The sequence below is a fragment of the Antechinus flavipes genome, chromosome 4, assembly GCF_016432865.1.
Source record: "Antechinus flavipes isolate AdamAnt ecotype Samford, QLD, Australia chromosome 4, AdamAnt_v2, whole genome shotgun sequence".
NCBI classification, from domain to species: domain Eukaryota; kingdom Metazoa; phylum Chordata; class Mammalia; order Dasyuromorphia; family Dasyuridae; genus Antechinus; species Antechinus flavipes.
Window position 1 is genome coordinate 257,656,647 of NC_067401.1, and position 144,179 is coordinate 257,800,825.

Genomic DNA, 144,179 nt, shown 5'->3' on the forward strand with positions numbered 1-144,179 from the left:
CAAAGGGGAGTTTAACAATTAACAAGGGGACAGATGCAATCTAAATTCCCTTGTGGAACTGACAGTTAACAGGGAGGAAAGCCATAATGCAGGTAGAGTTCCTAGAAAAAAAATTAGGCAGTTCCTAATTATTCTGAAATTTGTGATACTTAGTAAGTGGACTAAATTCCTAATGATCTACTGTTGTTACACTTAGTGATCAGATTAAATTAGCAAAGAAATGATATAGCAGAAGGTTCTTTTATAAGAGAAAAATAACCTCTAGTTGATGTCTATAACTTAGCCTTCTGATTGGATACAGTAATTATGGGTCATGATAATTTTATGAGTGCAAGGAATTTAGCAACAAAGTCCCAGTTAAGGACAACAAAAGGACCCACTTAAATAGAAGAAAATTTTATTAATGTTCTTCCTTGCTTGATTCAGGAAGTAGCTTGGCCTCTAGATTGTATATAGTAATTCAGGCGTTCTTCTATTAATGCCCTTCCCTATGGTTTATCTAGCTACCAAGAACGTGGGGTCTTTTTGTTGAGGTCTTATTCACCCCATCATTTTCTCCTGAGTATAACTAGTCACTTTATATAAATATATCCTCATTGTTTATCTTTGGGGGAAAACACTGTCAAAGGCCCCCCAGATTTTTTTCTGCTATTTATATAGCTTGCTATCAATTGTTCCCTTAATATTATCAAAGGGATGGCAAGTGAGGATCTGAGCTGCTACTTTTCATTAGGTGTCTTCATGTGCAGAGCAAAATTTTGGATAGCAAGATCAGAGAGGGATGTTTTCACTTCTTCCTCTTAGAATCTCTAGGTTTCTTCCAGGACAACTATATTATTATCTTTTCTTGATCTTAGCTTTTCTCTCTTTTCAATATCTTAAAATTACTCATCTATTGTTATATTATATATATGACATTTCCAACTCAGACAAATGTAAGTTTGTCTTTATGTATTCAGCTACTTAAATTTTTTTTGTAATAAAGTGAATAGAATTCATCATTTTTCCATTCTCTTCTGAGAGAGAGATTCCTTATTTTTCTGCTTTTCTTATGCTTCTTTATAAAAAAAGAAACTTACTTCTTTTTTTCATAGTTGTCTGTGTAGAGACCTTGCATGTTACCCTCAGGTAGAGTTGAAAACAAACAAACAGCAAAACACCCCAAAGAATGAATTAACATTACATTTCCACATGCCCTATTTCACCATAACTAATTTTTTAAAGCATTAGGAGAAAGTTCCCTTGGCAACCATGTCACTCATTTCCTCCTCCAGCATTTAAGTTCACATTTGCTTTAAAAGTCCTTTGGCATAAAATTCAAAGATTACTTACTCAAACCACCACAGAAATTTACCTAAGGGTTCTTTTAATCTCATTCAATCCTGACTCTTTTAAAAGGGGTCAAACTAATTTCTTTAGGCATTTTAAGACATTTAAGAACAGAAGTTTTTAGCTAGTTTGGAGAATTTTACTCAATTCTGCTTTGCTTTCTCAAACACCCATGGACCATATTTGTGTCTATACACACAAATAAAATTAAGATAACATTAGTACATGACAGCATGTTTATTATATACATATGTGTACACACACACACACACATATACACTGTAAGTATGTAGACCATCCTCCTCACTTTTCCACCTGAATAGAATCTATGATAGATTGCTGACATAACCTTTGCGTATAACCTTTGAGTATACAGGATCTTTTTCACATTCCTAGGAAGTATCAGAGTTAGTTTTCATGGGGTTCTACTTGTTACCTGTTTATAAAGTTTTATGCAAATTAAAAATGTTATACATTTCCAGTATTCTATGCTGGTGAATGCCATATAATTTACATTTATACATCCACAGGCTTGGACATCCACAGGTGTTGCTAGATTGTAATTTCCTTTTAAAAACTTATAAATATATTTATTACAAAAAAAATCTTTTGAGAAAAAGAGAAACTATAACTTTTGTTATGTACTAATGGAATAATAGAGTTGGGAGATATGATTATCATTTTTTTTTCTTTTTGTCAGCCTAATCTCCAATGGAAGTAATAATATATGCCTTCTCTTCTATACAGAGTTGTTATGGAGACTACAGGAAATCATACTTGCAATGTATACTCTTTGTAAAAGTAAAAAAAAAAAAGGCCTTTGGTATTAACAGATTTAAAAATTCTACTTTTTCTTGGGCAGCTAGTTACCAGTTCATTTCTATTATTCTATTGTCCTATTGAATTATTGTGAAGGATATGATAACATCATATTTTGGATAATAAGACTAGAAGATGAATAAAACCTAAAGACTGCTATTTTCACATATGCAGAGGCACATAGAAAGCTTTTTATATTGCCATGAGCCAAATGTAAGGAAGTCAAAGTTCCATTTTTATTCTGAGAATCTTGGAAACATAAAGGGACCTTGTATGTCATTTATTTAAATAATCTATCCAATGCATGAATCACTGCTACAATATACTTGTATGAACACATTTTTGGAACCATTTTACTTCATTTTTCAATTATTGTATTAATTAGGAAGTTTTTCCTTAGATAATTATCTGTATTGATGTAACTTCCAAATCTAGATTTCTAAAGAATACTGTGATTTCCTCAACATCATAATCTGAAAGGAAGTAGATGATTGAGAAAGAAGGGAAGTAAGCTTTTGGTAAAAGTACTTAATTCTGAGAGAATAGCTGATATTCATCATATATAAACATAAATATATACATATATATTTATAAACATATATATATACCATATTTATGTATATAGTTATAGTATATATTTTTGTATGTATGTGTATGCATACATATATATATATATAGCATAATTGCTATTTAAGGTTTAATAATATCACCAAATAATAAAAATAAGACAAAACAAATAAAAAGTCTCTTTATTTTGTATTAGATCAAATTATTGTTTTAGATGCTAAAAGAGGTTATGATTTTCCTTTGATACTACTCTAAGTAAATCCCATGACACCCCATGACTCACTTTTTAAAAGAATTTTTTAAAAAATCTGCTTTACTTTTACATATGCTATAAAGCTAAAGAGACACCAGCTGTTATTTATTTCTGTGGAGAAATAAGACATATGTGACTACCCTATTCAGTCTTCTTCAATAAGTCAGATCTTGTGAATTGTATAGAACACAGGAACATTGTGGTGGAGAGTGAAAACAGTTTCTTACTTCCTATTCTGTTTGAGCAAGTAAAACCTATTAGGGCTTTATGAGAATTGCATTAAAGGAGTGCTAGGAGGCAAGAGAGGAAAAAGTTCTTCTAAGAGTAGATGTATTTGTTTTTAGTTTGAACATCTGCTACTTTCTGATGCAGCACATCTGAAAGGACGAAATTCACAGCTGTTGAAAATAACCACCATCCTCTCCTGCCAGGGAGAGGCTTAATAACCATAGCATCCCAAAGTGGATGGTAAAGTTGTCTAAAAGAGTTTGACAGATTTGTGGCCTTTTCCTATCAAGAAGAAGCTAAGAAAAATAAAGCATCTACAATATAATCCTGAAGGCGGCTATAAAACTGGTGATATGATATCTAACAAATAACAGTGTAAAAATGATGTCCAAAGGGGAGAAGGTTTACCAGAAAATAACTGTGATTACCTCAGCAATTCTGCAGCAACAAGAATGGGTTTCCACTGTATATCTGTACTCTGACCATATGTGTCCTGTATTTCTACAAAGTTCTACTAAGTACTTCTAGGGCTAATACATAAAGTCAGCCTTGGATGCTACAAACAAATTTTCCCCCTTTTTCCCTTCTCCATCTAGAAACATTATCGTTCAAACTTCCTTTATATTCCCATTCAAAAATGACCATTTATGATATAGACCTTGCATGACATTCAGTTTAATGCTAAAATTTGGGAAATCTGTATTTAGATTTTAATTCCAACACTAAATAAAGGGCAAGTTAACCTCTCTGATCCTCAGTTTCTTTTTCTCTAAAGTAGGAACAATAGTATCTTTGGAGTCTATTGTAAAAGGCTATTTTTTGGTTGAAATAAGTTAATGCATATATTAAAGCATTATATATGTAATACTTTTTTGGTATTCCTTTCTACTCCTAAATTCTTACTCACAATTTGAGTTCCCAGGGGAACAACTATATCTTATTCAATGTACTCCACGGGTCTATAATCCTAGCAAATACAGCTCATGAGCCACTATTGATTTCTACCTTTTGACAGTCAGCCAGAGGACAGAATTATATTAAAACAAAATCATTTACTGCATTGGTAGAGTAGAAAAATTGGCAATAAAATATTATCCTCATGAATCTAGGGTAAAACTTGTTCCAAGTAGAGTAGATATAAGAGTTTGTAAGTGAGGAGACTTACAAAAAGAAACATGAAGTAAAGGCTACTACTGCTATCTGTGGCACTACAGGACTTCCTATTATCTTGTGATACATTTGTTTGTTTGTTTGTTTTTGCTTTTGTTGTGAGGCTCATTGAGATTAAATGACTTGCCTAGGGTTTCACATGTTGTAACTGTAAGTGTCTGAGTCCAGATTTGAAGTCAGATCCTCCTGATTCTATGGCCAGTCAGTCCTCTATCCACTGCTCCATACATTATCCTAATCACAATGGGATGTAGCATTTTTCTGCGATCTCTGAGCTTACCCTTTGATAGGAAACATAGATCTGATGCTTAGCTATAATCTCCATTGTCTCCACAATTGTGCTCAGCTGAAATTCTGGCCCAGCATAAAGCTATGTATTTTTGGAAATAACTTAAATCCTTATGTAATGCCAGGGAAACTGAGGCAAGATAGAGACTAGAGAGTTTTTAATATTTTACTTGAGAAGGAGAGATTGTGCTGGGGGCAAAATAGGATCTATGTTGCCCCCAGGGCTGAAGAAATCTCAAAGTATCCAGCAACGGATGTGAAAATATATATGGACTTAACTTTGGGTAGGCAAAGGCAGGGGGGATTGGGAGAGTAGGGGGGGGAAGGGGGGTGGAGGAGATACCAATTAGGTATCTGAGATAGGACATTTGGAGTTTTATGACTCTTTTGGAACATCAGAGTGGCCAGATCTCCAAGCCTTAATTATCTCAGTTCTAATGATTAGGAAAGGGGGATTGTAACCAGGGGGATTGAGACAGAACAATTTAGGGAAATATTTTAGGAACAACTTTTTAAAATGTTATCAAGTTATTTAGGTGACTTTTTTTAAAAGTTTCATTGTTATGTTTTGCTTTTACATTATACATACAGATTTTTCCTACTTTGGGAGAGTTCCTTATAATGAATTAAAACAGTTAAGGAAAACCAATAATACAGTGACCTAATCTGAAAGTGCATGCAACTTCTCACATCTGTAGCATTCATTCTCTATTTTAAAATATTTTAATTAACATATATATAATTTACTTTTCCTCCTTCCTCCCACTCAATTAGAAAAAAGAGACAGAATAAAAATCAATTACTTGTAATAAATATGGATAGCCAAACAAAATAAATTTCACTGACTGAATGAACAAAAAGTTTATTCTGCAACCTAAATCAGGAGGTTGATAGCATTCTTCACCATCAGTTGTCTGAAATCATGGATCATCCTTGTATTGATCAGAGTTCTTACATCTTTCAAAGTTGTTTGTCTTTATAGTATTTATTATATGATTTATTGTATAAATTGTTCTTCTTGTATAGGTAACTTCTTTATTTTCTGTTATCTGATTAAGAAAACTATTTAATCTGATTCAATTATATGCATCTATATTTATCAGTTATTACTCCTTTAAAATGTTATTGCATTTATCCTGCATTATAAAAATCATATATATTTGTGGTAAAATTATTGCACATTTATATATGTTTGCTTCACCTCTTTGCCTTCTTAAAAGTAAGCTCCTTAATTACATACATTATCCTTAATTATTTCACTATCTCCCTGAGCATAGAGCAAAATGCTTTGCATAATGTAAGAATTAATGAAAGAATGTAATTAATATGCTCATTTAATGGAAGTTCAGCTGTTAAACAGATCTTTCCCTTTGTCTGTCTCCCTGCCATTTTAAATTTTATGCTACCACAGAATAAGGGTCCTACTAATTGTTAAAAATTAGAAGCTCAATATTTTAAAAAAGATGGTATCTACTTTCCTGGAACTATAGATAAACAATGAAAAAGACCCTTGAGTTGTCTAATGAAAATAGGAATCAGAAATAGGAAACAGAAAACCTTAATGCTAGTCTGGACTCTGTGATCATAGACAAATTATTTAACCTCTTCATCCCTAAGTATTCTCATATCCAAAATGAGAGTGGAAGTGAGAATAAACAGATAGTTGAGTTTCCCATGTAGTATTTTTAGAAGTTGAATCAGAGAAATGCAGGAGATAAATCTTTATTAACATTCTGCTACCATTTCTAGAAGGTCAAGGAGCAGATATAGGTAAAGAAAACTGCCTATGTCGATAGCCATTCCTTTCATGGAGTTGCTAATGTACCAGAAAGCTGTTGAACTGCTCAGAGAAATGGAAAAAAAAGCATCCCTGACTTCCCTAAATTACACTGTTGCCAGGGCTGTTTCCTATTTCAGTCAAGCATCGGCAGCCTAGCAAGAGAGGGCTAATTTGTTACCACAGCTCTGACATCTGAATTAAGGCACCCAGTAATAGTGCAGAAATTTGAGGGGAATGTGAATCATTAAAAGAAGCCCTAATAAAATCCAGCTATGTTCTTTTTTAAGGAAAAACTTTAGCTTAGCTATTATTGTCGCAGAAATGGACAAACCTGGAGAATGCCAGAATGAAATAGCATCTTAGTCATCTCATTCAACAGAAAGCCAACAAGAATCCCCTCCATAATATCCCTAACAATTATCAAGTCAAGTCAATAAGCATTTATTAAGCACTTACCATATGCCAGGCCTTATGCTAAACTCATTTAATCTACTGATCAGACTATCACAATAGGTCATGAAATCAGAATGTTAAAGTGAAAGTGGCTGTGGGAGAAGTAAACAAAGCTCATATAAACTCCCAGGCACACTGTATTCAACTGTATTGTTGTAAATGAGCTGGTGGACACCTTTATCACCACTGGGTTTTTCAATGTCTCTTTTTCATCTGTTATGGAAACCAAAATACTTTTTTTGATCAACAGTAGTTCCAAGCCAAGTCCCACTTGATCATTGTGCCCAGATTGGCTCAGAGAAAATGTAAATAGCAATTGTTCCTGTTTTGGCCAGAAACTCATATTTTGTCTGAGTGACAGAAACCATTCTCTATACCATTTCTTATCTTGCTTTGCCTTAGTCAAACTAAGACTTATTAGAGACTTGACTTAAAACCCTGAGGTCTCCCTCTTCATTCCAAGACCATCTCCAGTCATTCTGATCTCTATCTGGCCAATAGACTCAGATATCTCTGGAGAAGAAAGTGAGATTGTTAATTTTGCATAGCCCTCCCTCACTTAAATCCAGCTCACTTGCATGTCATGGAATGACCTCATTAATGTCATGGTTCTTTTCAAACAATTTACCTTTTATAGGAATAAAAACATTTAGCTAGTAAAGCTGGAGAATTGCAGAATTTGGAAAAGTTCTATTCTTTATCTAGTCCAATAGACAGATTTCTTTAATAGAGACTGGTTATATTGAGATGATAAACCCCTTATTTTTTGATCTGTTGCTAAGAATATGTGTTTTTCTTCAAGTTTATTATTTTGGATAATTGATGTGGACTTTGGAACTTACTCTTTTCCATTATCAGGAAGAAGCCCATTTATCTATTTTCAGCCATAACCAAGTCCCTGACTATTCTGTTTCTGTACAGTGATGTAAGAATGGAACTCTTTACCTGCCTCAGTTGTCTATCTTTCCAACCTCTGATCATCTTTAAACAGCCTTTGAGATCTTGATTAGCATATCTTTAGACAATTCTGATCATCTGGCTCCTCCTTGATCCCTTCCTCAGAGCAACCAAAATGTTCCCTGGTTCCTTCTCTTACTGCATAGATCCTGCCTCTGCTTCCCTGAGACTTAAAAAAGATATGTACCTTGGAATGTAAACTGCTCCTTTATTTATAACTGCTTTGTAATTACTTGAATTCATGAAGGAATTTTCATGTAAATAAAACAGTACACTATCTGTCATAGATATCTGACTTGATATAACTTTTTTCAATTTTGATTAAACTATAACTAAATCTTTATTAGGGTATTTTTATAATATTCTTTACAATTATAAGCTATCAAATCTATTGCTCTCCTGCATCTTTTATACATTACCATATTGGTGCCTATTTTACCTCTTCATTTTGTCCATAATCTCTTAAATAAAGATACCTTTTGGTAAGGAGAAAGCCATTGTGAATTTGTTCCATGTGTCTGATGTCTTGTATTTCAAACTAGGACTTGCTTCCCTACTTCATCATTTGGTGCTAAACCTTGTCATAACCACTTGTGTTTTATGACCAGCCATTTTTCTTTTCTTTGTTTTACATAATTTTACTTTGACTAATGCTTACCTTATGAATGCCATCCTAAATAGGATAGATTGTTGTACATCTTGCAATCTGCTGCAATTGGCATGAATAAACAACTATTTTCTTCTTTCTTAATTGACTCTTTACAGCTATTTTATGACACTGACCTCAAAAATTTAGATTGGGAAATAACGATCCTCTTGAGTGCCTAAAATGGAATAAATTAATTAAATATTAGCTCATCATTTTGAATCTTATCACTAGGGATTGGTCTAGTCATCATATTTGTATCTTCAATACCTAGCACAGTGCTTTGTACATAAGATTAATAAAAAGCCTATTCACTGGTTGATTATTCTAGGTCAACACAATTTTTTTGAATAAGGAAATTAAAGCATAGAAATAGGGGGTTCTCATAAGGTTACTCAGGGAGAGTCAGTGATAGGATTCCAAATCAAGTCATGTGACTCCAAATCCAGTGTTCTTTCCATGACAATATGCTACCTCTTCATTTGTCACATTCATATTAAAAAGGAACTCCAGCTTCTAACCAATTCATTATCCCATTTTGGAGTCCAACACCATCAATGTCAGGAAAGTCTTCCATATGCCTAATTCGTCTTTTTTGTTCTACCTTCAATGAGTAGAGTAGGGACTAATACTTTTTTTTTCCATAATAATGTTCCATTTACTCAATCACCAGGTTCAATTACCTTACCCTTCTCATCCTTTAGTGAAATAATCCTTTATGTTTGTTGTTGCTATTTTGTTTTTGGAGCTCCTGAGTTCTTAGAGGGGAGTCTCTCCTTGAAGCTAGGGATTATTTCATTTTCCTCTCTAAATCCTCAACACCATTAGCAGTGCCTAGCCTATAGGAGACCCTGTTTAACAAATGATTAATTAAAAGATTGAGTCTCAATCATCTTTCTCCTGTTAATGAGTTGACTATTCTCAGCATTACAAGACAATCCCAAACATACTATTTGCCTCTGTTGATTAAAAAAACACACAAAAATCTGATTGAATACAGATGAAAGCATGCTATTTTTCATTTTCTTTTACTTTTTTCTTTTATTCGTGTTCTTGTACAAAATGACTAATATGGAACTATTTTCCATAATTGCAAAACAAGGAATTTTAGTTCTGATTTATGACTAAGAGAACATTATTATAAAATTGCATAATCTACTACTAAATATGGATGATATTATTATTACTGTATTCTAATTTGAATTGTTGAAATCGATCAAATTGCTTGGTAGTTAGGTAATTTGGCATTATGAAATAACATTGTGAGGATATGAGAATGTTACTTGAAAAATGTTGTCAATTTATAGAAGTTGATATTCATAAAGGGACTACTGATACATGGAATAGAAAATGTGTTTATTAAAAGGATGGCACAGAAAAAAATCTTTCTATATCCTGCAGCATCTAATACAGTGTCTTCCAAATGGATATTCAGGAAATATTTCTTGCATTGAATTTAATTCTCCATGATAGTTACTCTCTATAGTTTGAATCTATACCCAAAAGAGTATAAAACTGTACATATCCTTTAATCCAGCAGTGTAGTACTGAGTCTATCTCAAAGGAAATCATAAAGGAGGGGAAAGAACCACATGTACACAAATGCTTGTAACAACCCTTTTTACAGTGTCAGGGAACTGAAAACTTGAGTGGGTGTCCATCATTTAGGAATGGCTGAATAAGTAATGGCATATGAGAATAGTATTGTTCTATAAGAAATGATGAACAGGCTGATTTCAAAAAAGACTGCAAAAACTTATATGAACTGATGCTAAGTCAAGTTAACGGAACCAGGAGAACATTGTACACAATAACAGCAAGATTGCATGATGATCAACTTGATTTGTTTCTTCTCAACAATACAGTGATACAAGAGAATTTCAATGAACTTGGGATAGAAAATGCTATCCACATCCAGAGAGAGAACTATGGAGATTGAATGGTGATTGAAACATATTATTTTCACCATTTTTTGTTTGTTTGCATTTTCTTTCTGGTAGTTTCCCCATCTTGTTCTGATTTTCCTTTTACAACAAGACTATATGGAAATGTGTTAAAAATTACTATACACGTACAGCCTATATTAAATTGTTTGCTGTCTTGGGGAGATAAAATTTTTGGAATTCAAAATCTCATAAAAATAAATGGTGAAAATTATCTTTACATATAATTTGAAAAATAAAATACTATTGAAGAGTTACTCTTTTCATGTTCTCAAGCTTTTTTTTAGCTCCTTGGTAGTTTGCTGGATCCCTATAGACTATACTCAGAATATTATTTTTAATTGCATAATAAAATACATAGTGTTACAAAAGAACTTAACTATATTGAAATATAATTATGAAAAGTTTTTGTGCTTTTTTTTTTTTAGTTCATGGGCCTCAAGTTAAGACTCTCTTTTTTCTTCCCATTTTTAATAACTTTTGGATGCCATACAGAAAAATTTTCTCTCTATTCAACATAGTTTTTTTAGGCTATGGAGGTCTGGATTGGAAATAGTCTTGTGATCTGTCAATTGCTGAGGAAATGAGCAAAGAGATCCATTCCTGAATGAAGCAGGGGTTTGTAGGTACCTTTTTGAAAAGAGGTTGTTTTTTGTTTGAAATCCTATGGTCATCACTGGACTAAGGTTAGATTTCAAAGATAATCATTTTACAAATAAGGAAATGGTGACCATGGAAGTTAGATGACTTTCCCTGTTTCAGTTAATAGGTGTCTGAGGCAGGATTTGAACTTTGGGTACTTGATTCCAAGTCCTGAACCTGTCTCAGAATAATGCTTTTGATGTATAGAACAAAATGAATAAAATTACAAAGAAAATCAATTACATTGAAATGCAATTGTCAAAATATTTAACAAAAACATAATTTAATAGTCTTTAGGTTAAACATTACTGATCTGGGATACTGAAATTCATAAAGAATTCATAAAGAGAGTGTTAACTAGAAAGAACATAGAAAAGAAGGAAAGTCCCAAGATTCTATGTGCCTACACTTAGAACAGAGTTGTGCTCTTTACAAACTGTATTATAAGTAGATTCCAAGAGACTGAGAAATAGATCTTGCTAAAATCAATCTATAGCTAAAAAAGACAAGAACTAAAGTATAACCAGAGAAAGACAGAAAAATAAAATTGAAAAAAAGAGCATAATATCTGAAATCAGATAACCTGTATTAAAAGTTTGCTTTTATTTGATCAAATGGTAAATATATGTCTCTTATCTCCATAACAACATAGTAACTGCATAGAATTCCCATTTATGGGGCATTTTAAAGTCAGGACTAGAACATCAGTTGTAGAAACAGAAAGTTTATAGGAGAGAATATGAGAGGAAGAGCTGGCAGGGGGTAGCAGCTAGAAATTAAGGTAAAGGAATTAGAAGTGGCAGAGGTAATTAGAAGGTTGCAAGCTGAAGGGTCTGGATGGTTTTGTCACTGATAATGCAAAAATTGAGAAAGGATGGAAGGTTTCTCTTTTTCTGACTCATCTTGCATGGAAATACATTCAATCTTTAATGTATTCCTGGGTTAACAGCACATCTGCTTGGAGATGGCCATTTTTTCCTAAAAACAGGGCACTGGAAGCTAATGTTCTTTCTGATCTTGAATGGATCTCTGAGAACTGTCGAAGCCTCCTGTGTCCTTTGTCATGGCAGAAAATCTTCAGGTCATTTTGTGTTCCTCATCCAAATGCTCTGATTGTCTTTTTTGGCTCCCAGGCCCTACTCTAATTACATTAATGGCAGATGGTTATAGCCTTGTTGTTGTTTTAAGATCCATTTCAAGGTTTAACTTTCCCTCTTTGGTTAATTTTGCTCCTAAAATTCTCTTCTACAGGAAGAGACGTTCTTACATCTGCTCATTTCATGACCTCAATTCCAAACTGGTCTCATAAATGGCACAAAATCTCTCATTCCATTTGGCCAGCAGATGGTTCTAATGTTCAAAAAGCCATCTTTTTCCTGGTTAGCTTGCCTTAGCTATTATTTATAGGCATGTGATCCTTTTTTTTTAAAAAGGAAGTCTCGAGGCTTTTACTTTTCTTAGATTTTTAGGTATTGCTTAATAATCTGCAGATGTGTGTGTGTATATTAGAAGAGATATATGAGACATATGTGACTTATGATTTTATCTATGGCAAGGAGATGGGACAGTGGATAGAGTCCTCATCTTCCTGAATTCAAATCTGGACTCAGGTGCTTCCGTCTGACCCTGAGCAAGTCACTTAATCCTGTTTATCTTAGTTTCCTCATCTGTAAAATGATCTGGAAAAGAAAATGGCAAACAATTCCAATGTTTTTGTTAAGGAAATTTCATACAAGAATCACAAAGAGTCAGATTCTGAAAAATTACTAAGTAACAAGTGATTTCACCTTTGTATAGAAATACTTTCCTCAAATTCATATATGCAACTAATCTGTAACATTGTTTTGAAGAGTTGTTTGGAGTATTGAGAAGTTAAATGAATCATATGGTTACATGTGTCAGAAGTAAAATTTGTACCCAGGCCTTTCTGGTTGCCTGGATGGCTCTCTGTCTTATCACAATGACTTTCATGGATGGACATGTTGCTGACTAAGCCCTTTAAAACAACAACAACAATAACAACAATCATCACAGTAATAATAAGAACTACAATTTATATAGGATTTTAAGATTTGCAAAGCACTTTCCATATATTAATGTATTTGATCCCCAGAGCAATTGTGAGGTAGGTGCTATTATTATTTCTACTTTATAAATAAGGAAAGGAGGCACAGAAAGGTAATGGTTACTCAGTGTCATGTATCTACTATGTACTTGAGACAGGTTTTGAATTTCGCTCTTTCTCACTCCAAATCCAATGTTCTTTCTACCATTTTGCAGCCAGTTGTTTCTATTTTTTTAATTAAAGCTTTTTTTATTTTCAAAACATATACAGGGATAATTTTCTACCTTTACCCTTGCAAAACCTTGTGTTCCAATTTTTTCCCTTCCTGTCCCCCAACCCTAGCCCTAGATGACAAGTAATTCAATGTATGTTAAACATATGCAATTCTTCTGTACATATTTCCACAATTATCTTACTGCATAAGAAATACCAGATCAAAAAGGGAAAAAAATTAGAAAGAAAACAAAATACAAGCAAACAACAACAAAAAGAATGAAAATATGTTGTTGTGATCCACACTCAGTTACCACAGGTCTCTCTTTAGGTGCAGGGTCTTCATTACAAGACCATTGGAACTAGTCTGAATCATCTCACTGTTGAGAAGAGCCATGACCATAAGAATTGATCATCATTTAATCTTGCTGTTGCTATGTATAATGATATCCTGGTTCTGCTCACTTCACTTAGCATCAGTTCATGTAAGTCTTTCCAGGCCTCTCTGAAATCATCCTGCTGATCATTTCTTATAAAACAATATTTCGTAACATTCATGTACCGTAATTTATTTAGTCATTCTCCAACTGATGGGCATCCACTAAGTTTTTAATTTTTTGTCATTACAAAAAGAGTTACCACAAACATTTTTGCCTGTGAGGGTCCCTTTCCCACCTTCATGATCTCTTTGGGATACAAGTCCAGCAGAGACACTGCTGGATCAAAGGGTATGCAAAGTTTAATTGCCTTGGGCATAGTTCCAAATTGCTCTCCAGAGTGGTTAAATCAGTTCACAACTCCACTAACAATGTAGTAATGTCCCATTTTTACCACATCCCCTCCAAGAGTCATCATTATTTTTTCTTGTCTTCTTAGCCAATCTGAGAGGTATGTAGTGGTATCTCAGGGTCGTCTTAATTTACTTTTCTCTGATTAATAGTGATTTAGAACATCTTTTCATATGACTACAAATAGTTTCAATTTCTTCATCTGAAAATTGTCTGTTCATATCCTTTGATCAATTATCATTTGGACAATGACTTGAATTCTTATAATTTTGAGTCAATTCTATATATTTTAGAAATGAGACTTTTATCAGAACCCTTGAATATTAGGGTTTTTTTTTTTTTGCCAATTTATTACTTTCCTTCTAATCTTGTCTGCCTTGGTTATGTTTGTATAAAAAATGTTTAACTTAATATAATCAAAATTATCCATTTTGCATTCAATAATGTACTCAAGTTCTTCTTTGGCCACAAATTCTTTCTTTCTCCACAGATCTGAGAGGTAAACTATCCTTTGTTCTTCTAATTTGCTCATGTCTAAATCATGAACCCATTTCGATCTTATCTTATTATTGAGTGTTATGTATGGGTCAATGCCTAGTTTCTGTCATACTATTCTACACACTAAATTGCCAACAGTTTTTGTCAAATAGTGAGTTATTATCACAAAAGCTGGAATCTTTGGATTTGTCAAACACTAGATTACTATAGTAATTGACTATTTTGTCCTGTGAACTAAATATATTCCACTGATTAGTTACTCTTTTTCTTAGCCAGTATGATATGATTTTGATGATCACTGCTTTATAAAATAATTTTAGGTCTAGTACAGCTAGGCCACCTTCATTTGCATTTTTTCATTAATTTTCTTGAAATTCTTGACTCTTTATTCTTCCAGATGAAGTTTGTTAATTTTTTTCTAGCTCTGTAAAATAATTTCTTGGGAGTTTGGTATAGCACTGAATAAGTAGATTAATTTAGGTAGTATTGTCATTTTTATTATATTAGCTCAGTCTACCCATGAGCACTTCATATATTCCCAGTTGATTAGATCTGAGTATATTTGTGTGAAAAGTGTTTTATAACTGTGTCTACTGTGACAGGTAGACTCTCAAATATTTTTTATTATCTACAGTTATTTTAAAGAGAATTTCTCTTTGTACATTTTGCTGTTGGACTTTGTAGATAAAAATAAAAATGCTGATGATTTGTGTGGATTGATGTTGTATCTTGCAATTTTGCTAAAGTTGTGAATTGTTTCTAGTAGATTTTTACTTTATTCTTTTGGATTTTCTAAGTATATGACATATCTGAAAAGAGTGATAATTTGGTTTTCTCGTTACCTAATCAAATTCCTTTAATTTCTTTTTCTTCTCTTATTGATAAAGCTAACATTTCTGATACAATATTGAATAGTAATGATTATAGTGGGCAACCTTTTTTCACCCCTGAGCTTATTGGGAATGGTTCTAGCATATCCCCATTACATATGATGCTTGCTGATGGTTTTAAATAGATGCTACTGATCATTTTAAGGAAAACTCCATCTATTTCTGTACTACTCTAGTGCTTTAAGTAGGAATGGGTGTTCGATTTTGTCAAATGCTTTTTCTGCATCTGTATTGAAATAATCATATGAGTTTTGTTAGTTTGGTTATTGATTAATCAATTATGCTAATCATTTTCCTAACATTGAACCAGCCCTGAATTCCTGCTATAAATCCTACTTGATCATTGTATATTATCCTGGTGATAACTTGCTATAATCTCTTTGCTAATATTTTATTTGAGATTTTTGTATCAATATTTATTAGGGAAATTGTTCTATAATTTCCTTTCTCTGTTTTGACCCTACCTTTTTTAGTTATCAGCACCATATCTGTATCATAAAAGGAACTTGGTAGCTTTCTTTCTCTATTTTTCTAAATAGTTTGCATAGTATTGGAATTAATTTTTCCTTAAATATTTGGTGGAATTCACATGTTAATCTATCTGGCCCTGGAAATTTTTTCTTAGGGAGTTGATTAATAATTTGTTCAATTTCTTTTTCTGAAATAGGAACATTTAAGTAACTTATTTCTTCCTCTATTAATCCATGTAATCTACATTTTTATAAACATTAATCTATTTCACTTAAATTATCAGATTTATTGCCATACAGTTGTGCAAAATAGTTTCTAATTATTGTTCTAATTTCCTCTTCATTGGTGGAAAGTTCACACTTTTCATTTTTGATACTAACAATTTGATTTTCTTTCCTTTTGTTGCTTTTTCATAAAACCAATTTTTTTATTTTGTTCATTAATTAAATAGTTTTCTTACCTTGAATTTTATTAATCTCCTCTTCTATTTTTAGAATTTCAAATTTGGTATTTAATTGAGGCTTTTGAATTTGTTCTCTTTCTAGCTTTTTTAGCTGTAAGCCCAATTCATCAAATTTCTTTTTCTCTATTTTGTGCAAGTAAGCATCTATAGATATAAAACTTCCCTAATAACAACTTTGGCTGCATCCACAAATTCTGGGATGTTGTCATCAATGTCATTCTCATGGATAAAGTTATTGATTGTGTCTATGATTTGTTGTTTTGCCCATTCATTCCAGAGGATTAGATTATTTAGTTTCCAATTAATTTTTGGTCTATTTTCTGCTGGCTTTTTATCATATTTTTATTTCATCATTATGTGGGGAAAAAAAATCATTTACTATTTCTACCTTTCTGCTTTTGATTTGGAAATTCTTATGCCCTAATACATGGTCAAATTTTTATAGGTTCCATGAATTACCAAGGAAAAAAGTGTAATCCTTTCTGTCTCCATTCAATTTTCCCTAAAGATAAATTATACCTAAATTTCTAAAATTCTATTTACCTCTTTAACTTTTTTCTTATTTATTTTGTAGTTTGATTTATCTAGATGTGATAGAGCAAGGTTGAGATCCCCCACTAATACAGTTTTGCTGTCTAATTCTTCTTGCAGTTCTCTTAACTTCTCTATGAATTTGGATGCTTTATCACTTGGTGCATATATGTTTAGTATTGATAATATTTCATTATTTATGATACCTGTTAGCAAGAAATAGTTTCCCTCCTTATCTCTTTGAATTAGATTTATTTTTGCTTTTCATTGCTTGAAATCAGGATTGCTACTTCTGCTTTTTTTTTTGGTTGTTTTGTTACTTCAGCTGAAACATAATAGATTCTTCTCCAACCTTTTCCCTTTACTCTGTATATATCACTCTGTTTTAAATGTTTTTCTTATAAACAACATATTGTAGGATTCTGGCTTTTAATTCGGTCTGCTATCCACTTCTCTTCATCCCATTCACATTCACAGTTAAAAGTACTAATTTTGTATTTCCCGTCATCTTATTTTCCCCAAGTTATACTTTTCTCTTTCCTTTCCCACTTTCTCTTCTCCCCAGTATTTTGCTTCTCACCATCACTTCCCTCAAACAATCCTCTTCTTTAATACAGTCCCTCCTGTTTTCTTATACTTTCCCCCTACTTCTGATTTTCCTTCTATTAACCTCTCACTTTCCTTTCCTCTTTCCCCTCTTACTCCCCTATAGGGTGAGACAAGTTTTTTTATAAAGCTAAATATGTCTGATGTTCTCTCTTTGAGCCAAATCTGATGAGAGTAAGATTCACACAATATTCATCCTCCTTCTGTCTTTCCCTCAATTATAATAGGTCTTTTTGCTTCTTCATGATATGTAATTTACCTCATTTTACCTCCATTTTCCTCTCCTTCCAGCATCATCCTCTTTTCCTTTCTACTTTATTTTGTATATTATCACAAAAAATCAAATTATATTAGCACCAAGTGTACCCATAACAGAGATACAGTTCTCAAGAGCTCTTTCCTTTTTTATTTTTTTATGCTTCTCTTGAGATCTGTATTTGGAGATCAGATTTTCTGGTCAGCTCTGGTCTTTTCATCAGAAATAAATGAAATTCACCTTATCATTGAATGTCCATCTTCGTCCCTGAAAGATAATGCTCAATTTTGCTGAATAGTTGATTCTTGGACCCAATCCAAGTTTCCTTGCCTTTCTGAATATCAAATTCCATGCCCTTCAGTCCTTTAAAGTGGAAGCTGCTAAGTTTTGGATAATTTGATTGTGGCTCCTCCATATTTGAATTGTTTCTTTCTGACTGCTTGCAATACTTTCTCCTTGATCTGATAATTCTGAAATTTAGCTATATATTCGTTGGAATTTTCATTTTGGGATCTCTTTCAGAAAGTGATCAGTAAATTCTTTCAATGGCTATTTTACCCTTTGCTTCTAGGACATCAGAGCAATTTTGTTTGGTGATTTCTTTAAAGATGGTGTCCAGACTCTTTTTTCCATCATGGTTTTCAGGAAGTCCAATAATTCTTAGATTGTCTCTCCTAGATCTATTTTTCAATTAAGCTCATTACATTTTCTTCTATTTTTCATTTATTTTTTGTTTTGTTTGATTGATTCTTAATGTCTTATTCATTTTCATTGGTTCAATTCTAATTTTTAGTGAATAATTTTCTTCATTTAACTTTTTTAACTCCTTTGAATTTGGCCAGTTGAATTTTTAAATGAGTTGTTTTGTTCAATGATTTTTTTCCATTTCACAAATTCTGTTTTTCAAGGAGTTGTCTTCTTTTTCCATTTGTCAAATGTATTTTGTAAGGATTTATATGGTTTTTCCCTTTCACTAAATCTATTTTGTAAGGAGTTTTATTCAGATAATTTCCATGTTTCCTTTTTCCAATTCTCTTGCAATGTTCTCATTTTCTTTCCCCATTTTTCTTCTAACTCTTTTTAAGATCCTTTTTGAATCCTTCCAAAAGAGCCTTGTGAGATAGAAACCAACTCATATTACCCTTTGTGTTTCATCTGGTGATGATTTACTTTTAGTGTCCTCAGGATTAGAGGCTGGTTCTTTTTCTCCATAAAAACTATCTACATTCACAGTTCTTTTTGCTTTTTTTGATCATTTTTAAAGGTTAAGATCTCTTTTTAAGGTAATTGGGAGATTGTTCCAAGTTTCCTCTATAGGTGAAAACAATTGTGCTGGGTTGATGCTGCTAACTTCCAGTGCTAGGTGGGCATGGCCAAGTCCTGCATTATTCTAGGCTTCAGACACTCACTATTCACCTGTTGTGTTTGTATTGGATGTTTCACAGATAATCTGCTGATCCATTGGCTTGTAACTAGAACAAAGTAGCAAACACTTCCACTAAGAGCCTCCTGGTAGATTCCCTGGCATGTGTATGCCACATCACTCTAGGACTCTGCACTGTTTGTGCTAGGTCACCTCCCCCAATGCCTGATTGAAACAGACCTTTTCTGAAGTTTTTCCAAAATATCTTCTGCTGTAAATTTGTTATAACACTCCAAATATTTGTGCTTTCTGTCACTACAAAACTAGTTCAGAGGCTGAATAGATATGTTATAGTCATGAATTCATCAATGATGATGGCAAGCTTATTTTAAATTATAGTCTAATTTCAAGGAAGAATATAGGACTGTATGAGGATGTATTCTGATGGAAGTGGATTTCTTCGACAAAAGATCTAACTCAGTTTCAATTGATCAAGGATGGATAGAAGCAGTGACACCCAAAGAAAGAACACTGGGAAATGAAAATACACTGCTTGCATTTTTGTTTTTCTTCCCAGGTTATTTATACCTTCTGAATCCAATTCTCCCTGTGCAACAAGAGAACTGTTTGGTTCTGCATACATATATTGTGTCTAGAATATTCTGTAACCTATTTAACATGTATAGGACTGCTTGTCATCTGGGGGAGGGGGTGGAGGGAGAGAGGGAAAAAATCGGAACAGAAGTGAGTGCAAGGGATAATGTTGTAAAAAATTACCCTGGCATGGGTTCTGTCAATAAAAAAGTTATTTTAAAAAATATAAAAAATTATTTTTATTTGATAATTTTCCCAATTACATTCAAAACAAAATTTTTATGTTGTTAAAAAATTTTTTTAGATCTAGATTCTTTCCCTTATGCCCACTCACAATTAAAAAAACACTTGTGAAGTTATGCAAAATATTTTCTTAAAAGTCAAGTTGTGGGAAAAAAATACAGATCTCCTACCCTAATGAAAATAGAAACCCTCAAGAAAAATTAAATTAAAAAAAGAGAGAGAGAGACAGAGAGACTTATATACAGAGAAAGCGAGACAGAAACAGATAGACAGAAAGAGTGCCTCAATCTATATTCAGATATTGTGTATTCAGATACAATTAGTTTCTTTTCAGTATAGATAGAATTTTTCATCTTAAGTCCTTTAAAGTAGTCATGGATGACTGTACTCCTGATAATAGTAAAGTCATTTACAGTTGGTCATCCCAGAATACTGCTATTACTTTGTATAAAGAACATTTCACTTTGAGTTCATGGAGGATTTTTTTCCCCCTAGAGCATCCTGCTCATTATTTCCCACAAAACGACAATATCCTATCATACACACCACAGTTTACTGAGTCATTCCCCAATTGATGAGCATCCCTTAAATTTCCTATTTTTTTGCCCTGAGAAGAGAGCTGCTATGAATGTTTTTTGTACATATATGTCATTCTCTTTTTTTCCCCTGAATCTCTTTTGATAATCATGCCAAATAGTGGTATTGTTAGGCCAAAGGTTATGCATGATTTTATAGCCTTTTAGGCACAGATCATATCTTCTGATCATTTATCAATTAGGTGTGAGTTTTTTCAATTTTGGTCAATTCTTGGTGACCCTATTTTTTTTTCCCAAAGTGGTTTGCTATTTCTTTCTCCAGTTCATTTTACAGATGAGAAAACTGAAGAAAAAATAGGTTACATTACTTGCCCAAGGTCGCAAAACTAGCAGGTATTTGAGGCTACATTTGAACTCAGATGTTCCTGATTCTAGGCCTAGCCCTCTATTTATTGCCCCTCTATATGTTTGTTTCCTCCATTAATTAGTACTCATTAAAGTTTTTTCATCAATTCTCTTTCCACTCAGAGGCCAAAATAATTTTCCTAAAATATGTCATGTCAATAAACTCCATAGTCTCTTAGTATCTCCCGGATTAAATACAAATCTCTCTGTTTGATATTTAAAGCCCTTTACAACCTAGTTCCTTCAACCTTTCCACTTGGTTTATATTTTGCTCCCCTCTAAACACCCTGTGATCCAATTACACTAGCCTAGCCATATTTTATCCCTCAACTTAATGCTTTTGTATCAGATGTCCTCCAACGCGACAATTTCTCTTCCTACTTATACTCTTAGTTTCATTGACTTCTTTCAGGACTCAGCTCAAATCTTAGCTGCAGGAGAACCTTCTAATCCTCCATAATTCCTTCCCTCTGAGATTATTTTCCATGAGACAGGAAAATTTACTTTTTCTCTTTCTTTCTTCCTTTCCTTTCTTCCTTTCCTCCCTTCTTCCTTCCTTCCCTCCCTCTTTTCCTTTCTTCCTCTCTTTCTTTCTTTCTTTCTTCCTCTCTTTCTTTCTTTCTCTCTTTCTTTTTCTTCTTTCTCTCTTTTTTCTTTTTTCTTTCTTTCTTTTCCTTCCTCCTTCTCTCTCTTTTTCTTTCTTTCTTTAATCTTTCCTTTATTCCTTTCTTTCTCCCTAGTACATAGCACAGTAAGTCTATCTAGTATATGGTAAATGCTTCATAAATGCTTTTTGACTACCTAATATCAAAATGGTTTGTATCCCATTGCAGTAATAACATTTTTTGTCTTGGATATTTTTGTGGTGAAAATGTGGACAATTGACATAGAAGCCTGTGGTTCGTAGGTGTCAATTTTTCTCCAACATGGGTTTTCTGCCAGAGAAATCTGTATTCAGTCAATCTAAAACTACTATCCAAAGCTTTTTTATCATCTGACTTTTCCTGCTGTATATTTTTCCAAACACTTTTAACCCAGTTGTTTTTTTTGTTTGTTTGTTTTCACCTATTATCTTTTATTCATGTCCTTTCTTGGACTTTTGCTTTTGCTTGAGCCTCATTTTTTTTTCAGCAGAAGATCAATAGGTTTAGGAGGAGGAGAGGAGGGGAGGAAATCTATCTTCAGACAGCCAAGGAAAATAACCAATACCTTTTATATTAAAGCCAAAGTTAATTTTTTAAAACCCTACTTATTTCTTTACCTACTGTCAAATTATTAGAAGACTTTTTTTAACTTAAAAATGCACATTCTTTAAAATAAGAAACATCCAAGTTTCTTTCCTGTGCAGAAAATATCTATCATAAAGGGCAATGACAAGGTGATAATTTACTATGATATTCATTGTTTAGGAGAGCAACTGGTTTGGAAAGAGAAATTTAATATTCACACACAGATCAGCAAGCCTATTGAGACCTTCTGCCTTTCCCCCTCATGGCTCCCTTATGCCTTTTCATTCTCTTCTGACAGGTAGTCTCCTCATCTCTTTCTCTTTTTGTCCCCCTTGTCTTTTCTTTGCCTCTTTTCCATTGATCCAACCCAGGCCAGGCCAGTGGTTCAGGCTCAAGACTGAGCTGCTATTATCACTTTGGAAGCTCTAATTCCAGACATGCCTTTAATCACTGGCTTCCTTGAAGCAAGAAGTGAAGATGTACCCAGGGGACCAGGTATCTGGTACATCCTAGATTCCCTCATTTTTGAAGTAGTATTTTTTTCCTCAATTACATGTCAAGACAATTTATTGCATTCATTTTTACAATATTTTGAGTTCCAATTTTTTCCCTTCCTTCCTTCCTCTCTTCTGAAAATGGCAATCAATTTGATATAGGTTATACATGTGTTTTACACAGCACATGTATAACCTATATCAAATTGATTGCCATTTTTTATTAGTCACAGTTGTGAAAGAAGAAACAGATCAAAAGAAAAAAAAACATGCAAAAAATAATAAAGTAAACAAAGAAAATGTTATTTGATTTTTATTCAAAGTTTATTATTCTTTACCTAGATGTGGACAGCATTTTCCTTTGTAAGTCCTTTATATTTGTCTTGGATCATTGTGTTGCTGAAAAGAGCAGAGTCATTTCATAGTTGATCATCACATAATGTCGTTGATAGTGGGATAGTGGGTATATTGTTTTTCTGGTTCTGCTCATTTTGCTTTGTATCAATGTGATTAAGTCTTTTCATTTTTTTTTCTGAAATCTGCCTATTCATCATTTCTTATTGCAAAATAGGATTCATCACGTGCAAGGAATCTCAATGAATGTCAGCCAGGTAACTTTGTGTAACCTTATACTGAGAACATAAGAGCCTCCTTACAATTATTTGATAAGACATAGGGGAGCAGAGGAAAAGCAGCCATTTTATCTTGTGCTTGATTTAGACCTTCCTTTGAGTTATGGTTTGTGTTTTATCCCAGAAATCTGGCCAGTTCCCTGAGTGAAACTAGCTGGCTTAAAGGAAGGAATGAACTTCTTCCCTTGGTAGAAGCCTCAATATCTGGGAAAGCTGTTTTATCCAGTGGGGTCATACATCATATAATACTGAGCATAGTGACTTCTTTGTTCTCAGTCCTTATTTATAATCTCATAGAGCTTCAAGGATTGCCTTTCCTGGGATTTGTTTCCCTCTTTGATATTACTGTAATAATGGTGTATGTAAAGTTGTATATTCTCTATTACAAATTTCTTCTACCCTTATGTCTTGTTTGAATCAAGATTCTGAGCAGTAATTGTAATGCCAGAAAAACTGAGGCAAGGTAGAGATTAGAGAGTATTTAACAATTTATTTAAAAGAGAAAGATTTACTGAGACCAAATGGATCCATGATTTGTTCCCAGAGCTGAATGAGACTATCTGTCTCCAAGAATCCAGCAAACAATGTGAATTCTCAATGACTTATATGCACGTGGCTCAGACTCAAGGGGTAGATTGAGGGAGGGATGGAGTCAGGGTGCTGAGAGCAGGAACGGGACTCTGACAGGGGGGGTAAGGAGATAGGATGATATAATGGGGGGGGATGCACCTGGGAGATGGGGAAAAGCATCTTGATAAGACAGTATCTGATATTCTGATAGCTTGGGATGGGAGAGACATTCTGATATTCTAAAATATAAGATCTTTTATCCTTATCAAATATTCTGATTAAGAGGAAGGGAAGGTTTTGCAGGACTGAGCTTTGAACTGATAATTATAAACTGAAGCAGAACAATTAGAGAAACTGAGTCAGGAATGAGTCAGGATAATTAGGGAAACTGAGTTGGGACAATAAAAGAGAACTGTGACATAATATAATAAACTTGTACTCATTTCCTTTAAGTCTGTAGGACTGTTGAATGCGAATTTCCAACCTAGATTACTTTACCTGTGGATCTCTCCTAGGCTCATTTTCAGGTGTCCAAATGTGAGGAAACATTAGACTTCCTGACTGAATTTCCCTTTTTGTCCCCCCTTCCCTCTCTAGCCTCCTTGGTGTTTATAGTTAAACTACATGGGCTTCCCTCAAATAAAAGGCCCAATTGTTTTCAGCACTGATTCCTCATCTGGTTCTTTTCTTCTTTTCCTTTCTTTTTTGTTTTTATTTATTGTATTTATTTCAAAATAGAAAAGCAAAGTAGAAAAAGAAAAAAAAAACAAACAGAAAAAACCAACAACATTGCCTTGTGCACAGCAGACCTTAAGGATTCAAAATACAAGACAATACATTTAATTTCAACAAAGTCTATATGATAAATACTGCACGTTGTGTTTAGAGTTGTTTGTCTTTTCTTTGTTTCTTGGTAAGTTTTCTTTTCTTTTCTGCTTTGTACTCTTTACTCTCTTGCCCTCCTTTCCTTCCTCCTTCCTCTCCCCCCCAGAAGGCTTTAAGCAAGTATATGTCTATATACATAGACATACACATATCTGTATATACAAAAATAGAGAGATGCATTATATATATATATATACATATACACACACACATATACACACATACATATACATAGTTATCTGTTATCATACAAATATATAGCTATATATGTCTATTTATGTACTACACTTGTTTGTTCTGTTTTCTCTGAAGGTGGATAACATTATATTTCATAAGTTCAAGTCTTTCCATATTTTTTTTAAACCAAAAACTCATCATTTCCTTTACCACAAAAGTATTCCAACCTTTTACCATTTAGTTATTTTAAATATTCTAAAACAATATTGATTAATAAACCTGGTCTATAGTGTTGTTTCCATATTTTTCTTTTTTGATTAAATATATTTTAGTTTTAACTTTGAGATCAATGATTATTGGCCCTGGTTTTTTTAATAATTCAACTCCTGATCATTATTATTATGTTTGTTTGTATCTCTTATTTCCTATACTTACTGACTCCTCTGCTTTATTTCTACTCACTACCTTGCCTTGCTATTACTTAACCTAATCCCTTTCCCCCCAAGGATCCCTTCCTTGTCCTATTTCTCCATCCTTACTCTCTTTTCTTTATCAAATTCCTGTTATTCTACACACCTTATTTTATTTCCATTAATCTTCGTACTTTTTATACCCTCATTCTATTCTTTCCCCCTCTTATTTCTTTAAAAATTTAAAAGGCTTTTTCCTATTCCTCACCTAGGGCTTTCTGAATTCAGCAATGATGCTCCTTTAGATTTTCCTCATAAGATCTCTTTCAAATGGTGACCAGATATTTTTATTTCTACTTTCCCCTTTTGTTCTAACACCTCAGGGAAATTTTCTTTAATTATTTCTTATATTATTATATCAAAATTATTTTTGATCATAATTTTCTCTTCTTGATAGTCTTCCTTTGATCTTCTTGATCCATTTTACAGATCTGTTATTTTTCTTATGAGATGTCTTATATTCTCTTCTATTTTTTCTCTTCTATTTTGTTTTATTGTTTCTTGGTTACTTATAACTTTTGCTGGCTGCTCCTTGCCCAAGTCCAGTTTTTAAAGACTCTATCTTCTTTTCTAGTTAATAAAAGTATCTTTTCATAATCTTTTTTTTGCAATTTTTTAAAAATCTCATTTGATTTTTAATATATTTTTTGAGTTCTATGAATTCTTTTTGGGCAGCTATAAAAAGAAGATCATACTAACCTCTACCTCATAGGGTTAATGAGAAGATGAAATAAGATAATATCTGTAGAGCACTTGGTATAGTGTCTGGAACATAGTAATTGCTTAATAAATACTTGTTTCCCTTCCATTCTTCTTTAGTTCCAAAAACTGACCTTGACAAGTACTAATCTTCTGAGACACATCTGTGTGATGACCACACTAGCACCTAGGATACCTCAGAATCAGCCAGAGTCAGGATAAGCAAAAGTCTTTAGTCTTTATTTTTGGTCTTTAGGGATAGAAGTGGAGGGAATGGAAGTAGGATCTCTGCAACTGTTTTCTTCTTCATCCACAGCCAAAGTGACTCTGGTTACCCTTACTCCACCCCCTAGTCCCTCCTACAATCCTCTGTATACACGCAATCATCAAGCCAGCACAGGATAGTGGAAAGGGCCATTTTCCAAGCATATGCCCATAGAATATTGTCCAATCGGGAGTTAACCTCAAGGGCTCAGCTGTCCTGACCTCAGTGCATCGACTCAAGAGTTTCAGCCCTCCATACATCAGGATTTAATTTTTCCTTTTACTTGGATAACTAGATATTTGGATGAGACAGTAGGATTAAGTTATTTTGTATTATTTTAGCTTTAAATTCTTAAGACCTTAGTTTCAGATTTCCTGGAGTTTATTTATAAATGCCTTTGTAATTTTTGCATTCCAACAAGAATAGTAGTCAAGGTTTCCCTGGGGCCACTGGCGAAAGCACTGATGATTCAGGTAGAGGAGGGCTAATTCTAGAAGCCAAACCAGAACAAAGATATTTATCACCAGATAGGAAACTAGGATCCAACATATGATTATTTATAAAAAGAAAAATTTAAGTTTGGAGACCAAGAAAATTAGATCCAAGGAATCACATACAGAGGAATATGTGGAATATAGGATAAAAAATTGACTACGACCAAAATGTTGAAGGGGTAAGTAGGTAGGTGGATAGAATGCTGAGCCTGGAGTCAGGAAGTCTCATCTTCCTAAGTTCAACTCTGGCCTCAGGTACTTTCTAACTGTGTGATCCTTGGCAAGTCACTTAATTCTGTGTGGGACAATAGTGATCACAAAAATAATCACAGACTCTCAGAATAATAAAAAGGAATAAGGGATTTATTATAATCTCCTGAGAAAGGGCATCTCCCATCTGACAAGATGTTTATCAGCAAATGGAGTGCAAAATAAAAACTGCAAAACACAATATTAAATATCCTGAATGCAGAAGCCCCCACTCCCATCTGGCCTTTTCTCACATTGTTTTGGGAAAGTCTGGGCTTACATTCTAATTGTGGAAATCTAAACCAAAAATAAAAGAATACACGTCAATAATAATAAGCTCTTAATTTTAATTCCTTTAGAGAACTGCTATACAAGCAGATATCCTTGGATAAGAGAATTCCAAGCCATGATCACCTTTAAAAGAAGTACTTAAATATTACTTAAGAGGTGGTGGGAAACAGGAGGAGACAAACACTTGCAACTTTTTAACTATAACTCTATTGGTGATTATAAAGTCTAAAGTCACAATTAAGAAATAGTTTAAGACTATATTCCCATGAGAGTGTCTTCACTTCAGTTACTTCCACACAGCTCTGTTTGCCTCAATTTTCTCATCTGTAAAATGAGCTGGAGATGAAAATATTAAATCATCAGTATCTTTGCTTAAAAACACCAAATGGGTCATGAAGTCATATATGACTGAAATGAAAAAAAGGCTGAATTTACTTATCCAGCATCTTCAATCTACAGATTCTTCCTATGTTCAGAGGCAATTCTCATCCCACAATGCCCCTGATAATTTTGAGGACTTCTGCAACTAATTTTGATTGGATATAAATTATTCCAGAAAATAAAATTTTTAAAAATGTAGTAACACAATCTTTCATAACACTGATAAATATCACTGATAATTGAAAGATACTGTAAGCCTTAAAGGACTATATAAAAACTAGCTATTATAATTGTTGTTAAGAAGCAAAGGCATCAAAAATAAAACTTATTTCTTCCAATTACTATGACTCTTGCCCAGAAATGAACAATTTCATTGTTCAAATGCATACATTATACATGAGGTAAGAGAGCTAGCCTATCAAATAAGCTTAATATTCCATTTTGTTTCTCTAAAAAGACTTTTACTCATATGGTCCCTTAACCTGCATCATGGAACTTTAGTACTCTATGGAACGCAGTTTAAGTAGGCTATATCTAGTGCATGACTGTTAGATAAACCTTCTTCATGCTTTCCCAACCAGCAGCAAGTCCTATTACACAGATACTCATACCTTGAAAATAAACTTTGTCTCTTCAGTGCAGCTAGGCTCTTAGTTCATTTTTTAATGGCCTATATCAGTAAAGAGGTCTGCACATTTTTATCCCTGGTGTTTATCAAGAACAACTATTTATATGGAAAACACTATCAGGGATAATGCAGCACTGCCTGTTCCAAAATTGAAGTATTTATGTCTTCACACATTTTGATGGAGTGCATCATTCAAAGTGAGGGATAAAAACAAACACTATAATGATAGGAAATGACAAAAATAAAAACCTAAAGCATATGAACTAGTTCAGATAGCATGACTACTAGTCTTATTTAAAAGCTCAGAGGCTTAGGGCAAGGAACTTTATCTTCTAAATATTCTAACTAGGCATTATGGGGCAGTTAGGTGGCCCAGTGGATAAAGCACTAGTCTGGAGTCAGGAAGACATCTCATGCAATTATTACTATTAGTACTGTAATGTCAGAGAAACTGAGGCAAGATAGAGATTAGAGAGTTTTTAATATTTTTTCTGGATTTCTGAGAGGGAGAGATTTTCTGGGACCAAAGGATCCATTTTAATCCCAGGGCTGATATCTCAAAGCATTTAGCAGCAGCAACAGCATCGAATGTGAGATTCCAATGGTTTTTATATATGTGGCTCTGAGATAAGGATACATAAAGGGAGAGGGTGTAGTCCAAACTCTGGAATGTAGTAATTTCCAAGGACCATCAATCTGGTTTTGACAGGGTGGGGGGTGAGTACCATAAATTCTTGATATCAGGAGGTTTTAGGGGTCAGAAAGTCTGAACTTCCCCTGATCTTGAGATTATATATTTACAGTTTATGACCTTAGTATAGCAAGCCCTAAGTTATATCAGTCCTAGTGATCAGAGGTGGGGGGTTGCAACCAGGGGGATTGAGGCAGAAAAATTCAAGGAACTGAAGCAGAACAATTTAGGGAAACTGAGGCAGGACAATTAGGGAAATAAAAGAAAACTGTGGCACAACACTATTGCTATTACTACTAGAATTATGCAATTCTATCAATTTTGAAAGACTTATAACCTGATCATATTTTGGAGATCAAACTGTACATTTTACTGGAGCAGAGAACTCCGAGGAGGATTTTGGTTCATGAGCACATATTCCATACCTTCTCACAACATAGAGACTCATAGAGTTCCCTGAAGCACTGAGAGGCTGTTACTTGTTAGTGCCATCCAGCTAGTATATGACAGCCCCAGGACTTAAATTTTTTCTGACTCTGATGTCAAAGAATTAGGGATAATTCTCTGAATATCATTCCAGACTGCCTCTCCTCACATTTTGTTGGTGTAAAATTGGGGTAGAGATATGTTAAGTGATCTGTTCAAGGTTTTACAGATAATTAGCATCAAAGGCTGAATTAAAACTCTGGTGTCCTGTCTCTTAGTCTATGGTTCTTTCTATTACTCCATGGTAAGATAAATGAAACTTTGAAAAAAGATGATGCCATACTATAGTGCTACATTTTGCATAAGAATAATTCACAGGCTATATTTATAGCATAAACTCAAAATGCTATGACATTTTGTAGAACAGAGAAAACTATAAATATGGGGGAATAGAGAGAGAAGATAGGTCAAGAAGATATGTTACCATCAGGGAAGTAGGTAAATGATGATGAAGACAAGTTTGGTCTAGTTGGTAATTTTTCCTTATATAGGAATCAAAACTTCCTTTAGATTGCTTTTGTTGTTGTTTTGTTTTACTAGCTGTCTTGCTTACACTTGGTATTTAAATATTTGTTGCAGATGTTTATATAGCTTTTATCCTAAAGATACAAACACAGGAATTTCTGTAAAGAGGACAGAATTGGATTATAATCCATAATTTTCTAAACCCAGTGAGACATGCTTCTGTTGAGGTTCAAAAGGGATCCTAAAAGGTTGGGGGGAGGGTCACAGACCAATGTCATGAGCTGTCTCAAAAGAATTTGCAAGCTTGAGCCCATCTCCAAGTCAAGGAGCAGTTTATTGTAATTGTAACCCAATTAAAGTGGGCTAAATTCCAAAAGAATTTAACAAAGAACCAGAAGCAAGAAGACAAATTTATCCAGTTCTTCATATTGTCAATATGCTAATATGACACCAAGGTAGAACTGAGAATTGGTCTCAGTAATTTGGTTATCACTGACCAACAGATTATCTGACAATCAGCAATGTCTGTAGGACTATCCTAAAACAAGAAGACTTTAGAATCATTGACAGATTGTTAGAACAATAGCACTCAAGTCATTATTGCTATATTTCCCCTAGAAGCTGTATCCTATCACTTCTACACCAGAAATTTTTAATTTTCCTTGTCTCTCTGTCTCTGTATGTGTGTCTGTCTGTCTCTCTTTCTGTCTCTTTGTCTCTGTCTCTGTGTCCCTGTCATTTTGTCTTTCTCTCTTGTCTCTGTCTCTATGTCCTCTGTCTTAGTATCCTTGTCTCTCTTTCTCTTCTTTCTCCATTTCTCTGTTTCTATCTCTGTGTCCCTGACTCTTTGTCTCTGTGTCCCCGTCTCTCTGACTTCTCTCTCTCTCTCTCTCTCTCTCTCTCTCTCTCTCTCTCTCTCTGTTTCTCTCTGTATGTGTGATGGATCTCTCTGGCATTTTCATGAAGCCATGGATCCTTTCTCTTTAAATATTTTAAGAAAATGTTAAATTTCAGTAAAAGATTAATGAAAAGAGAGATGTTATTTTTTTCCCATTCATGAGTATAAACTCCAGGCTAGGTCTCTGTACTCCTTTACTCTGTATTCAAAGTCTCCTACCAAAGAAAGATAAAAAGAGAAAGACAGAAACAGAGACACACAGAGATACATAGAGAAATACAGAGACAGATGTTGGTTGTGTCTTGCCCACAAAATAAAAGAGAAAAGATTGCTTTCTATAAAGTGTCCAACAGAGACAGAAGAGATAAAATGAAGAGAGACTGTCCTGTGCATTGTATATATTTTGTGCTACTGCTGATGCAATTGACTTTTACTAAAGTCTTAATATTCTCTTTTTCTGCTCCCCAGAGGTTTTCTAGGAAAAATCATCCTTTCACATTTCGTTCATGATGCCTGTAAGATTTGCCTTGGGGATAGGAAAAGGGGAAGTCCTGTTCCTTTATAAGATCAATTTAGAATCAGGAATCATAGGGACATTAACTAAAAGATGAAAGATATCTCTAACATCATCTGGTCTAACTCCAGCAGGAAGTTAGGTGACTCAGTGGATACAGTGGATCAGCAGTCTGGAAGACCTAAGTTCAAACCTGGCCTCATACATTTGTACTAGCTACCGTGTTTCCCTGATAATAAGACACTGTCTTATTAGGTTTTTTTGGACAGAAAAACACCAGAGGGCTTATTTTCAGGGGAGGGCTTATTTTAATGAACATTGACAGCAATTTTAATAAACAGGTAAATGTGAACCAAAAAAAGTACCTTTATTCAATAATAATCATGTCATCTTCTTCAACAACATCGTCATAAGTGTCCATACCCTGAATTCCGTCCTGGATGTCTTGCGCCTCTATTTCCTTCAGAAGAAGTGGACCCAATCTATCATGTCCAGCAATATAGCTCTCTTTAAATGAACATGTCTTGTCCAGATAACCTGCTCGTAGTGCTTTGGCGACACAGCTGTCAGTAATTTTATCCCAGGACTTCTTCACCCAAGTCACGACTTCTTGCAGACAGGGCTTCACAAAGTTTCCACGCTGATTTCTTTCCATTCTATTTTCAATGTAGTCATTGACTTCCATGCGCAAATGGTCCTTGAATGACTTGTTTATTGCAATATCAAGGGTCTGGAGATAGGCAGTCATTCCTGCAGGAATCATTACTTGATCTATTCTTCTTTCTACAAGGAAGTTCTTCATTTCTTTAGCATGGTGAGTGCTGGCTGAGTTCTTCTTTTATCCTCCATCATGTCCCCTGAGTTCTTTTATCCTCCATCATGCCCCTTTTATGCTCCATCATGCCCCCTCACTCCCACTTACATACCAGGTTTTTATGTTGTCCTGCCTCAGCTCTCCTCCACAGCACTGCTCTCAATGGTGCCAGCAAGCAAATCACTGGGGAAGAACAGGATGACACGCTCACTGCTGCAGCTCTGATTGGATGCAGCTCAGAGCGCGGCATGCGTTTCACCCGGGGGGAAAGGGGGGATGGTGCATACAGAGGGTACCGTAATGTAGCGTGTAGTGCAGGGGATCACCTTCACTACAGTAGCAATCTCAATAGGGCTTATTTTCAGGGGAGGGCTTATTTTAGAAGAATCTTACACAGTAAGGGGAGGGCTTATTTTCGAGATAGGTCTTATTATCGGGGAAACACGGTATGTGACTCTGGATAAATCACTTAATCCTGTTTACCTCAGGTTTTTTTTTTTAAATCTGTAAAAATAGGCCAAAGAAGGAAATAGAACACTAATATTTTTGTCAAGAAAACCCTAAATGGAGTCACCAAAAGTCAGAGATGACTGAAAAGTGAGAAGTGCAACCACACATTTCAAGAAGATAAACCTCACAGAGAAAATAGCAAATAACACAAATTAGGATTGAATCCAGGTCCTTTAATCTTATGGTTAGAGTTCTTCCAAGTGCTTCAGCAAAATTTGGTCTTCAGGATGACAGTGTCTTCTTCTAAATCAAGTTACATGACCAGTCTCTGCTCTCCCCACTGAGATCTGTTCTACTGAAGATTAATTTGAGAGGGTATTATTATTATTATTAGCTTACTCAGTACAAAACTTAAATAATAACACCTGTCAATTGATACATTATAAAGACTAGCTAAGCAGCAAGAATACTTATAAAAGAGTAACTTTTTCAAATTAGCTTAAAGTTTCTACTCTGGGAGAATTTTAGGCACTCACGCATGGGTGTAGACCTTGATGAAGATTTTTTTTTGCTTTCTGAAAGAAGGATGGAGACAAAAAAAAAATAGCAGGTTTCTTAGTCTTATCTCAAAGGGGGTCAATGAGACTACCCATAAAAAATATCAGACTTACTCAAAGCCACATTTGTTCAAGATGTTGACTCTTTAGAAAGCCTTACCAACAATAGGACTTTTTCTACATTTCCAGCAGTACAAGTTGAGAGGATGAGAAAGAATATTTTTTTGAGGACAGAAATGTTGAGTGTCTGAAAGTGAGATGAAAGAAAGGATCTTAGTAGACAGAAGAAAGGCAACACTCAGGAGGAAGAAGATATTGAATCCTCAGAGCCAAATGAGGTCAGAGAATTGGTATGAGAGGCTAACAAGTGAAATGAGACAGAGGAAGAGTTGAAAGATTGCCTTGTCCTATACTGACCCAAGAAACATGAGTCCTGAAAAAAACAGTGAAGTGGACTTGTCATAGAATTATTTTCAAAGAAGTCATATGAAAAATAGTAAAATCACTCATGGAGAGATTGACATTCCCTGTTGTCTTGTTTTCCCATTGAAACCATGCACAAGGGGTCAATTTTTTTACTTTAATTTTTTCCTTCTTGAAAACTTGTTATTATAAGCTTAAATACACACGAAAAAACATGTTCACATACCTAGTAAAATTTTTTAAAAGATTCTAAGTAAATCATGAATTGGCATTTCATATTGGGATTATTTTACATATATATACATATACACACAATTTCTACAGGTTACTTTGAAGATTCTCCTTCTTGTCTGGGCTACCTTATGAATTTTCTTCTGTGCAGTTAAAATTATTTCAATAACCCCATTTTGCTTTCTTTACATAATTCTCAATCAATCAATCATTATTAGGACCCATTGAAATTGGTTTTTTGTCTTCATTTCTTATAGTGAAATAACATTTAATTATATTCAAATATGACAATTTGTTCAGCCATTCCTAAATTGTCTAAGAGGCAAGGTAAGGTATATCCTTAGATTCTAATACTTTCATTCCACCTTTCAGTATCATGAAATTTTGCAGTTATTCCTTTCTTCATATCATTCTCTATTTTTAATCTCTGTCCCCCAACCCAACTTTTTTCCTATTAAGTTTGATGTGTTTCTCACAAACTCTGTGTGTGTGTGTGTGTGTGTGTGTGTGTGTGTGTGAGTGTTTCCAAACCAACTTTGTCTATTTCAGATTAGTGTAAGTTTTATCTGAAACCCATTCCTCCTATCCATTCCTTCATGCAAATATTCTTTTTCATCACCTCCAAATAAGAAAAAGCAACCTACCCCATTATTCATTCTTTCTATAGGTGTGTCTTTTACCTTCCCTTTTCTCTCCCATTTAAACCTATAACAGAGAATCAATCTACCCTGAGGAACTCTGTACTCTTATTTAACTTTCCCAATATTCTTTAAAGATATTATTGTTGTGAAGGGAATCTGTTTCTTTTTCCTCATTAGAATGTTATCTTTCCATTATCATATAGTACCTATCAATTACTCAAAAAAAACTTTCTATGTGTCTCTGAACTCTTGTGTTTGTTTTACAAAGTTTTTACTTAGTTCTGATTTTTTAAAATCAGAAATGCTTGAAAGTCTTTTATTTCATTACAGATTCATTATTTCTCATAGTAAGTTTTTACTCAGTTTTGTAAGGTAGACTATTCTTGATTGTAAAGCCTACATATTTTGCTTTTTGGAATACTGTATTCCAAGAGCTCCCCTAATTTGTGACAAATGCTACCAGATCTTGTCTTAATCCAGACTATGCTCTGTGAACTATTTTTTTTTTAATGAATGCTGGAAGTATTTTTTTTTTAATGTGATCTCTGCATTTGGCTATGACATTTCTGAGAACTTTCTTTTTGGAGTGTCTTTCAAAAAGTATTCTGGAGAATTTTTCTATTCCTTCTGATTTTAATAGATGTGGGAAGTTGTTACTTTAAAATATCTTGAAATATAGGGGCCAGGTTTTTTTTTAATCATAATTTTCAGACAGTCCAATGATTTTTCTTTGCAGGAGATGGGGGGGGGGATTAAGAAGGCAGAGTTAATGACTTGCCCAAGGTCGTACCATTAAGTGTCTGAGACTGTATTTGAACTATGATCTTCCTGAGTCCATGTCTGGTACTCTATCCACTGTTCCATCTAGGTGTTCCAACTCCAGTGATTCTTAAATTACCTTTTCTTGACCTATTTTCCAGAGTTATTATATCAGACACCTTATGTTTTTCTTTTATTTTTCAATCTTTAGATTTCATTTTAGTATTTCTTGCCTTCTCTGATAGTTTCCTTCTATCTGATCTATTTTCATTATTAGGGAGTCTGTTAATTAGTTCAGATGTATAATTTTCTCTTTTAAGCTATATATTTTCCTTACAAACTTTTATTTAATTTATGTTTTCAAATTGTACATCTCTTAAAATTCCTTCTAGGTACTCATGTAGTGATGGTGGAAAATTTTTTTTCTCCTTTTTTTCCTCTTTGAGTCATTAGAATTATTCTTCCCTCCTTTTTGGAGATATTTAAATGTGCAATCTTTTTAATGCTAGTCAGTATTTTCTTTAATTTACTCATCATCTATCTTTAATTCACAAAATGGGTGTTATGCCAACTCCTGGCTTCACTTTGACTATGCTTTTTGTTGGGAGTTGTTCTCTTTCTCTATTTTATGTAAGTAAGCTTCTAGAAATATAAAACTTGCCCTAGGAACTGCTTTGGATGCATCCCATTTATTTGGATGTGTTGTCTCATTATTTTCACTCTCTTGGATGAAATTATCAATTGTGCCTATGATTTGTTGTTTCACCCATTTATTCTTTTGGAATTGATTACTTAGTTTCCAATTAAGTTGTGGTCTACTTTTCCTTAGCCCTTTATTACAAATAATGTTTGTTGCATTATGATCTGAAAAAAATGCCTTTTCTACTTCTGCTTTTCTACATTTGACTTTGAGGTTTTTATACCTTAATATATAGTCAATTTTTGTGTAGGTTCCATGCACCACAAAAAAAGCATATCCCTTTCTGTCACTATTCAGATTTCTCCAAAGCTCTATCATACCTAAATTTTCTAAAATTCTATTTATCTCCTTAACTTCTTTCTTATTAATTTTGTGGTTTGATTTATCTAGTTCTGAGAGAGGAAGGTTGAGATCCCCCACTAAAATAGTTTTGCTGTCTAATTCTTCCTGCATCTTTCATAACTTCTTCTTTAGGAATTTGGATGCTATATACTTGATATATATATATGTATACTATTGATATTTCTTCATTATCTAGGTACCATTTAACAAATCAAACTGTAATTTCTTCCTTATTTCTTTTAATTAGAACGATTTTTGCTTTTGCTTGATCTGAGATCAAGATCACTATACTTGCCTTTATTATTTCAATTGAAGCATAAAAATTCTGTTCCAGCCTTTTACCTTTACTCTATATATATCATAACATATTGTTGGATTCTGGCTTTTAATCCAGTCTGCTATTACTTCCTTTTAATGGGAGAATTCATCCCATTTACATTTATAATTAAAATTACTAACTCTGTATTTTCTACCATCTTCTTTTCCCCAAGTTATACTTTTCTCTTTCCTTTAACTCTTTTTCTCCTACTTCCTTATATGGTTAGACAAGTTCCTCTGTGAAGCTAAATATGCCTGATATTCTCTCTTTGAGCCAAGTCTGATGAAAGCAAGGTTCAAACAAAGCTCATTCCACTTCCTTCTTTCCCTCAATTGTAATAGGATCTTTTTACACCTCTTCATGAGATGTAATTTACCTCATTTTACTTCAATTTTCCTTTCATTTCAGTACAATCCCCTTTCTACTTCTAGCTTCTTTTTTATGTCATCACAATAAAATCGAATTATATCTACATTCTCTTAGTATACCCATAACAGAGGTACAGTTCTCAAGAACATATATCATCTTTCATATAGGGATGCAAACTTTTTAACTTTTAAAAGAAACTGGTTTTTTCTTTCCTTTTTACATTGTTATGTTTTTCTTGAGTTCTTTGAAGATCAGATTTTCTGTTCAACTCTGGTCTTTGCATCAGAAATAAAGAAAATTCATCAGTTTTCTTAAATGTCCATCGTTTCCCCTGAAAGATAATGCTTAATTTTCTTGGAAAATTTACTCTTGTCTTCAACCCAAGTTCCTTTGCCTTTTAGAATATCATATTCCTTAGCCTTGGAATAAGGCTTTAAAATGACCAGCAGGATGAATACAGAGAGGACTGGCGAGACTTACATGAACTGATGCTAAGTGAAATGAGCAGAACCAGGAGATCATTATACACTTCGACAACGATATTGTATGAGGACATATTTTGATGGAAGTGGATTTCTTTGACAAAGAGACCTAAGTTTCAATTGATAAATGACGGAGATAAGCAGCTACACCCAAAGAACGAACACTGGGAAACGAATGTGAACTATCTGCATTTTAGTTTTTCTTCCCGGGTTATTTATACCTTCTGAATCCAATTCTCCCTATGCAACAAGAGAACTGTTTGGTTCTGCAAACATATATTGTATCGAGGATATACTGCAACATATCCAACATATAAAGGACTGCTTGCCATCTAGGGGAGGGGGTGGAGGGAGGGAGGGGGAAAAAATCGGAAAAGAAACGAGTGCAAGGAATAATGTTGTCAATATAAAGTAATCATTAAATAAAAAATAAAAATTTAATTAAAAAAAAAAAAGGAATAAGGCTTTAAAGTGGAAGCTGCTAGGTTCTGGGTAATCCTGATTGTGATTCCTCACTATTTGAATTTTTTTCTTTCTGGCTACTTGCAATACTTTCTCCTTGATTGGATAATTCTGAAATTTAGCTATGATATTCCTTGGAGTTTCATTTCAGCATCTCTTTCAGGAAGTCATTGGTGAATTCTTTCAATGGCTATTTTACCCTGTTGTTCTAGGACATCAGAGCAATTTTCCTTCATGATTTCCAGAAAGATGTTGTCTAGGGTCTTTTTCTTTATCATGGTTTTCAGGGAATCTCATAATTATTAAATTGCCTCTCCTAGATCTATTTTCCAGATCAGTTGTTTTTCCAATGAGGAATTTTTTTTTACTTCTCCTTTCCTCATTTTTTTCTCTTTTAAGATCCTTTTTGAATTCTTCCAAGAGAACCTTGTGAGATGGAGACCAACTCATATCACCTTCTGAGGCTTCATCTTGAGAGGTTTTGCCTTTAGTGTCCTCAAGGTTTGAATTCTATCCTTCCCTGTGTCCATAATAGCTATCTATGGTCAGAGTTCTTTTTGCTTTTTTGCTCATTTTTAAAGATTTAGGTCTGGCTCTTAGGTCAAAAGGGAGATTGTCTCATGCTTCCTCTATAAGCATAGAAGGTTCATGCTGCCCTGGGGCTGGTGCTACTGGCTGCCTTTCAGTGCTGGGCAAGTATGGCCAAGTTCCATTTTATTCTGGGTTCAGGAGTTCACTTTTTGTCTTTTATAATTCAGTTGAATGCTTCACAACTAGTTTGCTGATCCATTGGCTTGTGAACCAGGATAGAATAGCCAATATTGTTGGTTTTTTTGGCTAAGAGAGTCCTGGTGCATGAACACCACAGTGCTCTGGGTTCCTGTGGAGCACTGTGTTTGACCACCTTCCCCCATGCCCTATTGAAGCAGATCTTTTCTGAAGTTCTTTCAAAATATCTTCTGCTGGAAATTTGTTACACTCCAAATATTTATGTATTCTGTCATTCTAAAACCAGTTCAGAGGCTTGATCTTGTGTTGCTCTAAGGGAAGCTAGGAAGAGCTCAAACAAAGACCTCTCTGCTTTCTATCATTTTGGCTCCACCCCCTGCTATCTTGGTCCTGCCCCCTTGATAATTATTTGATCTTTTGCTGAAGTAGGTATGTAGGAACTTGAGTCTACTTCTTACTCAGGCAGCACTCTAGGTTGGAAGTAATTTTATTTTCTTTTACTGTAAAGTATATTCATTGAATTTATATACTACTCCATTTCCTTTGTATTCAGAATCATTCTCAATATCAAAGAAATAAATAAAAGGAAAAAATTGTTCATCAAAATTAGCACACTGAGTGACCATTCCAAACCTACATTCTACTTCTGTAAAAAAGGGAGGGAGACACATATTCTTTCTCTCTCTTTTTTTTTTTTTTTGAGATCAAGCAAGGTCATTATAATTGACACAGAGTTCAATTTTATTTTAAGTGTCACATTATTTAAAAAGCCATTATTGGTAGTCATTATATATATTGCTTTCTCAGGTTTGTTTATTTCTCCTTGCATCAGTTTATAAATATCTTTCTATACTTCTCTTAATCCTTCATTGCTGTTGTTTGTTTGTTTTGGCTTAGTAATTTTCCAATGCATTCATGTGTCACAGTTTGTTAGGCATTTTCCAGCTGATAGGCATTTACTTTGATTTTAGTTGTTTGGTATTATAGGGCTTTAATAATGTATTTCTCTAGTGCTTTTCCCTTATACTTGATAATTCTAAAATATCATTTGTAAGGCATTTTGTACCTTGAAAAATACTTTCAAATATAATAATTTGATTGGAAAAATAAAACATTGATTGGACATATATTATTTATAAAGAATTTGTTACAAAAATTCAACAAGCATAGTCTCTGACTTTGAGAAGCTGACAATCTACTGGGATGTGTAAGACATGTATAAAAATAACTACAACACAAGACAGAGTGTTTTTAATGAAAAGGAGAGATTTAGACAAAGTGTTATCAGGAAATCAAGAGGGAGAAAGCTCCTTTTAGCCTTACAAATCCAGTAGTCAGAGATCTTAGGCATCATTGTAAAAGGAATCTTGGAATTGGAAAAAGTGCCTTGGTCTGAGTCTGAAATATCTGTATTTGAATCCTGCCTTTGAATCTATTACCTACAGTACCCTAGATTTATCTCTCATTCTCATTTTCCTCATTTGTAAAATAGGGATGATAATAGCACCGCTCTATTGAATAAGATAATATAGGCAAAGGGCTTCATAAGCCTTAACATGTTGTATAAATGTTACCTGTTACTATTGTGTGTATTTAATGTGTAAGGAAATGAAATCAAATAAAGTTAAAGTGATTTGCCTCAGGTTGGTCAAGGCCAAAATTGGGGCTATGTAATTAGCTAGGTGACACAGTGGACAAAATACTGAATCTAGAGGCAGAATGAGTCTTAATCTGAGGTAAAACTCTGCTCTCAGACACATACTAGATATGTGATCTTAGGCAAGTCACTTAGCCCTGTTTGTCTCAGTTTCCTAATTTGCTAAAATGAGCTGAAGAAGGAATGGGAAACCACTTAAGTATCTTTACCAAGATAATCCCAAAAGGGACCCCAAAGAGTCAGGTGTGACTGAAAAACTATTCAATGATAATAGTAATAGCACCTATCTCACAGAGAGGTTATAAAAATCCAATTAGTTCATATAGAGAAAGTGCTTCATAAGCCTTTAAGTGCTACATAAATGTTAGATATTATTATCATGTGAGTTTAATGCCAAGAAAATGGAAACAAAGAAAATTTAAATCATTTTTGCCTCACAGTTTGTCAGTGGAAAAACCAAGGTTATATAACACAGGTCATTTGATTATCAGTCCAGTAGATGTTAGTGTATGCCTCTTTATTAGGCAAAATCTTAAAGGACATCAGATATGTTCATTTTACAGGGAAATCTTTTAAAGAGAACACACAAGCTAGGTAACATGTATTTTGTTCAGCTACAAAGGGATTTAATAGCTTATTACCTTCCACCTGACTTGACCCACTACATATGTAAAGTAATATATAGAAATGGAAAATGTAGAGAGATTCTGTATTATATTTATTGTTTACTATACATGACACTTAGGAAAAATATAATAATTATTCATAGGGAAGGGATTTGTAGAAGGAGGAAACAGATTTTTAAGCTTGCATATAATACCAATAATAGAAATAATTAACAATTAGCATTTATGTAATATTTTAGGGTTTGTGAAGCACTTTGCATATAAAGAGTATTCCAAAAATTGAAGCTCCTGCTCTTGCTGATAACTTACCATAAAATGTACACACAGTCACATGTACTTCCAAGATTGTCCATTTAGATGCAGATCATCTTTTGTAGTCTAACCAAAAGAGCAGGCACAAGCTGTTGCCCATCTGGTGACCACTACCTCTCCCTTCTCTCTCCCTTATTCCTGAGAGTGTTCCAAACTACTGTCATTGCTCCCAAACCTCTATCCTCCTTGTCTGAGTGCTGATATCCCATTACTTTTTTCTCTTTCCAAACTGAGAGCTGTATCCCAAATGATTTTGTGGCCAGCCAGCAGACCAGAGGTTGTTACATAAGCTTTAATAGCCCTCTGTGAGATTTTTGGGTTGCCCTATATAGAGGTAAAGAAGGTAACAATCATTTATTTAATGCCTACCGTGTGGCATGCACTATGCCAAGTGCTGGAGATATAAAGACAGTCAAAAGGCAATTCCTTTCCTTGAGAAGCATGTAATCTAATAGGGAAGACAGCATAGAAACTACTTTGTACAAACTATATGTAAGGTGACTGGGTTATAACAATGGAGGGAAGGTGTTAGAATTAAGAGGGATTGGGAAAAGCTTCCTGTAAAAGATCAGATTTTAGGTAGGATTTGAAGGAAATTGGAAGAGTATCTTGTCCAAGGTCATTAGCTTGGAAGTAGCATAGTATTTATTTGTACTGTAGATAATAATGATGAATGTATATGAGAGAAAAAGCTGAATTTAGAGTAGAAGGTCTGAGTTTAATTCCTAATCCTGACATGTAAGTGGCTTTGTGATCCTGGACAGTTACTTAGCCTCTGTGTTATACCACCCTTCTATCTCCTTGAAACTCCTCAAGACTTCTGAGCTGCAAAGTTGACACAGCTCTTAATTGGTACGAAACAGAGTTGCTTATGCAATGAAATCAGAGACCAAATTAATTTAAAAAAATAATGAGTCCCAGATGTTTATTCTAATTACTTACATAATGATGTTGTTTTGGTGTTGTTGAGTTATTTTTTCAGTCATGTCTGATTTTTTGTGATCCCATTTGAAATTTTTTTTTTTTGGTAAAGATATTAGAATCTTGCCATTTCCTTCTCCAGATCATTTTACAGATGAGGAACTCAAGCAAACAGGTTAAATGACTTACATAGGTCACACATGTAGAAAGTGTCTAAAGCCAGATTTGAACTCAGAAAGATGAATCCTCCCAATTGCAGGATTAATATTCTAACAACTTCATCATTTAGCTTCCCCTGATAATGATAAATTAACAAAAATATAAAAAGAATTCATGTACAATAAAAAGAAAAAGCACAGTATGACAAACAAATGTAGCAGGCCCTCCACTCTTCTTAATTGTTTACAGCTAAGGAAAAAAACAACAACATGATTTCTCTAATTTTAGCACCACAGACTGATGACTGAAATTCTACCATCACTAGGATTGGGAATTTCTTTTGTGAAGATATGGTAGCAGTAGCTTCTGGAAAGTGTAGATTCAGGACTACAATTTTTAGTAGAACTTCCTAATGTAGTGAGCTTTAGTTTGGCTGTCTTTATGGTGATTGGGAAGTGACAGGAGAGTTTGCATAAAAGCTACAAGGTAAATTCATTTCTATATTGAGAGTTGGCAGGCCTGGTAGGCTTCAAATGATAAACTCACAACACTACTGGCAGCAGTTGATGAAGAACTTGCTCCCAAGTGAATTGTTTAAGTAAATATAGATTTATAGATAAAGCATTAAATCAAGTAATTGATTCAGTTGGTTGATCTGTTGATAAAATCCTGAGTGTCCCAACATTATATTCTCTCCTCCTCTTCCAGAAAATATTTGTCTACTACATACAAGAAGGACACAAAGATGAATAAAATATTATCTTTTCACTTAAAAAACCTCACAATTTAGTTAGGAGCCATTATCCAGGCTGCATTCAGTGTGGAACATAAGAATTGATAAAAGACCATTGGTTTCTGATTGAGGGAGGACATGTCATTAAATTGGTGATAGGGAAAATCCAATTGCAGGAGATGAAGAAGTAGATGGTGAACAAGTGAAAGTAATGGATATAGTCATTTCCCCCAGAAATTTAATAGTGAAGAAGAAAAGAAAGATGGTATAGTATCAACATATATTTAATGGACAGCTTATTTATAGACAAAAGGGAAACATCCAATAGACTGGTGGAGTCAGGAAGCATGGATATCTAATAGATCAAGGACTTAAAGAATCTCTTTTTAAATGGAATTTCCCTTCCTCATAGAAGATGAGATCTAAAAGATAATAGTCACCATATCCTGAACCATCATTAGTCATCTTGACTTTTATCTTGTTACTGAACTCCCAAGACTCTGGAGAGTGAGGCTGATGACTTTGTGCAATTCTGCCTCACAAATCCAATTCATGTGCAAGACATCACGCTCATAATAACCTTCAAGAACAAAGGGCAAACGACAACAACCCAACTTCCTCACCTAACAAGTGGATAAAAGAATATCCAAAGAATTGAACAGACTTGCTAAATATCACACAAGTTTAGTTAGCAGTAGGATCCAGGCTAGAATGAAGATTTACTTTTCTGACTAATAAAAATTGAACTGAATGTATTTAGCATCTGTGGGAAATTCTTCTATCAGTGTTCTCTTGGATAGAAAGAAGTTCTATTGAAAGGTAGTGAAATAAAGACACTCAATTTTTTTGTTCTAGTATTATTTTACCAGTAGAGTGCTCAGCTTTATTTATACATGTTTATACTTCTTTATAAACTGCTATCCTTGAAGACTCAACTTAAACACCATCTTCTATGTAAAAATGTTCCTGATCTCCCAAATTCTAGTGCCCTGCCTCTCTAAACAGCTTTTTGTTTATTTAATATTTAGCCTGCACACATTTATTATGCATGTATCATTTTCCCTGATAAATATAAGCACCTTGACAGCAGAGACTGTTTTATTTTCATCTTGGTATCTCCAGTACCTAGTCTAGTACTTGTGTTAAATAATGTTTGATTGCTTAATCATACACAAGAAACAAATCTTAGATTCTGAATTAAATATAATTTAGGTGGCTTATGTAGTTGTCTGTATACTGAGATTAACTTATATTTTCTCATCACCTTTGAAGGTTAACTCATATTCCTCTAATTTTAGGAACAAAAGTATATAAATGAATTTATGAATGGATAAGTGAAAGGGGAAGTAAAAGGCAAATTTTTTTCTCTCATGATCCAATTTTTTTTTGCTGCCTGTGAGCATGATGAACAGCAAAGTGGATGAAGAAATGAGAAGAAATTCCCAAGATACCTTCTCCTCCTAAGTTCTTCTCACCTCAATCCTTTTTCTATTCAGCTCTGACACAGAAGCAATTTCTTTGTCCACAAGCAGTTTATAGTATGTGAATAATATGTTTCATTGCATAAAATGTTAGTACTTTAGACATCTCAGAAAAAAAACTATCCCAAATTCAAAATCTTTCCACTTAAAACATATCTCCTCAGTTTTTACTGATGAATTCGCTCTTACTAGTCAGCTAGAGCACAATTAATTCAAAGCAAAAACATTTAATGAGATAACCTGGCAAGAAAAATAGGAATAGAATATTTCCTTTATAGCATTTATTCTACCCCAAATGCACCCATCAGTGAGAAACACACACTTTGCAACCTTATCACATTATATAGATACTAACTTCTTATATTATTATTTCTTTTATTGTGATGTGCACATAGGGAATGATTGTGATCAGGAAAGAATCAGAGACAGTAAATGATATTACTGGATATCAGCATGCTATTCTCTCTGAGCCTACTATCTATTAATCTTTTATGGCTTTTATGTAAAAATTACAGAAATTTTTTTTAGTCTTCCATGAAAATAAAAAAAGAACTGAGTAAAATTTATAAGAATACAAGCCATTCCCAAGTTGCTAAATGATCAAAGAGTATAAAGGTAGTTTTCAGATGAAGACAGCAAAGTTATCTATAAGTATATGAAGAATTGCTCTAATTTTAATTAGAAAAATGTAAATTTAAAATTCTAAAATACTACCTCAAACCTATCATATTTGATAAAATAACCAAAAATAAAAATGATGAATGTTGGAGATGATGTGGGGGAAATGGGTCACTAAAGCATTGTTGCAACTATGCCCAATGGGCAATTATGCATGCCTTCCATCCAAAAGTGACACTACTCGGTCTTTATCCCAAACAGATCATCAAAAAGGAAAAAGGACCTACATGTGCAAAAATTCTTACAGTAGCCCTTTTCATGATGGCAAAATATTGGAAAGCTGGGGAATGCTCTTCAATTAGGGAATGGCTGATCAAGCTGTGGTATGTAAATGTAATAAAATATTATTGTGCCATAAGAAATGATGAATAGAAAGAATTCAGAAAAACCTGAAATGACTTGTACAAACTGATACAAAGTGAAATGAGTAGAATTAGGAAAAAAAAAACAAAAAAATATAAAAAACATTGTGCATTATATCAGCAACATTGTATGCTGATTATCTAAGAATGACTCAACTCTTCTCAGTAACACAATGATCCAAGACAAGTACAAAGTATTCACAAAGGGAAATGCTATCCATTTACAGATGCAGATTGAAACATATTTTCTTTTTCTTTTTCTTTTTTTGAGCTGTCTCTTCTTTCACAACTATGACTAATATGGCAATATGTTTTACATGCCAACACATGTATTATGTCTATTAAATTGCTACCATTTTCAGAAGAGGGAAGGAGAGGGACAGAGGGAGAAAAATTTGGAACTCAAAGTCTTGTAAAAATGAATGCTGTAAATTGTCTTGTCATGTACTTGGAAAAAAGTAAAATGCTATTTAAAAAAGATGACAAAAGAAAAATGAACTAATTTTCCTGGGTTGAACCTAGTGGAAGCATTGACTTCCACTTCTGTTCCTTGTTACTAATATCTTTTTATTATTTATTTGTGACTTGAAACAAACTGCATATGCAATGTACATAAGTTTTATTATGTTACTTAACTACTGTCATAAAATTTTAGTGCAAAAAAATAAGCAATGTGTTAAATACTCCATGTATTGTTATACAGTATTCTAAAACTGCTTATAAAACCACATTAAAAGTGTGATAGCACTTATTAAGCTTAGATAAATTGAATCATTTTTCTTGATTATGTTCAGTCCAGGCAATATAATTCCCCCTCCAGCACATCCTGTTAACAATACAAACTAGTTTACAAGATGACACATTGAAAGTAATAGTATATTAATGTGATAATAGTAAGATAAATTCAAAGAAATATTCCCTTCTGAAATCCTTTAAAATGTTTAAAGTGTTGTAGAAAATACTTTATGAGTTTTTATTTTATAAGTTGAACATATAAAAAGGTGAGTGAATTATTTAAATTTGTAAAACACAGTGGCATTTTTACCCCAACTTCTTTTTTTTCTCTTTTATTTTTTAATCACTTTAATTTGCAAAAGGCTGATATTTCTCTTTTTTCCCCTTTTTTCCTTTTTAAAGCTTTTTTTTTTATTTTCAACATGTATACATAGATAGTTTTCAACATTCACCCCTACAAAATTTTTCTACCTCCCTTCTCTACTACTTCTTCCCTTAAACAGCAAGTAATCCAATATGTGTTGAACATGTGCAATTCTTCCACACATATTTCCATAATTATCATGCTGAGTAAGAAAAATCAGATTAAAAAGGGGGAAAAATTAGAAAAAAACAAAAACAAAATGCAAGCAAACAACAACCGAAAAAGTGAAAATACTATGTTGTGATCCACACTCAGTCCTCACAATCCTCTGTCTGGGTGCAGATGACTCTCTCCATCACAAGTCCATTGGAACTGGCCTGAATCACCTCATTGTGGAAAAGAAACACATGCATCAGAATTGATCATTGTATAGTCTTGCCTTTATGTACTAGTTCTGTTCATTTCACTTAGCATTGAAAAATCCAGGTGAGAGAAAATATAGGACAGACAAAATAATGTAAATGTGAAAACATTTATTGCTAGCTTGACAGCGACTGAGCCCCACCAGAACAGGGAAGTCAGCATGGAGCAGTTTCAGGGACACATATTTAAAGGGAAAAAAAAAGCAAAAAATGCTCTGAAACATTTATCACACTAAATTCCTAGACAGGCGGCAAGGGTAAACAAGGAGACAATAATTCTTTAAGTTTTATGCTTGTGAAATAATCAAGGTTTTTGATGATAGATAAAGTTTAAGGCAGCACATCTAGAGGCCATGTGTCCCCACAATTGGAAACAGAAAATACCACCTGTGTTAGAAGGGAAAAGCTGGTAACATAGTTCTGATTACAGACAGAGCTGAAACAGAAATAATGTTCTCATGGTCTCAGGAGTGTATGACAAGTTGGGGACAGTGTCCATTTCGGCATCAGTTCATGTAAGTCTCTCCAGGCCTTTCTGAAATCATTCTGTTGGTCGTTTCTTACATAACAATAATATTCCATAAGATTCATATACCATAACTTATTCAGCCATTCTCCTAGTGATGGGCATCCACTCATTGCCAGTTCTTTACCCTACAAAAAGTTCTGCTATAAACATTTTTGTACATCTGAGCCGTTTCCCCTATTTATTATCTCTTCATCATATAGGTCTAGTAAGAACACTGCTGAGTCAAAGGGTATGCACAGTTTGATAACCCTTTGAACATAGTTCCAAATTGCTCTCCAGAATGTTTGGATCAGTTCATAACTTCATCAACAATGTACTAGTGTCACATTTTCCTACATCTTTGCTAATATTCATCATTATCTTTTTCTGTCATCTCAGCCAATCTGAGAGGCATATAGTTTAACCACAACTTCTTAATCTGGAGTCAGATGGAGTCAGTTTCTTAACTCAGTGAGGGTATTGTGAAATTTTGATTTATTATCAGTAATTATTTGATTTGTATACCTATTTTATATACCTTTATATCTAGGTCATATAAAAATGTCTCTGGTGAAAAGGGGTCAGCAGTGGAAAAAATTTAAGGAGCCCTCATTTAAATTCAACTTAATTGAAATGGAATAAATAAAGCCTTTATTAAGCCCTTTTTTGCCAAGGCATTGTGCTAAGTGCTTAGCATGCAACTGAAAAAGCAAAATAATTATTCTTCTCAAGGAAGTCATATTCTAATCAAGAAATATAAGATATACTGGACATAAATATGTCTGTCTGTATGTCTGTCTCCCATATGTGTGTGTATATGTGTGTGTGTGTTTATAAAATCTCACAGGAATCTATGATTTTACTGCAACTGAAGTTATTGATTCCATGTTTATCTGAATGACATAATTGGCCATGTATCTTATCAACAATTACTGAAAGGGGGATCTGGAGGAGCCTGGAGGACAGAATAGAACAGGATTCCAAGTTAGCTCTGATGGGACTATGGATGGAACCTTCAATATCCAGGTAGGAAGTCACAGCTATTCCTAACTGGGTAATGAGGGCTAAGGTGAGGAAGGAACATTCTTCAATGATTTCTCTATGATATTTGCTTCTACTTGTTGTTCAGGATCCTTGTTGGAATCTGAGAGAAAACTGAGGTAGGAGAGGAGAAATAAATGTAGAAAAATATTTCTGCTGGAGCTAGAAATCAAGACATGTTTTATGAATACTTTATGTAATGATCACTGGAGATGCTTTTGAATTTGCTGTTGTGTGAAAAACAATTCATTTATTCAGTTCATTACTTACCAAACATCTATTAAGCATCTTCTATCACTACACAGAATTGTGCTATTCTATGGGTACATAGGAACAATAATAAAAATAAAATCTGATGCTTCTCTGAAGGGAAAAACTAGGGTGGTTCATAACGAAAGTAGTTCTCCACATCCAAACACCTTTTAAACCCATCCCATCTGCTTCCCCCGTTCTCCACTCCTCAAATGCTATTAGAAATAAATGTGCATGTGCTCTCTCCTAGTAGAATCTTAGCTCCTTAAAAATAGGATTGTTTTAACTTTGGAGTTACATCTACTATGCAATGTCTGGTATGTATTAGATACTTGATCAATGTTTATCAATTAATTGGTTGATTAATCCATCTGTTATTCTTATGACAGAGGAATAGTACTGTATTCTTGTAACAGTAATATTATATTTGCCTCATTTCTCTTATCCTTTCTGATAATTTACCATTCTTTTAGCTTTTTGGGAGAAAGTTCATTTACTGCTGATTTATCCATCAATCAGAAAGCATTAAGTGCTTATTATTGGCCCATTGGATAAAGTGCCAGGGCCAGAGTTAGAAAGATTCATCTTCCCAAGTTCAAATCTGACCCTAGACACTGATCAGCTGGGTGATCCAGGGCAAGTCACTTAATTCTGTTTGGCTCAATTTCTGTAAAATGAAAGAAAATGTAAAAAATACAGAAGGAAATGGCAAATCATTGCAGAATCTTTGCCAAGAAAACCTCAAATGGAGTTATAAAGACTCCCAAACAATTGAAATTACTGGACAAGTAATCTCGGTACTATGCTACTGACTAGACAGAAGAAGATAAGAAGAATCCTTTATCTTGAGGAGTTTACATTTTAAGAAAGAAAAGTATATAGAAATAACTAGGTATATACACATTATATTTAGTGTAGACTGAGGGGGTGTTACTTAATCTCAGAAGGAAAGGAGTTTACTTTGTGAATCTGGCATACTTGAGAACTCTGATGAGTAAAGGTGTAAACACAAGCATTGTACTAATTAGTTCTACTTAGTGCCTTGTTTCAGGTTCTGGCCCAAAACATCTTGTAAGATCAGATCAATAATCTATCAACTCTAATGAGTTAGCAGTTTGTAAAGATTCCAACAGAAAGGCATTAGCAAGTAGGGGGTAAGGACAGAAAAGTCTCCTTCAACAGACATTATTTGAACTAGAAGGGAAATTCAGAGGTAAAAAGAGCAATGAATGTGTTCCAGATATGGGGGACACCTTATTTAAAAATTTGGAAATGGAATAAAGAGTATTGTATGTGAGAAACAGCAAAGACACATGGCTAGTTATATTGTAGAATGCATAGAAGAGAAAAAAGTGTAAGATTGAAAACATAGGAAGGGGTTAGTTTATGAAGAACTTTAAACATCCAATGGAGAACTTTATATTTGATTCCAGAAGTAATACGGGTGGAGTACACTGATAAATATCAAAGACCATGCTCTTTATCTAGCATATACTTTTAAGTTTAATCTGCAATATTAATATTTTTCTATCACTTTTTAAAATCTAAACAGTCAACAAAACAATAAATACAATTAGTATAATTTATGTTTTAATGACATGTAAAAATAATTTTTGACATTTCTTTTAAAATGTTGAGTTCCAAATTCTCTAGTTTTGAACCAGTTATCCCCCTTTTTTCAGGAGGCAAGTAAATGTTATATATGTACAGTTATGCAAAACATATTTTCATGTTAATTATGCAAAACAATAAGTCAAGCCCTGATTTGTAGTATTTGCTGATTTCTGAGTATAAATGCTCCCCCTAAAAACTGAGCAATTGCCTCTTTAGTAAAAGCCAGTCCAGGTCACCCCTGTAATAGGAAGGATATTGATATGCAAAGAATCTTGATCAAGGAGTCTTGAAAGTATCCAAGTTTCTTGAGAGCATATATTTATAAGAAATAAGATTGATAGTTTTAATGACAAATAACAATTGCTAAGGTTAAATTCTAAAAACAAAACAAAAGGGACTGAGCCAACTAGGGGTCTAAATTTCACTACTCCTCCTGATTCCAGATTACCTGATTACCAAAGCAGTAATAACATTGTCAATGATCAGAGAAATGCATAAAATATGAATGACTTACTTTTAAAAGTTTATTTGTTTAAAGTTGTAGTTGTTCAATTTACTTATTTTAGAAGCTTCACAAATGGACCAGAATGAAGGTTGTTAGAACGCATTCAACAAATGTCCTTTTCCCAGTTTCAAAGAACTTGGAAAAAGAACCATTCTATACCAGTTCATATATAGATACTTCAAATAACTTCCGTGCCTGAATAATATCAACCTCTTTCCCATGACTTAAGAATAACTTGGATTCCCTTAAAATAGAGCACATTAGCTATCAGTCCCATAATTAACAAATATTCTGTCAATTGTGAGCTCAATTGTAGATAAAACAGCTAAATATTTTTTTTAATTTTTTGCTTATAAACAACAATAGAATGAGTAAAGTAAACAGGAGGGAAATAGAATGAGTAAAGTAAAAAGGTAGGTAATAAAGAGACTTTGTGGAGATAGAATCTAGGATACTTGAAATTGAATGGATAGGAGTGAGAGAGAATGAATTACTCAAAGATGACTGCAAGGGTAAGATCTTAGAAAACTGGAAAAATAATTGTGGCCATCACAGAAGTAGGAAAATTATCAAGAGAGTTGATTTTAGAGGAAAATGTAAGGAATTCTGATTTGGATGTGTTAATCAATATGACTGCAGCTCAGGAGAGAGATGATAATTGAATATATGACTAGAAGCATCTTGTGTGTATAGATTACAAATGATCCAATGGAAACTGGTAAAATGTGTGTGTTGGCAGTGGTGGTGGTAAGATGTGTGTGTGTGTATGTGTGTGTGTGTGTGTGTGAGAGAGAGAGAGTAAGAGAGACAAAGATGGAGAGAGAAAGAGAGAAGGAGAGAGGAGAGGGAGAAGAAGAAGGAGAAAGAGAAGAAGAAAGAGGAGGAGGAGGAGGAGGAGGAAAAGGAGGAGGAGGAGGAAGAGAAGGAAAAGGAGGAGAAGGAGAAAAAAGAGGAGGAGGATGAAGAGGAGGAAGAGGAGGAGGAGGAGGAGGAGGATGAAGAGGAGGAGGAGGAAGAGGAAGAGGATGAAGAGGAGGAGGAGGAGGAGGAGGAAGAGGAGGAGGATGAAAAGGAGGAGGAGGAGGAGGAGGAGGAGGAGGAGGAGGAGGAGGAGGAAGCAGCATCAAGGGCTGGGCAGTTTGCCTGACCAACCCCACATCCCTACTGTTCAACCAAGATAACAACCAAATACAACAAATGATGAGCAAGCCTCAAGTATTGAAACCTTTTTTTCCTCATCAAAATGAATTACATACCAAATATGAGGGGTTTAGAAGCAGACAATCAAACAAGTGTCAAGGGACTGCTGCAGGCTTTTTCATAGATAGATAGATAGACAGACAGACAGATAATTTTAACTCTCTTAAACAAATGAATGTATCTATAGTTGATATGACAAATGAACTGCAAAAATATATAGAGCCCAGATCCAAAATGCAAAACCTTTTCTCTTTCCTGACAATGGCAACAAAAATAAGGGGAAAATAATCTTCTCAAAATTTTTCAATATCTAATTTTAGAAGGAATTCTAGCCATTAATTTTTTGGTAGCCAATTTTGTTAATTTTTAAAGAAATGGAACAAATGCTTTAAATAAACTGTTCTCCTCACTGAAAAGAGGTAGTCTATTCATCTTTAATGAGCTAGTTTTTGGAAAGATTATCCATGCACTATAGTAATGCCTATAGCATAAAATCTAAGCATTTGCTATGAACAGTTGGAGAAAGCAGTTGGAGAAAGAACACATGATCAATAAAAATAATGATACTTTAAGACTTCTATGAAAAAAGAGATCCATGAAGTACCCCAGTGTTAAAGTCCAATTATTTTCTTGCACCGTAAGTTGTTCAGGTTCCACACATGAAACAGTAATTGAGCCAGAGTTCCCCCTTTTCTTGTTTCCCTAGTCAATTTTCATATTACTATAGATTTTTCAAAGCCACTTGTTCTCATTTAACTAATTAACTCCACACATTATTCTCAAATCTGTGCTAAATACCACCACACAGTTAAAATAAAATGCTTCTTGAAATAAGTCATATATCTTTCTTTTGAAAAAAAATAGTAGTAAAAGAAATACATGTAAACATTGATTGTAGCAGACAAAACTCTTGTCCATTGCTATGTGTAAATTGTGTTCATTTATCAGGAATTAAGTGTATACAGTGATTTACCTAGTTACTATGCACAAATAATGAGTATCAGTATCATGAAACTCAAGAAATCCAATGATTCTTGCAATTGCTTAAAATACATAAGCACATAGTAATATAACACAGGCTAGTAGTAATGTAACAACATAAATCGACCTGAAAATTTACAAATGTCCATAAGTCCTAGAAATAGTCCATAAGGAATCCATTGTTCATTAGTTCATGCGCCAGGAATCTAATAATTCCTGTAAGCTCTGAAGTACTGCAAAAAGTCTCATCAACAATTTTTCATCTCAGGGAATCCAGTGATTCTTGCTGGTTTTTCAGGAACTGAAAGCTGAAGATTTTAAAGTTCTTTTGACAGTCTCATTGTTAGCCATCTGATTCCTTTTCCACCTGTGGAAATATAAGCAGATCCTCTTCCCCAAGCAATTAACCTAATTCCCTTCTATTTACCAAATTTGGGATTTCTTCTCATCATCTGGTAATTACATTGGAGTTGTTTGCATTGGATATTGTCTTGTTGTCTTAAAAGGCCTGTATTCTCCCCAACTGTAATCCTGATTGCTTTTCTGTTGGTTGATGACATCAGAATACTGAATTTCTAAAGTCTCTCTGGGTGTAACCTCAGCTGCTATCATGCCCCACCTGTCCTTTGATTGATACTTTGGAGCTGGGCCTTGCCTCTCATTCTTCTGGGTCAATATACATTTAGAGGCCCAATGAAAGCCTCGGTTACATTTTGGACATGGGGTTTTGGGTTTTCTCTCACCCTGTCTTCTCACTCTATCTCCATATCTACAATGAGCTCTCAAATGTCCAATTTTTCCGCACTGAAAACATCGACAAGTTTCTCTAGAATTCCTCTGCCAAGAAGGACCTTGTCTTTCCATGTTCATCATAGTCTGGGCATAATAAGCATTTGTGCCTACCATGGCACAGCGTCTTATGATTTCCTCTAAAGGAGCATCTTTGTCTAGCCCCCATATAATTCTCTTGCAAATCTCATTGGCATTTTCCTTAGCCAAATGTCTAGTCATTATTTCTGTTGCTGCATTGTCTCCAATGGTTCTTATTACAGCTGTTTGTAAACGTCCCACAAAATCTGCAAAAGGTTCATTGGGACCTTGCTCTATTTTTGTGAAAACATTATTTCCATCTTTCTGTCCAGGGAGAGAATTCCAAGCTTTTATTGCAGCCTTAGAAATTTGCTCATACACTGTTATGGGATAATAAATCTGTTCTGAACTCTCTGCATACTGACCTTCACCAGCTAGTTGGTCAAAAGCAACTTGTACAATAGCTCCTGTTTGCCTATTGCGTTGGGCTTGAATCCTACATAATTCATGAAACTCTGAAAGCCACAATAAATTTTGTCCTGGTTCAAGACATATTTTAGTGATGGATTTCCAGTCATTCGGGGTTAAGATTTCATAAGACAAATTATCCAGTAACATCTTCACATAAGATGATGTAGCCCCATAAAGAGTGCAACCCTTTTTCAAATCTTTAATTTTTCCCAAATTAAAAGGAGTGTATTTTCTCTCTTTTTGACCTGAGGAGTTGAGCTCTTCAATCACAGGATATGCATTTATAAAATCAGATATATCTTCTCCTTCATTTTTTGCTTTAATTAATGCTTTTTCTAATCTTGTCAAATTCTGCTTTACAGGAGAAGCTGACTGTGTTTCTGTCTCTCTCCCTCCCCCTTGTTCCACCCATGAAGGGTTAATTGTGGGGGGAGGGTCATGAGATGTGGAATCACCTAATTCCTCCTGCTGTGAAGTATCACACTCAGAATTGTAATTAACTCCATTCTCATCTGATTCGTCCTCCTTTTCACCTAGTAAAGTTGGTACTTCTTCCTCCTGTACTTTCCTTTTCATCATTCTATCACTTAAATAACTTTTTATAGCCAATTGTATTACATTATATGTATTAATTATTGAGTTAGGCCCATTTTTATTATAGAATTGACAAAGATCCTCTCCAACCAATTTCCATTCATTTAGATCTAATTCCTTATCAAGAGAGAAACAAGGACATATGTCCTTTATAGTTTGTAAAAGTTCAGTGATTTGCTGTAAACTTATAATTAAACCCTGGCTTTCCATAACTTTGACAATGCTCTCTAAACATTTTCCTTGAACAGAAACAGGCTGTTTTCTAAATATCTGTCCCATCTTAGCTGAAATTCTACTTTAACTCTTCTAACAAAATTTCTTTGTTGCACTCACCCTAATTTCTGGGTTGAAGTCTTTTCCACTGGATCAGGATCAGAGGCTTTTCCACTTGAATCAGGATCGTAGCTTTTCCACTGAAATCCACTGAGGGGTCTGTTAGTCCCACGTTCAGGGTGCCAAAATGTGGTGAGCTTTTTCTTCTCAAAACGCAGCCAGGTGATAAAAGTTCAGATCTTTTATTATCTCCAATATAGCCCGGTTAGCTTAGAGGCCTATCTCTCTGCTTGGTTCCAAGAGCTCTCTCCAAATGTCTTTAAATCCAAAGGTCTGGTCCTTCAGCCTCTGCCTCTGCTTTCTTCAGCCTCCCCAGCTCCAGTCTTCATGTCATTCCGGTGAAATCTCGACTTGTAGCGTCTTCCTCTCTAGAACTCTCCGACTGGCCCATTGGCCTATTTATGCTCCTTCCAGAGAGAGGGATTATGGGTAGTTCTACTTAGTACCTTGTTTCAGGTTCTGCCCAAAACATCTTCTTGTAAGATTAGATCAACTCTAATTAGTTAGCAGTTAGTAAGGATTCCAACATGAAACCATTGACACAAAAGATTTCATATGCTCAGAAAGACGTAAAAATGAAGTACATTGCAATGAAAATTAAGCCAATAGGCAAAATTCCTTTAAGACAAATAATAACTGCTTGTTCTGTGAACTACTTTTTTCCTGGCATAGGCATAACATTGACACAACAAGAACAGTCAGGCTGATCTGACTAATTTTGAGCTAGAAGTGTACTAACAAGATTCAAGGGAAGAATAACAAACAAGAAAACAAAACCAGATTCAACAAACAGCAACCATTTTTCCAAATGGAATAGTTCTTTTTTTTTTTTTTTAGTTTATGAAAGCTTTTTATTTACAAAACATATGCATGCGTAATTTTTCAACATTGACCTTTGCAAAACCTTCACTCCAAATTTTCCCCTCCTTCCAGATATATGGAAAAAAAGCTTTAATAAAACATTTTTTAAAAATAGTGGTCAATGGAAACTGAATGGATGCCCATCAATTGGATAATGGCTGAATAACTTATGGTATATGAATGTTATGGACTATTATTGTTCTGTAAGAATGAGCAAGATGATTTCAGAGAGGCCTGGAGATACTTATATAAACTGATGCTAAGTGAAATGAGCAGAACCAGAAGATCATTATACACAGCAACAATGATCAATTCTAATGGATATGGCTCTCATCAATAATGAGTGATTCAAACCAGTTCCACTTGAGTAGTGATGAAGAGAGCCATCTACACCCAGAGAGAGAACCATGGGAACAGAGTGTAGGACACAACATAGCATTTTCACTCGTTTTGTTGCTGATTGCTTGCATTTTCTTCTTCTTCTTCTTTTTTACTGGTTTGATATGATTTTTCTAGTGTGGCACGATAATTGTATAAATATATATGCATATATTGGATTTAACATATATTTCTACCATGTTTAATATGTTTTTGACTACTTGTTATCTAGGGGAGGGCGTGGGGGAAGGAGGGAAAATTGGAACACAAGGTTTTGCAAGGGCTAATGTTGAAGAATTGTCCACACATATTTTGAAAAATAGAAAAAATTAATAAAGAAAAAAATAGTGGCCAAATCATTACAATTATGTAGAGTTGGAGTTTTATTGAAGAAATATTTGCTAGGTCAACTGAATGAAATTCAGCAATGTTTGACTCTTTATGGGTTGGGATTTTTCTTGGCAAAGATACTGGAATGGTTTGCCATTTCCTTCTTTAGCTCAATTTGCAAATGAGGAACCCAAGGCAAAAAGGATTAAGTGACTAGCTCAAGATCACACAGCTCATAAGTTTGGCTCTGAGGCCAAACTTGGACATGAGAAGATGATTCCTCTTGACTTCAAGTCTGACTTTCTAGCTCCTAGGTCACTTAGCTGCCTAGAAGGTTAATACCTATAGTGATTTTGGTGTTGCTAAGGATTTTCTATTTTAGTGGGTACTACGTGAGGAATTATCAAATTGTGTGGAATATTAAAATTGTCATTTAATCTCATAATATAACTTTGGTCCTTGGTGTATGTTTGAAACAATCAGCCTTCATATCAGTTTCATATTTTCCTTAAAAAGGAGATCTAAGTTAAACAAGTAAAATTTTGTTTTTATTCAAGTGAGATAAATAACAAAAGGGAAACATCAAAATTTTCACAATATTACTCTAAACATTTATTTTTTACACAGACAAGAATGCAAGGTGACACCTGAAAGTGGTTTGGGGTCAGTTACACATTTAATAAGTGCTATGAAGATTCAGTATTATCAAAAAGGAAAGTCTGACTTTTTTTAACATTTGAAATTGTCACATTTCACAGCTCTGGGGATAGAAAGTCAGAAACTGACCTCCAATGACCTAGTGCCTGTGAAATGGAGACGATTTTATCCAGTATGCCCTGTGTCCTGCAGAAGGGAATTCGTGTCAGACATAAGAATATTTTTCACATATAAGTGGTTATGTTGTAGAATTTCAGCTTTTTTTTATAAGTTGTCTATATGCCCAACCTCTTCCATCCATATCTTGTGTAATGGTGAGTCAATTCTTTTCTCTCAGTAGTTTTTAATGTATTACACAAATGATATTTGTTTTATTTCTTTTCATAAAATTCCATTTAGAAAGAAAATATCGATGGGAGCAAGTAATCTGCCAGCTGTCTACTAGCTTTTGTTTGTTTGTTTGTTTGTTTATTTCTCTCTTTGATTGCAATGAAAGCAAGGGTTTAGGGTCAGGATTATAAAGTGTTCCATGATTGAAATTATTCTGAAATGGAATTCTTGACTACTATTAGGCTGGCTCAGTACTGTTCTTGCCTAGTGCAGACATACCTGCATGCAAATAGAAATAAGATATAACTAAACCTATGAAGATAAATATTTTTTTAAATTAGAATTCATAATCAGTTTAATGAGAACATATATTACAAGATCTGTTAAGGGAGTGATAACTTCAAGTTAGTTATAAAGGGAAAGAACACAGACAGGATGGCATTTTTGCTAGGGCATGAAGGATAGGTAGGTTGTTAGAAAACAGCAGTGGGTAGAGGTATATGCAGTAGTGAATATGGAGGTAGAAAGAAGTTGGTCAATATTCCATTTTTGTAGAAGCATTAAGTAAACTGGGAAGGAGAATGATAGAAAAGTCCATAAGCACCACTAAGAAATCTCAACTATATTGTAAGCTTCTTGGAGCCAGTTACTGTGTCCATACTTGTAAACCCTTTAATATATAGCCTACATCACTGACTCTGATAAGAACTTGATAATTGTTTATTGAATAAATGAAGCCCTAAGACATTATTCAAAGACTGATTGGAAATTTAATTTAAAATCATAGGATCAAAGATTGAAAGTTATAAAGGCCTAAAAGTTTTCCTGTCCAATGCTTTCATTTTACAGATGAAAAATCTTACCAGAGACAATTTGTCTCCAAAGTCACACACATAGTAAGTAGCAAAACTGAAAATCAAATCCAGATCCACTACTTCAAATTCAATACTTTTCTTTTTTTTGTCCCCATTGCACTAAATGTATCCTTTGCTCCAGTTCCATTAACTTCTAATTCCATGGCAAAGACTGCTTGCAATTTTGATTATCACAGAAGGGAAAAGAAACTACAATCTGACAGTGAATCAAAGTTTTACTTGAAGTAGTTGAAAGGTTTTATTGGTATCAAATTTTTTACCCACTGAAAAGGAGTAAAACTGAAAGTTTATAATTGTCATTGCAGGTTCAAGTAAATTTGAATTCTTATTTTTTTGTCAGCTGAGAGAGGTAGAATTCTAGATAAGAATCCAATAGTGTCTGGAAGCAGAGAAGTCTAGCTCATTGGCAAACCAGGCTGGTTTCTTCAATGTGATATAATTTAAGAACTGCCAATATAGATCCCAACATGTTTGCCTACTCTACAATGCCCCCAAATGGATCTAAAATAGTATCTTTAATCTTCCTGCTCTAAGGCCACCTGGCATTGATTTTACCTGCATGGAAGTATCCTGTTATCTGGTACTAGTGTATCCAGTTTTATGGTGGAAAAATCCAAAATACTTATTTTTAATTTAATATTTTTTAGCTAGAAAAAATATTTCCATCCTTTTCATTTCTCCCTCCCATTCATAAGAGAAAAGCAAATTGTTTGTAATAAATACATAATGAAGCAAATTCTTTTATTGGCTATATCAAAAAATCTATATCTCATGATTCATCTTGAGTTCATCATCTCAGAAAGTAAGAAATATGTTTCATTATAAGTCCTCTGAGATCATAGCTGGATATTATTGATCATCATTTTCTTTTTTGTGAGCATTTTATTTTCAAAATACATGCAAAGATAGTTTTCAACATCCACTTTTGCAAAACCCTGTTCCAATTTTTTTCTCCTTCCCTTCACCCTGTCTTTCCCCTATACAGCAAACAATCCAATATATATTAAACATATGCACTTTTCTATACACACTTCTACAATTATCATGCTGAACAAGAAAAATCAAATCAAAAAAGGAAAAAATAATGAGAAAGAAAACAAAAAGCAAGCAAACAACAACAAAAAGGTGAAAATACCATGCTGTGATCCACACTCAGTCAGCACAGTCCTCTCTCCGTATGCAATTGGCTCTCTCCATCACAAGTCCACTGGAACTGACCTGAATCACCTTGCAGTTGAAAAGAGCCACATCTATCAGAATTGATTATTGTATAATCTTGTTGCTGTTTACTTACTTCACTTAGCTTCAATTCATAAAAGTCTCTTCAGGCCTCTCTGATATCATCCTGCTGATTGTCTCTTATAGAACAAAAATATTCCATAACATTCATATACGATAACTTATTCAGCCATTCTCCAAATCCAGTTCTTTGCCACTACAAAAAGGGCTTCCATAAACATTTTTGTATATGTGGATCCTTTTCCCTTTTTTATTCACCATCATTTTCTTAAGTCTTTTAAAATTATATAACACCATATTTATGAAAATCAAGCTTTTATTGCAATATTATATTTATTACCTGAAACTGGAATTTAGATTTGCTCTCTCCAAAGAGTCAAGTTCACTGAAGATTTTTAGACATCCCAAGAGAAAAAAGAACTATCAATTAACACTATTAACTAGAAAAAAAGAAAACAGATAAGACATAATTAAATGTAATTTAAAGAAAAGAGTCATCAAAGATAAAGCTGCTGTAGTTAACTCTTTACCATAGCTTAAGTGTGCTAATAAGCACACTTCCAATAAGCAATTCAAATAAAGGAATGTTCTAATTTTAAATAACATTCCAAATTACTGAAACCACTTTACTGCTTATTCAAGAAGATACTTACTGCTTAATTAAGATTTACAACTTTTTATTTCTTTTTCACCAAAAGGACAATTTAAAAAGGGGTCACTTAAGTGATTAGAGGGGAAAGATGACTTCTATGAATCACAAGACATGAATTTTTAATATTTTCTGACTTTATATAATGAACCCAAAACAGCTATCTTGGCACAAGAATAGAAAGAAAAGTCTCTTGTCACATGGCTCTCAAGCTCCTTACCCTTTCACCTCCCTTACCACATCCCTGAAATAATACATCTCAGCAAGAAGCTGGACAGTGACAGGAATTTAGAATGTGGCAGTTGATATATGTCTGTACATGAATACAGAAATGAAGATAAGAGATAACATTGACTCTATTTCATCTCTCTTTAAGCCTTAAGAGAAAATGAGGGGTTTTTGTTTGTTTGTTTATTTTTTTGTTTTTTGTTAACCTTGTCTGGAGCTGCCTAGGGAGTGCTTTGCTACAGATTATTTCAATAGTCATGTAACTGTCCTACAAAAATGGTTCTCTCTCTTTGTTTACTCCAGGTACAGGTTATGGGGTGGGAGGGAGAGATTGTATAATGTTCTTTGCCTTCAGTGTTCTATGGGAGTGTGCTGCTATTTTAACTGGGAGAAAATATTTTTTTATTTGATTTTGGTAGCATGAGTACCACATATTTAGTGTGGTTATAGGGATAACATGAGCCAGAATAAAAAGTGACAAGAAGAAGGTACTTTGAATAATGTGAAAAGTAACTGGATTAAAAAGAATAAGAAAAGTATCTTGAATAGATTAAAAGATACCTAATAATTTTTATTCATAGCTGCATGTTTATACAAACCCTAATATTCTACTTTTCTGGAACCCCAATAAAAATCTCCAGCAACAATTTTGGAGGCCAAATTCTATTCTGCTTTTGAAGAGTTCCTTCCTTATTGTTATTATTGCACTCCCCTTGAAAAGTTGACAGTAAAGTCTCCCTCATCATTTTATCTCTAAATATAAACAAAATAGTTGCATGAATTCTTACAGAGAGCCTATTGGGTGCCTTGTGGATGATTGACACTGATAAATAGCTGCCTGGCAAGTTGGCTTTTAAGTACTTTAAACAGCCAACCCCTCCTGTGTTAGTTTATATTCCTTAGCTTGGTGATTTAAAAAATATCTTTGTGAAGGACATCGGGAAACAAAAAATGGACAGACTCATTCCTAGAAATACACTTGTATAATGTGTCTGGTTTTTCATTTGTGTTTATAATTCATGACAGCACTCCAAGGTTTCTGCTTATATAAACTGAATTCATTTTTGTAGGTTTCTCTAGATAATCATTTGGGAGGAAGGGTCAATATGACCCCACTCAGAGTTTCCTCTAAAAACTGCAAAATGTAGCTTATGGCTAAGTATCCAGTGAGTGAAAAGATTACAATTCCCATGTAAACACTTGAGGGAACATTGGATATTGGATACTGTACAGTCTTTATTTTGCCCCATAAAAATGAAAAACATCACATAAGATTAATAGTCCAGATAATTTTACAATTATTTGTCTCTTTCTCACATCATCTTCACTTTAGAGTTTGTTACAAGTCTTCAATTTTCAGACGGCATCTTAAGATGCTACACTTCTAGAAGGTGAATAAACTTAAGTCACTGAAAGGAAGTTCTCTCCTTGGACTTGCTTAATATCTATGACTCACAGTAGTAGCAGAGGACAAAAATTTCTTATTCAAATCTTGGTAAAGTTTTAACACTCCTTTAGAAAGCTAAGGTTTCAAAAATTCTCATTACTTGGTCATGAAGCTCTTCTCTTCTGAATCATCATCATTGAGATCACACACAATTGCAATGTACTGCTATTACTGTTTTTTGTAGGTTCAGGCTTTAGAGATTCAAGTGTTCAGTTCCAGGAACACTCTATCAATGTTGTTGGCTCCTGTCATCATTTTTGCATCAGAAGTTCTGCCTCTACCTCCCCACTAACTGAGTAATGTTGACCTTAGACTATCCAAAAGTTTTTGAGCTGTTTCCCAACAGAACTAATTGTAGAAGGATGAACAGCTACTAATGAAATAACTTTTCTAGGATTGAGGTCGTTAAAAACCTTTAGTTCTCCATTTGCTTCAATTAAGCTGGCATCTTTTGCCATATTACTACATCCTTGAAATCAGTTATTTAGATGTTCACTGTCCAGAAAAGAAACAATAATCTTCTAGCTCACCCAGGTCTTGATGCTCGCGTCCTGGTGGGGAAGGGGGATTGAAGTAGGGGAAAAGTGGAGATGGGGAGTAGGGCAGTTTGAGGCCCCCTCCACCCAAGTTGCAGCCTCTGTGCAGTCAAGGAGAGATCCTGGCAGCTTGGAAACAGACTCTCCCCTCCTCCCTCCTTCTGCCTCCCCTCATACTTTGACTTTGGAAGAGTTGGCCAAGGAGGAGATAATTAATTTTCAATAGTTTTGACTCTCTGGAAGGGGTTTTTGGAACTACATGTTTAAATAAGATGAGATTTAGATAAGATCAGAAAAAAACAATTTCTGATGGTATCTTTGGGTTACCTATCATAATTTCATGGCAAAAAGCTACCATCTTGAAGCACTATATGCTAGAGAAATCATGTCTAGGGTGTTAATTTGTGAATATTATTAGAAGTCCTATTTGGTTCCTTTTTCTTTAGCCAGCCTTTAGTCCTGGGAATCCCAATCTACCAACCTGTCTTCCATATTACTTTGTTTTCCCAAATGTTCTAGCATGCCTGCAAATCTTTGTCTTTTTTTTCCCTCTTTTTAATTAAAGGGAAAAATGGGAATAAATACTCCAGATTCATAAATACCTTGAGATAGATATTTATGAATCTGGAGTACTTATTTCCATAGGATAGGAGATTCTATATGTGTAATAAACTTAATTGCTCTTCCCTTAATATTCTATAATAATCAGTAAGGCAGGCAATCCTTCTCATTGTGGCACTCTAGATTTCCAAAGCTATGCCAGCAAAATTTAAATGAAAAGCTTTGAGTATGATCTGATGATGGACTGACCATGTTTTGATTGAGGACCAGCTTATATGAGACTGAGAAGCTCATTATGAGAAATTTGGCAACCATATTTTGCAACAGTAATTCATGTATAGATAAGGATCACAATCTAAATCCCTCAAAAGAGAAACCAAACCATTTGTGAAGTGTGCATGCTGCTCAAGTGAGTTTATGTGTATCCACATGAGATTATCCAAATGTGCCTCATAGGGAAAAGTAAATAGTTATCTCTGGATTCTTGCCTACCCTTCTCTAAGGAAGACTAATCCTGACAGTAGGGGAGCTAGAGCTTAGTGGTACAAGACTGGCATTTTATTTTTCTGAGAAAAGGGATACCAAATTAGAGATACATACATACATACATGCACTCACATACACACAGTTGTGTGTGTGTGCTTGTGTATATGTGTGTCCCCTTAAATATTGCAAGTCTAGGGGAAGTATTTTTTTAGATTCAAGCGTTTTTTTTTTTTTTTTTTTAATGATGTCTATTCCCTAAGGGAATGACACAGTGGATTGTAATGTTCGGACTTCCAGACTAGCTCCCTGGAGGGCCTTAGCATCAGTCAGAGTCAAGATTAATCAAAGTTCTTGGTTTTTAGAGGGAGAAGTGAAGGAGATGTATCCTGGATTCTGGAGTCTGGAGTCTCCAGCCTCTCTCCAGCTTGTCCTGACACCAAATGACTCTGACTCCCTCAGCCCTCCAATCCTTTCCTATGATTATCTCATCACCAAAATATTCAGCAAGCACAAATAGTGAGAAGAGCCATCACATCACCATCTCATCTAAATATGTATATAGAGACATTATCTCACATCAAATAATTAGCCATAAGTGTTCTGCTGTCTGATTCAAGCACACCTTTTTGGAGTTTCAGCCCTTTACATCTCCCACTTTCTTTTGTTTCAGAACACAGGTGATCACACCCTCCTTGACTTCTCAAGAAGGTGAGAACCCACCAAAAGAAGGGAATCACATCCTCACTGACTTCTCAAGAAAGGGGGTGAAAACATCAAAAAGGAGATGATCATGCCTTCCCTGACTTCTCAGAAAGAGGGATGAAAAGCACCAAAGGGAAGTGGGGAGTCAAGCAGATGTTATTAGCAGGTTTCTGGGCTGAAGTGTCTTACTAGAAACAGGTATATATAAATCCATCAGCATGGGAGATATTACACAAACATAAGCAACAACACACAGGCTATTAGTGATGACTGTCCCCACAGCCGGTGCAGGCTCAATGTGGTGTAACAAACATGAATAGTACATGCAAGCAGTGATATAACAAACAATATAAATCAATATGGTATTATACAACAATCACACATATGCCTCTTTCAGCAGCCAAGAGATAGTCCAAAACCAATCTATTGTCCATTGCTTCACGTGTCAGAGAATCCAATGATCCCTGCAAGTTTTTGAAGTTCTGTAACAGTCTTTTTATGTGTTGGGGAATCCAATGATTCCTGCAGATTTTGAAGTCTTGCAACAATCTCATCATGTGTCAGGGAATTCAATGATTCTGAGGGTTTTCAAGCCCTACAACAATCTTATCATGTCTCAAGGGATTCCAATGATTCCTGAGGGTTTTGAAGTCTCATTCAGTCTCATTAATACTTTTTGATGTTCATGAGTAAATGGGCACAATCAGCAATGGAACCACTGGATATTTCTTGGATCTTCTCTTTCGTTTCAAGGGTCTGATCCATTTCTCTGCAATGGAAAGGCGAATATGGCTCGTTGGCGCCCATCTGATTCCTTCTCTACCTATGGAGATACAAGCAAACCCTCTCCCCCAAGCAGTTAGCCTATCTGGTCCTTTCCATTCACCACTTTCTGGGGCTCTCCACATCACCTGGAGATTATCTAAAAATAGTGGAGCTGCTCGCACTAGACTGCCCTTCCCTCTCCTCCTCCTCCCTCCACCCAGGAAGGTGAAGTTGATAGAGGAGGGTTAAGAACCTGCTGGGGTGTAGGTGGAAGTGAAGCTGGGCCGTGAGAATGAGAATCACCACACCCTTTAAGTTCACTTATCTCCCCTTGTCTTTTGGCTGTTTTAACAGTACCATCCCCCTTCTCTTCCTCTTTCTCCTCACGATTCCTTGTTTGACTGTTCTCCTTAAAACTTCTTTTTTCTAGAACTTGTGGGATTCTTTAAGGCCAATTGTATTATGTTATATATAAACAATGTTTCCTTAGAAAATGAATTAGGACTATTATCATTGTAATATTCACATAGTTGTTCTCCTATTAGTTTCCAATTATATGCCTCTATTTCTTCTTCCTTGGAGAACCAATGGGACGTGCATTCTAATGTTCCCAAGAGTCCACCAATCTGCTCCCAAGTTACAAGCAAACCTTGCCTCTTTATTAGTCTCAGTATGCTTTCTATAGAGCTCCCTTGGGGTGTGAGGGTGGGGGAAAATATTTTCCTATTATCTGCCCCATTTCAGCTTGAAAATGAAAGTTACTAGTTTAGCCCTTGACAAAGTTCCCTGTTTGTCTATTTTAATACTCACCCTATTTCCTGGTCACAGGGACTTCTTCACTGTAATTACAGTCCTTGGTCCACGTTGAGGCACCAAATGTAATGTCTGAACTAGCTCCTTGGAGGACCTTAGGGTCAGCCAGAGTCAGGATAAATCAAAGTCCTTGGTCTTTAGGGGGAGAAGTTAAGGAGGTAGGCAAGCTGCTATGTGGCTTGCCAAAGATGTATCCTGGATTCTGAAGTCCAGAGTCTCCAGCCCCTTTCCTTTGTCTTGCTGCCAAGTGACTCTGACTTCTCTCCCCCAGCCCTCCAATTCTTACCTACGATTACCTTATCCTCCAAACATTCAGCAAGCACCAATTAGGAGAGCCATTACATCACCATCCCATCTAAACATGTATATAGAGCCATTATCTTACATTGAATAGGTAATTAGCCTTAAGTGTTCTGCTGTCTGATTCAAGCATAACTTTTCAGAGTTTCAGCCCTCTACAGTAGATAGAGCACTGAACTTGGAATCAGGAAGATCCATCTTCCTGATTTTAACTCCAACTCCAACATTTACTAGCTGTGTGACCTTGGACAAATCAATTAACTTTGTTTGCCTCAGTTTCCTCACTGGTAAAAATGATCTGGAGAATGAAATAGCAAACTACCCCAGTATCTCTGCCAAGAAAACCCCAAATGGGGTCACAAGGAGTCCAACACAACTGAAAATTAACTGGATCTCTTAATAAAGAAGAGGTGACCCAAGTTTATTCAAAGACTTCACTCCCTTAAATCCAATTTTGGTTACATAGAAACCATCAAAATAGTGAGTGATGAATAAACTCCCTTATCTAAGCTAATAATTAGCAGAAATCAAAGTTATAATGGTGAGAATATATTGTGCAATATACAATGTGAAGTAGCTCCATTCCTCCTCCTCACACTCGAAATGAGATATCTCCATTCATTTGAAATGGAGAGTTCTTGACCTCACCCAAGGAAAAACTTCTCAAAGTCTATAGTGTGACAATTGAGAACTATGGCCATGTTTGATGCACCAGTTCCTCTATAGCCTAGATCTTCCTAAGGTCTTTCTTTCTTTCCTTCCAGGGACTTTTTCCTAAAAAAAAAATGGAACCAAATCTGTCTCTTTCAAAGCCAGAAATAGTCTTCTTTTAATGCCCATGAATTCTGCTTCTCACCATTCTCACAGCCAGGAAACATCAAGTATTCAGTCACTACATCCATGAAGAGAATTTTACACAAATCCTGAGTTACACAATTTAAAGCAGAATGATAAAGAAGGAAGACAAATAGCAGTAGTTCTGAAAAAGAGGAAGAACATAGGGCAAGGAACAGAGAGTAAAACGAAAACACTTAGAAAGAAAATGGAAAATTAAAGATAATTTTTTTAAAAGATGGAAAAGAATATGCATTTAAATAAAGAGGATCAAACTTTTGTAATCCTTATTAAAGATTTCTAATTCTTCTAAAAGTTTGTATGTATTTGAGAAAGAAGGAAATTGAGAGTTTCACTGAAAACCTTCTTCTCCTTATGATTCATATATGTTGAAAAATGATTTTGTAATAACAAAATTTATTTAGAAGAACAAAATGTCAAGAATTTCAAGGGAATCAGTGAAAAAAATGTAAATAAAGGTAGCCTAATTGTAACAGACTTCAAATTATATTATAAATAAAATAGTTCATCGTGGAATAGTTTAGATTCAGAAGACACTGTTAGTGTCCAGCTCCACTGAATATCGAGAGTGTGAAGTGAATACTTGAGACTAGGTGGAAGATATGCTTTGCAGTCTTCATTTATTAATTTGAGTGCCAGGCTTAATATACCTTTTAGGCTAGTATTACAACATTAGCTAGTTTCAGTTGACATAATATTCCTCCAGGTTAATACACATACCATATTTTGATATTTCAATATCTACCTTAACCATCAATACCAAGATACTTATCAATTCAGAATTGTAGATAGCCTAATTGTGATGTTCATCAACATCAACAGAATTATAAATAATTGTAATATTTTATCAATACCAAAGTATTTGTCCAAACACAGTAGTAAATACAGTATCATAATAATGTATTTACCCCAAGTATGTCCTTAATTTATTGTTAAAGGGTAAAACATATATTTGAAATGCTTACTTCCTATGTCATGCCTTCTCCTAAATTTACACCAGTGTGTCTTTCAAAGATAGAAAAGATGATAAGCCAGTTTGGGCATGAATTTACTGGCCCTCTACATCTGTTAGAGATAGTGAGCTGATATGGACATGGACTCACTGGCCTTCTATGAGACAAAATAGTCAATGACTACAGTAATCTAGTGTTTGATAAACCCAAAGACTAGACCTTCTGGGATAAGAACTCACTATTTGACAAAAATTGCTGAGAAAATTGGAACATGATAAGGCAGAGAAACTAGGCATTGACCAACACTTAACACTCTATACCAAGATAAGGTTGAAATGGGTTCAGGATGATACTATAAGCAAATTAGGAGAACAAAGGATAATCTGTTTCTTAGACCTGTGGAGAAGGAAGGGCATTTATGGGTAAAGAAGAACTAAAGAATATTGTGAAATGCAAAATGGATAATTTTGATTATATTAAATTTAAAAAAATTTTGTACTAAAAAAAAGTCGAATGCAGCCAAGATTAGAAGGGAAGCAGAAAAGTGGGAAAAATTTTTACATCCAACCCCTCATTTTTAAAATATATAACAATGGACTCAAGTTTATAAGACTACAGTTGATTCCTCAATTGATACATGGTCAAAGGATAGGAACAGAACAACTTTCAGATGAAGAAATAGAGGTCTTTTCTACTTATATAAAAAAATGCTCTAAATCACTATTGATTAGAGAAATGAAAATTAAGACAGCTTTGAGGTACCATGTCACACATTTCAGATTACCTATGGTGACAGAGAAAGATAATGATAAATGTTGGAAGGGGGAAAATTGGGACACCAATATATTGTTGGTAGAATTGTGAATGATCCAACCATTCTGTAGAGCCATTTACAACCATGTTTAAAGGGCTATCAAATTGTACATACCCTTTGATATAGCAATATTTCTACTGGATCTGTATCCCCAAAAGATCATAAAATATGTTTTTAGTAGCAGTGGCAAGAAACTGGAAACTGAGTGATGTCTATCATTTGGAGAATGGCTGAATAAGTTATGGTATATCAATGTAATGGAATGTTATTATTCTACAAGAAATGATCAGCAGAATGATTTTAGAAAGACCTGGAGAGACTTACATGAACTGTTGCTAAGTGAAATGAGTAGAACCAAAAAGACATTGTCCATACAATAACAAACTATGTGATGGTCAACTGTGATGGACTTGGCTCTTTTCAACAATGAGGTGATTCAGGCCAATCCCAATAGCTTTGTGATGGAGATAGTCATCTGCATCCAGAAAGAGGACTCTGGGGACTGAATGTGGATCAGAACATCTTATTTTCATCTTTTTTGTTGTTTTTGTTTGTTTTTCTCATTTTTCCCCCTCATTGATCAAAATTTTTTTTCTTTTTCTTTCTTTCTTTTTTTTTTTTTTGTGCAGCATGTTAAATGTGGAAATATGTTTGGAAGAATTGCACAACTTTATGTATATTGGAATACTTTCTGCCTAGGAAAGAGGGTGTGAGTAAGGGAAGGAGAAAAATTTGGAACACAAAGTTTTGCAAGAGTGATTGTTGAAAACTATCTATGCATCATTCACAAAAGCTATAATGGAGCTGAACTGAACTATTGGCTGTTTACCAAATTCAGCATTCTCTCTTCCATAAGCACCTTTTCACAACATGTATGTAAATCATGCCAAAAATGGGCTCCTGTCATTTGCTAGCTTATTTCAAGCCTGGGTTAACCACCACTTTAAAAAGTAAGCCTCATCTGAATTAATATTTTCTCTCCAAGTTATCTTTCATTTAGTTATATTTGTATCCCACAACACAGTGTAAGTTCCTTGAGAGTAGAAACTGGTTTTCACTTTTTTCCACTTTCAATATTTAATCAATAAATATTTATTAGGAACTTGCTACACTCCAAAAGTATTATAGGTACAGAGACAAAAAAGTAAGCAGTTTCTGCCCTCAAGGTGTTTACTTTCTAATGGAGGAGAGTGCAAGAACTTAGATAGTATTATGTAAGGAATACGGAAAAAAAAAAAAAAAAAGATAGTTGTAGAATAAAGGCTTTCTGAGCTCTGGCCTCAAGAAGGGGACAGCTGAGCTCTTCCCTAAATCCCTCCAAATACCTTTAAATAATGTCTCTATACAAATTTTACAGAAGCAGAACCCACAAAACATATGAGGTATAGTAATTTTCTAATTCAAGGCAATTTAGAAAGTCAGCAGGAAAAGTCTGTCACATCTAGGTGAGATTGCAGCACAGTCCAGCACAGACTGGGCCAGTAAAGCCCTGGTCCCAGCAAATCAGCAGCAGGAATTAGGAGCTGCTGTATCACAATGATTGCTTCCAGAACTCTCAATACATAGAGGATAAGGGGGCTGAATAACTAGTCAGAAGGAAATTATATCAGTCTCTTTGCTAGTACTATGACAAGACTCTGTTGCTTTGCCCATATTCAGATCTAGGTAGCAGTGCTGGCTTACAATACAGATTCCAAAAAAGGATCTCTGAATATAGCTACACAAAACCCCAAAGCATGGGACATTACACCCTCCATACTGGAAACAGACCCCTGCTTTAACAAAGATTTTAAAGTCAAATAATAGACAGGAAAGTAAGCAAACAACAACAAAAAAAGATTCTGACCATAGAAAGTTGTTATGGTGACATAGTAGGTCAAAATACACACTCAGAAGATAATAACAAAGTCAAAGTTCTTACATCCAAACACTCCAAGATAAAATGTGAATTGGTCTTAAGCCATGGAAGAGTTCAAAAAAAGATTTAAAAAGTTAGAGAGATAGAGGAAAATGGGAAGAAAAATGAGAGTCATGCAAGAAAATCACGAAAACAAGTCAGTAGTTTGGAAAAGGAGACACAGAAAAAAACTGTATAAGATCTTAAAAATCAGACAAGGCCAAATGGTAAAGGAAGTACAAAAAGTTAAGGAGGAGAAGAATACTTTAGAAAGTAGAATTGGCCAAATAGAAAGAAAGGCACAAAAATTCACTGAAAAAAAAATACTCCATAAAAAGTAAAGTTGGACAAATGGAAAAGAAGGCACAAAAATACACTAAAGAAAATAATCCCTTAAAAATTAAAACTGAGCAAAATAGAAGCTATTGACTCTATAAAAAATAACAAAACAATAAAACAAAACTAAAAGAATAAAACAGAAGACAATGTGAAATGTCTCATTACAAAAATTAACTAACCTGGAAAATAGGTCCAGGAGAGATAGCTTTAAAATTATTTTGAACTACCTGAAAGCCTTGATTTAAAAAAAAAAGTGCCTAGACAGCAACTTTCAAGAAATTATCACAGAAAATTGCCCTGATATTCTAGAAGCAGATAATTAAATAGAAAACTTAAAAAAAACCCAATCACCTCCTGAAAGAGATAACAAAGTGAAAACTTTCAGGAATATTATAGCCAAATTCCAGAGTTTCCACATCAAGGAGAAAATATTGCAAGACAGAATAAAGAATTCAAGTATTATGGAGCCATAGTCAGGATAACATAACATTTAGTGTTAGATTCTAGGAGAGTAGGCAGTTTTACTTGACGATTTCTTGTAAGATATTGTCTAGGCTCTTTTTTTCATTATGATTTTCAGGTGGTCCAATAATTCTTAGATTGTTTCTCTTGGATCTATTTTCCAGGTCAGTTGTTTTTCCAATAAATATATTATACTTTCTTCTCTTTTTTCATTTTTTTTTTTTGGTTTTGTTTAATTAATTCTTGATGTCTCATTGAGTCATTCACTTTCATTTTTAGTAAATTTTTAGTGAATCATTTACTTCAGTTAGTTTTTTATCTCCTTTTACATTTAGCCAATTGAATTTATAAATGAATTGTTTTGTTCACTGGATTTTTTTCCCATTTAAAAGTTTTGTTTTTCAAGGAGTTGTTTTCTTTTTTCATTTTGCCAGATCTATTATTTCTGTGTTTCCTTTTCCAAAGCTCTCATTTTCTTTCCTCATTTTTCTTCTAACTCTCTTTTAAAATCCTTCTTGAATTCTTTTAAGAATGCCTTTTGAGTTGGAAACCAACTTAAATCATCCTTTGAAGTTTCATCTGGCATTTTGCCTTTAGTGTCTTCAGGGTTTGAGTTCTGTTCTTCCCTATCTCCATAATAACTATCTATGGTTAGAGCTCTTTTTTCCTGTTTTGCTCATTTTTTAAAGGTTGCGATCTGCTCATAGGACAAAGAGAATATTGTCCCAAGTTTCATCTACAGGCAACAGCAGCTTCAAATTGTCCTGGGGCCAGAGCAACTGACTTCTCTCCTGGGCTGGGTATGTATGTGTGGCTAAGTCTTGCTTTTTATGCTGGGGTTCAGGGGCTCACTATTTGCCTTCTGTAGGTTCTATTGCAGGTCTCACACTAGTCTGCTAATCAACTGACTTCTGAACCAGGACAGAGTAGCCAACATTGCTATATTTTAGCTTAAAATCTCCCATCCAACATGTAAAGGTCTCTCCATCTTGAGCCTCTTTGTGCTGTGCTGTGCTTAAGTGGGCCACGTTTCCTCCCACCTCCTGCCCAACTGAGGCAGACCTTTCCTAAAGTTCTTTCAAAGTATCTTCTCCTGGAAATTTGTTATACCTTAAATATTTGTGGGTTCTATCACTTCAAAATCTGTTAAGAAGTTTGATGTGGTGTTGATCTGAGGGAAGCCAGGAAGAGCTCAGACAAAGATCTGTCTACCCTCTGTCATCTTGGCTCCACCTGTAATCCCTTTATATTTCAAATGAAGAAACTTGGTTCCAGAGAGGCTAACTAACTTGAAAAAGGCCAAACAGGTAATTGATTGTCAGAAGCAGATTTGTTCCTCTGATTCTAAAGCAAGTATGCTTTCTACTCTGCTATGAATAAATTAACTTTTATAAAAACAAATCTTCTTTAAAGGTCTCAAAATGCCAGAATTTTACTCACATTTTTAAGACTAAAAATGTATTTAATAAAGTATGGGGCCACAAAGCAGCTATCATTTTAAATATTATGGTTTTCCTGAAGTGGATTAATGAATTATCTTAGATTACCATGGTAATATTACTCAGAGAGTAGCATTTTTGGTATTAAAGAAGTACAAACCTTCTCTAAAGTAGAGAATACATGTGTTTCCTAAAGGGATTTCCTTTCTAGTATAGGCAAAAATATAGATATGATCTTTCCACTGCCAGTTCAGAAAACTTTATTTCCCACAGTGATCCATGAACCTTGGCAAAAACTTCAGTCATTCTGCTTGCAGTTATGTCAACATTAAGACAAAAAAAAAAAAAAGATTAACTTTCAAGTACTATTGGAAATACGGTTTGACCTTGGGAAGATCTTTACTTTGTCAAACATCCTTTATGTAGCTTTTCTTTAAAAACAGAAGTCTGTGTTTGTTGGGTAAAGTTTTTTTGTGATTTCTTAATGTTCTGTATCAAAAGGAAGAATTCATTGGCACTGATACAAATATTTCCTATAGCTCCAAGACATCTTCCAATTTCTTCCTCTATATTTGCAATTTATGTTAGTCATTTAAAAAATCAATGTTAAATTGGCATTTAAAAGAAAAGAAATATCTTACATAGCTCTAAAATTATACAACTCCATACAAATATTTTTCAATTCAACTATGCTAAAAAACACAGCTAGGAATTATAGAGTTCCAAATACAGAATTCTGTATTTGGAACCAGGAAGACTTGGTTTCAAATGTCAATTTAGACACTTATTAGTTGTGTGATCACTGACAAGGAATCATGCTTCCTGCTCTGTTATCTATAAAAAGAAATAATAGCAGCTAACTGATTAAAGAACTAGAAAGGGTCTGAAGCCAGATTTGAACTCACAAAGATTAGTCTTACTGACTCCAGGCTCAGTATTCAATCCACTGCATCACCAAGCTGAAAGCCATATTACCCAGCTATCATTACTATTTATTAAATTGAAATAATATTCTAAAAGCAAATGACTTTGCAAAAGATAAAGCACCATATAAATGTTAACAAGCATTATCGTGATAGCAATACCTCTGGAGCTACTCCCTCAAGTGGGCACTAGGACTCACATATTGGATTCCTAGAAGTAGACTGCTTATTCCACATCTCAGAATTTTAAGAGTAACACATGAGAGGTTGTAGTTTATAACTAGCATTGTAACTCCCTGAGCTCTCACTGATATACCTTCCATTATCTATTAACTAATGGAGCTCCATTAAGTCTTAGCAAAGGAATTTACTGAAATGCATCAGAAAGATTTGATTAAAAAAAAGTTTTTCCCAAAACAGAGGAATAAAATGCTGTAAAAAGTGGGGTCCAATTTAAAGTTCACCAATTTTTAGAGGACATGTGTGATCAAGGGGTATTGTGGAGTTTTTATAAAATTGCCCTTATCTCTTCTGGAGAAGTAGGTCATCAACTCCACTCTTATTGTGGTTAGATCACTTTGCTACTGCTAGTATTTTCTCATCCCTTTGTTCTGATGCTGAAGAAGAAGAGAGGCAATAAGCTGTCTTTGGACCTGGCTTCTTACAAGCTCCTCAAACTTTGCAGTGTTCACAAGATCATTGCCTGGTTACATCCATCTCAAGATTGCTTCTCACCTCCAGACTCCCATCACTCTGATGTCCTCTGTATCTGATTCTCATTATCAATGAGACCTCATGATATTTTGAAATTACACAAACATTCAAATAGTTCCAACTTAGAACATATATATGTATGTGTGTGTGTGTATAAATGTGGACATATACACATGTTTAGCTATATAGATATATAGATATCCAACTTATGATTTGAAAAAAAAATAAACACACAGAAATTAAAGTGCCATATGCTCATGATCATGCAGCAGCTGAGTAGAATAATAAGGCTAGCTGTCCTTCAATGACCCAGCAGCTCAAATTGGGCCTGCCTCAATCAAAGCAGACAAAGAAGAAATTGAGATATGGGATATAATTTTTTTGTGTGCACTCAAAATGAGTTCAGTCATTTACATTTTTAGCTACATAGTCAATTAAAAGACTTTTTATCACCACAGAATAACAACAATCATTCATGGCTGGAAATAAGCTTCCTAATTTCCACATGTTGAATTGTAATCAGGAAAAGAATATCTGCTCATACCTGCCTCCCTAACCTCAGGAAAGGCAAATCCCAGCATGCTCCTTCTGCTATAATGTTAATATTCATTATGGTTGTAAAACCATCCTTTGGTTTTTGTGGTCTTTAGACTTTGTTGATGTCCCCAGGGCAAGGGCTATGATGTCATGAGAAGGCAAAAATCTTGGCTAAAAATTGTATTTGATCCATCCTACAAATAGAAATTCACTATCAATTCTAAGGAAAAGACTTGGAATAGAAGGTAAATTCCAGCAACTACTCCTAATCTTTTGTTTTAACTGGTCCAATAATGACATAGTTTCCACTCTAAAAATAGTGACCTTTTAATGATTACTATATTAAAATCTACTAAACATTTTATTTAAAGACAGACTTCTATCTTCCTCCCTGCATCATTCTTTATCTTGCCTCTAAGGAAATTTCATCATTCTAAGGAAAATGCAGCAAAAGGTAGAGTTTAGCATTTTTTGTTAGCTTTATCACATTATCTGAAAATATTTGTGAGTATATATAGGATGCCATCAGAGACCACTAACAACCCCCCTCTCACATTAAGTCATAAAATTAGGAGACATATAAGTGAAGGCAGCATTTTCAGTGATCATTAGCTCTAAGAATAATTGTAAGGCTATAGTGCAAGTGAAAAGGAAATTCCAAAATGATTGCCACCAGATTTTCATTTTGAGCTCTTCCTGCCCGTGATTACTGTTGATTGTATTCTGTGACCTTATTCTTTAGTAGCACTATTTTGTGGTACTACGTTTTATTCCCTGGGATAACATCTGTTTCTAGAAATACAAGGCTCACATATATTTCTATGGGCAGGAAAATGTCACAGTGCATAGAGAACTGGACCTAAAGCCAGAAATATTCATTTTTCTGAATTCAAATATGGCATCAGACACTTACTAGCTGTGTGACCTTGGATAAGTGACAACCAATTTGCCTCAGTTTCCTCATCTATAAATGGAAAAATAAACTGGAGAAAGAAATAGTAAACCACTTTGCTATCTTTGAAAAGAAAACCCCAAATGGGATCAAGAAAGTTGGACATAAATGACGAAAAACAACATATACTTCTATGCTCAATAAATTGCTGATGTCTGACTGAGGCCTTTAGTATCAGGATACTTGGGCTACTTAGAAATGTTTTTCCTTTTAGACCCCAGCAGCAATTTTCTACATTGTTGATATTTCTCTATTCCTGAGAATTTGACTATTATATTTTCAAAAGCCCAGCTCTACCTCTTCTATTTTTTGTCTGGAATAATGGAGTTTCCTTAGAAACAGTAACAAGACTGATGAGAGGAGAAAAGTCTACCTTTAAAAAATATGTCTAATAGGTTTTTAATATAATAATAACTATAATTATCACATTCTTTTCTAGTTCCTTGGTTTTCAGCTCAGGCTGCATTCTATAACTCATACTATGAAGACAAAAGTGTTTTATTTCAGAAATATATGAAATACACATTGTTATTTTGTAAAAGAAAATAAGATCCCGAACTTTAAGGAAGCTTAAAGTAATGATAAATAAATTGAAATAAAGCCTCTCTAAAACTGGTAAAGAACTGTAGTACTTACCAGTTTTAGAGGGGCTTTATTTCAAAGAGCTGTGTTATAGAAATATTGAAAAGGATAAAATGTATATAATTTTATTCTTAAAAGGGCAAGGAAAAGCAAGCTATCTAAAGCCAAAACAAACACAGGGATTCTTTAACTGATGGAGAAGAAATTTTAAAAATTATCAGAAACAAGAATGCTTACTTGTTCTAGTATGTTAATAGAACTAAGAATTTACTTGAAATCAATAAAAATCTCTAATGCTATTTTTTTAGAAAGAGAAAATTGAAATTCTAAAAAAAAATAAACAGCTCTAAATGAAAGAAAAATTCCATAGAAAATAAATTCTTCAACAGAATAAAGTAAAACCCTAGATTAGGTGGATTCCCAAGAAAATTTCATAAAACATTTTAAAGATGGGTTAATTTCTGTGTTACAAAAATTATTATCAATAATGGAGATTTAAGGTACTCTGCCAAACTTTTTATTAGTTAATTAATGTCTTCATTCCCAAAGTATCATATTAATAATATTACATGATCATTGATTTAGAGATAGAAATGATTTTTGTGGTCATCGGGTCCAATTGACATAGTTTTACAGATAAGTAAACTGAGAAGATAAATGATTTGCCCATGATCCCACAGGTAATAAAAGGCAAACATTCAGGATAAAACAGAGAAAGGGAAGTTTAGCCTAATATGACTAATAAATATGACAGGGAATAACTCCACGATTTCATTGCTATAAGGAATGCCCCAATGAGGAAACTCCATCAATGTAGATTTATAAGCAATACTGCAATCAATAATTTTAAGAGTTGTTTAGAGAGCTGAGAAGGTAAGGAACTTGACCAGAGCTATATAGCCAATATTGGTCACAATCTGGATTTGCACCCGACTTTCTGGCTCCAAAGAGGCATCTCAGAAGACAGGAAGCCTTGCATTTACATCCTGTCTCTGACATATACTAACTGTGAGACTCCAGACAAATAACTTAACCCCCTCTATGATTCTGGGCAGCTCTCCAGGATTTTACATTTTAAAAAATGTTACTTTTATTTGGAATAAGTTTCCTCATGTTAATTTCTGTAAACCAATGAAATCATAGATCTGATCCCTTCCCCAACCTCAACCCTCCCCCCCCCTTTTAGAAAAAACACCAAAGCAATTAATTGCTTTGGTAATGTGGGAGGATACATAAGAAATACATAAAAATCCTCTGCAGTATGAGTCTTAATAGGCTTCTGGCACCAATGAGTTGTTTCATGTAAGTGCTTTTTACATTAGAATGCATGGTAATCAGAAGTTATGCAATCGTTGTGTCAAAATTTAAAATACCACAATATCTGCTATATTTCTCAATATCATTCATTTTGGTAAATATAAATATATTAAGTTGGTCTCCAAAAAAACTACAACTTTTTTAAAGTGGAAATAACTTGAGAACAATTTCAGATAATTATCTGAAACTATCAGCAATTGACTTTAAAGTTAAATTTTAATTTAAATGTAATTATCTTAAATTTTATCTCTGATATTTTTAAATGAAAATCATATCCCTTTTTGATTGATGGGCTCATTAGAGGTTTAAAGAGCAAATCCAGAGGAACAGTCAAAACTAGTATAATCAAAGAAAATTAAAAGTTTAGCTAGCAGAAATACAGAATTAAAAGTACAAATCAAAACCAAAAAAATATGATCCACTTTAATTTTCCATTTGAATCACTAGCACTGTTATTAATGAAAAGAAAATATTGCCTTTGATTTTTATAAATGCATCAACAGCTTATGACATGTATTGCAATGACACCCTGAGTGTATTAAGATTTTATTGGCAAGAAAGGAAAATTTTTCCAGAGAAAATTAGATGCTTTTAATAAACACAAACAAACATTTTCAAAAACCATAGCCATGGTATAAAGAGATTATTTGATTTGGGGTCACTAGGACAATGACCATAGAGGACTAGAGATTTTTTCTCATTCCCTTGACCTCTCAGATGTCTTTAAATTTGATATTATATACAAAGGTTTAGGACACTTTGGATACAAAAGAATATATATATATTATATATATATATATATATATATATATAGAGAGAGAGAGAGAGAGAGAGAGAGAGAGAGAGAGAGAGAGCGTAAAGATGAAAAATAATGCCTCATACTAAGCAACCCTTTTTTCACTACTCACCATATTATTGGCAGCAAGGCTGCAATAATTGACCCAAACACTCAACAGATGCACAGGTAATGAAACTCATTGTCTTGACACACAAACATGCAAAAAAAAAAAAAAAAGAAAAAAAGAAAGAAAGAAAAGCCAATCCTACACCCTCCTTCCCCAACTTCTTTCCACTGAGATAGAGATCAGGGATTCAGGCTATGGAAATTTGCTCAGCTTGTGGCAGCCAGTGCCTTTTCCCAGGCAGCCCTCTGGACTTCTAAAGCTTGCTGGGGCCATAAGAGACACCATAGTGGCAGCAATGCTGTGTGTTGCAAAAGACCTTTGTCAGATAGCTAAGAAACAGATAAAAGGGGTAGGATATAAGTCTGTATTTGAAATAGAGCTCAACCCCACTTGTCTTTCCTCCTAGAAGCTGAAATTCAAACTACAGAAATCAATGTTCTAGCACTAGTTAAACAGCTCTCTTAACTTCTGATGATGGGACAGAACAAGAGAACAGAGACAGTAGGAGAGGACAAGTGCCTCTGTGTCTCTGTGTGTGAGGGGTGAGGAAGGGGGTTCTGTATGGCACAGGGCAAACCAGCCCAACAGGAGCCACTCTCTGCAGTGAAGTTTGAAAACTTGGCAGTTTAGTTCTAAAAAGAACTTCAAATATCTGGGTATCTTATCCTGCCAGGTGATTTTCAGAATATTCCTAAGACAATCCAAATGAAAATGATTTAGTTTCCTGGTATATTTTCCAGGTTTCACAAACATACAATAATGAGGTCCAATAGCTCTGTAGACCTTTAGTTTGCTAATCAGTCTAGTAAATCTCCTCTCTCAACTTTTCTTCAGAGCCTCCAAAAACACTGAGCAAGCTCTGGCAATGTGTGTTTCAACCTAATTATCAATCTGGACACCCGGTGAAAGCACACTGGCAAATAAGTCAACTTATCCACAGCATTTAAAACTTCTCCATTTTCTGTAACTGATGATCCCACATAGGGATGATGTGATGCTGAATAATGGAGTGCCTGTGAGTTCTTGGTGTTAATTGTTGGCCCCAAATCAGCACAAACAGCAGGGAATTGATCCATAGTTTGCTGCATCTCAACTTTAGAGGCTACATTGAGTGTACAGTCATTCACAAACAAAGAATCATGTACCAACACTTCCTTTAGTTTTGGCTTGTAGCAAAAAGATTATTTTATGGAGAACTCACACAGGGCAAAAAAAAAAAAATACAAGGACACTCTCAAGGTTTCTATTACAAACTTTGGAATTGATCACACAACAGTGGGATACACTGGCACAGGACCAACTACCATGGTGTGTTTATCATCAGAGAAGGTGCTGTGCTCTGTGAACAAAACAGAATTGAAATAGCTCAAAATAAATATGAGATGTGCAAAATTAGAGAAACCACCCCAAAATGTTCACATGGAATATTTGTGCCTGACCTGTGGCAGAACATTCTGAGTTCATGTGGTCTGATTAGCCATAGTCTGACATGCTGTAACTGGACTCTAAAATAGTGATGTCATTTTGGTCCTCTTCAAAAATGAAGGACAATGAACAAGGTTGAGGGAAATAGCTCAAAATTCATCTGGTCTTAGTTCTGTTTCCCTAAAAGTCACTTGTGGAAGAAATTTAGGCTGATGAACCATGAATTACTGAGTTTAGGCTGAGATGCTTTCAGATATGGTTTTCAGGGAAACCATTATTAGAAGGGAAGGAGTCAGAAAGTAAACAATAAGGAAAAGTAAAAATGGGGGAGAGAATGAAATTACCAAAGATCTCAGGATTTAAAAAAAATGCAAAACCTTGAACATAATCAGATAAGTCAATGTGAAAAAAAAATTAGTAATGGTAGAAGCAAATATGGATTCTAGATTAAGTGAGCGAGTTCAGGCATCTATGAACAAGTACTGCAAAACAAAAGAAAATGATCCAACATTTGATGAGATTGAGGACTTTGTGGAATTTGGGGAGAACATGGAATTATAACAGTCTATGGTTTAAAGGAAAAATGAGAATTATGAGAGTAGAATTTAAGGCAACAGCAAATATCCATAACAACAGTAATAACAACAGAAAATACCCATAAGGAACTTCTTTATAAATATACACAAGGTGACAGGGTAGTCATATGGAGGTGACAATGAAGAAGCAGACCTATGGCATTATACATAAAGCCTAGGAACATTGCCAGTAGTAAATTAATGTTTTGTGTGGAACTATGCTATCAAATAAAAGGATGAAAGAAAGTAAGTGGGAATTGTGTGGTGTGCCTGGATCATATTGAAGAGGAAGTAGTCTCAGAAGAGAAGAGGGAAGTGGAAGTTTTTATTTTATTAAGAATAAAAAGAAAAGAGAGGAACCAGGTAATTGTAAGAGTGATGAATTAGAGAAGGAGTATTTCAAATAGAAAAAAATAAAGATGTATAATAAAGATATACAAAAATGAAATTAAAAAATAAGACCTATTGACAGAACTACTTGAAGAGGGAGAGAGGAATGTACAATTTAGAAATTTTGGAAAGTAATTTGGAAAGCAATTAAATAAAGTGACTTAAATATCCATATTCTTTGTACCAGAGATTCCATTACTCGACGTATATCCCAAGAAAAACATTAACCAAAAAAAAAAAAAAAAAGTTCATGTCCACCAAAACATTTATAACAGCACTTTTTTGATAACAAAGAATTAGGGAAAAAAGTTGATAGTCCTAAATTGGGAAATGGCTAAACAAACTGTGATACGTGAACAAAATGGAATATTACTGTTCTCTAAGACAAGATGGATATGCTGAATATAGAGAAAAAGGAAATGATCTATAAGAGTTGATGTGGAGTGAAGAAAGCCAAGAAAATTATACACAGAATCTACACCAATGTAAACTAAAAACCATCCAACAAAAAAGAAAAAAATCCAAAAGTGAATGCAACAAAATTATAAAGATCAAGCATGACCCTAATGAACATATGTGAGAAAACACTCCCAACTTACCCCTTTATGAAGGTGGGAGGTTCAAAGAGGTTACATATTGCATATATTTTCAGATTTGATTAATGTATCAATAAGTGGTATTAATTTTTTTCCTCTTTAAAAATATGATTTGTTATATGGAGGGGCTCTCTGGGAGGGGAGAAGGAAGAAAACTGGGGATAACTATCATGATATAAGAAACAGAAGATATAAATAAAATTCATATTTTATTTAAATAATTCAATAAATTAAAATTATATTTGATATATGTATTATGTATAAATTAATAAAAATAATTTAAAAGAAGATTGCTTGATTTAGAGTCATTTATACAATTATTAAATATAAAAAGTCTCGTGATAATAAAGATAACAGAAATTCACACCATAACAAACACTTTTCCCTTAAACTTGTATATTTTGTGGATATTTTGACAAATTAAATCCTCTTAAAAAGAAATGGCAAATCTTTAAATTCATAAATGGATCTAAAAAGAATTATAAAATATAAATTTCTAAAATGATAGGTCATACTATTTTTTACAAAATCACCCTGCGAATAATATAAAAGACCAAGACCTGAATTATTAATTATTTAGTCACTCTACCCAAACAATTCTTATTTTAATTTAAAAATCTATATGCTTTAAAATGCATAATGTTTTATTTCCCCCAACCGCACGTTAAAACAATTAAAATATATTTTTAAAAAGTTTTCCATTTCAAATTCTATTCCCCCTTCCCTCTTCCTTCTCCCTGAGAAGGTAAACAATCAAATATGGTTTATATATTATAAACATGAAATGGAAGTGTATGTGAAGGGGAACAAGTTCCAAATTTAGTTTCTATGAAAGAAGTTGGGGATCAAGGAGGATCCAAGACTTCTTAGAAGGATTAAGGAATAGGGATCTGAAACAGAACTGAAGGAGAAGGCTAATTTATAGCTAATAACAATAATTACATAGTAGTTACTATATGCCAGATATTTTACAATAATTATTTAATTTGATCCTCACAAAATTCCTGGGAATGTAGGTGCTATTATCATCCCAATTTTTTTAGATCTGGAAACTGAGGCAAACAGAGACTAAGTGACTTACCCAGAGTCACACAGCCTAGTGTTTGAGGCTGGATTTGAAATCTCTGACTCCATAACTATCATTATAACCACTGTGCAACATATCTGCCTCTGATTATTTAAAATTGATCATAGACTGAAAATGTTTTATTGAGCTGCTTAGAAGTGAGTGTAAATGCCCAAGAGTAGTCACACACAAAAAAAGGTTAGAAACCTCAGCCTAGAAAAAATGTAATAATTTGCATAGAACATGAAATGCTTATATTTCTGTAACAGCAATCGTGCTATTACATTTCAACTACATATAATATTTTTTTCCTAAAAGATAAGGTAAAGGGACTTGAGAAATAATTCTAATATTCAGGCTATGGAAGACAATAAATTATTCTAAAAATTAAAATTATAAAAGTTCAATTATAATGATTACTCACATCTATCAAACAATTGTATCTATCAATCTGTATACCACACTGGGATTTACAAAGTGTTCTAAAAATATTATCTCATTTTCTCTTAACAATAATTCTGAGAAGTGCAATGAAGAGTATCCTCATTTTCCAGAAGAGGAAATTGAGAGACAGAAGTTAAATGACTTTTCCACAATCATACAATAGATAGTGTTTGAAGCATATTTGTATTTAGGTCTTTCTAACTCCAAATTCAATGTGTTATCCCCTATTCTACTCAGGTAACCAATTGAGATGAATGGCCACAATTAAAAATATATATATAAACAAAACTGAAAGATAAAAGGAGGAACAATTTCTTGTTTATAGCTTGGAGAATTGAATAACATAGGATGTCACATAGAGGAGGGAGGAGAGAAAAAAGTAAAGGCTACATGTGAAAAAATTAAGATACTTCCTGAAGAGGATAGTCTGTGAAAGTAGCTTTTTGTCCTTCATAAAAGCTACTAGATGAGAGATCACCTGAAGGTCAAGAGAAGAAACAAAGATTAGTGGTTGTCAGTATTTTCTTGCTCAGAGGCATTGAGGCAGTAAAATTTTAGTCTCATAAGAGAGAAATCCATTTCTCTCCCTCCATCGTATATTCAAAATGATATCATCCTCAGATTTGTCTTAATGAATGAGCATTACATCCTTGTAATATATAATTAATTTGGGCACAAATATCATAGGGGACCTAAAAAGTACTGCTGAGGATTTCAGTCTTAGGCAAGAAAGCACAGGATGTTTTCACCATTGTTATTTACTGAAGACAAAGAATGAAAAATAGAAAATTGATTTAGGATGTGAACAACTGGCTGAAAAGTTAATATCTGATAATGGGATTCAGAGTTCTGTATCACAGTTTAAAATATATAAATGTCAGACTTCTGCATTGAAATGCAATGTATGTAACAAAAGTTGAGGGGCAGCTAGGTGGTGTAATGGATGGAGCACCTACACTGCAGTCTGGAAGAACTGAATTCAAATCTGCCTCAGACCTTGACACTTACTAGCTATGTGATCCTGGGTGAGTCACAATCCCAATTAGCTTGCAGAATGCAAACAAACAAACAAATCTACAAAGGCTGGTAATTTATTTGCCAGCTACTTTGAAAACAAAAAGGGCTTTAAACAAGCAAACGAAGGATGGGGAAGAGAGAGGGTTAACAAGAAAACTGCACATATGCCCATACATACACACACACACACACACACACACACACACACACACACACACACCAAACTAAATACCATAGAAGACAGCTTCAATAAAAGAAAAGGACTATTTAAGAAATTCAGAAGTACCCAGGGAACAAAATCCAAGATGATGTAGAAGTAAAATCCATGGGTTCAAGTGGATACGCACAAATGTCCTTTGTTTTTATCGTAGGATGTTACTAATGTTCATCATTGAGCCAATTGTTGAAATTCATGACTAGAATATGGCTCTGGATTGGTATATCTTATTCATAAGACGCAGAATTGATAAAGTTTCAGGGATAGCATTCCATTTAAAATATACTCATGTGAGGAAGCATAACAACCAGAAGGGAGAGATGTTCTAGAGAAAACTTGGGAGAATATCAATAGAGAGAGAAAGTAAAGTTGTTTTGTCATCACAGTATATTACAGATCATTTAAACAGGGGCATAGATGAGAAATTTGGGAAACAGGTCCCAAGACTAAAAGATTGACTTAGTAGTGATGGAAAACTTCAACTCAAACATCTGGTGCATCTCTCTCTCTGTCTCTGTCTCTCTGTCTCTCTGTCTCTCTCTCTCTCTCTCTCTCTTTCTCTGTGTGTGTGTGTGTGTGTGTCTGTCTCTGTCTCTATCTCTGTATCTCTGTATCTCTCTGTCCCTATCTTTCTCTGTCTCTGTCTCTGTCTCTCTCCCTCTCTCCCTCTCTCCCTCTTTTCCTTTCTCTTCCTCTCTCATTTCTTATAATGTACATTTATATACTTTTCTCTGTTCATCTCTATATATCCCTATCTCTCAATATATATGTGTATATATTTGTTATATAGTTAGAAATGTTTCTATTAAATAAATATATTTATTTCTTCTAAATATAGAAAGATGCATATTGAAATGTACATTCTCTATGGAAATAGAAAATGATATATACATATAATTCTATAATAAATAGATAGACATACATATTTCTTTGTATGACTTCTCTAAATCCCATCAGTTTAATCAAGGAAAAGTGGAAACTCTCCAAGGATAAAACTCTGAAGACATTAAGGGAGATAATTCCAATTCTAGACAAAAACAAATTTGTCTGAACATACTCAGAGAATTTACCAATTTATTTAGTTTTAAAAGATATTTCCAAATGATGTAAACAAGAGCAGATAATAGAATGAATGTAATCACATGGTAGAGTAATAAAATCAGGTTTGGGAGTGCTAAAGAACAGAATGATTGCAGATGTTGAGGGAAATTGAGGACAAAAGAATCATATCGGGGTTTTTTTGCTTGTTTTTTTTTAACAACAATATTGGTGAAAAGAGGAAGATCCATAAAAGGTTACATTGGTTGATTGGGTAGATAGAAAGATAATAACTTACCATAGAGATCACATACAAATGCCCAATTTTTATTATGCTTCATTTTCTCTGTCAAGGAAAAAACCTTTGCACTGGAATTGACAGAAAAAAAATATCTCTCAAGGAGTTCATACAATGGATAGAAAATGCAAAAAACATTTGGTGGCCTTTGCTATATTCTTTTCATTTATCTAGATGAACTCATTTTTCTTAATGGAATTCAAAATTTCAACTTCAGGAATATAAAATGGAGAAAGAATAAATATACAGCAAGTTTTGGGGCTTTTTCATTTTTTCATGAAAAAGCTATCTTGAAATTTTAACAGACAGAAGACTCAATGTGAGTCTAGAATGTGACATGGCAATCACAAAAGCTCAAGTAATCTCAGAAAACACTTAATGATGCAGAGTTTTCATAAACAAGGGAATGATGGTCCCTTAGTTCTTTTCCTTATTTACATGATATCAGAAAATTGTGTTCTGTTATCAGAACCACTATTTAGGAGAGGCATTGATAAGCTGGAAAGTTTATTAATTGTACTCTCCAGAAGAGAGTAACTAAGTTGCAGGGGGATCTTGAGACTTTGCTGTATAAAAATTGGTGGAATTAAGCAAGATTACCCTGGAGAAGAGAAGACTCAGTGAGAACACAATAGCTGTAGTCAGCATTTTAAAGAGCTCTCTTATGAGAGGATTAAACTTCTGTTTGGTTCCAGATAGCAAAACCAAAAGTATTAGCTAGAATTTATGAAGAGGAAAATTTAGGCTTGATGTCAGAAGTAAAAAAAGTTTCCTAACAATTTGAGCTGTCCAAAAAATGAAATGAAATGGACTGCTTTGGGAAGGTTGGGTACCTCATTATTAGATGTCTTTAAGCAGACATTTCTCTAATATGTTATTGTAGAAATACTTTTTGGGGGTATAGGTTGGATTAGATGAACAATTTAGGTTATTTCCAACTCAAATTTTATGATTCACCTACTGTACATATCTGAATGGTGCTATATAAAATTGGATTCATCCCAAATATCCCTTTCACAAGAACAATTTTTTACACCCTCTTTGATTTCTTTCTTCCACTAATACCTTGGTTCACAGTTCTGGTAGATAACAAATGCTTTGGGAAAATTAGAAACTTCATAGGTCAACTTCCAAAACTCTATAATTCACTATACCTATAGATAGGCAGGTTTCTGACTGATATCACACCCTTTTCAATTGGATTTCAACCTTACCTGGCTGCCTAAACCCATCACATTGTCAAGACTTGTAAAAAACAAACAACAACAACAAAAAACTATCTAATTGAGAAATAGAGCCCATCTCAGTCATGTATCTTAAGCTATATAGCCAGGCTTCTGGCATTATCTTTCTTGTTCTGCATGTGTATTCTTTTCTTTTTGTTATTTTAACCTGATATTCTTTTTTTAAGTTGCAACTGCTTTTTTCTCCCCTGTAAAAACTAAGTGCATTTAAATAAAAATAAACCAATTTATTAACCATTTTTGAAAGTGTATTTCTCATTCTGCAAATTATAAACTATCACTTCTCTTATGAGCAATAGGAAACATGCTTTGTCCTTAGGCTACCAAGGCCATTATCAGTCACTTATAATTTTATCTTCCTTCAGTTCTTACTATAGTAAGCCCTCTTTAAGTTGGACTTCTCACCAACCAAATCTCTATCCTCCTCTAATGATCAAAAATAGACATGAACAATTAGTGTGTAGGACAACTGTGACTCTGAGAAGTGATATTATCTCCATTGTTTGGCAGGAGAATTAGTCATACTACCATAACTTACATGACTTAGAACTATTTTAAAGCAAAAATCTTCCATCAGTAATATACTACTAAGTAGATTTTGTGGTCTAAAAAAGTTTCATTGAAGATTGCTGGTAGACCACCTCTCACCTAACAGATTGGCTAAGATGACAGGAAAAGATGATAAATGTTGGAGAGATGTGGGAAAACTGGGACACAAATGCATTGTTGGTGGAGTTATGAAATGATCGAACCATTCTGGAGAGAAATCTGGAGCTATACCCAAAGGGTTATAAAACTGTGCATATCCTTTGATCCAGCAGTGCCATTACTGGGTTCTGTATCCCAAGGAAATCGTAAAGGAGGGAAAACTGCACATGTGCAAAAATATTTGTGGCAGCTTTTTAGTGGTGGCAAAGAATTTAAAAATAAGTAGATGCCCATTAGTTGGGGAATGGATGAACAAGTTGTGGTATATGAAGGCAATGGAATATTATTATTCTATAAAAATGATGAAAAAGCTGATTTTAGAAAGGCCTGGAAAGCTTTATAGAAATTGATACTGAGCAAAATAAGCAGAACCAGAAATACATTGTACACAATAATAGCAAGAATGTGTGATGATCAAGTATGAAAGCCTTGGTTCTTCTCAGTGGTTTAGTAATTCAAAGCTATCCCAATAGACTTTGGATAGAAAATGCCATCTGCACCCAGAAAAAAAACTAAGGAGACTGAATGTAAATCAACACATGCTATGTATACTTCATTTTCCTGGGTTTTTTTTCTCTCTCATGATTTTTCCCTTTTGCTCTGATTCTTCTCTCTCAACATGATTCAAAAAGTAATGTGTGTTTGATTGATAGTAGAAACCTATAGTTATGTCACTTTTAATCAGGTAGAGCCACTGACTAGCATGCTGTTCACTATAATACATCCCTCTCTCTAAGACTGTTATCTCTGAGGCTGTTATTTACTCAGTCTAGTCATCACTAATTGTTATAAATTAAGTATGTGATTATTTTTTTGGCAAATTAGCAAATCCCCAAGTTTTAGATTTTAATCAGAGGTGCTAGATTAGAATACTAGCTTTGCTAGAAGCCACTTTTCTGGATCTTAGTATTTCATTTGCAATATTAAGGAGTTGAATTACATGACTAGTCCTCAGGGACTAGTCCATTTAAGATCCTTTTGAACTCTAAAGTTGGTGATGGACATGATACCACATAATTTTCTAAGTATATACCAAACAAGTAAGATTCCAACACCAGATCTTTGAAATATGTTATCCATTTAGTATAACAGTATAAACCTCAAATTAAAAAAATGATTTTGTTTTTTCTCCTTTGATAGAAAATTTTAAGTTAATCTAGCAGCCAAGATAATATATCTGTCAGTATTAATTAGAAGAAGAAAAAACCAATCAGGAGAACAAAAGTGTCTTTTATGTATGATTTCCTAGATAGGATATTACAAGATATGTAGAGTTGCTATCTGTGAGGATCATATGGGTATCAAGTCTCTAGCAGATGATGCCCTCATATCTACAGAGGTATTTTAACAGTAAATCACTTCCTAGTCATAACTAAATACTTTATTTATTGGGGTTAGCTGGTCTAAGTGGGAAGAGATAGGCAATCATATTATGTCCATGTTTAGGTCTTGTACCTTTTCCACTTTTTTATATATGACCATGTAAAGCCCATCAAAAATGGTGACAATGTCATAAAAATAGAATTCTCATAAGTGTCTTTTTCAAGATCCAGGTTCCTAGTAGTGGTATAAAAATATTGAAATGTCATCTATATAAAAGATCAAAATCAATCCCAAAGGTCAACAGACATAATTGTGAAATTCTTTGAATCCATATAAAACAAAAAAAATCATATTAAAATAACTTGAGCCTTTGTTAATCTTCATTTTTCTTGGCCTTTCTGCAGCGTTCAGGAATGTTGAGAATCTGCTCCTAAATAAAACAAAACAAAACAAAAACCATAGCATTTTATAATGACCTTCCAATTTACCTACCTTGGCTTTTGTAGAGACAGAAATTCAGAGACAGAATGACTTACATGCACAGACTGCTATCATTTCTTTGCCAGCAGCCACAGTGTTCCTGCTACCGCTTGTCATTCTCTATTGTACGCAAAGGTGGGCTTCATGAATGTCATCCCATCAGGCACTCTCTCCAGCTTCTGTGATCTGTTTCCCCCCCACCTCAGTTTCTATCACTTGGGATTTTCACAAATCTCATCTTGCAGTGTTTTTTTCACAGCTGGTTTCATAAAATCTTTTGAAAAGTAATCCCAGATTTTCTTCTGCACTGGACTCAAAAAGGACACACTGTCTATGGTCCCCACAGAACTGAGACCCTGGTAAATCTACCCAGTCAGTGATACTTAACAGGAGCCAGTTGGCTTATTGAGGGGAAGCTTGAAATTTGAGTTCTGCTTCTCTCCAGCAGCATTTGACACATTCCCTAATAATACCTCTCCTGAAGTTCCCTAAGACATATGGTCAAATATAGTTGGAAAATGGAGCATTCAATAAGCCAGTAAGGCTATATTGTAGTTCATGGAGGAGAATTAAGTATAATAAAAACAGAAAGATAAAGGGTGAAGTTGTGTGAAGAGCTTTTAATGTTGAATAGAGGACTTTAAAGTTGATCCTAGAGCTAATAGGGAGTCACTGGAGTTTATAGGAAAAGGGAGTAATCTGATTAGATATATACAGTGGAGAATGAGTTGGAGTGGGGAAATATATGAGAGGGAAATCAATTAGAGGGTTACTGTAATAATCCAGAAAAGAGTGACGAGGGCCTAATATATTTAGTGACAGTGGATAAATACCCTGCCTCAGAATTAGGATGACCTGAATTCAATTCCTACTTCTAACAGACACTGCTCCTGTGACCTTGAACAAGTATTTCTAGATATTCTGTCCTTTCTTAACTTCTAAGATGCCTTTCTCTTTTAATTTTAGGGTTTTTTTTGACGAGTGCCTGGTACTATACTTCATAATAGAAAGATCTAAATTTAAATGTACCCTTAGATACTTTCTAATTGTATGATCTTGAGCAAGCATCTTACCTACTCTGAACCTCAATTTCCAAATTTGTAAAAATAGAGATAATACTATTAACTCCCAGAATTATTTTAGGATAAAAAGCAATAATGTTTTTAAATGCTTTGCAAAACTTTAAGTACTATATAAATCTAGCTATTATTATTAATTAGAGACAGTATAGTGATTTAATGGGGTGGAATACTGGAATATTTTCTCTAAGCTTTTTGAAGTATTCTTTTTTCCTTTGGAGGGTTTCTGTCTTAGTACTTCCTTCCTCTCCTCTTCCTAACTATTTAAGCTTTTGTCTCCAGCCAGCCACTGCACAAATCAATACCCAATCTGTTTTTCTAGCCCTGACTTTTCTTCTGAACTCAACAATGATCTGATCTGAGCTACCTTCAAAATACTTTTATCCACAAGTCAAACTCAACTTTCCAAAATTGAGCTGATTATCTTTCCCCAAAACCTGTTCCTCCTTCTGAATTCACGATTTCTGTCAGTAGGATAACTATTCACAAAGTCTAAAATGTTCAAAATGTTGACATTCTCTCTGACACTTTGCTTTCTCTCACCTTTTTATCATTCCCTCTCTACTATCAATTTATTTTTACAAAATCTCTCTCTTCTTTCTATTCTCATTCAGTTTTTTTTTAATATCTCTTTCCCCATTACAGTATCCTCTCCTCAAATCTGGTGTTAGCATTAATATCAAACATCTACATGCATAGATCAGATTGTGCTATTGTGCTATTCTTCTGTTCAAGGGAGTTTTCTTATCTGATGTTCCATATCAATTTATTTTTGCTTTAATACTTTATGTCTACTTATTCATGTAGGTAATGTATACTCTCGTACACACACCCCATACCAGCAGAACAGATACTATTTGAGGGCAGGGACCTCTTTTTTTTCTTCTTTGTTACCTGAAATATCTAAATCAGAGCCTGAAAAATGATAGGGGTTTAACAAATGTTTGTTGGATTCAAGTGAATTGAATTAAATAGTTTTTCCTTATTCACCAAGTAAAGTTCTAACTCTCTGACTTAGTCTTCTCTTGTCTTCCCTGGCTTGAGCTTACTCAATAAAGTCTTGAGCTCCTATCTTTGACCTTTCTTGGCTTTACACTGAAGAGTCTTTGGAATCTAAAATGACACAGAAAACTCTACATATTCTCTTGGTATTCATCCTGTCCTTTGACAGTGGCAGGGGGCAGAATGCTGCATCAATTAAAAAATAGAGAGACAGCACCCAGATTGAGTTCTTCTCACACTCTTTGGAACATGAAGCAAACAATTCTTCTCTGATCTCCTCCATGAAGGAGGAAAGAAAATGGCAGCACACTTCCCTTGTACCTCTTCCTCTGGCCCCCATAATAGAAATATAAGAAAAATGACCACAAAATAGTTAAATCAAAGTTTTGGCCAGCCAAGATTATCTAACCCTGGACTTTGGGCCCCTCGTTGTTTGTTTTTGTTTGTTTGTTTTTGTTTTTCTCTTTTGTATTTCTTTCTGATTTTTCATGATAGAACAATAATCTTAAAATCTATGTTTTTAGCCTTAGAGGAAGCTTTAGAGGTTGGAGTTCCTCAGGCCCTTAGTTGTAACTAAGTTTCCACGTAGAAGAGGTTGACTATCCACAAGATAGAGGCTTCAAGTCTGACTTGTTAAAATATATTGTGTCTGAAGAGAATTTGGAAGAGTATTGAGATGAAATGTAAAATAGTTATTCATCAGACTCATAAGCTGCTTCAAGTACTGAATTTAAGTCTCAAATTTCTGGAAAAGTAAAGCAGTAGCTATGCTACTGCTGCTGTTTGTTTCAGTTTTTCTATTAAATCATGCTTATGAGACTTGTGTCTGAACTAGAGGCCAGGAAGACCTAGTATCAAATTTCTAGTTACCAGTTGTTAGTTTTATTGGCATACAACTGCGCTTTTGATGCTATTGATTAGGTTTTCCTCTTTTTAAAAATAAATTAGTTGACGATGTATCTATTTCAGCTCCTAGTTCAAGTTATTCTTTCAATTTCAATGGACGCCTCTAAAATATTTTTTATAATTCTATTTTGAGTTTCATATTTTCATTTTGATTAGATATTTTTAAATTTGGTTTTGAGATTTTTTTAGTTGAATGTTCAGTTTACTATTCTGATTTTTCTTTATTTTCTTATTCAAAATGTTCAGAAAAATAAAATATCCATTAGGGTTAGTTTGGGCTGTAATCCCCAAATTTTGATATTGTCTTATTATTTTTATTAACTTTAGTTATATCTATTATTTCTAATGACTTCTCTGACTCATTAATTCTTTAGGATTAAATTATTTAATCTCCAATTGATTTAAATACATTTTACTGCATATAGGTTAATAAAAGATGTTTACTGTTTTTGTTTTTCTGCATTTTGGTAAATTTTTGTAAAGATACCATATACTGTTAAGAAATATGTAATTTCCTCTTTATTCCCATTTGATAATTATTGTCATTGCTCATGTTTTTTTTTTTGTTGTTGTTGTTGTATTTACAGTCATATCTTATTGTTTGTAACCCCATTTGGAATGTTCTTGGCAAAGATACTGGAGTAGTTGGCCATTTCTTTCCACAATTCATTTTACAGATGAAGCAATTGAGGCAAACAGGTTTAAGTCCAGATTTAAGCTCAGTAAAATGAATCTTCCTGAATCCAGGTTTAGTATTTTATCTATACACTGTGCCACTTAGCTGCTCCATTCAATAATTACCAAAGATCTATCATCTATTAACTTTTCTAAAATACTATTTAGGTCCTCAATTTTGTGTACTTATGTAATGTTCAGTAACCTATACACTTCTCTGCAAGGGACAGTCTATACTGATGAAATCTGGCAATGGAATTATTCTATTCCATTGGGTATAGGGAATGGACCTGGTCCTTAGGTATAGGTCTATGAGTCAAGGTGGGGCAAAGTTAGGAAAGAAAGAACTACCCCAGTTTCTTCTGAGAGTATAATCAGTTTCCCTATGCCCAGAATATAAAGCACTGCTTAAAAACTCGCCTGTGATTTTATCAATGTAGGAAGCTCCTGTGGAAAAGAAAATTCTCTATTAATGCAGAATTTTTTTATGGAAAAAAGGGAAAGGAAGAGAATGAAAATTTATATAGTATGCACTATGTGCCAGGTTCAGTGCTAAGTTTTCAGGTTTTTTTTTTTAACAAATATTATCTCATTTAATTCTCACAACACTGAGTAATAGGTGCTATTATTATCTTGTTTTATTGGTGAGGAAAATGAGGCAGACAGATTTAAATGATTTTCCCCAGAATCATACAACTAGCTTGAAGTCAGATTTGAATTAAACTCCAAGACTGGTGCTTTATTCATTGCCCTACAAACGTGTGGTATCTTTTCTACAATTTAGAGTCTTTAAAAGTTGCCTAGGAGGAAGGGGAGGTTAGGTAATTTGTTTAGTATCACATTGCCAGTTTATTTCAGAAGGTGCCTTTGAAGTTCTGTTTTCCTTACATTGAAGACAGTACTGTCTATTAGCTTACCTAAATCTTAGAATATTCATTATAAATTACAATATGTATTCAATTAGTTTGTGGGTGGGAGTAGAGAATGAGTCTCTTCTCACCTTTATTCCCAGATATATAGATATTCTAAGAAACAGAGGAGAAAGTCAAGCTGATTGAAAAGAAAATTGTATCTGTCCCTTTTAGTTACTCATAGTCTGTCAGAGACATGAGAACAATAAACAATCTGTTACACCAGAGGCTCTTTACATTCCTCCCTTCTGACAAAGAACATCAGCAACTGCTAGCACAGACAGGTTTGACAAAACAGTCACTAAAACTATTTGTCTTCTTAAGGGACTAAAACAATAGATTCTTCAGTAGGCACATATCTCTAGTCCACAGCATTGACCTTGGAGTTAGGAGAATCTAGTTATAATTTTAACTTCCATAATTTCTAGCCATATCACTTAGATCAAATTGAAATTGAAAGTATCTCTGCATCTTAATTTTATCATTTGTAAAATGGAGGTAATTATATCGCTTCTCTCAAATGATCATTGTGAGAATCAAATGCTATGACATGCAAAACTTAAAGTGTTATAAAGATGTAACCTGTGGCCCAGAAGACAAATACCTCCTACACACACACACACACACACACACACACACACACACACACACATTCTGGATTCACATGGATAAAGTCTGACTCTGCTAGGGGCCTGACTCCAAGGATGTAATTTTCTCTCTAGCTGGCTCATTTCTAGTTTTCTCCAAATGGGAAGCTCAAACATGGGATAAACTTTGCGATAGACTGCCATGTGCTTTCACTGGGACTCTTTTTGATGTCATGGATATTGTAGAATCTTGGGAATGGAAAGTTCATTCTCAGGAACACTAGTCCCAGAAAAACAATTCCAGAGTTCAGAAGAGGGAGCAGAAAGGGGAAAAAAGTAGCTAGGAACATAAGGCCAGGAACCTGAGGCCATCTGGGCAAATGCATACCATTTGCTATGTTCTTTTTTTTTTAAGTAATCATTTTCTGCTTCTGGCAAAAATACCTTCCTTTCCACTTGAAAGTCCAAGAAAGAAAATATGTAAAAAAAAGAGGGAGGGGGGATGAACTATTACAATCTGCTTTTATAGACCACGCAGAGAAGTAGCTCTTCTAAAAAGAGTTTAACCCCACCAACTCTTAGTTGCCAACCATTTTGGAAGCAAACCTGGTCACTGAGAACTATACAGATTTCTTTCTGTTCTATTGGTAAGGTGAAGGATGAATGACTGCCTCTATGAAAGATGTCATTCAGACAAAACTCTATGTCTGATAATATCATCAAGTTGATTAGGGATTTCATCTAATTGATTTGGGACTCCCTGATCAACGCCATATACAAGGATGTGCTGATAAAATTTTAACAACCTGCTCCCTGGAAAAAATATAACATTCACAAATTTAATCTGCATTACTAACATTTTCTTAAGACTAGCAATCAACAAAACAGTGTCAAGATATGATTTCTAATTTAGCTGATTTCTAAGTATAAATGTTCATAATGAAAATTTAACAACTAGCTTTCTTCAGCCAGTGAGAACTGACTCCAGCACAAACTTGGTAATTGTAAGTTATTGTTACCTACTATTTAGGGGTTTTGAATTGAAAAGTATAAGAGATCTTATTGATGGATGATCAGAACACTGAGTCTAGAGTTAGGAAGAACTGAATCCAGCCTTACACACTTACTAGTTGTGTGACCCTCAGCAAGTTATTCAATCTCTATCTGCCTCAGTTTCCTCAACTCCAAAATTAAGATAAATATTAGTAACTACCTCCCAGGTTATTGTATCGATCAAATGAGATATTTGTAGAATACTTAGAACAGTGCCCAGTATTGTATAAATGTGAAGTATTATATATATTTTTGTTATTACTTTACTCAAATATGTTCATTTTATAAAGCATTCAAAATAATCTGATTATCTCAATAGATGCAGAAAAGGCCTTTGGTTATAATGTACATTTATGCTTCTTATTTAAGATCACAAAAACATCTAACTAAACCAAAAGCAAGCATCATATGCAATGGGGATATGACAAAACCTTTCCTAATAAATGAAATTTATTCTTCCCACTATTATTTGAAGCACTCTATAAGGTTAGTGATAGTAAAAAAAAAAAAAAAAAAAAAAAACCTGAAAAAGAAATTGAAAGTGTAAAGACAAATAAAGAGGAGATAAAACTATTCATCACTATTTATTGATATGCTTTACTTAGAAAATCCTAGAGAATCAGCAAAGATGCCATTTGAGACAATTTATAACTTCCACAAAATTGTAGATCTTAATTTAGAAAGGTCAAGTTCATTGACTGAACTTTTTTGTTTTATCATTAGACTTTGATGGCTCTGAAGAAGAGAGTGAAGCTGTCTCATTTAAAATCAATTTATGTATAAATCGAGACATCATCCTTGTGCTTTCATTGATCCTCTTGAAGAAGGAAGAATGAATAACATCTTATAGGGAAGAAACCAAGATTCAGAGAAAGAAAACTATTGGTCCAAGTTCATTCAGCTACAAAGGAAATATAAGGACTGTTTTGTTTATATCTTTGTATCCTCAATACCAGCACAATTCCTAGCACATAGTAAGTGCTTAATAAATATTTATTAACCTGAATTGAAATAGCAAAGCGGTATTCATATCTAGATTTTCTCATTTCTAATCCATGCCTCAGTCACTGCCTCACAATCTGTCTCTTCCTTCTTTCTCATTCTTGCCTCTTGATAAATTTGTACATTTGCAGTTTCTCAACATTTTATTTTGCCAAATAAACAGAGAAGAAAGTGACTGTGTCTGCTTGTTCCTATTGAGAGTTCTTTGCAAGCTGCTCATAGAACATTTAATTATGGTTTTGAGGGATTTTTAAAAACTTGTTTTTGATCCATCTGCACTTTTCTTATTGCATCTTGAGGATTTTAAGTCAATAAAGTTCTTCCTCATATATTTCAGTAGCTTATGAAATGATCTTTCAAAACTATATTATTAAAACTGTTTAGTTAGCATCTTAGTCTCACTTAAGAATGACTGCATTTTGTTGCTTCTCAATGAAGGTAATACATGATAACTTTCTGATCACTTTGCAGATAGACAAATAAAACCATCCCAGAATGAAGATTTTCAGGTCTTGTCTAAGTTTAAAGTTGTTACCTAAGCAGGCTAATGATGCTTTTATAAGCAGGCAGCAGCATTTTTATTTTGAGGACTTTAAGGCTAAAACAAAACAAACATCTCTTTAATGATCTGACTGCCAGCATGTGGTATCACGATGATATGTGTGTCAGCATTTTCACCACAGCATAGAACCTTATTATAAGTAGGCTAATTATAACACAACAAAACAAAAAGCCACAATGGGAAAAACGACAAAAGCAAGGTTAGAAAGTTTATTCAATTGTCCCATACTGGGCTCCACTGGGGAGAATAATAGATTTCTGCTACTTGGTGGGAATTACTTGGTTCACTCCTGTATGTAGAGCAGCCCTCTGACCTTAAGAATGATGTCTTTCTGACTTACTCTTTCCCGAGAGGAAAAAAGATAAACAGCACTTCAACAGGGGCTTGATTAATTTTTCTCATACTTTCTGCAATTCATTCTACAATGTTGATTTATAAAAAGGATTCTCTGTAAGAAGCTATTATTCAATACTTCCCATTTAGACTAGTCTGTTAACCTTGAAAAGGATTTTTGTGTCTTTACTCTTTCTACTTCAATTCCCTATTGCTTATAGCATTAAGACATTCTTTGCTTGACCAAGCATGGTCAAGATATGGTCATGTCATCCTTCTCCATCTAAATCAAAAGTCTTCAATGGCTTCCTATTATTAATCAAATAAAAATTAAATTTCTTTCCCTGGTATTCTGAGGTTATCCTACCTTTCTATCTTTTTCTCCAATGATTTCTTTCTACATAATCTATGAGCCAGCCAAACTAGATTGTTGTCTGCCTCTCCCTTCCTAAAACATGAACTGTGCCTTTCACCTGTACCCTCCAGCTTGCACATTCTTTCCTTCCCCCTGTTCACCTGGTGAATTTTTAACTATTAAAGCCATAACTAAAATATTTCCTCCTCAAGGAAGCCTTCCTTAATTCTTCTCTCCCCTAATCAAATTAACAATGACCTTCTTACTCATTTCACTTGTAACATTTTGTTTGTCTCCTTTTTATAACATCACAATATACTGTCCAGGAATTGTAATAAGGAAAGGCATTAGATCTATGATTTTATTGGTATAGGAAACTCCTATATTGGAACATTTTCTCTGGCAATGCAGATTGGAACTTTCTTTATAATTTATAGTTTGACAGTGACTACCTTGGAGCACTGAGGGGCTAAATGGCTTTCCCAAAGTCACACAAATAGAATTGTTATAGGTAGGAGTTGAATCTGGATTTTCCTATCTTCTAGGCCAGTTCTCTCTTCTCTATACCACATCATCTTTTAGTCATGATTAATTATGGCAGCTGGGTGGCACAATGGATAGAGTGCTAGGGTTGGAATCAGGAAGATTCAGGAAACCGTGGGACCCTGGGAGAGTCACTTAATCCTATTTGCCTCATCTCCTCATCTGTAAAATGGAATGGAGAAGAAAATGACAAACTACTCCAGTATCTTTACCAAGAAAACCCCAAATGGGGTCATGAAGAATCAGACAGAATTGAAACAACACAAAACCAAAATGATAACATTAGATTGTAAATTGCTTGAGGCCAGACATTGTCTTTTGGCTCTTTTTGATGCCCCAGAACTTATCACAGTGCCTGGCACTTAGTAGGTGCTTAATAAATGTTTATTCATTGCTCAATAACAACCAACATATATAGCACTTTATAAAAGCTTGCAAAGTGTTTTCCATTTATTTGGTGTTCACAACAACCTTGGAAAATAAGTTTTATTTTGCTATTACTTTCTCCATAAGTGAGAAATAAAACAAAGTTTTATGATCATCCATCAGGTAAAGTGCCAGAGGTGGAATCCCAAATTAAGTCTTCCAAACTCCATGTATTTATTTCCCTTATGATTCCTGGACACACACACAAAAAAACCTGTCTTAACTAAATTTTGTATTTCCTGGAAGCCCCTAGTATAGTACCCTAAATCGTAAATGCTTAAATGTTTATGGAATGACTAAGGGCAGCCTTAGTCTGGCAGTCTCAGAAGAATAGTTCAACTGGTGAGGTTCAAGGTTAAGAACAGCTAGTGCTGGTGGTTTCTTGTTCTTCTTGTCTGTCACAAATCTTGAAAAAAACTGGTTTTTGTTGTTGTTCTTGTTTTTAGGGTTTTATAAAGAAAACAGAGAGAGGGTCCATTAATGCAGCATTATACACAGCACAGTCTGATTACAGGGCAGAGATAAATTCTGTGTTAGACATTACATTATTACAATCCACAAGCCATGATTAAAAGAATGAGGGAAGAATGTAGCAAGAATTGAATTTCCTACAACTGTCATTATTTGGTAGTTTCAATTTACATTATATATATGTGTATGTGTATGTATGAATATGTGTGGGAAGGTTGCTAGATCTCCTTTACCCAAATTGACTACTCAGAGGCATCTTCAGATACAAAGAGGAAGCATTTATTTAGTCCTTCAAGGAGAGGACCAAGGACACCAGCTGAGGATGCACAGACAGAGCCCTCAGCTTGAATCTCCCAGCATAGTGTCTGGCCCTAGTGAGCCAGAAACACTGAATTTGGTTAAATAGCAAAAGACTCAAGTCTTTTTGTAATGATGGAGAAACTGAGCAAGAAAGAGATTGGAGAAAAATTTAATAGTTTATTAAATGGAGAGATTTACTGGGACCAAATGATCCATGTTTGGTCCCAGAGCTGAACAAGACTATGGTCCCACAGAATCCAGCCCTGAAGGTCGGATAACAAAATTCTTTTATAAGGTAACAAGAACAATGACATAATGGGGGAGGTACCTGGATGGGAATAACCTAATAGGGGGGAGGCACCTAGGATGACATAATGGGAGGTACATAATGGTATTCTGATATTCTAATGATGTCTAAAATGGATAGACCTTTATCCTGTCAAACATTAAGAAGGAATGATTATAGTCTAAAGATATAAAACCTTTATCTCATCAAAGATTAAGAGGGAAAGGTTATAACCTGAGGCAGAATAACTAAATAGGATAATTAGAGAAACTGGGTCAGGACATTAAAAGGGAACTGTGGCACCACATTTTCATTGTATGGACTGAAAAACCATTGACCAATGGTCAGCAATGTTGCCTACTTCATCACTTCCTAAAGTTTAGACCTAGGGTCTGACCTTTCCTGCCCTACAGCCCTGTGGGAATTAGGTCTGATCTAATCCATCTCACAGACTTTTTGAGAAATCTTCACCTGGTCCCATTCAGTCCCTCCTCTTTATTTCATATCTTTTCCTCACACTAATCCTGATATATATATTTCTCCCACTAGGACATACTTGTTATCTAGGCCTCCAGGGTCTCTTCAGTATTAACTGTAACCTGTCCTCTACCATTTAAAACTAACACCCGCACATCAGTGGAAGCTTTCAGGAACCACTTTACCTAAGAAATCTTGAACTAGTCTAATGATTAAGAGCATAAACAAGCAGGTGACAGTATACAGCAACTTAAAGCAATGAGCAGGAATCAGAGATTCCACTTTTGTTCCTAATGAGTCTAGGTCTGGACGGGTTAGGGTGGGAATGATGTGACAATGGTCCAGAGACCCCCAGGCCTCCACAGTGCTGTAGTTCTATGACTGCGGGATGCCAGTCTGTTCTGTGATGACTGGATTTCCAAGACAGAGAGTGGGAGTTGGTGGAAGTGGGGTCTCTGATTCCTGCAGAGAGTGCAGGAATCAAAAGTTGGGGAATTAAAGGTGCCATGGTTAGGGGCAAACAGGCAGCAGCACGGGAAGCTGAATCTACAAGCCTGTTTCCCTTGGTCTGAAGTGAATTCCTCTTCTGGTGCTCTTTACAAGACATAATAGAAACCTCTCTAAGTTCATGAACAGCTTCTTGCAGTAATTGTTCTACTGCATACTTAATGGAGGAATATTTGGCTGTCAAAAATCTCCTTTCTTTCTATATAGCCCCATGATCATACAAAACAAACAAACAAACAAAAAAACATATTTGAAGTCAGTATAGATATTCATTCTCATTTCTTTCCCCAATTCTAAAGCTCTGATATAGGAGGAAAATATTCTGAAGCATTTGGGTGGGGGGAAAGGGGGTACAGAATCACCAACAATTGGCCTAGGATGAGTTTAGGAGCTGACTTAATTAGAAGGGCTGTGGTAGCTAGTTCAAAGGCAGGGAGGCACCTCAAAGACACCAAGTTTCTTTGAGAAGTAAGCAACGAGATCTAGGATAGGGTTCCAGAGACCTCTAGGACCTGGCCCTGCCTTCCATTAATGTACATAGGGCTAAGGCCCAAGTGAGAGATTAGTTTAGCTTTCAGGATTCAGAGTTCTATAAACTTTGGTCTGATCTGGGAATGATAAAACTCACTGCTTCCTCTTCTAATGAGCAAAAAGTGTTAGGCAAAAGTGAGAAAGCAAGAGAGTTAAAGGGTTTATGGCTTCAGGCAGAGAAGTCTCCAGGGCTGGGCTGCAGGTCAAGATATCATCTACATACTTGTATTGTTATGCCACAATTCTCTTTAACTGTCCTGACTCAGTTTCCCTGTACTAGTTTCCCTTGTCTCAGTTTTCTTAACTGTTCTGTCTCAATCCCCTAAATTGTAATCCCTCCCACCCCTGCCCATTAAGACTGAGGACTATTTGCTCTAATGTTATAAATTGTTAACAAGATAAACAAGAGAGTAGACTATTTGATTCTTTTCTGCCCTCAAAAATTTACAATATCCTCTAAAATATTCCAAGATATTATTCACTGACATTTTTATCTCTGTGTATTCAAACATCCTGTCTCTGGGTTTTTAGGATTTATGGCCCTCCCCATCCTGACAGAAGTTTTCCCCCCGCTTCTTACCCCTTCCTTTGTTTAGAGAAAAGGTATTTAAGAAGTTGGGGTTTTCCCATTCATTGCTGGAGGTTGGCTGGATGCTGGATGCTGGACACTGGATTCTTTGAGATAACAGTCTCCTCCAGCCCGGGGACCAACTTGGTCCCACTATTTTATCTCTATCTGACTGGATAATTTGAGACAAGAGTCCTGTCCAGTCAATTATGTTCTCCCATTAATAAAATATTAAAAACTCTCTAATCTGTCTCCTGCCTCAGTTTCTCCAGCATTACATTTCTTTGGCAATATCTCCAGATATTGTGCCTCATATATTCCACTGCTATAAGAGGAAAAAAGCAGGCACATAATAATAATAATAGCATTAAAACAGGTTCTTCAGGGGCAGCTAAGTGGTGCAGTGGATAGAGCACCAACCTGAAGTGAGGAGGACCTGAGTTCAAAAGTCACCTCAGACACTTAACACTGCCTAGCTGTGTGACCCTGGGCAAGTCACTTAACTCCAATTGCCTCAGCAAAAACAAACAAACAAACAACAACAAAACAGGTCCTACAGGTTGAGGTCTGAGAGCCCATATATGACAGGGTAAGATATTCTTAGATAAGACATTCTTAGATCTGTTTGATCAGATAGGAAACAAAGAAATAGAACTAGGAAACTGAGTCAGAAGAATCCCACCTTAAGCAGAAGCTAAAGTTGTCTTCCTAATTCCTTCCCAGATAAGACATCTACCTAGACATTTCAAGCAATCAGATTCAGAACTCAAAAGAATATCATTTACAATTCCAAGACACACACACATACCATTGTGAATAACCTATCAAATGTGCTTGCAAAACACAGTCAAAACTAGTGCAGGTATATCAGGTTAAAATTCTGATCTAGAAACTTTATAGATCATATTTGTTATCATAGTCATTAAACAAGGAGACTATTATGTACTTAAATAAATATTAAATAATTTGCTGAAGACAGATGGAGACCTTGGTAGAAATAATCATTTTCAGAGAAGTTTCTTGCATTGCTAAGCAGTGGAATCTTTGATACAGCATCAAAAATGACCTTTCTTTAAAGCAGCCATAGATTTGAAAAGTAGAAACAAACATTCAGTTATTAATCCCATGTAAATGTAAACTATTCTTTTAAACAATAAAAAAAAATAAACAACAACAACAAAAAAAGTTAAACTAATTTAATTTAACCTTGGGGGTAGAGGGAGAGGGAGTTCCTGTGAGTGCAATTTGTTCTCACTTCTAAAAAGCAGCCACACCCAGTGTGAGGGAGGGAGAGTTAAATATTCACCTTTCCAAGCCCCAAAATCTTCTCTTTCCTCTTCCCACCTTATTTATTTGTGAAAGGAAGAGGTGAACCTCAAGCAACCAGAGATTTTTTATAAACTATTTCCTCTGGATTTAGAGGAACTTCGCATTCACAATTTAGCTTCTGACACACCCAATCCTCAGAAGCCCGTATTTTGGCCAAATCTTTCCTCCTCCAATGTCTCCTAATGGCCTATAATTCTATCTGCCTATCTTTTATAATTTCCAATTTATATCTGGCCATGTCTTTGTAACAAAATGTTCCCTCAACATAGATTAAATAAATCCAATAAATAATTTAAACATATAGCATTTGTTTTGTGCTAAGTACTTTTGCAATCTTGAAATAACCAATTGCCAATCAGAGAAATGCAAATTAAGACAATTCTGAGATACCACTACACACCTGTCAGATTGGCTAGAATGACAGGAAAGATAGTGACAAATGTTGGAGGGGATGTGGGAAAACAGGGACACTGATACATTGTTGGTGGAATTGTGAACACATCCAGCCATTCTGGAGAGCAATTTGGAACTATGCTCAAAAAGTTATCAAACTGTGCATATTCTTTGATCCAGCAGTGTTTCTATTGGGCTTATATCCCAAAGAGATAACTAAAGAAGGGAAATGTGCCAAAATGTTTGTGGCAGCCCTGTTTGTAGTGGCTAGAAGCTGGAACATGAATGGATGCCCATCAATTGGAGAATGGTTGAGTAAATTGTGGTATATGAATGTTATGGAATATTATTGTTCTGTAAGGAATGACCAGCAGGATGAATACAGAGAGGACTGGCGAGACTTACATGAACTGATGCTAAGTGAAATGAGCAGAACCAGGAGATCATTATATACCTCAACAACGTTACTGTTTGAGGATGTATTCTGATGAAAGTGGATCTCTTCGAAAAAGAGAGCTAATTCAGTTTCAATTGATCAAGGATGGACAAAAGCAGCTACACCCAAAGAAAGAACACTGGGAAACGAATATAAACTGCTTGCATTTTTGTTTTTCTTCCCGGGTTATTTTTACCTTCTGAATCCAATTCTCCCTGTGTGACAAGAGAACTGTTCGGTTCTGCACACATATATTGTATCTAGGATATCCTGTAACCTATTTAACATGTATAGGACTGTTTGCCATCTGGGGGAGGGGGTGGAGGGAGGGAGGGGAAAAATCGGAACAGAAGTGAGTTCAAGGGATAATGCTGTAAAAAATTACCCTGGCATGGGTTCTGTTAATAAAAAGTTATAAAAATAAATAAATAAATAAATAACCAATTGCCAAACTCCCCAATCATTGCTATCAAAAATTAGCTAACTTTTCTGTAGCCTCAAGCATGGCCAGGCTAAAATATACAGGAAAAAGTCAGGCCTTTTTCTTTTTTTGCAACAAAATTTAGGTCACAAAACAGACATAACGCAGACATTCTGCACAGAGACACAAGCAAAGACAAAAATTATAAGAAGAGGACCATGTCTTCTCCATACCTAACAGATATATCTCATTAAGTGTCCTTTTGCTTTGAAGATTTGGTTTGGACTGCTCATTCCTCTCTCCCTTTAGGGAGAGCAACTCCCGCTTTATGGCTTGAGATCCTGTTATGCACAGAGTCAACCTCTCCACTCAGATCCTCACTAACTATGTCCTAGAAATATATTTAGCACAGGAGATACAAATATAAGCAAGGAAGACAGTTCCTGACCTCAAGAAGCTCATTGCTTAGCACAATGCCTGAAACATAATAGGCATTTAATGCTTTTTGACTTGACATTGCAATTGGGGAATATTACATATAATGATCCAATAACTCTGGTCTCCTGTATATTTATCTCCTGACTTTATTTCCTGACTTTCCTGGCTTCTTTCAAGTTCCAGCTAGAAACCCAACTTTTATTGGAAGTCTTCCCCAATCACTCTTAACCCTAGTCTCTTCCCTCAATTATTTTTTTTAAAATTTATTCTGCAAATAAATTTCTCTGTCTATGTTTACATTTGGGTCCCTCACTAAATTATAATCTTCTTGAGGGCAAGTATTGTCTTTTGCTTTTTTGCATCCCAGAACTTAGCATGATGCCTATAATATAGTAGATGCTTAATAAATAATTATTAATTAAATTATTGATAATGGAGACATAGAAAGGAACAGGGGTAAGATTTGAAAATGGGAAGTGTTCTTATTTAAGCCAAAATAAGGCAAAATTTACTTATTGGAGCCCAGAGAACAGATGGTAAAATTTTGATGTTTTCTCTAACATTTCCCTCTTCTTCATCACTTAGCTCTGACCAATAACTAAATCAAAGTTCTTAACTTGGAGTCAGTGAATTTGTGGGTTTTTTAAAATATATTTTTATAACAATTTTAATATTACTGGTTTCCTTTGTAATCCTATGGGTTATATTTTATTCATTTCAAAACATTACACTGAGGTGTCCTTTGCTTCACCAGGACTCCATGAACCCCCAAAACTAAGAAATCCCACTCTATAACTAGATCTTATTATCCTACCCCTATTACCAAGCAGGTTATACCAGAGTGAATTTAAGGCTATCAATGAGATAGAAAGCAAGAAAAGTCAGCATATTCATGTGCACATGTAGAAGTACAAATATTAGAGCTGAAAGGGATCTCAAGTGATCATTAAATCCAAATCTCTTATAATACAAATGAGGAAACTGAGGTACACTGAGGTAAAGTGACTTATGTAATGTCTACTAAGCTAGTAACAAAGAGAACTTGAATCTAGGTCTCCAGACTCTCACTTTAGGGATCTTTGCACTCAATTACCCTTAGAGATAGAGAAGAAGAACCCATAAATCTGAGTTTGAGAGGATACTACTTATAAGAACATTCTCAACCAACCTTAAGTTAGCACTGAAACAATTTTATAACAATTCTTAACAATCTAGCTTCTCCTTATACTCTACTGCTTCCATATACTCTATAAACTAGTTATATTAGCCCACCTGTCATTTTAAAATTTTATTTTATTTTTAATTTATGGAGTAAAACAAGCATTTCCATAACATTATACAATAAAAAGATGATTACAATGAAACTGCAAAAAAAATTTTAATAGCTTTTTATTGACAGAACATATGCATGGGTAATTTTTCAACATTGTCCCTTGCAATCCCTTCTGTTCCAACTTTTCCCCTCCTCTCCACTCCCTCCCCTAAATGGCAGGCAGTCTCATACATGTTAAACATGTTAAAGTATATCTTAAATACAATATATGTATACATATTCATACAGTTCTCTTGTTGCACAAGAAAAATCAGATTCAGAAAGGTTAAAAATAAATTGTGGAGAAAAACAAAAATGCAAGCAGTCCACATTCATTTCCCAGTATTCTTTCACTGGATGTAGCTAGTTCTGTTCATCACCGATCAATTGGAACTAAATTGGATCTTCTTATTGCCAAAGATATCCACTTCCATCAGAATTGATCCTCATATAGTATTGTTGATGAAGTGTATAATGATTTCCTGGTTCTGCTCATTTCACTTAGCATCAATTCATGTAAGCCTCTCCAAACCTCTCTGTATTCATCCTGCTGGTCATTTCTTATAGAACAATAATATTCCACAACATTCATATACCACAATTTATTCAGCCATTCTCCAATTAATGGGCATCCATTCATTTTCCAGTTTCTAGACACTATGAAAAGGGCTGCCACAAACATTTTTGCACATATAGGTCCCTTTCCCTTCTTTAACATCTCTTTGGGATATAAGTCCAGTAGTAACACTGCTAGATCAAAGGGTATGCACAGTTTGGTAACTTTTTGATCATAGTTCCAAATTGCTCTCAGAATGGTTGGATTCATTCACAATTCCACCAACAATACATCAGAGTCCCAGTTTTCCCACATCCCCTCCAACATTTGTCACTATCTTTTCCTGTCATCTTAGCCAATCTGACAGGTGTGTAGTGGTATCTCAGAGTTGTCTTAATTTGCATTTCTCTGATCAATAGTGATTTGAAGCACCCTTTCATATGAGTAGAAAGTTTTGATTTCATCATCTGTAAATTGTTCATATCCTTTGACCATTTATCAATTGGAGAATGGCTTGATTTCTTATAAATTAGAGTCAATTCTCTATATATTTTAGAAATAATGCCTTTATCAGAACCTTTAATTGTAAAATGTTTTCCCAATTTATTGCTTCCCCTCTAATCTTGTCTGCATTAGTACAAAAGCTTTTTAACTTAATATAATTAAAATTTTCTATTTTGTGATCAATAATGATCTCTAGTTCTTCTTTGGTCACAAATTCCTTCCTCCTCCACAAGTTTGAGAGGTAAACTATCCTATGTTCTTCTGATTTATTTATAATCTCATTCTTTACGCCTAAATCATGAATCCATTTTGATCTAATCTTGGTGTATGATGTTAAGTGTGGGTCCATGCTTGGTTTCTGCCATCCTAATTTCCAGTTTTCCCAGCAGTTTTTGTCAAATAGTGAATTCTTATCCCAAAAGTTGGGATCTTTGGGAAACTGCAAATTGTTATTTTCTTCTTTGTGAAGATACAACAAAATTATCATGTAAATTACTTTCTTCCCTTCCCCTAAAGATGGCTACCATTAAGCATTAAGCACAAATAAATATATATGTATATAAACACATATGTGTATTTATAAAATTATTGAATACATGATTCTATTTATTATTTCTTTCTATGGCTATAGATAACATTGTTCTATATATATGTCCTTCATAGTTAATTTGGGTATTTATAATAGTCAAAATAACTTGTTTACTCATTCATAAAATAATATTACAATTATTGTATAAAATAATCTCTTGCTTCTGTTCTTCATTATTTTGTTCTATTTACGACAGAACACACCATCTCCCCATTTCCAGATCTTTGTACAGGCTGTCTCCGTTGGAATGCTCTTTCCTTTGCCTATTAGAATTTTTGGCTTCTTTAAGGACTCAACTAAAAAAATCTGCCTTCTGTAAAAGGCTTCTTCTTTCATCCCCCAAATGCCTTTTTCTCTTATCATTGCCTTCCATCTACTTTGTTTGTATCTGACATTGACCTTTTGTTTATATGTGTTACCTCCTCCATTAGAATGCAACTTTCTTGAGGATAGGAACTATTTTTAAACTTATTTGTATATCCAGAATTTAAATAGTACCTGACATATAATAAGTATTTAATAGATTCGTGTTGATTGACATTGGTTGAAATGGTGACATTAGTGATTAAAGATAGGAAATTGATGCTTACTAAATTTCTATCTAAGGGAATGGTTACTTGGGAAATAATGTTTATCAAGAAAGAAATCTTTTATTATCTAAAAATGAGCACTGAAAAACTATGGTCTTATTATTTAATGATTTGGAAAAAACCCAATTCATTGATTAATAAGTCTTTTCCAGCATATTAGAAGAAGAAAATGGAGGAGGAGGAGGAGGAAGAGAGGGAAACAGAAGAGGAGAAAAAGGAACAGGAAGAGAAAAAAGAAGATATTATGTAATAATGGATAAAGAGTTAACCTCAGAATCAGGAAAACCAGCATTTTATTACCATTTCTAAAAAATATTGGTTGTATATCCAACATATAAAGGACTGCTTGCCATCTAGGGGAGGGGGTGGAGGGAGGGAGGGAAAAAAAATCGGAACAGAAACGAGTGTCAATATAAAGTAATTATTAAATAAAAATTTAAAAAAAAATATTGGTTGTGTGATTTTAGGTACTTATTTTCTTAGTGAACCAAACAATTCCCTAAGAAAACAATTTTTGGAACAAATATTGATATGCATTGATAAAGAGAGTTTCCTCACTAGAAGTTCCTTGTGCCAATGAATTGACAAGTATAGTGCCTTCCTAACAACCTTGGGAAGTAACATCATAATTATTATAAGTATTTACAAATGGTAAATAAGTACAAATTTGGAAAGCATTACAAATCTGAGGTGAATATTAGAGCTATGTAAGGCTCTATGCTATGATGAAGTGATGCTATATAGCTAAGACACAATACCTATTCTCATAAGGTTTAGAGTCTAGTCATAGGGATAAAGAACATAAATAGCCATAGTAAAGTGCAAGGAATATTAAGGGTCAAAAGCAATTCAATATATTATTATAGGAGCAAAAAGGAGGAAATTGTTAATTACAGTTCATATCTAAATCTCAGTTTCATTATCTATAAATCTATTGAAAAGATTGTAAAACTAGGAACCAGAAAAGAGTTGAGGAAATGTACCTTTCTTTTCATTGGAGATGCTATGGGTATAAAATAATGTAAAATATTATCAAATAAGGTTGATACATCAAATGGTATTGCTAAATTTTTTATCAATATTTATTACAAGGAAAGGTTCACTGTGTTATATGAATGTGTTTGGAAATGAATCCAGATAAAGAAGAAATAAACTCGACTTATGATCCATTGAGATAGTAAACTGCTGAATGAAAAGATTTTCTCTCCCAATGTAGCATTTATAGACTAGAGAGCTGTCTAGGGTACTGAAATATTAAGTGAGTTATCCAGGATTATACAGTTAGTATCTTAGTGTCAAGATGTGAACACAGGCCTTCTTATATAAAAATAAATTAATAAAACACAACAACAATAATAACAAAAAAAAACAATAAAACAAAAAATAAAGTGGAATTTTTGGAAAAGATGCTTGCAAAAGTATCTCCAATGTCTGGTTGCCTGGCCTCTTCTAGTAGAGATTTTTTTTTCTGTATGCAAATAGCATGGGAGAATGATATTATTGGAGCTATGATTACAAAAGATTAATGAGGTAATAATGTGTAGCATGAGGTAGTACAGTGGTATTGAAAGATAGAAGTCAGAAAATTCAGGTTCCAGTTGCAGCTTCAGCCCTTCTTAGTTGTGTGATTTTAGTCAGATCACTAATTTTCTGAGTCTCAATAACATAGAATTAATAGTATCCATACAATCTAAATCACAGCATTGGTGACAGCAAATGTTAAGTTCATTATGATCATAAAAATGTCATGACTCAGGATAATGGAGATATTCTAACATGGGGCCTCCTCAGCATGTGTCATATTATAATGTGCCTACAAACAATTCTGATTCTACCTTGTAAGTATGTACAAGCAAGCAGACATATGGGCATCCATTATTTTTTGTTATGTATCTTTTGGGAGGACTTAAGTTTCTTGTCCTCTCTGGCTGGATTTTCTTTTAAAAGTGCAAAGCTGTTACTATTAGGATCTGTTTGTGGAAAAAAGAAACAACTAGAAACCAGGCATGTGCCCACTGATTTAGGGAAGAGGAAAAAATGGAGGCATAAAATTATAATGGAATAATTTGACATCATTAATATGATAAATATGAAGAATTTAGAGAAACCTAAGATTTGTATGAAGTAATACAGAGGAAAGAAAACAGAGCTAAAATAATATTATCTGTGATTACAACAATCTAAATCAAGGTGACAGTGTAAGATAAAAAACTCAAGCCAATTGTAATGGGTTTCTAATTGTGAGACATCACATTTCTAATCCACCTCACTAACCCCAAACTACACACACCAGTCATCACTATCCCTTGCATTTGTAAGATCTTAAGTATTACTAGATCTTCCCCCATGTCTCTTCTACTCCATCTATGCACACACACACACACACACACACACACACACACACACATACACATACACACACACACACAGAGGAGAGAGAGAGAGAGAGAGAGAGAGAGAGAGAGAGAGAGAGAGAGAGACTTTCCACTTCTAGCTTTGAGAACATCAATCAAATCAACAAGTTCCTGAAGAAAATGTTAATCTGTTTCTTATTGTTCCATTCCTATATCATATCTGTTATACCACAGACCTAAATATCCCTCCCTAGCCACTATTTTCTTATATTTGTTCTCTTCTTTTATTATAATGTAAGATCCTTGAGAATTAGGACAATTCTGCATTTTGCATTCATATTCACATCACTTAACAATTTGCTAGCACTTAAAGTTTTATAAATGCTTTTTTTTTTCATTTATTCAATGGACAATGATGTTAGCAAACTACAAAAAAAATATAAGTACATATTCTTTTTTTCCTGTTAAAAATCAGCAATCTATTTACTCACCATCATAGATATAAAGTAATTTTGCTTAACAATTTTTTGGGGGTAATATACTCAAGGAAAGATTATTTGGATATTTTTTTAGGAAATAGATATATCAAAATGTCTTACTGAAATAAATTAAATTAAAAGCAGGGGTTGGATTGAATTATTTTTATAGTCCTTTTAAGCTGGAAAAACTATTTGATTCTTAGTCTTTCCAGTCTAAAGACTGTCAATTCATCTCAAAGTGAGACTGAATTTTCCTATAATCTTTTCTGACAGAAAACTCTTCCTAAAACTGACTCTTTTGTGATTCTCTCAAACTGATGTTTCTGGTTGTGATTTGTACTCATTTTCATAATTTTTGGGTAGGCAGAGCACTTCTGATCATTTTCTTGTTAAATTAAGCTCTTATAGATTTGAAATGAATTATCTAAACAGCAATATGTTATAGTGGACTGAGTGTTGGACTTAAAATCAGAAAAGTCATAGTTAGAATCCTGATCATATATTTATCAACTGAATGGTGCAACCCAAGAAATTTAACCTCTCCTTGACTCAGAAAATTTTCTTAAACTTACTTACACCATTAATATATACAAGCATCAGGAAGTCTGGTGTTGTGCCTATGTTAGGAGCCAGAAAAACAGGTCAAATCCCAAATCAGGCAAGTTATTTAAACCTTTCTGAGCCTCAGTTTCCTCATCTATAAAAATGAGCATATCAGACTCATGGCATCTTGGTCCCCCTTCCAAGTCTAAAGTTTTGATCTATTGATGCTAATCTCATCACAGCTTCCATTTCTTTAAGCCCAGTTACAGCTATTCTTTATCTCTTTTTTCCCCTTGTATCCCTCTGGAATTGTCTTAAAATGCACAACTTCAAAGTAGACCTGATCAGTCCTATCCTTTGCCTGTCTTGTGGTACCATGTGTACAATTAGTCACAAGATTACTATTCTTCTATTAGTATATTTCTCTTATTCATGACTTTTGCTGATAAAGTTTCTTCACAGTACAATAACTATTATAAAATGAAAATGCTGATTTCTTATTCTTAGAAGACAAGCTAGAGATGAGGACTATAGAGTTATGTCTTTGCCCACATATCAAAAGCATAACATTTTCATTTCCTTTAGAATTATCTATTTTCTATGTTTTAATTGATGGGATTATTAATTTTCTGTAAATAATTTATCTTTATAGCATAACTCCATTTTATTGATGATCACCATACATTCAATATTACTGTAGCCATTTTATTTTTTATAATTAAATCTTTTCATTGGAAACTCCACATTAAACACTGATATGAAAAACTCTACTCCCTTTGTATTTATATTTAAACTACTTTTAGAGAATAGAATACCATTATGTTTTATGTTTCTCCAAGTCCACATGAAGATTATTTCATCTCCTTGTTTCTGTTAGTTTTCCTTCATTTAAGAATAATGTGTACCTCCTTCTTCTGATTCTCCTTTTTTTGCTTTCTATCATTTCAAAAATGTCTTCTCAGATTCCTTTATATTCCTTATAATTGTCCATCTTAATTGCTTTGTCATATCCTATTACATTAATGTCCCATAGTTTATTTGCTAGCAGCATTTTAAATATTAATATCTTCTGTATTAAATTAGTGGCATCCATAATTTTATTGTGTGCACTCCATTTCACTCTTAAGTCACTGATAAATATATGAAAGACTACTGAGCAAATAATAGTCTCTTGAAAAATGATAAACAAATACTTTGGTGAAAGGAAAATAAACTTCCTGTTTAACTAGTTTTAAAACTTTCTAGATAGAGCATTTTATGTTTTATTTTATGGTAAGGACATGACTACAAGAATATTCACAATAAGGTTAGCTACTCATTTTCTTAATCCTTCAACATAAATGATACCACCAACAGAGATCAGATACAAAAAAGACACAGATCCTGTTAAATAAGCCCAGCAGTGTCCATAAAGAGGACTTTTAACTCTGTAATTCAAAGTTATAAAGAAGCACCAGGACAAATTAAAAAGATCACTTATCAACCAGATCAGAGTAGATTCTAAAAAACACTGTGGGGAGTATATGAGCCAGGAAATATTCATCTATTACTCATCTTGGGCTAGACATTCTTTAACATTCTGTCTGGGGCACAAGTCTGAACCTTAGCTATTAATCCCATTGTTGTAGCAGATATTGAAATGTGATTTCCTCAGCTCTGTGTTCAGTTGATGTCCTCAAGCGTCCTCATGCCAAAGAGTCATTCTCAGAGGCACTATATCAGGTGACATAGTGAAAAGATACTATAAATAAATCCATGATTAGAAAAAACTATAGGAAAGAAACTAATATCTACTTTAAAGGAGAGAATAACTAGGTGGTGATATAGAAAGACTCAAGTCAAGTCCAGAAGACATGAGTTCAAGTACTCTCTCTGACATATATTAACATTGCAACTGTGGACTACTTCTCTTCTCAGAGTCCTTGCTATTGATTCATTGATAGAGAGAAATTTCTTACTTGTATTTTCTTATGCCAATAAAATTTCCAGTATATTAAAAAAATTAAAGAGTCGTGTTTAATTCTCATTTTAAAAACTTGCTAATTATTTGATTCTGGACAAGTCATCTGAAAACTTCTGATAATAATAGCTCTAGTTTTTATTTGTCAGGGTTGTTTCAAATGAAAGAAATTACAACCAAAATAAAAGAATTAAGGATTTTGCAAACTTTAAAGCCACATGTAAAAGTTAATAATCATTATTTTTCAAGTGTTGGTATAAAATGGATGAATTGTATAAATCACTATTAATAAGAAAAAAGAAAATCAAAACAACACTTAAAGTTTACTTTATACTCAGTAAATTGGTAAAGTGACAAAAAGCAGGAGTAATCAATGCTGAAAGAGTTGTTGGAAGATAGGAACATTATTATGTTATTATTATTGTTAGAGTTATAAGTTGGCATAATCATTTTGGAAAGCTGTATAGAATTATGTGAATAAAATGGCTAAAATGTTTATATCTTTTAACCAAAGTTTTCACTTTTCTTTCTCCTCTATTTCCTCTCTTTCTCTCTTCCTCTGTTATTCCAATGCTGGACATATCTCAAGGGACTCATAACTAGAAAAAAGTCTCCATATACACTAGAATATTTATAACATCAATACTCTTTTTGGTAGCAAATATTGGAAGAAAAATAGATATACATTTACTGAGGAATAATTAAACTAATAGTACTAAATGTACATAATGGAATATTATTTGGATTCTATTCATAACCACATTTGTTTTTTGTTCTGGGTTTTTTTTTTTTTTTGTCAAAGACACTGGAGTGTTTTGCCATTTCCTTCCTCAATGGGTTAAGATAAACAGAAGTTAAGTGACTTGATCAGGCTAACACATCTAGTAACACATCTATTTTGATGTTAGCTTTGGGCTTGGGTCTTCCTTAGCAATTTATCTGCTGCTTCCTGGGGTTGGAAAACATTTAGAAACAATCACAATTAGAAAGACCTTCACCAGAACATAGTTTAAGGGTACTTTTCCAATCAGGCACTGAAGCTAATGGGAAACTCCTGAAATTCATCTATCATCATTTCTCCCAGATATTAAAATGAATATTTTGTAAAAGCTCCAATAAAGATCACTCTATTCTGATATCTGGTCAGTCTACAATCTCTTAAATAAATAGACAGGCATATTGTAAGTACCTTTTATATACCAGGCACTAGACTAAGCATTGGATGCTGTTTTCCAGCTATTTCTGTCACATCAACTCTTCATGACTCCATTGAGTGTTTTCTCTGCAAAGATACTGAAATGGTTTGCAGTGATACAAAGAGGAGGAGAAATTGGAGAGAACAGTATCCTAAAAACTCAAAGAAAAGAGAAAAACAGGAGAGAGGGTGATTAATTTTATCAAATGTAGTGGAAAGTTCAAGAAGGATGAAGACTAAAAAAAAAAGCCATTAGATTTGCCAGTTTAGAGAAAAAAGCCATTAGATTTGCCAGTTTAGAGATCAATGGTAACTTTTTGGAGAACAGTTTCAGTTGAGCAATGATTAAAGAGAAGATAATGAAAGGAGAGAAAATTAAAGCATAAAATGTAGAAAATTAGTTCATCAAGTTTGGCAGAGATTGAAAGGAGAGATATAGAATGTTGACTAGTGGGGTAGGTTGGCAGAATACATACATACATATAGATAGATAGATAGATAGATAGATAGATAGATAGATAGATATAGATATAGATGTATATTAACAGTTTTTAAGGACAAGTGAGATGTGGGAATATTTTAGGTATCATGGGAGGAACCAGTAGATAGGGAGGAACTGAAGAAGGGAGAGGTGATAATGGGGAAATATTTTCTGGAGAGAGTGGGTGGGAATAGAATCAAAAGTATATATAAAACATTTGACCTTGGTGATGAAGGGAGCAATTTCATCATTAGAGACTAGAATATAGGAGGGAATACTTAAAGGTGATGACAAGGGATTGTAAAGTGACAAAGTATGAGAAAGGGGAGAAAAGGTAAACTATGGTGAGTGACTAAGCCTTTGAATTTTGTTCTCTGACAGACTCTTAATGCATACTTCAGCTCTCTGAAAATCCTACAATATAAGTGGAACACTAAGCCAAGGCCTCATTAATCCTTACAGTTCATATAAGGGCTTTTTGGAAGTCAAGAGAAATGTTTGCAAAGGAAGAGAAACATCAACAATGTACCAACCTATGTAAGCCAATGTAAAATTACAGCCAAAAATAATTCTTTTATCCATTATTACCTCCTTTTTTTACTTTGATAATCTACCTTATGCTTTTTATATTTTTCTTAATGACTTCTTTCATTGGTATCTAGACTGGGAGCAGAATGTGAATTGATATGACAGGTGCCTATTTAGAACCTTTATAGAAGCAAATATATACAACTTATAAGCATATAAAGATATGTATGAAACAATTTAGTACAATAGAAAGAATGCTGGATTTAGAGTCAGAGAATCTGGGTTCACAACTGCTCCCTGACACTTGTGGCCTGAGTGATCTTATCCAAGTCACTTAATTTTTCTGAGACAGAATTTTCTTACTAGTATATGAGGCATACTCTAGATTTATGGAATCAAGAAGAATTGAACACACTGAACAACAACAACTAGATTCATTTTCTTTATCCCTAGTTGCACTGCCCTAGTTGTCCCTTCAGAATCCAAGGATAGCCTTAAAGTGTTGTAAAGTATTTTTTCTTGTGCTATACAGCTCAAAAGCCACCATCTCTGCCCTGCATGTGTGCTTGTGCACACACACACACATACACACACACACACAGAGATGTGCTTCTAGATATTATTTATTAGTTGATAGAATTAATCAGCTTGGTCCAACTAGCTTTTATAAAGAGATTTTTGAAGATGTTAGAGTGCAGGCAGCAAACCAATTATCTATCTTAAATATTGCTCTCCAAACAAACAATTGTGAAATAACACATGAACAAAATTTTGATTTTCTCACAATGATACAGTTTTCCAGTCTAATACAACTTAGTAAGTTGGCAAGAGAAGTCTGTGTTACTGAGGGCGAAGATTTGTCCAGAGCACATGATGTGGCAACAGGAGCAACAGCAGCAACTTCAGGAGTTTTCAGCCCAGAATCAGTAAGAGAGTTGAAAAACAGGCCAGAAATAACAGTGATCCTTTGCCAGCACTGGATGCAAGTGGTGGTGATGGGCAACTCTATGAAATGTGAGATACACAAAAGTAGAGAAACCACTCTACATAGATTCTTTGTGTCTGACCTGTGGCAGAGCATTCTGAACTTGTATTGTTATAATGAGCTACAGTCAGATACAATGTAACTTGACTCTAACATATCATTTTGGTCCTCTTTGAGAATAAAAGATAATAACCATACAGATTTTTCAGTTACAATTCCAGGGTGGAGAAGAGCACTAGTGCTCATAAAGGAATAGGGATCATGATCACAGATCCACAACAGAGAGGAGTGCTAGCACTTCTGCTGCAGGGGAACAACAGCCCTTTCTGAGTAAAGATCAGACAAAGAGAGCAGTGAAAAAGCATCAAAACTTGTAGACTCCCATAACTAGTTCTGAAAATAGCATCATGGAAAGCCTTGAAGTTTGGAACAGTGCCTTCTGACCCCAAAGTAAGCAGAGCCCAATTTGAACATAAAGTTTAAAGTCAAGAAATAGAATGGAAAATGAGCAAAGAATGAAAAAAAGAGTATTTCTGCAGAAAGCTACTATGGTGGCAGGAAGATCAAGACACAAACTTAAGACAACAATATGAAACATCAACACTTCAAAGCCTGAAAGAAAGATGTTAATTGGACCCGAGCCCAACCAGATTCCCTAGAATAATTTAAGAAAGAAAAGTGGGATAATGAGAGCAATGCAAGAAAATTCTGAAAAGAGAATTAGCAGCTTAGCAAGAGGCACAAAAATACTGAGGAAAATAACATCTTAAAAAACAGAATTGGCCTAATATAAAAGAGGCACAAAAATTCCCTGAAGAAAAGCAGTACTTAAAAAGCAGAATAGGCCAAATGGAGAAAAGAGGTACAAAAACTCACTTAATAAATGAATTCCTTAAAAATTAGTATTGGAAATTGAAAGCTAATGATTCTATGAGACATCAAGAAACAATAAAATATGATAAAAAAATGAGAAGAAAAAATGAATATGTCATTAGGAAAAAATCTGACCTGGAAAAGAGATCAAGGCAAGACAATTTAAGAATCATCAGTATGCCTGACAGCCATGATTTAAATAAAAAAGAGAGAAAGAGGCTAACCTTCTTTCTTCCCTCCTTTCTTGAGGCAATCAAGGTTAGATGACTTGCCCAGGTCACACAGTTTATGTCAAGTTCCTGGGGTTGGATTTGAATTTATGTCTTTCTTACTCTAGCACTAGTGCTCTATCCACTATTCTACCTAACTGCCCCATATTTCAATAAATTATCAAGAAAAACTGCTCTGATATCCTAGATACAGAGAGTAAAAGAGACATTGAAAAAAAAATACACTGATTATCTCCTGTAACTGGTCCCAATATGAAAACTCCAAGGAATATTATAGCCAAATTGCAGGGCTCTCAGGTCAAGGAAAGGCTATTGCAAGCTCCCAGAAAAAAACAATTCAAATATTGTTAGGATCACACAAGATTTAGCAGCTTCCATGTCAAAGGAGTAAATGGCTTGGAATATAATATTCCAGAAGTCTAAGAAGTTAGGATTAAAATCAGAAATAATCTATCCAGCAAAACTGGATATAATCCTTCAGGGAAAATAAAAAGAATATTTAATGAAGTAGAAAACTTCTAAGCATTCATAATGAAGAGCACAGAGATAAATAGAACAAATAATATTTAACAGAAGACTCAAAAGAAGTATACAATGGGAAATATGAAGTTATAAGGAACTCAAACAATCATATGTGGGAATATGATACCTGTAATTGCCAAGGATTTTATCATTATTAAGGCTTTATCATGATTAGTAGTAGAAGGAATCTGCATAGATGGGATGAGTTTGAGTCAATTAGCTTGGAATGATCTAAAAAGTGAGAAAGAGGGATGCACCAAAGAGGAAGGGAAAGAAGTAGAATGAAGAAATGTTCCTCACATAAAAGAAATATGCAAAGAAAAGCTTTTGCAAGGGAGGGAGAAGAGTGGTGGGCAAAGCTTGAACATCACTTGCATACCAATTGGTTCAAGGATGAAATATATACACACATATTAAGTTGGGTGTAATAATTTATCTGGCTTAATGGGGAAATAGAAAGAGAATGGGATAGAGATATGGGGAAGGAAAAATTATAAAGGGAAAGGCAGATTAAGGAAAGCAATGATGATAAATAAAACACTTTTAAAAATTTTAAATGTATCTTATTTTTTTTTATTTGTGGGATAAAACAAGCATTTATTTAACAAAATATAAGGAAAAAAAAGATGATTGCATCTGGAACTGCAAATCTATGTACAACTTGTTATTCTTTTTAAATATATAACACAGTTATCATGAATTTTTTTCTTCTCTTCTATTCACACTAGAGATGGTCAAATCTCTATTATCCACAAAGAGTGGACACACACACACACACACACACACACATGCATTTACATATATATGTAAAATTATTTTATACATACTTTTATTTATCAGTTCTTTTTCTGGATGGAGATAGTGTGTTACTTCATATGTTCTTTATAGTTAATTTGGATATTTATAATAGTCAAAAGGTCTTTTGAGGAAGGAGAAAAAAAGAAGGGCAAGGATAAATAGAAAAAATAAAATGGAAGGAAATACACCATTAGTAATCATAACTATGAATGTTAATGAGATGAGCTGATCCATGAAATAGAAGCAGAGAGCAGAATGGATTAGGAACCAAAATCCAACAATACCTTGTTTACAAGAGACACACACTTGAAACAAAGATTCACACAGAGATAAGATAAAAGGCTAGAGCAAACTCTATTATGCTTCAGCTAAAGTACAAAAGGCAGAGGTAATTAGTAATCATGATTTCAGACAAAGTAAAAAACAAAAATAAACCTAAATAAAGAAATTATCAGGGAAACCACATAGACAATGAAGTAATATAAAATCTTTATAGGAAGTTTCTCTGACAAAGGTCTCATTTCTTAAATATATAGGGAACTGAATCAAATTAGGGGTGTCACAGTGAATAGAATGATGCATCTGAAGTCAGGAAGATTCATCTTCGTGAATTCAAATCTCACCTCAATCATTAGTTGTATAAGCCTGGGCAAGTCACTTAACCCTGTTTGCCTCAGTTTTCTCGTCTGTTAAATCAATTGGAGAAGGAAATGGCAAACCACTCCAGTATCTTTGCTAAGAAAACCTCAAATGGAATCACAGAAAATCAGATACAATAAAAAATTACTAAGCAATAACTGAATCCAATTTATAAAAATAAGAGTCATTCTTCAGTTGAGTGGTCAAAGGATATGAATAGGCAGCTTTCAGAGGAAGTTATCAAAACTCTCTGAGCCATAAAAAAATCCCCATAATCACTATTAATTAGAGAAATATACCATTTCACATCTACCAGAAATGATAAATGCTACAAAAGTTGAGGAGAAATAGTTACACCAATAAACTCTTAGTAGAATTATGAGCCAGTCAATCATTCGGGAAAACAATTTGGAAGTATATCCAAATGGCTATAAGACTATGCATACCTTTTGTCTCAGTAATGCTACTATTAGGTCTCTACCCCAAAGAGATCAAAGAGAAAGGAATGGGACATTTATGTGCAAAAATATTTTTGTGGTCATAAAGAGTTAGAAATTGAGTGTGCTCATCAGTTGGGAAATAACTGAACAAGTTGTGGCGTGTTATTGTTATTGGAATACTATTGTATCATAAGAAAAAACAAGAGTTCAGTGTGGTTTCAAAAAAATAAAATAAAACATAGCAAGACCTATATGAACTAATGCAAAGTGAAAGGAGAAGAACCAGGAGAATACTATGCACTCAATCCCCTTTCTATTCCTTGACTCTCACACCTCCAATAGCGCACATCTTTCAACTTTTTAATACCCACAAGATCATAGTTTCTAACAAGAAAGACAAATACCAAAACTAAGAACCAAGGTCCATTTTGTGGACCTGATATTGACCTTGGATAAGGAGACTCTAAGGATTTTTTTTATCACAGCATTTTCTTTCAGTAGAGTGGTACAAGATTAGACAAAGTCTAATCAAGAAAAGGGATGAGGTTGATTATTGCCTTTTGAAAGTATCCTAGTTTCAAATATATAGCTACAAGCAAAGAGGTTCCTATTCACTATTTAATTAGCATACTGAAATGAGTTGCAAGACATATAAAAATGCTCCAAAGGCAATGTAGGAATTGCATCAACCTAGAAAGATAAGGATGTTGGTGAGTCAGGTGTATGATCATGTATATACAGACAGACAAATGCAGACACACGCATATATACCTGATTATAAAAGTTGGGGTATCAAAGTCAATTTTTTTTCTTTTTGAGAAAGATTATCCCTTACAAACTTTCAATCTTTTGTATCTATCCCAGCAGGTATGAGGAGAAAAAAGAGTTTTGAAAAAGACCTCTTTTTCTTTCCCAATGACCTGTTTGCTCCACATCTCACTATGTAAACCAAAAAATAACATTTTTTTTGGTCTAAATTTCTAATGGCCTGGTAAGTTTACTACAAAAACTGGGAAGTAATAGGTCTCTGATTTGAAATAAATGTTCTTACTTGAATAGAATCTGAGCTTGCTCCATGTTATGAAGAGGCATGATTGAATTCTACTTACAAATTATATTTAACGGCAACTAGTATAATTCACATGGGAAAAGATGTTATTACCAAGTGGAAAAGAGTAAATGTAAAGAAAACATTCAGAGTTCAAGTTATTGATAGTTCTCACTTGAATAATGTGCATGCTTAAATTTCTTCAGTTAACTGAATCAATAGGATCATGCTCAGGAAGATGGAATTTAAATTTGCCTTCATCTGAATAGGAAATCAAATTGGAAAACATAGCATTCAGGTGGCTATTAAGTGAACTTACTCTGAGAATTTTAGTTTCCCAACACCTATGTTTTTAATCTGGTATGATTTATTTGGAGGAGAGGTGAATAAGAAACAGTTCTGCTTTCATTTTTCCAGATTTGTTTCCCCAGTTTTGCTGTTTTTGTATTGATGGCATCACTGCAATTATTGGAGAAGGAGTTCTGAGACTTTTATCATTTATTATCTATGCTAGTGAAGCTAAAGCCTGGCTATAGTAATCTAATGCAAAGAACACTGGCTATAGCATCAGAGAATCAGGCTTCCAATCCTATTTGTGATGTTTACAACTTCCTAGGCCTCATAATTTTGCTTATAAAGTGAGTGAATTGACTAGAGTACTTGAGAGTTCAGTTTGGACTCTAAATTTGTAATTTTTGAAGTCCTTTTCAGCACTAATATAATGCAATAAGCATTGCTTTTAATAGGGAATTTAGAAGCTGAGAAATAAATCAGGGAATGAATAAAAGGTCAATAGGTGATTTATAAAACCAAGGTATATAGATAGATAATCAAAGGATAGAAGGTAATAATCTAGTCTATGAAACAAATCATGGGAAAATTAAATTTTCTATATCATTTAGGCATAATATAGTAATGTTGTAAAACAGGGCTCCAAGAAGAGTTTTCAAAAAGGATTTGTAACTTCGTAGGAAAAATTACAACTCTATTCAAAATAAATGACCTCTGTGGGCAAATAACTTAACCCCAACTCCCCGGCAAAAACAAAACGACAACAACAACAACAACAACCAAAAAAAAAAAAAAAAACACAATTCTAAGGACATTTACCAAAAGGGATCCATGACATAAAAAAGGTTGGGAACTTTATCTTAAAAAGCAATATTTTGGGAATTGGGTAAGCACCTAAAAACCTTTGTAGAAGTTAAAAATCTCAGGATAGAATTACTACACAGAACAATTCAATCTTATGTAATTTTTAATATTTGTATAGAAATATGTTTTATATGGTTGTTCATGAATATGTATCAGATTGCTTGCTGTCTTGTGGAGAGGGGAAGTAAGGGAGGGAAGGACAAAAAATTTGGAACTCAAAATTTTACAGAAAAAAATATTGAAAACTATATGTGTAATTGAAAAATAAAATACTATTGAGAATAAAATAAAATAACATTACTTTTCAGCTCTAAAATCCATAATCTTATTATCTATGTTACCAAAAAGTTGCTGACAAACCTTGGTGAATTTTCTATACTGGGAGTTCCTTAACCAATCCACCAATCAAAAATATTTATTTCAATCAAAAGTGACTAATTTATGTTATACAGATACAGATAATGATATAAAGGAGAACAAAACAAATCCTACTTTCAAGGGAATTACAGTTGCAGAAGTCCTCTTTTAATCCCCCTAAATGGAGGCTAAATAATCCTTGTTTGTTTAAGACACTGTAGTCAAGATATCAAAGACTTTCATCATCTTATCTGTCTAGAAGTAGAAATTCCAAAATAGTGAAAATGTCAGTGATTTCACTCTATGGGTAGCTTCATCTCTACAGATGCTTTTAAAAATGAATTTGACTGACCTGTAGCATTGACACTGTTTTTCTAGTTGTCTATTTGCAAACTCTTATTGTGACTTCCCAAAAGTTAGATACCAAATTTATGAATAGCATTTCTCTTTATATTATACTTACATAGAAATTAGATTCAATAATTGTGTTTTTTAAGAAAATATTCATTTTATTTTTAATTTTTAAAATAAAATAAGCATTTCCATAACAGAATAATAATATGAAAATGCATATGAAACTATCAATAACATACTTAATTTTTTTTGATTATCATAGTAGCTCTTGCATCCTCATCTATCAGCCAAAATTTCACTTGTTCCCAAAAGTCTGATTTGCTACTTTGTACAAATTCCATCTCTTTTATTTCAAGCTTTGAACATGTAGCATAGTATAAAAGAAGGGAAAGTGCTTTATTTGGAATTAGGGGAACACATTTAAATCTTTCTTCTGAAACTAGCTTTGGGGGATGGACAAATCTCTCAATTATCTAAGCTACTGTTTTCTCATCTATAAAATTAAGAGATAAATACCTGTGTTATCTTGTGTGTTTAAATGAGGCAATGTATATAAATAGTTCTGCAAGCCATATGTATCAGACTTTATAAATATCTTATTCCTAAATTAATATACAATTATGTATCAAATCTAATATCATTCACTGAAGCTTTGATTTTTTTAAAAATCCTATTCCTAATTACCAAATTACACATTTATTTCAGTATTCTAATTTTACTTTCACCAGGGTATCTCTGTTAATCCCACAACTTCCACTCTTACCTCTAGGTAAATGATATATCTATATCTTCAGCTTTAACTTCTCCTCTGAACTTGTCTGTGATTGCACCTGCTTAATGGACAGAACTTCTTGGATACCCCCATAACAACATAATCACCATGTTTAAAAAAAAAGGAACTTATTTTTGCCACAAAATTATTCTCTACTTTTATCTTATCAACACTTGACAATAGTATTCCAACTCAACTAGTCTCACAGTCTTAGTCATACTTTACTCTTCCCTTTTCTTCAACTTCAATATCAAATCAACCACCAATCACTTCTTGACAATTTATCATTCACAATGTCTTTCAGTGCATACATTTCTCTCTATATCAGCTGACACTAAGTTAATTCAAATAAATCAGTTATGCTAGAGGGAGACTCTAGGATCTTGTGATTTAAAGAAAGCTCACAGCTTGCAATTCCAGTGCAAGTCAATAAAAAGCATTCTTGAGTTAATAGATATAAACTATGGTATGAAAAAGAATTGGTTAAACATGGGAAATCTCTATACGGCAAGTGGGTTTCTTAATATCAGTCATTTTCTACAGTTTTAATAATGTAGGAAAGGCATTTAGTTCAGCTGGGTTTATACAACCCATGAACATGGGTTCCCTTTGGCCTTGGGGAAATGTTTGTTTTCAAGATATCTTAACCCAAAGGAGTTCAGCAAAGATGGCATGGGCCATGGGCAGATTTATAATGGAAATGGTATATTTCTCTTTCTTCTTTCCCCATGATTCATGGTATCTTTCCTCTCATTCCCCCACTGTTCCCCATGGTGTCTTTCCTTTTTTATAGCTAACTAACTCTTTTAGGGTGCTAAACTCCTCTATGGATTTAGCTTGTCAGTTAAGGGCATCCTCCTCTTTGTAAGTTCCACTAAGGAATGTGTCTTTTCCATTGTCAATTGTTATATGCTCTCCTAACTCTACTTAATAATTACCATTCCTGTTGCATATTATAGCTCTTCATTTTTGTCTGTAACTACTTCTCCTAAATTGACCTATCTTTTGGCAAACAGAATGGTCATGATGAATTCTTCATATGACTGAACCCCAACTTTTGGTGACAATTGCTCTCCTCAATTCATTATCTGGTGCCTCAAACCCAAACCCCATCATTTGTACTAGGAATCACTAGTTCCTGAACACATCACAATGAAAAGACACATTATAACACACAACCAACAGAGAAGTTCAAAGAGCAAGAATAGAAGACATTGAAGGATTATAAGATTGGGAAAGTAGATGGGACGATCACTTGATAATGAATAGGTGAATAAGGTCCATTAGTACTCTTGTGATATCAGAAAAAAATAAAGAAGGCCTCCAATCTATTGGGTGAAACACCTGTGGCAAAAATATTTAAGAACACAGGCAAGAATTGCCACGATAAGTTAGCATAGACTTTTTGAGATCAGTATAATAGTTAGAAACTTCCAAATTAATGAGATAATAGATCTATTTGAGGGTATCCTTACTACCATACTCAACTACAAGCTACTTGAGATTAGGAACCATATTTTATTCATCTTAATATTACATATACTTCATAAGACAGATGATCAATTAATATTTTTAAATTATATTTTCTGCAACTATATTCATTGGAGTTCTAATACTTTCTCTGTACTTGGAATAGCTGAAATAACTAAGTGCTACAGGGAAACACAATAACTTTTCATTCTGTTTCAAGTTGCAGAAGATATGTTATTTTCTTCCCAAAGAACTGTCCTTTAAATGTGCACAGAGAACAGAATAGTCATAGACATGCTATCCAAAATGGCTTATTAATTACTCTTAGGGAGTTCAGTATACCAGAGCAAGTGCAGGCTTATTCATCACTGGGATTTCCTGGATCAGAAGGATTTTTTCATTATCCACATGTTTTAATTTAAAAAAAAATCACATTGTTGGGTTGTAGGCAGTCACAGAAAATTGCCAATACCTAAGTGATAATCTAATTCTATGGTTTGGGGCACATCAGGAAAAAAAAAACAAACTAATGAGGATGCTATTGCTGATAGGAAGCAAGTAAATAACAAATGGGAAATGTCACCTGCTCATTACAGACCTTGGGAAGAATTTGCCAGCCACGATGATCCCATTTGTGTTAAGCTTCTTGATGGGATAATAGAGATTTGGAGGTTTACTCTCTCATAATCACCTTCAGATAATATCCTCATTAGACTCCCCAGTGTTGTCACACAGCCCACTGAGCCAATATATCAAGGGCAAAGAAGATGGAATCAGTCATAAAACTAGTCAGAAAAAATGATTGAACCTTGTAGCCCATCCCCATGAATGCAGAAGTAAAGAAAATTCTACAACCTGTTCCTGTTAAAATCATAAGTGTCTCAGCCAGTTTACCTAGTAATAGCTTGAAAGGGGGAAGGGAAGACAATGAGCATTTATCAAATTCTACTATGTGGCAGGAAATCACATTAATTGTTTTACAAAAATTGTGTTATTTGTTCCTCACAAAATCTCCCAAGAAGTAGTTTTTTATCCTTTTTTCCATTTTATCCTTATTTTACAATTGAAGAAAATCAGATAGACAGATTTTTAAATGGCTAGTTCAGGGTCACATAGCTAGGAAGTATCTGAAACAGGATTAGATTTCTGGTCTTTCTGATATGAAATCCAGTGCTCTATTCACTATGCAATTTAGTTGCCTTTAAAAAAAAAAGATTTTAGGATATGTGGGAGAGGAAAGAAGGCATAATATAACAACAAAAGAAATCTAATATAAAAAAGAAAGCAATAATAAATCTTCAGGAACTTTAATATTGATGTTCCTTCTGTTAATGTGTGGACTTGCAAATGATAATAATGCAAATTCACTTTAATACATATAAAATGTTTCCCCCAAAAAAATAGTGAAGTAATTAGTATTATATTATGTATTTTGTAGATTATAAATTATAAAACTGAGTTCTTAAGAGTTTAAGTATTTTCTTCAGAATCAAACAACTACTAAGTGTCTAGTAGGTGACATTCAAAGCCAAGACTACTATATTTCAGGCCTAACATCATGTCTACAGGGTCTCTTATGTAGTTTTTTTTTTTTATTTTCTTGGTATCATAGGTTCCTTTGTAAAACTAGTGGAGTCCTTCTTAGAACAATTTTTTTTTCTTTTAAATATAGAAATTTATTCTGTTTAATCCACAAGCTGTATATAGCTTTATTTTTTTTTAAAGAATAGACAAAAATGACAAAAAGAAATCACAAAATAAAATAAAACAATGAAAACATGACAATATTCAAAATTGAGATCTTTCAACTTTTCAAAAGCAAGAGCTCTGAAAGTTCAGTCTAAGAATGGAAAAAAAAACAATAACAAGACAAGAATGATGAATGAGTTAATGATGTCATTTCACAAACAGAAGTGTATGTAACTGAAGGAACCTCTCTGGGACATAATTGTTCTTACAAGCAAATGGGGGATAGGGCAGTGGGGGTCCAGATGGGAAAGAACAAGATAGGAAAAATTTCAATATTACAACAATTTTTAAAATTCATATTTGAAGGAATTGCTAAATTTCACTTCAGTAATAGCAAGAATAAAAGTGTATTTTGTTTCAACCCAAATTCACAGATCCCCTGATCTTGGGTTCAGAACCCTTTCTCTAGTACAGCATTTCATCCCATCAGGATAATTAGTGATATTGCAGATCCTTCCCATTCTAATTTGAGCCCATATATAATCGTTATATCAGAAAAACTCAGGATGTAAAGGGCCATGTTGTCTTTTAAGGTACAATAAGAGCAAGATTCTGACCCCTCTCCTCATGTGAGGCTAGAGTTCCTTTAAAAAGTATTTTTACCTTTTTAGACACTTAATTGAGACTTAATAATCTCAGAGAATTGTTGATAACACTTCTTCATCATGTGGAAGAGTCCCTGTTGTTTAGCTGATGAATTATGATGGACAATTCAGTTTGACTATTGTCAATTTGAAATGTCCTCAGTGATGTTCCTTGTTCATTAATTCAACAAGCATGACAAACATGGATTAAGGATCCACTATGTGACAGGTACAATGCTAAGTGCCATGGTTGTAAATCCCTGCCCCCAAGAAACTTTTATTTGGGTGGAGGAAGAAAATGTGGAGAGCAGGGACAGGGAATAACATGTATACAGAAAAAGATAAAATATATCCCCACAAAGTGGGGATTAGAAAAGATTTTTTACAGAAGACACTTGTCTAGGAATGGAATAGAATATGCAAAGATACAGAGATGAAAAGAAACAGTAAATATGAAAAGTCAGTTCAATGTAGAAATAAAAACTTTTAAGGCGGAGGTTCTGAACTTTATGGGGTATTTCATGTACTTCTTTTGCTAGACTGGTGAAGTCTCTGTACTGCTTCTCAGAATCATATTTTAAAGGCATAAAAAATGTGTTTAGAATGACAAAGAATGTCAATTATATTAAAATAAAGTTTATGTATATAATATATGTATATATATATATATAAACTCATTATATTATATACATACATAAACACATATATTTAATACCGATGAACTCCAGGTTAAGAATTCCTGTCATAGGGGAATATGGGTAGTCCCCTCATTCCAAAGGGATTACATTTATCATTTAAAAAAAAGAAAATTAGAAGGCTACAAAAAGAGGTCCAAAATCAATGAATCAATTGATGAGCATGTATTTAGTGCTTATTAAGTGGTGGCTCTTATGCTAAAAACTAGTGATACCAAAAAAGAAAAAGAAAAAAGAAAAAAAAATTCTAGTAGAGTCCTAGAAGCCCACATTCTAATTGGGGAGATAAAATATAGATATACACATAGATATACATAGATACACATAGAGATATACAACATATAGAGAGAGGAGATACCATCTTAGACTAGATTAAGTCAGAAACAATTACAGGACAATGACAGGACAATTCTTTCTATGGAGAAAGACTTTACATGGTTCTGAATGACTCCAGAAGTGAGAGTGAAGAACATTAAGTAGAAGTTACTGACAGATTTGATTTAGTGAGGAAAACATGTTAAACAAACAGATTGGTTTGAAAATAAAGTGGCAACTTTGTGAGATAGTGAGATGCTTGTCACTGAAGATATTCAAACATAAGCTGGTTGGCCATTTATGGAATGTTGAGTAAGGTATTCATTCCTTGGATAGGAATTACACAATATAGTCTAAGAACTCTAGAATTCAGGGATACAAAAATTTTATGATTTTAGATAGCTAAGCAACTGAACTGTACTTTTAGAATCCCCTTTAGCTGCAGCTGCTTTCTGTCTTTCTGTCTGAGCCATTGCCTCTATCCATTTTAGGTCTTGCCCTCCTGACTTTGACTACCATTCATTCTGGGGCAGCTATCATCAACCCTGATCTAAATTCTAACAGTTGCTATTCAGTAGTCTCTGTGTTCATGACCACATAGACCATACAATCCATGGAATTTTCTTACCAAGGATACTGAAAGGATGTTTCTTTTTCTGGTGGATTAAAACAAAGATTAAATGACTTGCTCAGGATCACACAGTAAGCACCAGAGGCCATATTTGAACTCATGTATTCCTGAGTCCAGGAGCAGTGCTCTGTCTACTGAGCCACCTAGCTGTCCCATGCTATGTGCAACTTAACTTGGACTACTACTGAAATTTGCTGATTACCTATCCTAATCATATACCATTAGCTGAGTTCAGCAGGTAGATTCCCATCACTTCCAGATTCATTTCTTAGTTTGGTCCCTTCCTGGAAGAACTAGAAATTCCTTCTGAGCTAAAACACAATTAGCAATTTCAGCAAAGCATTTTTCCCTTAAATCAACTTTACAAGACAAGGCATTCTTTTGAGGTCAAATTGATTCGGTCCTGAAATTTTTTCTAGGCCTGAGCAGTAGAGATAGTCAGAGCTTAGTATTCTTCTCCAGCTTACTGAAACTGCAACCTATTTATTGATGTTGCCAGAGAAAGTCAGTATTTCAACTTAAATCAATATTTAGTTTCTTTAAGGTCTTCTCCAAGTAGCAATGGTATCACTAGAGTTTTTTTTTTTTAAGCTCCCACTCCTCATGGGCTAACATCTCTTTGAGATAGGAAATGGCTTCGTACCAATATCATCTCTGAATTCTTTGAAATGTTCTCTCCTAGATTCAGTAATCATACTGTCCCAGCATTCTCCTTGTTATCTAATCAAAATCATGGATGATCAACATAAGTGCTATTATTGACTGGTTGGCTTTTTAAACAATCAAAATAAAAAATAAAAAACAAGAAAGAATAAAATAAAACAAGAAATAAAAAATTATATATATATATACATAGCATTTATATTATATTTTTTACAAAGTAATATTTTTCTGTATTCTCTTCTAATTCCTTTTCTGACTACACTTATGAGATTTTGTTGTTGATTTTAAAAAATATGATCCTAGGTAATATATAAATTGATGATATGATCCAGCTTTTCTTTGTTCCTCATTTTTCCATATTTCTTTTTATTCTCCATTAATATGTGAAATAGTAGCAAAAATTTTTTTGATATAACACATTATATTAAGCTGCAATCCAATCATTAGACAACCATAAATATCAAACTGATATTCATATAAGTTATTCATTGAAATTCCACATTTCTGCTTGCTTCAAAGTCAAAGATTTCTATTATAATTATTCTATTAATATAAAATTAATGCTCTAATAGTTTAGACATAGAAGGGGAAATACTCATTGAAAGAATCCATTGATCACCTTTGGAAAGAGATCCTACAAGGGAAACCCCAATGAAAATTGTTGCAAAACTACAAAACAATAATTTCAAAGAAAAAATACTGCAAGTTGCCAGACAAAAACAATTCAATTATCAAAGAACAACAGTCAGGATCTGACAGCTTCTGAAATAAAGGATTGGAAGGTTTGGAATACCATATTCTGGAAGGCAAAGGACCTAGGGTTACAATTAAGAATTAACTACCCAGCAAGACTCAGCATCATCTTTCAGGGAAGACAATGGATCTTCAATGAAGTGAGAGACTTTCAGTCATTTCTATTGAAAAAAACCACAACTAAACAGAAAATTTAATCTATAAACACAGGCTCAAGAGAGGAATATAAAGGTAAACAGGAAAATATATATTATTTAAAGATTAAACTGTTTATATCCCCAGATGGGAAAATGATATCTGTAACTTTTGAGTTACTGGGGCAGACAGAAAGGGACATCATATGGTTCTGAATGGACATTGATGTGATGATATCAAAGGAAAAAAAAAACATGAAGATATGGAAAAAAGATTGTACTGGGAGAAGAGGAAAGGGGAGGTATAATGGAACAAAATAGATCAGATGAAGAGGCACAAAAGACCTATTACAATCCAGGGAAAGAAGGGAGGGAGATAAGCATTGTCTGAAGCTTGATCTCATCAGTTTTGGCTCTCAGCGGGAATAACTTAATCATTCAGTTGGATATAGAAATTTATACTACCCCATGAAGAAGTAGGAAGAGAAATGAATTAGACATGCAACTAAAAAAGCTAGCAAAAGAACAAATTTTAAACCTCCAATTAAATACCAAATTAGAAATTCTGAAACTCAGAGATTAGCAAAATTGAAACTAAGAAAACTGTTGAGTGAATCAATAAAACTAAGAGTAGGTTTTATCAAAAAAAAAAAAAAACAATAAAATAGATAAATCGTTGGTTAATGTGATTAGAAAAAGAAAAGAAAAAAAAATCCCCAGCATCAAAAATGAAGAAAATGAGCTTATCACCAATGAAAAAGAAATTAAAGCAATAATTATAAGTTATTTTGCTCAAATGTATGGCAGCAAATCTGACAATTTAACCAAAATGGATGACTATTTACAAATATTTACAAAAATATAAATTGCCTAGATTAACAGAACTACCTAAATAGTATCATTTTAGAAAAAGAAATTGAACAAGCCTTAATGAACTCCCTAACAAAAAATATCCAGGGCCAGATGGATTTACAAGTGAATTCTACCATTTAAAGAACAATTAATTCCAATACTATTTAAACTTTGGAAAAATAGGTAAAGAAAGTGTCTTGCCAAGTTCCTTTCTATGAAACAAATATGGTACTGATACCTAAACCAGGAAGAACCAAAACAGAGAAAGAAATTACAGACCAATCTCCCTAATGAATATTGATGCAAAAAATTTAAATAAAATATTAGCAAAGAGATTACAGCAATTTACAGCATTACAGCAGGATAATACACTATGACTAAGTGCAATTTATGCCAGGAATGCAGAGCTAGTTCTATATCAGGAAAACTCTTACCATAATCAGCCATATCAATAACAAATTATAATCTCAATAGATGCAGAAAAAGCTTTTGACAAAATACAGCACCCATTTCTATTATAAAAAAACACTAAAGAGTATAGGGATAAAGAGAGCTTTCCTTACAATAACAAGCAATATCTATCTAAAACCAACAGCAAACATTCTTTGTAATGGAGAGAAGCTGGATGCATTCCCAATAAGATCAAGATGGAATAAGGAGCCCATTATCACCATTATTATTTAACATTGTGCTAGAAATGTTGGCTTTAGCAATGAGAAAAGAAAAGAAAAAGAAATTAAAGTAATTAGAATAGGCAATGAAGAAATAAAGTTATCACTCTTTGCAAATGATATTATGATATTCTTAGAAAATCCAAGAAAATCATCCAAGAACTTACTCTAAACAAGTAACAATTTTAGTAAAATTGCAGGATATAAAATAATCTCACACAAATTATCAGCATTTCTATGTATTACTGACAAAACTCAGCAGTAAGAAATAAAAAGTGAAATTCCATTTAAATAACTATAGATAAAATAAAATATTTGGGTGTCTACCTGCTAAGACAAATCCAGGAACTATATCAACCCAATTACAAAACACTTCTCACACAAATAAAATCAGATCTAAGTAAATGGAAAAATATCAATTGCTCATGGGCAAGTCAAGCTAATATAATAAAAATGACAGTTCTGCCTAAATTGGTCTATTTGTTCAGTGCCATACCAATCAAACTGCCAGTTTTCTAGTTATATTAAATTAAAAAGGTTTTATACAAATAAATCTAACAAAAGCAAAATTAAAAGGGAAGTGCAAACCTGGCAAAAAAATTTTACAGTCAATGTTTCTGATAAAGGTCTCATTTCTGAAATATATAAAGAACTGCACATCATTCCTCAATTGATAAATGGTCAAAGAATCTATTGATATGGATAAATAATTTTCAGATGGCAAAATTAAAGCCATGTATGGTCATATGAAAATTGTTCTAAATCACTATTAATTAGAGAATGCAAATTAAATATTTCTGTGGTATCCTCTCACAGCTCTCAGATTAGTTAAGATGATAGGAAAAGAAAATGTTGGAGGGGATGTGGGAAAACTGGGACACTAATGCATTGATGGTGAAGTTATGAAATGAGCCAATCATTCTAGAGAGCAATTTGGAACTATGTTCACAGGAATATAAAACCATGAATACCATTTGTTGGAATTTTTACAAATTGTTAAGTCATTAGAGTTGATAGAGACAATAATTATCTAATTTAGCATGATTCAGTATCACTGATCTGATCTTACAAGGAGATGTTTTGGGCCAGAACCTGAAACAAGGTACTAAGTAGAACTAATTGATACAATGCTTATGTTCACACCAGTACTCATTGGAGTTCACAAGTATGGGAGATTCACAAAGTAAACTTTGTAACTTTGTGATTTCACACCTCCCTTAGTTGTGCCTCCAGAAGGAGGAGTCAACCTTTGGGAAATCATATATGAAGAGGCTCTTAGCTTCGGGTTAGTTAGTTACTTCGGATGAGAGTGGAGCAGAATTTAGATTGAGAAGGGAGCGTCAAGTGAGTTCAGCCAGAAGCCCTCTCTGAATGAGGAGTTTTACTTCGGAATATTGATGGAGAGGAGCACTCTGGGAGATTGAGAGCCAGAAGCCCTCTCTCAGAGGCAAGATAGATTCAACTTGGTGCTGGCTCTGAGGCTGAAGAAAACAGAGGCAGAAGCAAAGGACAAAGCTGCAAGAGCTCTTAGAACCAAGGAGAGAGAGAGGTCTCTAAGAAAAGCTAACCAGGCTATATTGGAGATTGAGAGGCAGAAGCCCTCTCTCCGAGGCAAGAGAGATCCATTCCATTTTCCATTTGGCTGGCTGGGCTGAAGGACAAACCTTTGGATTTGGAGACATTCGGAGGGAGCTCTTGGAATCAAGCAGAGAGTCTAAGCTAACCGGGCTATATTGGAGACAATAAAAGATTTGAACTTTTATCACCTGGCTGCATTTGGGGTAATTATTGATCTGAACTGATACTAAGGCTGCCTCCAGAAAACCTCCCCGAGAAATCTGCTCTTTCCCAGAGAGAATCATCTATATATTATATTATTTCAAAGAAGAACAAGAACTCCAACAACCATTTGACCCAGCAGTTCCACTACTGGATTTATATCCCAAGAAAATCATAAAGGAGAGTTTAGGATCCACATGGGAAAATTGTTTATACAGCTCTTTTTGTGGTAGCAAAGAATTAGAAACTGAGTGGATGCTCATCATTTGGGGAATGGCTAAACAAGTTGTGGCATATGAAAATAATTGAATATTATTATTCTATAAAAAATGATAAACAAGCTTATTTTAAAGAGGCCTGGAAAGATTTCACACAAACTGATGCTGAAACAAGCAGAATCAGAAATACATTGCACACAAAAACACAAGAATGTGCAATGATCAGTGATGAAAGACTTGATTCTTCTCAGTGGTTCAGCGTTCCAAGGCAATCCCAAAAGACTTTGGATAAAAAATGCCATGTGCTTCAAGAAAAAGAACTATGGAAACTGAATGTAAAGCAACACATGCAATGTTCACTTCTTTTTTCTGCATTTTTCTCTCCATTGTTTTTTCCTTTATTCTGATTTTTTTTCTCCCAGGATGATTCATAAAGCAATGTGTATTAAAAATAACTAAATACATTTTTAAAAGAAAATAAAGACTCCTCCATTTTTTGCATTAAAAAAATAAAGTGAACAGACTAAAACTTTTTTATTTAAAGAAGAAATGATATGTGTGAAGACTCAGCATAAGAGCCAGAGTGAGGTTAATAAACAAGGAGGTAGGAGTTTCACTATAATTGTTGTTGGTAAAAAGGAACTACTGCTTCTTTTCTCATATTGGCATTATTTCTCTGAGAGGTTCAAGGTCCCCTTACATCAACAATTGCTGTATTTCTGTGACATAGCCCATTTTTTCATCTTTTATACACTCTAGTTTTTCCTCTTGATGCAGCATTGAACACTTCAGTCAGTAAATGACTCACTCTTACTGACATTTATTAAGTTCCTGATATGTGCCAGGTACTGTGTTAAATATTGGAATACAAATCCAAACAGAGACAGTCTTTGACCTTAAAAATCTTATGTTCTAATTAGAGAACACTTAAAAGGGGAAATTAAAGTCTTGAGAATAAAGCCACTCTTCTCTTCTGGCACCCTTCCCCAAAATGAAGGTTCCAAAAAGAATTCACCAATTAAAATAAGGTTGACAGCAGCACTGTCAAAATGACTGGGAGCCATGTAGTTAAACCTGAAGGATCTGGCACTTTTCCCCACAATAAAGATTCTTGGAAGAACTCACAAGTAATAAAAAGAAGCTTGCAGGAAATCAAGGAGTGGCCATTAAGCCTGGACTTAATTGTGTTTAAATTTAGTGGTCTGGGGGGGAGCCAATATGGCAGAGAAGAACACTGGGCATTCTAAGCTCCTCTCAAAATAGATCTAAGAGAGATAATCTGAGGATTATTGGACTTCCCAAAAATTATGAAGAAAAAAAGAGCCTAGATACTATTTTACAGGAAATCATCAAAGAGAACTGTCCAGATGTAATAGAATAAGAAGGTACCAAATTCAGTCTAATAGTGCTTGATTGGTAAAATCCACAAATATGGAAGTACAACAATTTACCAGACAAAGATAATCTGGAAGATTGTCAGAAAAGGTTTGTCCTGATTGGCAGGATCAGGCTAGCGCAGGCAAGGAGATAGAACCAGAGGCTAGCATACTGAGCAGACTGGGGTAGAGGCAATCTCCTCCTATTGGAGATTTTACAGGGAGGATTCTACCACAGATTGGCTGTTCTGCTTTGATTGCAAAGCAGTAAATCAGCAGAGAAGCTACAAAAAAAGCCAAAGATAGAGTGTACTCCAAAAAACACAAGAATCTAACAGGATCTGGCTACACCAAGACAGCACCAGAAGTGACTCAGCACAGACCACAGCAATGCCAGTGCAGCATCAGTCCACAACATGGGACTTTTGCCCAGGGCACTGACACTTTTGAACAGCAGTGGGGCTGTGGCCGGGGCAGCCTCTAATCTACACAGGGGGATGAGGCTTAGAGGTTGGGGTGGGAGGAGTCTGCCCAGGGCAGCCACTAATCTGCATAGCAAGAGGGCTCTGCCTAGGGCAATGAAACTTCCACAGTGCTGCTGTGCTTCTCAGAGAAGACACACTTCCAGTGTGGGGTTTTTCCCAGGGCAGCCCTGATCCACACACAGCAATTCTGCCCAGGGCAGTGGCACTTTTGCTACTCAACCACTAGCCCCAGGGCAGCCACTGATCTGCACAGTGATGTTTGGCCTGAGTAATGACTCTTTTGCTGCTCAGCTGGTACACCAGGGCAGCTGCTGATATGCACAGTGAGACTATTCCCAGCTCAGAGACACTTCTGCTATGTGGGGCTATTCCCAGAGTACTTCTGTAGCTCAGCTACTCTTAGCAGTCCATTTGCAGGACAGCTACTGTCTATATATATATATATATATATATATATATATACACACACACATACATATATTCCTGCTCTGCAGAGGAAGCTGGTAATCTCCTTACCCTGAAGGCAGACACCAAAGGCTTTTAAAAAATTAGTAAAAAAGCCAAGTGTACACTAAGGATTGATAGCTTCTATACAGAAAAAGAGCAAGTATTCAACCCCGAGGAGACTGTTAGCAGACAGTCTCCAGACAAAACTCCAAAGGGGGATGTAACCTGATCCCCATCACACAAGGCTCTCCTAGAAGAAATTATAAAAGATCTTAAAAGAGAGCTAGCAGAAAAATGGGGAAAGGAAAGAGAAACTTTGCAAATATATTTGCATATAATTTACTTAAAGAAAAAATTGATAAAGTGGAAAAAGAAAACAACTTCCTGAAATGTGAATTGAAAAAGGTAAAGAACTCCCAGGGAAACAGATTTTGTGAATTGGAAAAGATAAAGAACTCCAAGGAAAGTAGGATTTATGAATTGGAAAAAACAAAATAATTCAGTTAAAAAAATAGTGAAATGGAAAAAAATTCCATAGAGCAAAACAACTCATTTAAAAACTCAATTGGACATATACAAAAAGAAGTAAAAAAAAAAAAAAAAAAAAAAAACTAATGAAGAAAATAACTCATTAAGAATCAGAACTGACGGTTCTGCAAATATGTATTGTATCTAGGATATATTGCAACATATTTAACATATATAGGACTGCTTGCCATCTTGGGGGGGGGGTGGAGGGAGGGAGGGGAAAAAAACGAAACATAAGCGAGTGCAAGGGATAATGTTGTAAAAAAAATTATCCTGGCATGGATTCTGTCAATACAAAGTTATTATTAAATAAAATAAAATTAAAAAAAAAAAAGAATCAGAACTGAACAAATAGAAATAAATGATTCGTTGAGACATCAAGAATCAGTCAATCAAAACCAAAAAAAAAAAAAAAAAAGATGAAAAGTTAGGAAAAAATGTTAACTATCTTCTTGGAAAAATGACAGACCTGGAAAATAGATCTAAGAGAGATAATCTGAGGATTATTGGACTTCCCAAAAATTATGAGGAAAAAAAGAGTTTAGATACTATTTTACAGGAAATCATCAAGGATAACTGTCCAAATGTAATAGAATAAGAAGGTAAAATAGGCATTGAAAGAATTCATCGAACACCTTCTGAAAAAGACCCTAAAATAAAAACTCCAAGGAATATTGTGGCCAAATTTTAGAACTATCAGATGAAGGAAAAATATTACAAGCAGCCAGAAAAAAACAATTCAAATACCAAGGTGCCACAATAAGGATCACTCAAGATCTGGCTGCCTCCAAATTTAAGGATTGAAGGGCCTGGAATCTGATATTCCAAAAGGCAAAAGAATTTGGAATGCAGCCAAGAACAAACTATCCAGCTAAGCTGAGCATTTTCTTCCAGGGGAGATGATAGACATTTAATGAAACAGGTGAATTACACTTGTTTCTAATGAAAAAAACAGAACTAAAAAAAATTTGACCTCCTATAGTTCGAGGTCAAGAGAAGTAGAAAAAGGTAAAAAGAACTCCTGAGAACTGCATTTCTGTTATGGACATACATAAAGAGTGCATGTACAATTTGATTTTATTGATATAATATAAAAAGGGGGAAGTAGAAATGGAAAGGGGATAATATCAGAAAAAAGGGAAAAGAGGGAATAAAAAGAGGGAAACTACATCCCACAAAGAGGCAAAGGAAACCTATCATATCTGAGGGAATTTAAGGAGGGGGAGGAAAATTGTGAGAATCTTACTCTCATCATATTTGCCTCAAAGAGAAATAACTGACATATTTGATTTACAGAGAAACTTCTCTTACCTTATTAAAAAGTAGAAGAGAAAAAGGGAAAAGGAAAAGAGTAATAGGGGAAAGGTATAAGAAAGGGGAAAGGATTCAAAGGGAGCAGGAGGGACTATAAAGAGGAAGAGCTGCATGAGGCAAGTGGTGGCCATAATTTTAGTACTGGGGAGGTGGGTAAGAAGAGTAAGAAAAAGAAAATCATAATCTGGAGATAATAAGATGGCAGGAAATACAGAATTAGTAATTTTAACCACAAATGTGAATGGGATGAACTCTCCCATAAAGCGGAGGCGGATAGCAGATTGGATCAAAAGCCAGAACCCTACAATATGTTGTTTACAGGAAATACATTTAAAGCATGGTGATACATACATAGTAAAGGTAAAAGACTGGAGCAGAATTTATCATGCTTCAAGTGAAGTAAAAAAAAAAAAAAAAAAAAAAAGCAGGGGTAGCCATCCTTATCTCAGATCAAGCAAAAGCAAAAATTGATCTAATTAAAAGAGATAAAGAAGGAAATTATATCTTGCTAAAGGATAGCATAGATAATGAAGCAATATCAATATTAAACATATATGCACCAAGTGGTAAGTATCTAACTTCCTAAAGGAGAAATTAAGAATTGCAAGAAGAAATAGACAGCAAAACTATAATAGTGTGAGATCTCAACCTTGCATTCTTAGAATTGGATAAATCAAACCACAAAACAAATAAGAAAGAAGTTAAAGAGGTAAATAGAATATTAGAAAAGTTAAGTATGATAGATCTTTGGAGAAAATTGAATGGAGACAGAAAGGAGTACACTTTCTTCTCAGCAGTTCATGGAACCTATACAAAAATTGACCATACATTAGGACATACAGACCTCAAAATTAAATGCAGAAAGGCAAAAATAGTAAATGCATTCTTTTCAGATCATGATGCAATAAAAACTAAGTTCAACAAAAATCTAGGGGTAAATAGACCAAAAAGTAATTGGAAACTAAATAATCTCATCTTAAAGAATGATTGGGTGAAATAGCAAATTATGGATACAATTAATAATTTCATTCAAGATAATGATAACAATGAGACATCATACCAAAATTTGTAGGATGTAGCCAAAGTGGTATTACAGGGAAATTTTATATCTTTAGATGTTTACTTGAATAAAATAGAGAAAGAGATCAATGAATTGGGCTTGCAACTTAAAAAGCAAGAAAAAAACAAACAAAATTAAAACCTCCAATCAAATACTAAACTTGGAATTCTAAAATTAAAAGGAGAAATTGATAAAATTGAAAGTTAAAAAAAAAACTATTGAACTAATAAATAAAACTAAGAGTTGGTTTATGAAAAAAACAATAAAATAAACCTTTGGTAAATCTGATTAGAAAAAGGAAAGAAGAAAATCAAATTGTTAGGCTTAAAAATGAAAAGGGAGAACTTTCCACCAATGAAAAGAAAATTAGAGCAATAATTAGGAGTTACTTTGCTCAACTTTATGCCAATAAATTTGATAACCTAAGTGAAATGGATGTCTATGTTCAAAAATATAGGCTTCCTAGATTAACAGAGGAGGAAGTAAATTGCTTAAATAGTACCATTTCAGAAAAAGAAATAGAACAAGCTATTAATCAACTCCCTAAGAAAAAATCCCCAGGACCAGATGGTTTTACATATGAATTCTACCAAACATTTAAAGAACAATTAACTCCAATGTTATATAAACTATTTGAAAAAATAGGGAATGAAGGATTCCTACCAAATTCTTTTTATGACACAGATATGGTACTGATATCTAAACCAGGTAGATTGAAAACAGAGAAAATAATTATAGACCAATCTCCCTACTGAATATTGATGCAAAAATCTTAAATAAAATATTAGCAAAAAGATTATGGAAAATCATCCCTAGGATAATACACCATGACCAAATAGGATTTATACCAGGAATGCAGGGCTGGTTCAATATTAGGAAAACTATTAGAATAATTGACCATATCAATAATTAAATTAACAAAAACATATGATCATCTCAATAGATACAGAAAAAGCATTTGATAAAATCCAACATCCATTCCTATTAAAAACACTTGAGAGTACAGGAATAAATGGACTTTTCCTTAAAATAATCTGTGACATCTATTTAAAACCATCAGTAAGCATCAGATGTAATGGGGATAAACTGGAACCATTCCCAATAAGATCAGGAGTGAAACAAGGTTGCCCACTATCACCATTACTATTCAATATTATATTAGAAATTCTAGCTTCGGCAATAAGAGTTGAAAAAGAGATTAAATGAATTTGAATAGGTAATGAATGAGGAAACCAAATTATCATCTTTGCTGATGATATAATGGTATCCTTAGAGGACACCAGAGATTCTACTAAAAAGCTATTAGAAATAATCCACATCTTTAGCAAAGTTGTAGGATATAAAATAAATACACATAAGTCATCAGCATTTTTATATATCACTAACAAAATGCAACAGTTAGAGTTACAAAGAGAAATTCCATTGAAAGTAACTGCCAACATTATAAAATATTTGGGAATCTATTTGTCAAGGGAAAGTCAGGAACTATATGAGTGAAACTACAAAACACTTTCCACACAAATAAAGTTAGATCTAATCAATTGGAAAAATATTAAGTGCTCTTGAATAGGTTGAGCAAATATAATAAAGAAGACAATACTATCTAAATTAATCTATGTATTTAGTGCTACACCAATCAGACTTCCAAAAAACTATTTTAATAACCTAGAAAAAATAACAACAAAATTCATTTGGAAGAACAAAAAGTCATGACTTTCAAAGGAACCAGTGGGAAAAAAATCAAATGAAGGTGCCCTAGCTGTACCAGATCTAAAACTATCTTATAAAGCAGCGGTCATCAAAACCATTTGGTATTGGCTAAGAAATAGACTAGTTGATGAGTGGAATAGGTTAGGTTCCAAGGACAAAATAGTCAATAACTTTAATAATCTAGTGTTTGACAAACCTAAAGACCCCAGCTTTTGGGATAAGAATTCACTATTTGACAAAAAACTGCTGGGAAAATTGGAAATTAATATGGCAGAAACTATGCATGGACCCACACTTACCACCATACACCAAGATAAGGTCAAAATGGGTTCATGATGTAGGCATAATGAGATTATAAATAAATTAGAGGAACATAGGATAGTTTACCTCTCAGACTTGTGAAGAAGGAAGAAATTTGTGACCAAAGAAGAACTAGAGATCATTATTAATCACAATATAGAAAATTTTGATTACATCAAATTAAAAGGCTTTTGTACAAACAAAACTAAAGCAGACAAGATTAGAAAGGAAACAATAAACTGAGAAAACATTTTTACAGTCAAAGGTTCTGATAAAGGCCTTATTTCAAAAATATAGAGAGAATTGACTCTAATTTATAAGAAAACAAGACATTATCCAATTGATAAATGGTCAAAGGATGTGAACAGACAATTTTCAGATGAAGAAATTGAAACTATTTCTAGCCATATGAAAAGATGCTCCAAATCTTTATTAATAGAGAAATTAAAATTAAGACAACTCTGAGATACCACTACACACCTATCAAATTGGCTAGGACAACAGGAAAAGATAATGCTGAATGTTGGAGGGGATGTGGGAAAACTGGGACACTGATACATTGTTGGTGGAATTGTGAATACATCCAGCCATTCTGTAGAGCAATTTGGAGCTATGCTCAAAAAATTATCAAACTGTGCATATCCTTTGATCCAGCAGTGTTACTACTGGGCTTATATATCAAAGAGATCTTAAAGAATGGAAAGGGACCTGTATGTGCAAAAATGTTTGTGGCAGCCCATTTTGTAGTGGCCAGAAACTGGAAATAGAGTGGATGCCCATCAATTGGGAAATAGCTGAATAAATTGTGGTATATGAATGTTATGGAATATTATTTTTCTATAAGAAATAACCAGCAGGATAATTTCAGAAAGGCCTGGAGAGACTTACATGAACTAATGATGAGTGAAATGAGCAAGACCAGGACATCATTATATATTTCAACAACAATACTATATAATGATCAATTCTGATAGACATGGCTCTTTTCAACAATAAAATGAACGAAATCAGTTCCATTGGCTCAATAATTACTAGAACCAGCTATACCTAGTGAATGAACTCTGGGAAATGAGTATGAACCACTACATAGCACTTCCAATCCCTATGTTTTTGTCTGCTAATATAAGAGGACAAGAAATACATCTGATTTCCTTCACAGGTTAATTGTACATTATTTCAAAGTCCAATTCTTCCTGTGCAGCAAAATAACTGTATAGATATGTATACATATATTGTATTTAACATGTATTGGTCTATCTGCCATCTGGGGAAGGGGGTGGTGGGAAGGAGGGAAAAAATTGGAACTAAAGGTTTTGCAATTGTTAATGCTGAAAAATTACCCATGCATATATCTTGTAAATAAAAAGCTAT